The 135,799-nt window shown below is 49.1% G+C and overlaps 9 protein-coding genes and 1 long non-coding RNA gene across 22 annotated transcripts; 6 read left to right on the top strand and 4 right to left on the bottom strand.

The window, feature by feature from the left end:
- The first annotated feature begins 29,170 nt into the window (after positions 1-29,170).
- On the top strand, positions 29,171-50,808 carry FBXO44 (F-box protein 44). 2 transcript variants are annotated; one of them, XM_032709331.1, is made up of 7 exons: positions 29,171-29,179; positions 37,169-37,174; positions 47,613-47,914; positions 48,544-48,670; positions 49,371-49,466; positions 49,786-49,921; positions 50,623-50,808. In XM_032709331.1, the coding sequence occupies exons 3-7, from the start codon at positions 47,656-47,658 to the stop codon at positions 50,767-50,769; spliced, it is 765 nt and encodes a 254-aa protein (XP_032565222.1). In that variant the 5' UTR covers positions 29,171-29,179; positions 37,169-37,174; positions 47,613-47,655; the 3' UTR covers positions 50,770-50,808. The 2 variants fall into 2 exon arrangements, with proteins under 2 accessions (XP_032565222.1, XP_032565223.1); XM_032709332.1 differs by lacking the exons at positions 29,171-29,179; positions 37,169-37,174 and having other exon boundaries at positions 47,478-47,914.
- Positions 41,405-47,783, bottom strand: FBXO2 (F-box protein 2). Its single transcript, XM_032709330.1, has 6 exons — positions 47,339-47,783; positions 45,218-45,491; positions 44,017-44,143; positions 43,825-43,920; positions 43,356-43,491; positions 41,405-42,953 (listed from the first exon to the last, which is right to left on the bottom strand). Exons 1-6 carry the CDS (start codon positions 47,498-47,500, stop codon positions 42,819-42,821), a joined length of 930 nt encoding a protein of 309 aa, XP_032565221.1. The 5' UTR covers positions 47,501-47,783; the 3' UTR covers positions 41,405-42,818.
- Positions 50,809-51,171: 363 nt separating the features above from the next.
- MAD2L2 (mitotic arrest deficient 2 like 2) lies at positions 51,172-58,282 on the bottom strand. Of its 6 annotated transcripts, none has more exons than XM_032709336.1 (9): positions 58,208-58,282; positions 55,708-55,759; positions 55,355-55,473; positions 54,734-54,805; positions 53,801-53,901; positions 53,591-53,685; positions 53,413-53,486; positions 52,328-52,420; positions 51,172-51,674 (listed from the first exon to the last, which is right to left on the bottom strand). In XM_032709336.1, the coding sequence occupies exons 2-9, from the start codon at positions 55,745-55,747 to the stop codon at positions 51,633-51,635; spliced, it is 636 nt and encodes a 211-aa protein (XP_032565227.1). In that variant the 5' UTR covers positions 55,748-55,759; positions 58,208-58,282; the 3' UTR covers positions 51,172-51,632. The 6 variants fall into 6 exon arrangements, with proteins under 6 accessions (XP_032565227.1, XP_032565228.1, XP_032565230.1 ...); XM_032709337.1 differs by having other exon boundaries at positions 58,172-58,274; XM_032709339.1 differs by having other exon boundaries at positions 58,244-58,264.
- LOC116797632 lies at positions 52,147-54,670 on the top strand. The gene is made up of 2 exons (XR_004360697.1): positions 52,147-54,357; positions 54,409-54,670. It is a non-coding gene; the product is annotated as an uncharacterized LOC116797632 (long non-coding RNA).
- Positions 57,927-58,742, bottom strand: LOC116797617 (variant surface antigen B-like). The gene is made up of 2 exons (XM_032709318.1): positions 58,662-58,742; positions 57,927-58,514 (listed from the first exon to the last, which is right to left on the bottom strand). Exons 1-2 carry the CDS (start codon positions 58,740-58,742, stop codon positions 57,927-57,929), a joined length of 669 nt encoding a protein of 222 aa, XP_032565209.1.
- Positions 58,743-58,818: 76 nt separating this feature from the next.
- DRAXIN (dorsal inhibitory axon guidance protein) lies at positions 58,819-71,504 on the top strand. Its single transcript, XM_032709329.1, has 7 exons — positions 58,819-59,035; positions 65,347-65,828; positions 67,117-67,304; positions 67,664-67,775; positions 68,133-68,222; positions 68,442-68,531; positions 70,476-71,504. The coding sequence occupies exons 2-7, from the start codon at positions 65,369-65,371 to the stop codon at positions 70,586-70,588; spliced, it is 1,053 nt and encodes a 350-aa protein (XP_032565220.1). The 5' UTR covers positions 58,819-59,035; positions 65,347-65,368; the 3' UTR covers positions 70,589-71,504.
- A 6,164-nt stretch (positions 71,505-77,668) lies between these two features.
- On the top strand, positions 77,669-87,171 carry AGTRAP (angiotensin II receptor associated protein). 2 transcript variants are annotated; one of them, XM_032709340.1, is made up of 6 exons: positions 77,734-77,808; positions 83,069-83,103; positions 83,313-83,424; positions 84,031-84,229; positions 84,451-84,489; positions 86,279-87,171. In XM_032709340.1, exons 1-6 carry the CDS (start codon positions 77,782-77,784, stop codon positions 86,383-86,385), a joined length of 519 nt encoding a protein of 172 aa, XP_032565231.1. In that variant the 5' UTR covers positions 77,734-77,781; the 3' UTR covers positions 86,386-87,171. The 2 variants fall into 2 exon arrangements, with proteins under 2 accessions (XP_032565232.1, XP_032565231.1); XM_032709341.1 differs by lacking the exon at positions 84,451-84,489 and having other exon boundaries at positions 77,669-77,808.
- Positions 87,172-87,543: 372 nt separating this feature from the next.
- On the top strand, positions 87,544-106,665 carry C22H1orf167 (chromosome 22 C1orf167 homolog). 4 transcript variants are annotated; one of them, XM_032709326.1, is made up of 21 exons: positions 88,703-89,056; positions 91,355-93,427; positions 93,975-94,018; positions 94,548-94,767; positions 94,945-95,120; positions 95,669-95,763; positions 96,134-96,317; positions 96,755-96,936; positions 97,247-97,433; positions 97,611-97,833; positions 98,398-98,576; positions 98,744-98,840; positions 99,121-99,263; positions 99,784-99,992; positions 100,740-100,884; positions 103,094-103,361; positions 103,929-104,037; positions 104,278-104,500; positions 104,608-104,743; positions 105,448-105,558; positions 106,277-106,665. In XM_032709326.1, the coding sequence occupies exons 2-21, from the start codon at positions 92,132-92,134 to the stop codon at positions 106,334-106,336; spliced, it is 4,287 nt and encodes a 1,428-aa protein (XP_032565217.1). In that variant the 5' UTR covers positions 88,703-89,056; positions 91,355-92,131; the 3' UTR covers positions 106,337-106,665. The 4 variants fall into 4 exon arrangements, with proteins under 4 accessions (XP_032565218.1, XP_032565217.1, XP_032565216.1 ...); XM_032709325.1 differs by having other exon boundaries at positions 96,131-96,317; XM_032709327.1 differs by lacking the exons at positions 88,703-89,056; positions 91,355-93,427 and adding an exon at positions 87,544-88,029 and having other exon boundaries at positions 96,131-96,317.
- A 979-nt stretch (positions 106,666-107,644) lies between these two features.
- MTHFR (methylenetetrahydrofolate reductase) lies at positions 107,645-118,237 on the bottom strand. Of its 3 annotated transcripts, none has more exons than XM_032709016.1 (12): positions 118,136-118,237; positions 115,513-115,764; positions 114,167-114,405; positions 113,757-113,867; positions 113,401-113,594; positions 112,669-112,919; positions 111,794-111,928; positions 111,329-111,509; positions 110,761-110,943; positions 109,336-109,437; positions 108,970-109,089; positions 107,645-108,474 (listed from the first exon to the last, which is right to left on the bottom strand). In XM_032709016.1, exons 2-12 carry the CDS (start codon positions 115,752-115,754, stop codon positions 108,277-108,279), a joined length of 1,956 nt encoding a protein of 651 aa, XP_032564907.1. In that variant the 5' UTR covers positions 115,755-115,764; positions 118,136-118,237; the 3' UTR covers positions 107,645-108,276. The 3 variants fall into 3 exon arrangements, with proteins under 3 accessions (XP_032564907.1, XP_032564906.1, XP_032564908.1); XM_032709015.1 differs by having other exon boundaries at positions 117,800-118,156; XM_032709017.1 differs by lacking the exon at positions 118,136-118,237 and adding an exon at positions 116,767-117,603.
- Positions 118,238-118,508: 271 nt separating this feature from the next.
- CLCN6 (chloride voltage-gated channel 6) lies at positions 118,509-135,273 on the top strand. The gene is made up of 23 exons (XM_032709014.1): positions 118,509-118,613; positions 119,336-119,395; positions 120,420-120,485; positions 121,020-121,085; positions 121,760-121,826; positions 122,225-122,331; positions 122,562-122,688; positions 123,199-123,266; positions 123,363-123,421; positions 124,097-124,229; positions 124,597-124,710; positions 124,988-125,154; positions 126,058-126,184; positions 126,304-126,430; positions 126,745-126,898; positions 127,011-127,170; positions 127,308-127,414; positions 127,992-128,178; positions 128,557-128,714; positions 129,490-129,646; positions 130,239-130,346; positions 130,747-130,872; positions 132,199-135,273. The coding sequence occupies exons 1-23, from the start codon at positions 118,536-118,538 to the stop codon at positions 132,277-132,279; spliced, it is 2,604 nt and encodes an 867-aa protein (XP_032564905.1). The 5' UTR covers positions 118,509-118,535; the 3' UTR covers positions 132,280-135,273.
- The last annotated feature ends 526 nt before the right edge of the window (positions 135,274-135,799 follow it).

The following is a 135,799-nucleotide window of genomic DNA, read 5'->3' as shown; positions in this document are numbered from 1 at the left end:
ATGTTTGTGGAGCGCAGTCTCCCTGTGGCTGGCTGTTTACACAAACTCGAGTGCTTCCCAGCTTTGTACTGCGAAAATGAAATTCCTCCTGCATTAAAAATTTATGTTGGGCGAAAAGATCAGAGTGTGGAAGCTTGGTGAGAATATTCCCCCTCCCTGCACCACACATACCTCATTTCAGGGTAGCTTTCCTGTGAATGCCAGCTGATGACTCAAATCATGCAAGCTAAGGTTATAATTACCTTCCATCAAGGCTCTTTAGGAAGTGGAAATGTGCCCTTAAATATTGGGTGATCCCTATCAAGATGAAATTTATACCGACTGAGAAGTTATTACATCCCTTAGCATCACCTGTGCTTCCAGAGGTGTTGAAAAGAACCCAGAGAGAGATTTATGAGAAAGCATCTTTCCACAATACGTTATTTTGGATTCAAGGACACTGAAATTATGTCGTTTATTGCACAGAGCTACTTGTGTCAGTACACAATTCAGCTCGTAATTATAGCCTTTCATCTTATTAGCATATGGAAGAGTTTATATAAGTTTTATCCAAACATTTTTTAATTCATTAGGTGTTCTCCTTCTATCTGCTGTGCCCTGGGGCTGAGAAACACTCTGCACTTGTTTTTTATGGAAATTAGACCTTAAAGATGCACATAAATCTGTAGACATGCTTCTACCATTTAAAAATGATGCCTTAAGATGCATACAATGAAGGGAATAAGGATTTAAATCCCCAGCCCTGTAGAATACACTTTATTTTGTATATGTTTTGCAGGGAAGCAGGTACAGCACCACATCTTGAGAGGAGTTTGGGAAGACAAGGTGGAATGAGGGGTGGGAAAGGAAAGGTGAAGTGGGCTGATGGTGATAGTGGAGGTGAGCAGCAGCTTGAGGTAAAGACTGAAAACTGGGCAGGGATGGGATGGTGGCAGAAGAGGACAAGGCTGGCAAGACTCTGGGGTGAGGTTTTTTTGGTATCACAGCATATGTGGTTTTCCTGATACCACCACCACAGAGTGCTGTGTGTCCTGCATGGGGCAGGAGGGGTGCAGGACTCAGCCCAGGCTTGGTGCTGCTGCTGGAGGGGTCTGTCACAAGCCAGGAGCAGTGGTGATGCCCTCGAGGTGTGGAGGGAGCCCCGACCCTCCTTGCAGTTGGTGCCAACTGTCTCTGGTGGTGCCTTGTGACTCCAGGCTTCCTGTGCCCAGGCAGGACTCAGCCTCTCCTGTACAAAATCCCTTTTTCCCATCAAATCCCATGCTATTTATGTGATTCTTGCCTTTGGCTGCACACTCTCAGTCTGGAGGAGCCATGACCTGAAGGGACCATCTGTTCCTGAGGGTGCAGCCTGCTGGCAGGCAGGAGGGGTGGCAGGGGCTGGGAACGAGGGCTTCAGCTCCATATCCTGCTGTTCCATGTGGCTCCTTGCTTGGTACTTTGAAGGAAAAAAAACCACCCAACCCCAAAAAAGCTGCGGTGGAACCAGCCTGATAACTCCTCCCTGCAGGTGGAGACTGGGAATTGTGACTTGTTTCCTCCCTGCACTGGAAACTCTTCCCTCAGTCACAGGAGGGACCTGCAGGCAGCACTGGGGGGTGATGGACCTGGGAGCACCTGGCTTCAGGAGGGCTGATTCTAGGGGTCAGAACTTCAGTCATCACCTTCAGAGTCTCACTGAAAGGCTTTGGGTCTAGACCCACAAAAGCACTGAGGAACCCCAAGAGGAGTTTGATGCTTTAGCTGGGGACAGGCTGTGAATGAAAGCCCCTGGCCTGAGGTGTTATCTGTAAGGATCTGTCACTTGCTCAGTGAGAGTGGGAGATAAAACCTCTGATTAATGCCTCCAGGGAGTTCCTGCAATATTGTTTTGCAAGCAATTGTCATTTAACATTAAGGTAAATACCTTGCAGCTGTAAACTAGGAAGCCTTTTCCCCCCCATCCTTTTGCAAAGGGCCTCTTGGCTTGCCAAGCTCTCCAGCCAAAAAGTTAAAACTGCCTCTTTGATCTGCCAGTGCTGAAGCCAACCTGCTGGAACCCCTGAGCAGTGTGTGGTCACCTCACCAGGTGGGGTCCTGGGCAGAGCAGCTCCCTGCTGGAATGGCTGGGAGTGGGGAATGGCTGGAATGGGGGAGAGAGGGGGAAATGGAAAGCAAACTTGGCACTTATACCTGGTTTGCCCCTTGCAGGAGGAGGAAGCTGCTGGTTAGTTGGCACAGGCTGGTGCTGAGTGGCTGGGTATGTAAATGAGTTCACTTCCAGTAGGGATCTTGGCTGTATGAAAAATCCAGGCTCATATCTTGATACTTGTGTTTCCCTTGGAGAAGTTTCCCCCCTAAACTTCTAAGCTAATAATTCCTTACCAGGCTCTGGTGACTTTTACTTAAGAAAGGATGGGGGAGACACCACTCCTAATGTTTTTCCTTTGTGTCTAAATTATGTGAAGTCTTTCAATTACTACTGCCTCTGGAAAGTTTAGCTTCTAGCTTTCCTTGGTCCTTTTTGCCTCATCTGCTTCTTGCTGATGTAACCAAGCCCATGGGGTAGCCAAAACCTGCAACCCAATCCTTCCCAGCACTCTGTGTGGTGGAAATCGAGTGGTTTTGGGGTGGTCAGTGCATCATTGCAGGTGTGCCCCTTGCCCCTGTGAAGGTGGTGGCAGCTTCAACAGCATCTCCTTTTTCCAGCAATCCCCAGAAAGCCACAGTGTGCCTTGTTCTGGCTCCTTCACAGCAGTGCAAACAATTACCATTGCGTGAAAGCCACGGCTGCCCGTGCTTTAGCAGCATTGCAAATTACACTCATAAATTCAGAGTGCAGCTAATTGTTGTTTTATGGAGTAGATGTTCTTCAGGAAAAAAAAAAATTAATCTGTAAACACTCTGATGCCCTGCTGAGCAGAGGGCTATTTATCTTGGGTGAGGAATAGCCTTCCAGAGGGATGTAAGGTGGATCACAGACTTTTCAAGGGCAGTCACGTTCCCCTGGTGTGGTTCTGGGCAAGTGGGATCTGCAAGAGGGTTTTTTTTTTTTCAGTGTGGGGTTTCACCTGCTGCTGGCAGTGATGTGCCTTGTGATTATGGTATTATTGCTGCTTCTGGCCTGGCTGAGATCAGGGCTCCCCTGTGCCTCCCACTGCCCTTGTGAAGGGGAGGGATGCAGTTGGTTTGAAGGATTACACTCCAAGTGGATGTGACTGGCAGGGGACAGAGGCATCGACCTCACTGTGCAGGGGAAGGGAGATGCTGGGCAGGCTCTGCTTTGTTTGCCAAGATACTGTTGTGTGGTATTTGTCACCATAAGGAGGTACCATGAGAAGGCTTCTGCCCTCCATCTATCTGAAACCTGTCCTGAGGATTGATGGGAGAGCCAGGAATGAGCTGCTCTGGAGACTTGGCCCAGAGCCCTGATCTGGAGTGGCCTCATCCTGCACCTGGAGAAATCAGTGGTGAAGAAGCCCCCTGTTTGCCTGGGAGCCATCCAGGCTTCCACCACTGGAATGACCCTGCTTAGGTTTCAGCTCCCCACCTTCAGACCTTGGCACTGGTAGATGAGCCAAAACCTGCCAGTTCTTGTGGTGACAGACCCACCCTCAGGCACTGCCCCCTGTCCTGCCAGCACCACGCTCTGTGTGCAAATGTAGCCCTTTAAAAGGCCACTTTGCTGCCTTAAGTGCTATAATTTTCCTGAGTCTTCCTCTCTATTCCTAATTGGATCTTCTATGCTCAATTTTCTTCATCTGTGGAAATGTTATAAGGGTGAGGTTTCAGCGCTTTCTCTTGCAGTAGTTTATTTTATTTTAATTCTGGTCTCAGTGTGCAGTGACTTGGCAGGATATGTGACTTGCCAGGAGGCAGAGAGTGGGAGGCTTTATAAATAAAACCCCTGCATCTGTTCCATCTCTCTTCACAACCTGGGGCTGATCTTTGTTGCACCAGGGCAAACCTGGAAGCTTTTCACTAAAATTTAGGGTGGCACCAGCACGGTGGGGGTATAACAGAGATGAGAATCTGAGTGTGTGTGAATTTTCAAGGCTGTGGCTTTCAGTGCTCTAAAGACCTAATGTATATGTATTTTAATAACTGTAACCTTCACAGCAAATGCAGTTTCTGCTGAATGTGCAGAATGTAAACCTGCAGTATAATAGCTGGAAAGGTTGTTTGTGGTAGATCTTGATATGCTGTTTGGACTGGGCTTTGCCTTGCTCCAGGAGGCTCTAGTGAGACCTGGGAAGGGAATGATGTGCTAATTGAGAATTCAACAAATAACAGCTTTTAAAAGGTTCTTGTTTGGTAGAGTAAGACATCTCTAAAAACACACTTTTACTGCTTAGAAGCTGAGTGGACTGTAATTACAGGCAATAACAATGCACTGAGCTTTGCAAATGCTCTATATAATCAAAATGCTTTTCTCCCTTCCTTGTAGTGCTGAGGTGAAGCGGGCAAGGACAGGGAAGTTTTCCCTTTCAGTGCATGGAGAGGGAGCTGTACTGAAAGTGCTGTCTCTTGCCCAGGTCCAGCTCCAGAAAAGGACTTGGATGCTGTGAAGAGCTTTGGGGGGTAACAGCCAAGACTGGCCTACAACGAGTGCTACAGTGAATGATGGTGGGCAAACACTGAGATCCCATGCCAGTGGTGCCAAGTGGGAATCAGACCCTGCTTTGTGGGGCTCTGTGTGGCCTGGGGGACTCAGGCTGTAACACTACTCCTTTAAAGGGGAAGAACTTTGTAGCCTGTGGGAAGTGAGCAAAAGCATTTGCAATGGAAGGGTTTGAGCCAGGCTTTCCTGTGAACAATGTGCCTTTTCCCTTCGGTGGTGTGGAGGCTTGTCTGGAGCGTCCCCTTGGCTGACAGCCCTGGAAGAGCTGTGGTGACCTCTCCCAGGAGGGGACAGGGAAGGTCTTCCCGGGAGGTGTAGTGGTGTCTCACTGCTGCTGCTGGAGGAGCAGGGGCCAAGAGGGGTGACAACAATAGTGGAGCACAGGACTGTTTTCAGAGTGTGGGCTTGGCTCTTGGCTGTGCTGCTGGAGGACCTGGGGCCTGACCTGCTCTCCGAGGAGCTGAGCTGGAGCTCCTCATCTCTGCTGCTGAATCCAGGGTTGCTCTGACACTGGGTGAAGGAGGCAAAGGCTTCAATCTGTTGTGGTTGCCAGGCTGGAGCATTTGTGCATGTTAACTGTGAAAATTGTGGTGCTGGCTCTTGGCTATTGGTCAGAGCGACCTGAAGGAGGAAAAAATCATCTGCTCCAGTGCCAGCCATTATTTAAAGGAGTAAGTTTTTGCTCCTGCTCTGAAGATGAGCTTACTTTAAATGTTGAGTGTCACAGTGAATGTGCTCAGCTAAGTTTGTGTGTGGCCCCTCTTCCTGCTGTACTGGAGCCCCTCAGACCTCCCCTGCTGTACCCCTGCAGCTGAAATGTCTCAGCTGTAACCTATTTTGCTTTCCTGGCAGAAGTTTTCTAGTATAGCACAAGGCTTTGCAAGGAGTGTGTGGGTGAATGTGAGAAAAGCCAGCAAGGTGTTCAAATTCAAGTAGGTCAGAAGTGGGAAAGAGAATTTCACAGGAAACACTGAGACATGTATTTTAAGTGAATTCGTTCCAAATGGAAGCCAAATCATCTTTTGTTTTCTTTGAAACTCAGGTTTTCTGGAACCGAAATAAATCCCTTCCACCTTGCAAATAATCACTCAAACCTTCAATTAAATCAAAACCTTTATCTTCAGTAGGTTGGGTGGGAGCTGTTCCAAACCTGTGCGGTTTAAGCTCACTTCTAAATAGCAACGCACGTGATCGTTCAGCAGAGCATTTGAAAAGTTACTCACGTTTAATTTGCATTTCAGCCCTGCTGCCCTCAGCAGCTAAGAACGAATTCAAGTCAATAATTTCAGGAACGAGTGCCGTGCTGTGTCCTTGGTAATGGTGCAGCCAGCCTGGCATTCATCCCCGTGCCACGCTGCTTCCAAACACACGCCCTCGGGCACGTGGCCCGGGTGCTTTCTGAGCCGCAGCCCAATGTACAAACCCCTCGGTGAAGTTTATCTGCGGGAACAAAAGGCTCCTTTTCCATCCACTGTCACTGCAGCTGCTGCGTGGGAGTGTTACAGTGGTGCGGGGAGGGGGAATGTGCTCCTCTGTGATCGCGGAATTGAATTCTTTCTGTGTGTTTATGTAGCAAGTGTCATTTTCTTTGCACGAAAGGGAAGGTTCAAGAAATAAGAGGTTTAACTGAAGTCATCAATACAAAAGAAATGCCTCGGGTGGTACCACTGTAAACAAATTAGGCTGGATGTCTGTCTAAACAACCCATAGCTCGCAGGCAAGTAAATAAAACTCGCTGAGGATGTGACATTTCTTCAAGGAGACCTGAATGCTTTGATTTACCTTCACTGAGGAGCAGAACGTGCTTGCCCCAGCCCTGAACTTTGCTGGCTCCAGCGTGTTTATGTGAGCACAGAGCTCACTGGTTCCTGGGAAAAGGGACTTGGCTGGAGCTGGCTGGTGATGAGGCTGCTGTTCAAGTTGCTGCAGAGCTGGTTCTGCTTCTGCCTGGCTCCTTCCACCCGTGTGCACCCTTCCTGGGGCCTCCCAGGTTTTGGCAAGTTCCCGGGGATGTTGTGGCACTGCAGGCAGGTTGCAGTGCAGGGGTGTGTCGCCTCTGTTGGGTCTGTCTGCAGAGGGGAGCAGCTGTGGGTGATGCTGAACATGAGCACAGGGGTGTGATGTGCCCAGCAGGGTGGTGGGAGTGAGGCACAGGCAGGCACAGGAGAGCTGCAAACCGTGTGCTGGGAACCCTAGACTGGTTTCCTCCTTGGCAGCACTCTGGTCACCTTGTGGAAGAAGCTTTTGGCTGAGTATCTGGGAGTGCAGATGCAAACAGCATTGTCAGGGCACTGACTGCCCCCTCCACAGAGCAGGGCTTGGCAAGTGCAGGGAAAACACCAAGAGCCTCCTTGACATTTCCTTGTCGCCCCTTCTCAGCCACCCAAGCTGCTGGTTTATGGCTGTGAGCAGCAGGAAACATGGGAACTATTTCTCCTTTGACATTTAAATTACAGGCAACATTTCCAATTAAATTTCCCCCGTTTTTACTAGATGTTGGTTCAGATATATTAGCCTCTTTATTTTATTAGGGTTATTATCTGTTGTGGAGGCTGCAAGCGATGCAGAATTCGCTGACATTTTTGCAGAAAGACTTTGGAAAGCATTGTCTGCTCTTAACCTTTGGGAATGTGTGGGGCTCTGCTGCTGGGCATTTGCCAAAGCTGTGGCTGTCTTAAAATCTCTACAAAGGATCTGCAACTCCAGCAAATCCAGCACTGCTGGGAGTCCCAGGGCATCTCTAACTACCCTTTGTCTGCAGCCTGTAGGTTCTCTGCCCAGGTAGAAGGTGGTGTGGCCTTTGAGAAGGATGCACAGGGAAAACCCAGACACCCCTGGAATTGTCTCCCTGAAAGGCACAGAGATGAGCCAGGATATTTCCTGGTGGTTTAGCTCTTCGTGTGTTTCGTTCTGCTGGCCAGATAAAGGTTTCCTTGTCGTGAGATGTTCTTTGCCAGGGCTCTTAATCTCTGAGGCTGTGCAGATAAACCCACAGGCCTGGAAAGGCAGGAGAGGAGGAGGATGTGGCTGGTCAGGCAGGGGGAAAGAGGCAGAAGAAAGAGCAGTGGGAGGGAAGTGGGGAGGGAGAGAGAGGTTAGGAGAGGGTAAGTCATGTCACATTTTTCGTTTGTGTTACTTGTCCTGTTCTCCCAAGCTGTTGTGATTTAGAACAAACTGAGTCAGCAGGAACTTGGTCTCCCAGTAGAAGCATGAAGAGATGGTGTACAGGGATTTAGACATGATTTTTTTTTTAAAGTAATTTTATTTTCCAGTGCGCTGCAGCCGGGGTTTAGCTTGGAATAGCTTTATTGAGAGACCTGCAAGGCAGTTGTAGCATTACCCAGAGTGAGCAGGAGCTGCTGTGTGGCTGTGTCAGGCTTTACAAGTATGTTGGAGGGATTTTGCTTTGTGCAGAGCTGTGTAGTTAAATCCTCTTCAGCTGCTTTGACTGGTGCTGCTCCTGTAAGTGACTTTCTGTGCTCCTGCTGTGATAGGAGAGAATGTCCTTTGGCTCCCAGGGTGTTGAGGGCTGACACAGCTGTCTTTGTAGGTTGTTCTGAAGGCATTTGGGCTGCAGGACGAAGTGGCCTTGCAGCCTCTTCCCCAGTGGTGGTGGTGGTCTGGATCTGAACTGGAAGAGCTGGTCTCCAGTCCCTGGCAGGTCCAGGGGCTGTGGGCTGGGTGGGTCTGTGGGAGGATGCCTTTGGAGGCCCCTCACCCACACCCACTCCTGACTGACACAGGGTGAGGAGTAACTGAGAGGAGCTCTGCTCCTTGAGCAGGGCACGGGGCTGACTGAACAGGAGAGGTTTGGGCCTCGAGATGTGCAGCAGGAACGAAATGCAATTTGTGAGGGCACAGATTTAAATGCATCGGTTCATTTATAAAATCAACTTCTCCAGGCTACATAGCTTTTGATGTCTCACCAGTATTTAATTGTCTTAACTTGGTCTTAATAGAATTATTAGGTTTTTTATCTCTGTAGATCTTGATTTATTTCCCAGCTCTCAGTCTATTGGCCTGTGGCAACACTTCTGCTTAGCTTTGATTTGTAGGGGTGAGGGGGAAGTTATTAGACCAGCAAGTTTGTTCTGCATTGGCAAAGGGGACAATTCTTAACCAAATCATATATGTTTTGTGATGTAGGTTAAGTGAAGCTATGGCAATACTTACCACACTGGATGCACTGGATATTACCTTGATGAATAAATTATTCTTCTTTGCTATCTTGAAATGATCTCTTGTCCCTCCACATTGCATTTCTGAGCCTGAGGAAAAAACCTTTTCCAGTCAGAGCCGTGAAATGAAGTTTTGAGCCAAAGCTGGTGACTGGAGGGCAGAAAGATAAATATTTTAAGTTTCAGAATTGGTGTTTTTCTGAAACGCTTAAGTATGTTTTGAAACAAAGTCTTTGGTTTTGTTTGGTTTGATACAAACCTGGTTTTTCTGGACTTGAACCAAGGTGAAATTTCACTTTTCACATCTTTCTTGGTCAATTACTAAGCTAAAGCAAACAAAGAAATGAACTCAGTGAATCGAGTCCTTTCCCAGGCTGCCAAGGCTTTGGCTGAGAGAGATTGGCCCCATATCCTTGGGGAACCTGGTTTTTAGAGGAGAGGGTGGCCAGCAGCAGATTGGGGGAGGCATCTTGGGACACCAGTGGATTTAGCTCGTAATAACAGCTGGGTCAGTGACAGCTCTGTCTGTGGCTGATAAGTAAAAGAACAAGCTCAGAACTGCAGGTCCAGAAACAGCAGCTGTCATTACCCTCGAAGCCCTGATAACATAATCCTTTAATAATACCAACATAACACCAGCAGCTGAGGGCAGGGAGGGGACAGCTGGAAAACCTGGCCCTGCTGTTGGCATGGACTGACTTGGGAGAGGAGGGTGTGTGCCCAGGTGTTGGGGGCACAGTGAGGTGAAGGTGGGTGTCTCTGAGCACAGGAGGTGGATTTGCTAGGAAGGATTTGCTGCTTCGGGCCCAGATGAATTTTTGGTTTTTTTCCTAAATTTTCTTTTTGCTGTTGTTTTTAACTTTCACAAAGGGAGCAGTGGGACCTGTGCTCCTCTTTGTGCCCTGAACTAATGCTGCAGATCCCTGCTAGGAGGAGGAATCCCCTTTGGGGCTGGGAATCTTCGTGCTTGAAGATGCTGGGACAACAGGGCTGTGATAAGCCTCTGCAGAGGAGGTCCATGTCCTCAGGCTGTGCAGCTCTTCAGAACTGGGGAGTGCACTGAAAATAATACAAGAAGTATTGGCTCTTACTGGATATGATGTCCCTCTGCCCCCACTTAAGAAAATATTGCCCTCCAGATTCAATCCTGTAGCCCATTATTCATGAGGTCATTACTGTTTAATTTAATCACCAAATGTCAGCTGAATCCCATTTATTCTGCCAGCTCGCTGGAGATTTACCTATTTATTTTACATTTCAAATGAATTGCTCATTATTCTGTCATTCCGGGATTTTATTCTGTAATTTATTTTGTGGGCCCTGACAAGTTGAAAATGAGCCCTGGTTCTCTCCTGTCTTGCATGTTAATTGTCAGGTTCATGGTTCAACTGTTTGCTTGCAGGACCGAGGGACCTGACCCAGTATTCAGGGAGGGAGGGGAGCCAGGCTGTGTAATCCCACAGCTGCTGTTGCTGATTCAACTGTGACAAGAAGGAAATACTTTTTCTCTTTTCTCCCTCCCACGCCTCTTGGGCCGCTGTCAAAGGACAAATAACCCCGTGCCACTTGCTGCTGAGATACATCACAGCAGCTTGGGGGTGTGTGGTGTCCCTTGTGGTGTGTGGGTGTGTGGTTGGAGTCCTGAGAGCAAAGGCTGTAAAACAGAACTGCTGGACAGAACACACTGTTTGGGGGATAAATCAGCCCTCTGTTTTAATGAGGTTAGGGTGAAATGGCCCTCAGTGAGGGACTGTCCTTACATTGCCTGTTTCTAGCTCCGATTTTCTCTTCTTTTGCACTTGTTTGTCCTGTGCTGGACAAGACAGACCAGTGCTCTGTTCCAGGGATGATGTCCCAAGGTGTCCCTTCACCTGGGTGAGCTCTTGCTGTCCCCTGTGGGTCCAGGGGGCTGAGCTCACAGACCAGCTCCTCACAGACAGGTTGTTGTGCCTGTGTGTTTGCCCGGCTGCCACGATCCCCCTGTATGATCGGAGCCCTGTCCAGCCTCTTTCTCTTTCCTTTTCCAGAGCCCACAATATTATGGAAAACCAATTTTCTGTCAGGATTAGTTCTTTATCTGCCAGTTGAGCGCTCTGTGCTTTTTCTCAGCTGCTGAGACCCCTGGGCCCTGCAATTTGCCCCTTTATTATCCAGTTGAAGAGCAGCTCTTCTGTGCCGGAGAGGAGACTTGTTAAGGAAATTCATGAAAGGCCAAGGACACTGGCAGGCACTAGAAAGAGCAAGAGGAGGAATTCTGAGAGTAGGAAGAGGGATTTCAATCTTCAGGGCTCGTTTTTTGGTGGAATACAAACCGAGCATGCTCTCAGCTCGATTTGAGCAAACGACAAAAAAAAAAAAAAAAAGATCTGCTGGGTTTGTCTTTGCTTTCCCTGTCTCTGACACAAATCCAAAGCACCTCATTGATTTTCTGCTTTGCCCAGCCCCAGATCAGCAGTATGAGGTTACTCCTGTTTGCTGGGCTGAGTTACTGCCTGCTGTTCCTGGTGAGCTTCCCTGGCAGGTGTGAGAGTTGGACGGAGTAAACCTGCCTGGCTGTTTTCCTGAGATCTTCTTGGGCACTGCATTTTCCCACCCTACTCAGCCCAGGTGATTAAGGGCGTGTTTTGGAAGTCAGTCTTTTATAGGACTGGGAAAAATCTTTCTTGGATCTGCCTCGCTGTCTCTGGGGAGTGGGAGCTTGGTCTGGCCCTGCTGAGGAACCCCATGTGCTGTTTGCAGCCCTGAGAGTGACCACAGACAAACTGTGCTCCCTTGTCTGCATGTCCCCACTTCTTTGTCTTGTCTGACGTTCCAGCATCCAGGGCAGTGGCTAATGGATGTTATGGGGTGCTACTCTGTGTGCTGGGAGGAATATGGGCTGAAACAGGGTCTTTTGGACATGGCTGCACTGTGAGCAATTGCAAAAGCACCTGAAACATTAGCGACTCGCTCAGCTGCTGCTCCCTGGGCCTCCTTCCTCTTCCTGCTCTCTGGTTTGATCTTCTGTACCCTCACTGAGGTTGAAACCTCCCAGCTGATAGAGAAGGATTTGTCTGGTTTGCACTTGCTCATTGCAGGGAGGAAAGGGGTGGCCAAGTGCTCAGTACTTGTTCTTGTGAACAATGGCTCATAAAGTGTAATTTTCCATGCGGATGTCAGGCGTGTTTATTTCTGGGTACTTAAGTACTCTTGACTTGGCCCTAACCGAATTTGTGTCCTAGCATTTTTCTTAATTAGGCTCTCTGATTCCTCTATGCCAGTGTTTAATTGGAGAGTAATTGGGGAAAGCAGTGGTATGCATCCTGCTAGAGGAAATGGATCATCTGCCTGTCTCCTCCACGTTCCTGGCAGGCTCTCGGGAAGGGACCTAGTTAAATTTTGGCCTGTGACCCCCCCCCCTTGCAAGGTCATAGTCTCCTCTGCTTCCCTCTCTGCTGCCTTGCTGATACCAGGGAGGATTGCTGAGCCCTGGAGCAGCAGGGTAGCTGTGCTGAGAGATGTGATGGGCTGAGCAGGCTCTCCCATGGGTGTCCCTGCAGCCTGGCTCTCTGGGGTGTGATGCAGAGGAGTGTCAGACCAGCAGTAGTGTTTGGTGGGGGCTTAAGCCCTGCCTGGTTTGATCTTGCCAGACGAAAGGCTCTGGAGCCCAGCTGAGCACTCCTGGCTCTGCCTTTAGCTGAACATGGATGATAAATAGAAGTTATTGCTGCAAATGCTCCTTCCACCCATTAACGAGCAGTTAATGGTACAGAGATGCAATAACAATCCCTCAGACTGGCTCCAGAGGTGGTCTGGCAGTGTCCCTGTCAAGCAGCCTCTCTTACATTGTCCTGTGTCTGGGGGAGCAGTGAGGGGGTGAGGGAACCAGGAGGGGAATCCTGAGCTCCTCCCTGTCCCCCATAAGGTGAGTGTAACCCTGACTGACACAGGCACAGGACTGGTTCCCTCTGATGCCCAGGGGGTGCAGGTCTCAGTCACTGACAGTGCTGCAGGCAAACACTTGCTTTAGGCTCATTTTCCCCCCAGTTCCATGTTCCCAGGCAGTTCAGGAGGCAAGGAGCAGGCTTTGCTCTGTTCAGCAGGCTATGTGAGGGTTGGGGTGGCTGTTTGATGTTGCAAAGCTCCTTGTACCTCTTAACTGTAAAAACTCTGCTCCTTTTGAAGCTGCCTAAGCAGTCCTATTACTGAGAGCACTAAGTAGAAAATAGAGCCCCTCCAACATCTTCCCTGCTGGTAACACATTGTGAAAAGCTTCCTTTCCTTTTAAAAAGAGCAAAGAGCCTTACTTTGCTGTCAATAGAAGATGCATTTCTCTGGCAAACAGCATAAAATAAATCTATTTAAATAGAGGTAATTTGGTGCAAAGGAATTGATTTTGCTATCACGCTATGTTGGATAACAGTAGTTTGTTTCTTTAGGAAAAAAAAAGGAGGTGGGGGCAGGTCCACAGCTTGGTCCTGTGCACAGCTGTGTAGCTCTGTGTTTCTCTCTGTGTTTTTGTAATCTGTCTCAGAGGGAAGTTGCTGTGTATCCCCCCTCCCTCACTAGGGTTAGTTTTGCTGACCCATTTAGCATGAAAAATGCCTGGCTCTGTTAGTCCAGCCCCACACTCAGTTAATCTTGAATGATCCCACTTCTAGAGGGGTTGGGGGGTGGCAAAAAGACAGCAACAGTAAGGCTTTAGGCACCTCTGAGCTCTGGAAGAAGTGCAGGGGTTTAGAGCATCTGGTAATTGCACCACTGTTTACCTGCAGCTGGGCTCTAAAAATGAGGTGTCTAAGGAAAATGGATATTTGGTCAGTTTAGGCTGTCGAGCTGTAGAGCTGGCTTGCTTTGTCTCAGCTCTTTCCCTCTTTATCAGCAAGGTACTCTCATGGTTTAAGCCCAGCTGGCACATGAGCACCACACAGCCAGTCACTCATCATCCCCAGGAAAAGGTAAAACCTGGGGGTTGAGATAAGAACAGTATAATAATTGAAATAAAGTAAAATATCATTATAATTGAAGTTAAAAGAGAGAAAATAATAATACTGTGTGAGAGAGAGGAGTAAACCCCAAGAAAACCAAGTGATGCACAATACAACTTCTCACCACACACTGACCCCTTCCCAGACCATCCCTGGGCAGCAGTTGGCCCTTCCCAGCTTGGGGAAAAAGCTTTGCCTTTTGCTGCAGAGGACACTGCGTGGAGTGAGGATGTGGAGAGCAGAGCCCTGGCAATGGGCACAGTGGGTAGGGATGGAGCTGACTCCACACATCTCCTCTCTTGGTGCCTGTCAGTCACAGCAACTGTCAAACTTTTGAGGATGGGGGTAAGATGTGAAGCGGAGGAATTAATTACGGCAGGAAGAACACCAGATTTCTTGGTTTTTATCAGGAAACCTTTCAAATTTACCTTCATGGCCTGGCTAGTCTAATAATGAATTGATTTCTCTGTGCCTTGGCACGTTTTGCAGAAGGCCTGTCAATATAAGGCACTTGATTTAGTCAATAAGAAATGGGCTGGGGACTTCAGGCTGGGATTTAATCATTGCAGCATCACTGGTGACATTTCAAGTGACAGATTTCCCATTAACCTGGGGTACCCTGTTTGCCTTGTTCCTGCAGTGCCCTCTGATCAGCTGATGTGTGAGGGGAAAGCCCTGCACTGACACTGCTCTGTGGGGCTGCAGGACCAGTGTGGTGGGTTGACCTTGGCCAGATTCTGGGCACCTGCTAAAGTCACTCTGAGCTGGGAGAGGTCACACAGGCAAACAAAAACTCAGGGTAGGGTTAATACTGAAATTTATTACTAACTTCTCATCCATCTCTTCTGCACTGTGACAAGCTGGGGTTTGGGGTGCAGGGCTCTTTTAAGAGGAACTTAAGAATCTTGGAGTTTATTTAAGATCCCTTACCCTTGAGGATTATTTTTAGCTTGCTATGGCAGTGACATGAAAGCTTCTTCCAAGCCTCTGTAAATGAGGAGCTACTAACAGGATAAGATCTAAAGAGTGAGAAATAAAACAGTCTTAAACACAGTTTCCACCCACCCCTTCTTCCTTCCATGTTCTCCCTCCTCCCCTCCCTGTAGTGCAAGGGGACAAGTCCATCCCTCAGGCAACAGGTCTTCCAAATCTGCTGTCCTGTGGGTCACTCTTCCATGGGCTGCAGGGGGACAGGCTGTTCTGCTCCACCATGGTCCTCACCACGGGTTATGGGGGTGGTGAGGACCCACCACAGCTCTGAGTCCTTCTCCTGCTCCGGGGGGTCCCTCCCATGAGTGACAGTCCTTGATGGACCTCTCCAACGTGGGTCCAGCCCTCAGGCAGCAGTTCTTCCATGTCTGCTGTCCCAAGGGTCACTTCATGGTCTCAAGTTGTGCCAGGGGAGGTTTAGGTTGGATATTAGAAAGAATTTCTTTCCAGAGAGGGTGGTCAGACATTGGAATGGGCTGCCCAGGGAAGTGGTGGATTCTCCATCCCTGGAGATTTTTCAAAAGAGACTGGATGTGGAATCAGTGCCATGGGCTGGGAACCACAGAGGGGTTGGATCAAGGGTTGGACTTGATGATCTTGAAGGTCCCTTCCAACCCAGCTGATTCTGTGATTCTATGATTCTCCATGGGGTGCAGGGGGGGTGACTCTGCACCCCGATGGTCCTTCCTAGGATGCAGTCCTTCACAGGGTGAGCTGTACCCATGTGGATCCCCCACAGGGCCATGAGTCCTACCTGGGAATAACCTGCTCTGGCGTGGATTTTCCTCTCCACAGGCCACAAGTCTTTTGAAGGACTCTGCTCTATCCTGGGCTGGGTGCTGAGAGGCCCAGGCTGGGCTAGTGGGGGAGGCAGCGGGGCCGCCCTGGAGCTCTGGTCAGCTCCCCCCTGGCTTGAAAAAGAAATTCTTCTGCGCAACAAACTTGTTCTTAAATGTGTTATCACAGAGGTGCAATTATTGGCTCTCCCTTCTGAAGCAGCAGGGAGTTCCTCCTGTAGCCAGCTGCCATTGGCTTCACTGGGGGGGGATACTTCTAGCAGCTTCTAACTGAAGCTGCTCTATGTAACACCCTCACCCTGCTACCCAGAAAAAAAAAAACCAGCCACCTCAACCCATGACAACCAGGGAGCAGTGAAGGGGAAGGAAAGAGTGAGACTTCAGCCTGGGATGGAGCTGCTGCCTCAGCAGATGTGCTGCTGGCTCCATACTCACATCCCACTGTCACGCTGCAAACTTAATAATGTTTGGCAGCAGCTAATTAACACAGTAACAACCTTTTTCTACGAGGAAATTGCACAGACCCTGCAGATCAGGATGCTCTGCCCTACTGAGGAGACGCTGGGGCAAAGGCAGTCCCTTTGACTCCAAAATCCAGTGAGTAAAAGTGATGCTGCCCTGCAGTGCCAAAGGTAGGGAAGGAGCTCTCCTTGGTTCTGAGGAAAGATCGTCACTTGTAGAGGGCGCAGCCTGTGGGCACAATGGGGACATGCCAGACATGGAAAAGTGGACTGTTCCTTTCCCTTGCTCCAGCTGGGGAATCACATTCTCCAGGAGCACAGCATTGTGAGACACTTGTCTCACTGCTGGGTGGCAGGAATTCAGTGTATTCCCTTTGTGTGTGCCTTGTGTGCTGCCTGTGGTGGTTCTGACCTCTCCAGCTGCATCTTAGTGCTGGTGGAAATGCTGTGTAGGCAGAGGTTGATTTGCACTTGGAGGCAGGACATGGTTCTGCAGGGTTAGTAGCTGTGCTGCAGTGGTGGCTCTCCTGCCAAGCCACCAGTCTGCGGAAATCTGAGACTACAGCAGGCTCTGGAATACAGGGATGTCCAGGAAACCACATTTCTCCATCTCCCATCACAGCTAATTGGATTTAAGGCATTGAGATTCTCCCTGCCAAGACATATGCTGCCCTTGCTATGTCATCTGGGTATGAGCTGTCACTTCACCAGTGGCATTTCCCCCCAGAGCTCTGTGAGCTCTGTCCAGACCCCATTCTCCACACTGCCACTGTGGGAAGAGATCTCTCTTCCTTGCTCCAGTGGAGCTGAGATGCTGCCAGCTCCTCCTGAGCCTGGAGCAGCAGCTGCTGACAGTGGGGTGCTGCCAGCTCTGTCTTTCACAAGAGCCCTTTCTTCTCAGCAGGGCAAATGGAAAACCCATGACCCCCTCTGCTGGCAGTCATCTCCCGTTGAAACGCTGTTGCAGGCCACTACAAAATTATTCATTCACATCAGCAGTGTGAAACGAGGAGGCAAGGGTTTTCCTTGCTTTTCCCATTAGGAATAAATCTGCCCTCTGAGACAGGCTGCTTACATCCCTTAATGAGTCCCGGCTGTCTGGAGTGGGATCACTGCAGGCTCTGAGGGGTGAGCTGGGCTTGCTGAGCACCCCCTTGGTGTAGAGAGTCAATAACTGCAATCTCAGCGGTGGCAGGAAACTGGAATACTTTACTGGACTCACAAGTTCATATTTTAAGGGTTTAGAGTCTACATATTCAACAGAGGGGTGTAACTATTACTATTTATTACAAACAGGGGTTTCAGGGGATGGCATGACTTACACATTTTGGGGTTTTCACAGAGATGAGATGAGGGGAAAATCCAAGTTACACTTTTTAGGGTCTTAGGAATTATCACATGGGGAAAAAACTATTTATCTTTGGGGATTTCCATGGGGGGAAGACATTCAAATTTGCAGAATACACAGGGTACAGAGAGCAACAATAGGATATCATGCAAAGAGTCTCTTCACATTCTGCTGGAGAAGGCAGGAAGAATACACAGTGATGAGTTCAATGCAGAGGGTTTTTCCCAGCTACTGTAGCTCCAGGTTTATGTTTAAACTCAGCAGTTCCTTTTTTCTGATGTCCAAATTTTGGAATCCAACACCTTGGTGTGCTGCTCCTCCTGCTGTAGGGCTGCTGGGGGTCCTGGCTGTTCTTCAGCTCTGCTGCTGCCACTGGGGGTTTTGTTTGGCTGGGGCAGGCAGATGATGCCAGGACACAACGTAGAGACGAGTGAGACTTCAGAAAGAGTTGCTGTTGTTGATATTTTAGTGAAGGAGGTTATTCTGCTAATTTAACTTGGGGCTCTCCAGGCTGTGGGTTGGACTAATTGATGTATTAGGTGAGGTGAGGTCTGGCCTGGGAGCACTTGCACGGGACAGGCTGCAGGACAGTAAAACACTTCTCATCCATCTCTTCTGCACTGTGACAAGCTGGGGTTTGGGGTGCAGGGCTCTTTTAAGAGAAACTTCAGAATCCTGGGAGTTTATTTGAGATCCCTTATCCTTGAGGATTATTTTTAGCTTGCTATGGCAGTGACATGAAAGCTTCTTCCAAGCCTCTCTAAATGAGGAGCTGCTTGCCTCTCCTCACTGGGTCTGTTTTATAGCTGAAGGAAGAGAGTAATAGAGCCTGAAATGTAATTATATCTCTCGCAGTGTGGGGCTGTTCCACAGCAAGACCTTTGCTCTGTGCCTAGTGCTGAGGAGCAGTGCTCAGCTGCAGGGTTTCCACAAAAGGAATGATGCTGCTCTGGGCTCCCTCCCCCAGATTAGGAGGCTCTGAGTGAAGAGGGGGTGATGCCATGGACCCTTCCTTGGGCCAAGGCTCAGAGGTGCTGTGGTTTGGGCTGGGCTGGCACAGGCAGTGTTCAGCCAAGAGCCTACTTGGGTTGCCTGTGATGGGCTCTTGTGTAAGGCAGAGCAAGCTGCCTGCCCTGCTGGGAAGGACTTAGACTTGAAACAACCAGAGATGGTCCAAATTGCCTCTTCCCTGCCTCACCTCTGCTGGATGGAGGCTCTGCAGAGCTTGGTGTGCTGCAAACTGACAGTCAGGGACCAGATTTGCAGTCTGTGCCTGCCCAGGGTATTCCCTGAGGGAGCAGGTGAGTGCTGTCAGCCCTGCCATAGCCCAGGATCCTGGGTGACTTTCTGTGGCCAACAGGAACAAGCCACTCTGTGCTTACAGTCCCATAACAGTGTTGAAGGAAACCACTCCACTTGCCAAGGGGGTTTTTTCCAAGCATGCTCTGTGGTCAGTGGGTCTGACCAGTCCTTATCCCCTCCTGTCAACAGTGAGCTGAAGTTTCCCAGGTTTGAAAACTGTTTCTAGTCTGTTCGTGCTCCTTGGCACTATCAGGGGAGCAAAGGCCTTGTGTTTAACTGATTTAGCTCAGAAAAGTTTTCTCATCTTTGCTCTATGCTACGTTCTCCCTTTAAACCAGTTCCCTGAGGCTGGGAATTAACTGCTCACTGATTAGATGGGCTGTGCAGACTTTCCTTTCTTTACAAGCACCCAGAGGTGCTGTTTGTCACAGCCAAGCCCAGCAAGAGGCAGAGGGTACCTGTAGGTAACTGGTGGAGCTGGAAATGGGGATCTGGGTGTGCAACTCCATGTGATGGGGTGATTGTCACCCTGCCCTCAGCTCAGAGCTGGAGGAGACAAAGGAGCAAAAGGCTCTGTTCAGGTCATTCCTGGGTAAAAACAGGGTACATTTTGCTGTCGATGGAGACTGGATAATATCCTGAGCTGGCACTGCTTGGCTGCAAAACACTCTTCTCCTCTTCTTGGCCTGGATTGTGGAGAAGGGCTATGCATGTTTACACCAGCTGCAGTGCTGACCTAGTAACTAGGAAGTAGGGTATGGTGTTTTTTTTTTGTCAAAGGATGGAATTGGTCCAATTTGGGCTGTACAAAGCAGCTTTTTAAAGCTGCTCCTGCTGTGCAAGTTGAAAAACAGTGTTGAAGTTGAAAAAAAAAAAAAAAAACCACCTTCATAAAGGGGAGATCTTGAAGACTTTATCCTAATCTATGAATGCTTTCTGCGTTAAAGCACTGCCGTAATGAAAATGTGTCAAAGGCTTTGCTGGAAAAGCCATTAAAACAGATTAGTGCATCTATCTGCACCATAAAAAGGTCCTTTTATTAGGTCTGCCCATAATTCCAGCTGTCACAAAACAAGGGACTCCTGAAATGCCCTATGAGCAGCCATTAAAACTGGGGAAGACTCGGCCACATGGTCTTGCTTTGATTGTTTTCAGTGCAAAAAGTACTGTGACCTTTGGGCTGTCATTGCTCAGGGAACCTCTGCCTGGAGGAATTAATGAACCCTCATTATACCAAGATAATAATCACCTCAATTCCCAGCCAGCTGCGGGGAGGAGGATGAAGGCAGTGCTGTGGGATGTGCTGTGTCATGTGGCTTTCCCTTGGTCCCCAGAGCTGTCCCCACCTCCCCGAACACAAATGTGAGCTGGTCAGACAAAGGCTGGTGTGATCCAGGGCCTGAGAAGCTCCAGCAAAGCTGGGGAAAAGGAGTTTGCAGAGATCCACATAAAGGCAGGGACACTAGCCAAGGTGGGATGAGAAACTTCGGGGCTGTAACAATCAGAACATGATCTTTTCACTGGAAAAACTTTGATTTTTATCCACATCCCCTCCGCTAGCGAACAGATGTGGTTTTTAAAAAACAAAATCCCCCCCATCTCTGAGACTTTAGCTTAGCAGAAATGACATTTTCCCATGAAAACTAAGAGGAGGAGAAATTTCCAGCCACCTTGGCCATGATTTCTCCCTCATCCCCAGTGAAGTAGTGGAGATACAAGGACAGATGCACAGGGCTGAAGGACCTGGGAAGTATCTGAGAGAGAACAGAGGCAGGATCAGATTAGAATCAATGCTTTTGGGTTTCTGTCCTAGTAACAATGCAGGCACCAGTCCCCAGATCCTTGTTTTGATCCTTTCGAGCTGGGAATATAAAAGGAGTGCTCTTCCATATTCAACAGATGCATCTGAAGAAGGAACAAAAGAGAGAGAAAGTGCCAGATCCTTTAACTTCTTTGAAAAACTTATTTTAATGGGGGGGAGGGGGAGAGGAGGAGGGAATTAGTGTTGTTTAAAAACACAAAAAAGAAAGGGAGGAAAACCATAATTTTAACCCATAACTGTCCTTTCCCCGTTCACTTTGTTACTCCAGAGGCCATTCTTTGTGCTGTGACTCCTCACAGGTTTTCTCATTGTTTTGCCCTTCCCAAATGCAGTCTGTGGGGATGATGCTGCATTCCCTCCTCTCCTCACCTCCCTGCTTTATTCCCTGCTGAAGGGTGAGGTGCAGCCCTGGGAGGAGCCCTGGCCTTGCTGTTCCACTCCTGTGGTTTGGTTCCTGCCAGCACAAAGCTGAGCTGCCTCTGTGGGCTTTGGCTTTGGGTTGTTTTTTTTTCCCTGCCATGTGTCTTCAGCCACCTCTTTGTGCTGTGATGGTTCTGCTCCAGCCTGGAGTGAACAAACATGGTGAGCACTGTGTGGAGTTTGAGGAGTCCCCTCTGTTCTCACAACTGAGCTTGTTTACAAAAAGACCTTGGCACATGCAGAGGTTTCTCTGCTGCCTTCACCTCTGGTGTTTTCACCCTGAACATCGTGCTCTTAATGCATCCTCCTGTGCTTGGAGTAATTTGTTTTGCAGTCTCCACCTTTGCTGACAGCCCCAGGTTGTGTGTCAGATAAAGGCATTTGGGGTGGTGTCTGTCTCTCCATCCTTTAGCAGATGTTTATACCATCTGAAGGATCCACACCACGTCCCCAAGCAAATATCCATGGCTCTTGGTGGGTGAAGGGAGGCAACTGTACTCAGATTTGAGGGCACTTATGAACTTGTGATAACAGTTGCTGGTTTAGCAGTGAGACTGTATTTTTCTGCAGTGCTTTGGTTGTATATATAAATTATAGTCCATTTTTCTCCATTGAGATCTGTTGGGAAATCCTGTTTTTGTTTATCAGTTCTTGTAATGACTGTGTAGGAAGGTGAGTACCTCAACAGCAAGTGCAGCTCGAGAAGTGGTCACTTGGCAGCAGCAGGGCTTGCAAGGGGTCAGGTTGTTTTAACAGAGATGCAAATTACTGTTGCTCTTGTATTGAATCCCAAAGCAGGGGGAGTCCTTCCTCTAGAGAAAATGCCAGGACAAGCCACACCATGGCTTTGCTGTTACTGCAGAGCACTGAGCAGTGACTGTAAAGTGCTGTTGCATTTTATTTGCTTCCGTTTACAGTCAATTGACTGACCTGAACTGTGCACAGACAGCCCTGTGATTGGAGCTTAATGAGTCAGTGGCAGGGGGGACAGACAGGTGGCTCCTCCAAGCATGGGTGAAAGGCCCATTTATGTGTCGTATGAATTATGTTAAAATTGATGGAAGCACAAAACACCCAAAGTACACTGGCATTTAAAACCACTCTGCAGCTGTGGCTGTTAGTGCTCACCCACACAGGCACCTTGGAGCAGCAGGACCCTCTGGGGCTGCTCTGTTTGTCCTGGGGGCTCACTCCCAGTGGATGTTGGTGTCCTGGGAGAGGTGGGAGAGGCAGCTGCTTGGTTTTTTGTCCAGTTTCTGTCCCAAAACAGCCTGTGCCTCTGCAGTGTTCTGCTGTGGAGTGACTCCAGAGGGGCTGTTCCAGGGGCAGAAGGCACTGCCACAGACATATCACATGTGGTTTATTCCCATACCAGCTTCAGTTGTGAAGGGTGGAGCTGTGGGTTACTTCCAGGCTGCCCCTGTTGGGGAAAAAGCACCAGGACCCAGCCCTTTAGAGGGAGTTCACTGTCACAGGGCATCCTGCTCAGGCACAGTGCCAGGCTGAGGGCTCAGAGCACCCCCATCCCATCACTGCCAGAATCAGCCTTGTGAGGACCAGCACAGCCCAGACCTGGAACTGGTGAAGGATCCCCTTGCTGGTACTGCTTTGTAACATGAAAATAAACCATTTTCTAGGTATGAAAGCCTGCAAGGTAATTAATATCCTAGCCATTAAATTCCACTGCAGTATACTCAGTGTTAATAAGCTAGCTAAGAGCTCTGCTTGAAATTAATAAGTTGCAAATGACCCAAGGGCCGCTGCTTCATGCTTGCTTTTTTTCCCATGTACCCACCCAAAATTACAGAATTTAAATAGAAAGACAATTTTCATTTATGAGCTAGTATCATTATTCATAACTGGAGAATTGTAAGGAATAAAAAGCCTTTCTGCTTAATTAGAAACTTCAGCATCTCAGGGAAATTAGGAAGGGAATAAAATCTGGGCTTGACTGAGGTGCACAAATATAAAGCACAAATCAAATGGAAGGGTAATGTAATTTCTGCAGAAATTTCTTAATGTGTGATCCTAAGGGTCCAGCTGTCTGCAAGAGAGCACAGAGCCTGCCAGCAGGTACAGCTGCACCATGCCCAGAGTATTTTCCCAACTCTTGGCTGCTCTCAGGAGGGGAAAATAGATGGACGTGCTCTAAGAAGGAAGGGGAGACAGGAATGTCCTGATCAGCTTCTGATCTGAAAGACCAAGGCCCTTTTGCCAGTCGAGCCATAAACTCTGGAGCTCTCCTGGCACTGATTTCCTTGGTCTGCCTTTAGTTGAGCTGCTTGGGAGATGTGAGAGAGGTGCTTGGAAGGAAGCAGGAGCAGAACTGGGCAGCTCCCCTTGGAGTCAAAGAGCTGAGACCACTGGGCCAAAATCCCCTCTCTCCTTTGAAAAGGGAGAAACCTGGAATGCTTTTGTGTATAACTACGGCTTTTTTTTTTTTTTTCCTTGCTCTCAGGGCTGTCAGTCTGCTATCACCCACCACCAGTGGAATCTCTAATTAAAACAAATTAGGACAAGAAGACCTAGAAGTATAGAAATGCTCTGCTAATTATGTGGTTTGTCTGGCAGGAGAGCTGGGCTGTGGATTTGTTCGTGTCTGTTCTAAGAGGAGGTGGCACTGCTCAGAGATGCTGAGGAGAGAGAGGGAGAGAACAGCCTTGGAAACTTGGGTTACTTGCATCCCTTGTCTGAGTGTGGATTGTACCTCTGCCAATCTATCAGCCTGATTCCTGTTTTCCTGTATCTCTGCAGTTCTTTCCACCCTCTCTGAGAACCGGGTACTTCTACTGAGCTGCTGTTTCAGAAGCATCACTAATGTTGTGTACAATCTCCCTGTAGCTCCAGATGCTCATCTTTTCTTCCACCCTTACCCCATCCCTTAGGGACAATTAGAGAAGAGCTTGTAAATTCATAATTGTAGACCTTTTCAAACCTAGATTTGTTCCTCCAGTCTATCAGGTGAATACATATTTATAAGTGTTCTTAAAAATGCACCATCCTTCACTCAATGAGGTGTAATGAATCCATCATGTAAATACATGCTCAGGTGCAGAATAGAAAAATCCTTAGGGTATTTTTTAGGATTAATAGAAGGATGTTTCTTGAGTAGCTTGGCTTCTTTCAAAAGTGATGATAAAAGTGATTTCACTATATGCAATGCACAGTAGTAAAAAGAGCTTAAGGAATAACTCACCCATGCTGCTGAGATCAGACTCTGAAGAGCACATCTTCCAAGAGTGCTTCTTTAAAATATAAAACCAAAAAACTCAGTAATTGATACAAGAATTATGTTTGGCATACCTGAATCTGAAATTTCTTGCTGTCTAGTCCCTTTGCTGCTCTGGTATGATTTAACCAGCTTTGCATTTCTGGTTTGCTCTGGAACATGGAGCAAAAGACTTTCTGAAGATGCTGGTCCAGTAGAAGTTGTCTGATAAGGGGGAGGAATACCTGAAGCCACAGTCTTTGGTGTCTGAGGTGGTGCTTGAGGTATGGCAAGTAAAGCAAGGTGTGTTCAGCAGCCTGGTGACCTGCAGAGGTGATCTGGTGGTGGCAGGTAAGAGGAGGAATGTCATGTGTGCATGGTGGCAGCTGTGCCCTGGAGAGATGAAGGAGAAGTTGTGATTCCAGAGTACTTTTTACTCATCTGAGCTCCACAAGTCAGGTACTGGGTGACTCGGGGGAAACTGCTCCTTCTCTGTGCCTCGGTTCCTCTGGTAGAAACCCAGGTCCTGGAGCCAGACAGGGACTATTGGAGTCTTACTGGGCTCCCATAAGTGCACTCTGGGCAGCACTGTAGACCTCCCTGTAGTGCCCTGATTTGTGCCACCGCCCCAGTGGTTCTGTGGTGTTCCTGTGTTTGGGGAAGCTGGTTCTTGAGGGGGCTGGGGGCTCTGGAGGAGAGTCTGTAGCAATTGCTGCAGAGGAGGGTCTGCAGTGAGGTTTGGGGTTCATGGCTGTTCCCCTGGTCAGTCAGACTCCTTTCTTCTTCCATGTGAGCCCTTCTGAGCTGTGCCATGGGAGGTGACAATGGGTGAGTCACCTCTCTCCCAGGGCAGGTGTTGGGTCTGGTGGGATTTTGGGAATTTGTGTGGAATCTGGTGGGATTTGTCTGCCCACCCTTGGCACACAAACTGGTGCTGACTCATGGGTTGCCCTGAACAACCACGTCTGTTTTCCTTCTTTGTACAGTTCCTCTGACTGCAGAACCTTTGTGTTTTTAGTTTAGCATTTTTCTACTCACAAATATTACCAGTGAATCTTAAAATACCACCAGGATATGTCTCTGGGACATACCTGTGATTACAGTTAATCAGGGCTGTAAGTGCTTTATTGGACTGATGCCAGGGTGCTCAGGCACACTCAAATCCTGCCTCTCAAATCCTCCTGCTGCTGGGCAGGAGAATACACTTCCTCCTGGTTACTGTGTGCCAGGGGAGGGAATACTCAGTATTACAGCTGGAAGTGAGCCCTTCTCATCTCTGAGCCAAGTTAGGAAAACTTGCAGACTCCCATCCTGCTCCTAATTAATAGAATCTATTCTACTTTCATTGCATGCCACTACTTAACTTCTTAGAAAGGAGGAGACAATTATCTTGGAGCGCTAACAACTATCCTAATTTAATGTTGCATGGAATAGCTGATGCAGAAAGAAATCTGAGATTTTATGGCTACAACTCTCCAGAGTCTGCCTACCCACAGGGAAAGGACTTTTTTACCCAGAGCAAAGGGAGTATATTTTGTAAAGAAATAAGTCAAGAAATGGGTAGAAAAGGGGCAAATCATCTTTCTCCCACAGATTCATTAATTGCTGTGTGCCAGGAGACAGCAGTTGCTCCTTGTCAAACAGGCAGGGAGGAAATTGTACCCTCAGCACAGGTATTTGCAGGCGAATCCTGTGTGGGATAGTCTTTGTGATGCTAAATTACCTTTCTGCCTTGATGTCATTTACTACAAACCTAGAGATGCAAGAGACAAAAAGCTCTGTGTATATTGGAAAAACTTTGCAGTTCTAGTCCAGGCTGAGCTCATGTGAACACCACTCCCATTAAATCCATGAGTGAGTGCATGCTACACCTCACCAGTTGCCACCAGCCATAGGTCCCCAGGCTTAAAAATAAAAATCTTGGTTATGTATCTGAGCATGGGACTGTAGATCAGCCTGCAGGGAGGCACCTCCTTTCTTCCTGGCACCCTTTTTCTCCTAAACAGTATCCTGTGTGTGGGTGCTCTGCTTTAAGCAGCCTGATGGTGCCATGGTTCTCTTACAAGGCTCTCCAGTTCCCCCAGCAATTCTCTGATCCAGAGCACTGCTTTTGAGAGCCTTTCTCCACCCTGATGGCTGGTATTGGAAGGTGTGGGGCTGTGTATTTGGGATGCCAGTGCTGGGCACTGCCAGGTTCTGGCTGTTCAGGTGGGGCCCTTCCAAGGGCTCTGTGACTGTTTGGTGAGACTGGTGTGCCAAGCATGTGTGGAAGGTCCTGCCCCTGCCCACCTTGTGCTTCTGGGAGACTGCCCAGACTATCACTGGTGACTGGCACACTGCTGATGGATGAGATCAGCTCCTTGGCTCTGACTGCCAGCAGATCCTTCCCCAGTGATCTCTTCTTCTGTAGTGTCCTGTTAGGTTTGTCTTTAAAAGTTACCGTTTCTAATATGAAGATGTTGTTGAAAAGTTTCATTAATTGTTACAGCTCATTATGGCTTTGATTACTGCATTTTTTTTTAATGTGGACTGAGTTTCTGTAATGTGAGTCTGTTTGTGCTCCTGGTTTTTTGTTAGGTAAAGCAGAGTGTTTTACCATCTAATTACAGTGGACTTTGCAGAGGTAGCTGAGGGGCAATATTAATTACCCTTTGTCCCAGCTCTTCTCTTGATACATTTCCTAATTTCTCAATTATTTCTTTTTTTACGTTCTTTGCATTGTGAAGCGAAGGAGTAAATTAAAAACAACCAGCAAGGTCAAGGTTTGGGGTGGGGAAAGTTGTGTGCAAAACCTCATTGACTGCAGTTCTGTACTGTTGGTCTGTGCTGGATGAGGCAGGGAATCCAGGGCTGGGGCACAGTGCTCTTGGCACTGATTTCCTTGCTCCCTGTTCTCTCCCTGCTCACATATCAGAGTGATGGATTTCACCCCCTAACCCCAATCCAGACTCAACTTGATGGTAAAGTGAGCGAGGTGGGGAGATGGAAAGAGGCAGCTGGCAATAGTGCTGTGGCCAGGTACTCATTAAAGTCTCCTCCAACTCTCACAATGACTATTAATGGCTAATTAGTCGAGCTCCCAGTGCCCCCACTGCAGCACTTTAACGAGCCTCACTCTACAGTACACACAGAGAAAAGGGGGGTCTGCATGGCATGCAGGTGCCCTGCTGGCACTGGGGCACCCCCAGCCCGGCCAGTGGCCCAGGAGGCAGCTCTGCTGTTGAACCCAAGGGTGGTGATGGGTTTGGGTACCTGTGGATCCAGCTCTGCTGTGACAAGTCTCCTCCCTGACAGTGAGCAGGGGGGGATGCTGGTGGCTCTGCTGCCTCAGGAGGGCAGGAGCAGGCAGGAGATGACTTGCAGCCTGTGCTGATGGTGGCCTGCACACTTCTCTGGCTCCTCCTGTAATTTATGGAAGCCCCGTGGTTTATAAACTGTGGTGTTGGAATGATGGATGGCGCTTGTTTAATGCAAGTCTGCCTTTGGTGCTGCTACTTCAGCAGCTGCTGATTTGTTTTCTTCCCTCCCCTGCACCAGAGCCAGCACTGAGCTGGCTGGGATCAGGACAAGGCACTGATTTCTCTGACCTTGGTATGGGCATGAGCTCGTTCCTTTTCCTCCTGCTCCACCAGCCCCCTGCTCTCCCCTTTGCCTCGGGAAGAGCTGGGTACAGGGTGGAGAGCAGAGCACACTGAAGGAGGACAACAGGACAGCATCCCTGGAGTGCCAGTGGGTTTGCTGAGGGCAGGAGAGGGAGCAGGCAGCATAGAGCACATGCCTGGCAGCTGGACAGAGCCAGTGCAGGACACAGAGCTGCCTCTCTGCTCTGCAGCTGGACCTCTGGAGGGGACTCCACTCTGCCCAGTGTTCCAAGGGCTTCCTGCCTGCTGGGCCTGGAAGACATTAATGCATTCCCAGCTGCTCTGCCTGGCTGTCCTGAGCATCATCCTCCAAGAGAAAAGAGGATCTGCTGCCCTCCCAGCAGCTTGGTGCTGGGCAGAGGCGAGAGCCAGTCTTGCCATGGGGGACGAGGAGAGAAGGAGCCATGGCAGTGGGGCAGGACTGAGCTGGCTTGGTCCCACTGGTGTCTGTCAGGGAGGCTTATTCATTGCTTGGTGGTGCTGTGTTACATGACCCATTTGCAGCTTTTTCTTGTCTGTTTTGAAACTGTGAAATGAGGCGTGGTAATCAAGGAGGGTTTTAATAACCATCCCAGCTCTGACATTTAAATTACAGATGGCATTTTCAATTAAACAAGCACTCTCAGCAGGTTTAATTTAGCTATCAGTTCTGCTTTGTTCTTTAAGTGTTTCCTTAAAAACAGTGATGAATTTAAAACTGGCTCCAAAGGGAGAAGGAGCCAAGAAGGGATTGGAGGCTGGAGAGATGGGGAAGCCCTTCAGGGGATGCTGAGTGTGCAAAGGGAAGCCAGAGACTGAGGAGATGAGATGTTAAACTCCCCTAGCACAGATCTGTGCACATGCTGCTGTTCTCAAGTGTCATTTTGTGTGCCTACATGTGTGTGCATCCATGATTGGAAATGCAGTGACAGCCAGACTTGAGCACCCCATCTCTTCTGTGGCTGATCAGCTCCCTGTGTGCCTGCTTGCATTCCTCTGCTCCTTTGAAGGCCCACTCTTGTCCTTTCTATCTCTTTACACATCTATGCTCCCATTTTACCAGGGCACCCCAAATCCCCCTCTATACATGAGCTCTCACTGTTCATTGCTTGCTTCTTCCAAGCAAGGCTGGGGCTGATTCCACCTCTGCATAAAAACAAACCTAACAAGACCATAAAGGACACGGTGGGAATTATCTGTTTGGTTCAAACCTAATTGTCTCCCTGATGGCTCTGGCTTGCTTTCCCCATTAGTTCCTGGATATGCTGGCTTCTGATACACTGAGCTTGGTTTGCAAGTCCTTATGAGCCCTGGGAGCTGCTGCTGCTCGGGGCTGCCTGTGCTGAGAAGTCCCTGCCTCCAGGTCTCTCCCAAGAGGAGGTGAGAGCAGCAGAGAAAGGGAAACAGCATCCTAGTTGTGTCCTAGAGCAGGGGGAAATGCTGCTCTCCACAGCCTGTGTTGCCTGGCACCCTGCAGGGGAATGATACCCGGCTGGAACTTCCTCTGTAACTGAGCAGGGGTGGAGCTGGGGCAGCCTCGAGCTGTGTGTGCCTGAGGCTGCTCTGCTGCCTTGCTTGTGGGGTGGACACAGCTGTTCTTTCTCCTTGCCTGTCCCTCTGCACTCAGTGCTCAGATCTCCAGGTCCTTGTGGCCCCACATGCTCAGGTCCTGCCGTTCTCCTCTTGGTGCACGGCCAGTCTGGGCACCTGGTGCTTTCACACTGCAAAGCCACAGGGCTGCAGCTTCCAGATCACTTCCCTATCTCCAGGGATGAAACCCTACCTGATTTTTCTCGAGATGTGTGTGTTTCCAGTCTTCCATGGCAGAGCTCACAATCCCCTAGATCAGAAACATCTCCTGTTACCTCCACACCGCTGAAGCAACTGGAGCTCTGTCCAGCACAACTACAGGTCAGGGGTGACTTGTGACACTGGTGAAGGAAACTCAATTCGAGTCATACAAAATGGGAAAGTTCTGCCTGGGCCAGAGCTCAAAAATGGAATGGAATTAGGAACTGTAGTCTCAATACCTGGCTCTGTGTGAGGGTGGAGTTCAGGACAACTTGGCCATCGTGTGCTTAGTCCCCAGCTGGTGACTTCAGTGACAGAAGTGTCACATAAATTAAGGTCAACAGTCCTGGCCCTTCCTTTGGAGGAGCTGCTGTGGCACTTGGAGAAGAGCCTTTCCCCTGGTGCTGAGGAGAGCCCCTGCTCCCTGTGGTGAGGAGCCTGCTGTGCTTCCTCCCAGTGTAAAACAGGGCTGGATAATTTCATCACCGCTAATAACATTCCTAGCGAGGCAGGCTACAATAATGATAAGGGTAATTGAATCTCATGCTTCAGGGATAAGCCTCGCTCAGGAGGGGGATCAGGGAGGAATTCATTTCCCCCTTCCCTGTGGAAGCTGCTTTGCACAGTTGATCATTTGCATTGAAAGGCAGATGCTTCCCCTGGCACAGGGGCTGGGCTGACCCTGACAGCACATTCTTGCTGCCTGCTGTCTGTCCTGCCTCTCTGATCCGTGGCAAAAGGTGAGCCTTTGCCTGCAGTCATTCCAGGAGAAAGTGGAGAGGGTGCTGAGGGCAGGTGAGGCACTGCCTGCCCAAGTTCATCAGTCCCTTCCAGCCTGCAGGTTGTGCTGAGGGTTGTGTGAGTGGACAAGGGTGCCAAGGAGGAGCAGGAGCAACCTAAAGTTATCTCCCATGAGTTGTGTTCCTGTGCAGCTTGCTCAGTGCAGAAAAACATGTGAACAAGTTTGATAGTGGCAAATTTTAGTATGTCCAGAGCCCTGCTTTGATTATTAACATTGTGGGGGGATGAGCAAACCTACAGGGATAGGCAATGAAGTGAACAATGTGAAGGCAGGATGTCCTGAGGAGAGAATACCAGCTCTGCTGTCAGCCAACATCTCTTGGCTGTGGTGAATACAAATCCCAGGACTTAGAAAGTCTCTTCTTACCTGTGATCAAAATAGCAAAGGGTTCTAATTCCTCCAGTCACATTACAAAAATTGTTCATAGTATTTATGGTGGCAACTTAATTTCAAATACCATAATTTGAGAAAGTCCTGGCTGAGTCGAAACTTAGAGGAGTCCTAGGAAGCAAAATGTGTCTGCATAACTTTTTTGTTAAACTCCCAGCTCCTAATTCCATCTAGAAGTGGATGCATTTCACTGGGGTCTGAGGGGATCTCTTAATAGCCTTCTCTTACCTCAAAGGAGGAATGTCATTTAATTACCTCGTTTAGGCTTGTTGGGAAGCTTAAAGTGTTCTGAGCCGTGGGAATGAAAGGAGCTATAATTTGTTATTATTTGTTAAGAATGAGCCACAGAGTGATGCAGCTCAGCTAAAAGGAGCTTTCAGACCCATCTGACAGGGTGGGAGCTCTCACTGGGAAGACCTGGCTGGCCGAGCTGGAGAGAGGAGATGTCTGGCACACAGCAGGAGAAAGATGTCAGCATCCAGCCACCTGCCCTGGTGCCCTTGCTCTGCTGCATGACCACCATCCTTTAAATGGGTTTATTTCCCCCAGCACATGGTCTGGGTTGGAGCTGGTGGTGGAGTTGTCTCCAGGTCTGTACGTGGGCACCTGAGACTTTGAAAATGAAATTATATGTTCAAGGGAAACCATGCAGAGCAACATATCAAATCCAGCAGCCCAGAGGTGTTCAGGAGTCTTTTTCTTAACTTCTAGGAAGGAAAAAACTCCATGCTCAGCTGTGCCAGTCCTGGAGGGAGGGCTCAGGAGGCAGGAAGGCATTTCTATTCATTTTTTTCCCCTTAGCAGCTGTGAATTATTCATGGAACTCCACTGACTTAGTGCAGGGGGAAAGATTTCCTGTTCATTATTTACTGATCTCTTCAGGAGCATTACCCTTTTTTTCTTTTTTTTCTTTTTTCACCTTTTTTTTTTTTTTAAAGTCTAGGATCTCTTTAGGAGCAGGAGAAGTTTGTTCCCCTGGACTTTCAAGGAGTCCTTTGCCATGTACCTTTGTTATTTATTCTTTATAATGAAGCTGCTGGAATTAATTCCTGAGAAAGACAGTGTAAAGAAACATCCCTGTCATTATACAGTCTTCAGAATTGTGGTTAAAAGATTTCCAGGTGGCAAATGAATGCCCCAGTGGAGTCTGTGTCAGTTGACTCCTGATGTGATTGATGGTTCTGGTCTGGTACTAAAGCTGTCCTTGATGTCTATCATGTGCTTCCTTCCCTGGCTGGGAGCAGGGGGTGAGAAAACTGCTGTGGGATGCACAAAAGCCCCGGTGACCAGGCTGGGAAGAAGCCCAGCAGCTTGGCCTGGGACTGGGTCTCTCTTGGGGATACCAGTCCCCAAAGCACCCAGGATATTGAGGCAGTACCATCAGATTCTTTGGTCAGAGCTGTGGTGTGTGGGATCCCTGCCCTGCCACACTCCTGGCTCATCAGACACAGTCTGGGCCGTGTTCCTGCCCCCTCTGCACTCTGGGCTCTCTGATAATCACAGGCTGGTCTGTGCCACCATGTCCTGTCTGCTCTGGGCTGGGGTGCCTGAGTGAGACAGTGACCTCTCTCCCTGTGTGTCCCATTCACTCACATCCCTGCACATGCCAGGAGAACACTGAGTTTGCTTCTCACTGGAGTTTTGCTCTTTTATCTCCCTCTCTCCAGCCCTAGCACTCTGTACAAACACAGGTGCCTGCTGGGTTTTTTAGGGGGCATTTGCTGTTTCCTGAAGATGCTGTTCATCCTTATCTGGTGATTTGCAGGTACACACAGGGTAATTTCTCCAGGGCTGTTTCGGGGGGGGGGCTGTGATAGTGTCAAGTATTTAATTGGGCTCTGTGGTCTCTGAGCCCAACCTCAGACTCCTGATTACCTGTGTGGATGAGCCAGGGAATTGCTGCTGTGAATATTGATGAAGACCAGCGTTCTGTGGGAGCCTGCCAGGCTGGGGGGTGATGAACAGAGCCGAAGGTAAGACCCAGAGAGGGGAATGACCACTGCTGTGGGGGGCAGAGTGGATCAGAGGGTGTGAGTTGCACAGCAGGCATCGCTGCAGGTGTGGCTGTGGAACACCCTGTGGCATTGCCCTTGCAAGCAGGGCAGTGTCTGGAGCAGAGCCTTTTCTCTGGGACTCTAAGGACAGAGAGGAGACACTGTGGCCCTTTGTGTGGGTCTCTGTATGTGTCCCTGTGGACATGCTCAGGCTGTTATACATTACATCCCATTATTGTGCTCTGTCTGCTCTGGTTCGTGCTTGCTGTGCAAGCTCTGCCTGTGCACAGCTCAGCAGGGCTGGTTCCCAGGAAAGCTTCCTGAACACTTTTGAAACACCAGAGCAGCAAAGTGAATTGAGGCATGGAACATATATTCACAGTCCAAAGGAAGGCAGCAGTTCATCTGGGCAGGAATTGCTCCCAGCCTGACTATCCCACCTCCCCATACACAAGATCATGACACTTAGGAAGGAGCAAATGTGAAGGAAGGGTTTGGAAGCAGCCTGGAAAAGCTTGGCTGGGGTTTCTGGTCATGGCTTACAAGCCATTAGGAAAACAGCAGCACCTCTGCCTCTCGCTCTAACACCCTCTGGAGACTCAAGTTACCTGGCCAGGCTGCAGCATGGGGAGATAGGGAAATGGGAGTGATTAAATTATTCAGGCAGTTCAGAGGTCTCTTCAGGCAGCTGCTCCTCGTGTGTGTGTAGGGGAGGGTTGTAGCATTGCTGGTGAGTGTCACCCATAAGGGAGGAGAGCCAGAGTGTGTGGCTGAAGCTGAAGCCTGGCAGTTCTGGGCTCGGGGTGTTCACTGGCACTGACTCAAGGGCAGGGCAGGATGGGCTTCAGTGCCTTGACAGGTATCACTGTCAGTGCTGCACTGCTCTCTGACAGCGTGGACCTTTTTTAGCCTCACACGTCAGACACTCTCTGGACACCCCAGGGTATTTCCTGGCTGTTTCTCTGCCTGGTGGATGTAACAACCCTTCCAGCACTTTCTGCCCCTCAGGTGTGTGCAGCAGGACGTGCTGGGGAGGGAGAGCTCCTGTGCCTCCCCATCTGACACCAGCTGGGTAGTGTTGTTGAGGGAGGTAGACCTTGACACTGCAAATGTCATGGAAGTGACTTGGAAATGAGATGAAATGTCATTCATTTTGCATGCAGGCAAAAAGCACAGTAAATGAAAGGATTAGATGGAGTATGCTTGAAGGGAGAGCTCTTGTCCTGATCAATAATTTAAAAATTCCCAGGCAAGTGAGCGTTAGGGCTGCATGTACAAACCAGTTGTACAGACCTTCCAAGAAGTTATTAAAAAGACTAGTTTGCTCAGATTCACTGGTTGCAATTGAGCTGAAGGTCACAGTTAAATGTAACTGAAACTTATGCATGTGTAGTAATTCCTAGTTCCTTCTGTTCAAAGTGCCTAAAACTCTGTCCTTACTGTGATAGCATGAGGGAGAATAAAAACCTCAGTTAGCCCTGTCTGCTTAGAGGAATGGCTTTGTCTTATTGAAGTTGTAACAGTTGAAGTACTTTTTCTGAATGTGTGCTGACTGTGTCCAAACTTTTATTCCAAGCAGCAATGGCTGTGTTGGAGGCTCTACAAAGCAGGGAGTGAGGCTTGGATGGGGAGGCAGCGTGGTTCAGGAAATGTGGGCTTGGAGTTCCTGGCTGTGCTCACAGGCTGCCTCAGGGACTCCAAGGCAGGCTTATGTCTCTGCCATCCCTGTGCTAAAATAGCAGTAATGGCTCATGGAAGACAATAAAATCTGCTAATAGTGCATAAGCACGTGGGTGTATCATGGCTCACGTTCCTGGAGCAAGCACTGTCTAGATATAGGTCAGGAATTAATGCATCCTATGCTCTTTTTGTGTGTAAATATGATCTTGCCTTTTAGGCTTAGCAGAGCCCCTTTCCCCCACCTCTTTTCTATCCATACTGAATCCCAAACTCTCTGCTAAGAACAGAAGCACTGACCTTCATGACTGTCTGTGAGCAGCATCTCCCTTCCTGTGAGGAGCGTGTCAAACCATTACAGCAGCCTCTCATTTCTTCGAGCTGAAACACCCAGTGGCAACAAAACAGTAGAATTTCTTTTGTTTTATCTGGTTTTCCTCATAAAACCTGCTAACACTGGAATGTCTAGAGAAGCCCTGTGCTTCCTCAAATGTGCCACGTTTTCAGCACCCCCTGCCCCAGGTGGTGTAGCCCAGGCTGTGACAAACGGTGGCATCAGCAAGGATTGGTGTTCCTTGCTCTCTGTGAAAGGCTGGTTTGAGGGGTCTCACCTCAGATATTCCAGTAAACAGCCCCCCGAGGTGTCACAGAGGAGCTGGTGTTGCCTCTGGGGATCCCCAGAACCGGGTGTCCAGTGAACCCCCCTGAGCAAAGTGTCAGAGCCTCGATAGTGAGACAGGAGGGGCAGTTTGTGTGTGCTGGTCAAACCCCTCCCAGACAGGCAGCAGGCTTGTCCCAGGGCAGGGTACGAGGAGTGTTTTCATAAGTATTTCAGTGGGCTGGGATCAGTGAGTCCTCCCCCTGCCTCTGTGCCCTTCTGCCTGGCTCTCTCACACCCCAGTGCTGTGTTCCATGACTTTGTGCCCACAGTGTTGTTTGCTCACCAGCAAGAGCTGCCTTGCACAGGTCACTGCTGGGTGCACTTGAACCTGACGTGGTCCCCACTGATGGTGGGTACCCGAGTGTGTGCTGTGCAGGATGGGGGACACAAACATCTGAGAAGGGTGGTTGGGGCTGCTGCCTGATTTCTTAAAATGTTGCTTAGAAACCAAACTCGATATTGCCGAACTCCACCAGATCTGCAGTGCAGAACTCTCTGCACAGGGGAAAGGATTTCTTATTTTTATTATTATTTTCTACTTTTCCCCCCCCCTCTCTTACAAGAAATAACTCACTTTTCAGCTGTTGGAGAAGGTGGTAATTGATCTAGAGCTTTGCAGCTTGCCTTCCGGAATGGTTTTATTCTTAATGTAGGAATAAAATTCTGTTAGGTCAAATACACAGCAATAAATACAAGAAGCACATTAACTTTAATATATTGGATTATTCCACTTGGTGGTGACGGGGAAAAAAACAAGATTTAATTCCCCTGGCAATGCAGGCAAAGAAAATCACTTTCCTTGCCCATTTTTTTTTCTCTTAAGTCATTTTTGTCTGTCAATGCCAGTGCTGCAGGCTTTGACAGGGTTTAATTTTACTTCTTATTTTTTTTTAACCCGGTGTGAAAGTAAGAAGTGTTTTCTCCAAGTAAATTGTTCACAAATTCACTCAATGCCTTTTATTTCTGGCTGCTAGAGATTCCTCCCCTGGTGGGATGTGTGGAGCTCTTGGTGCCATCACAAAAGTGGGGATTGCCCTGAGCTGGCAGGGTAGGGTGGCTTTTAGCTTCACTTTTGGAGTAGGGCAGTGAGTTCAACGCAGCTGTTCTCCTTTTTCCAGATGTGCTGGTGTTGGTTTCTGTTCCTACCCTGGAGCTTCCCAGCTAGAACTGGGATTTGCTGCTCCATGCCAACTGTTTCTGTGATGTGCCACCACCCTTCAGGGCTCAGGGCTCCCACACAGTGGTGACTGTGCCCAGCAGGGCACGGGTGTCTCCCCAGTGCCATGCCTTGCAGTGCTGAAGTCTTTCATCAAGTTCCATAGTCAGTCCTTGTGCCAAGCCTTCCCTCATTTTTCTGGGACATTGGATCCTTTTCCTACAGTCCTTGATTTTCCCCAGACTTGTATTATATACTGGAAAAAAGACAGATGAAAAGAGGCAGGAACAACCTCTTTGCTTGCCATCATGGCAGACAGATGGGTAGAAGGTGGCTCTGCTGGGGACCAGGCAAGTAGCAGAGAGACTGGAGCAGGGATTTTGTGTGGATAACAGAGAGGAAACATCTCAGCACGGTCAAGGACTGCAGAAAGGATTTGCAGATGGTAAAGCTTTTGGAGCCAGAAAGCTTTGAAAAAAAGTCTGGGTGAATCTGTGTTAGGAGTGCTGGGAGGGTGGGGAGGGGTCTGCCTTGAACAGGAGAAGGGGAATTGGAGCAGACAAGCCTGGGGAGTGTGGTTGGAGAGGTGTGTGTTGGTGCCTCTCTCTCTGGAGGAAAAGCAAGGCAGGAGTGTCCGTGTGGTTCACTGAGTGTTTGCAGTGTTTTCCTCCGTCCAGGCAGAGTTATTGGTCCAATGAGCAGAGCTCCTGCACCAGCACCCAGACTCCATCTGATTGTGTTTGTCTGAGACGAGAAAGACTTCACGATAATCCTGCTGGTAATTAATTGGCTTTTGTTCAGCAAGAGTGAACAAGATCTCATCTTAATCTGTTTCATTATTTCTCCTTGTATAGCACAAATCAACACAAGATTAGGTTTAATTTACAAAAAAATGCAAAGTCATTACTCATATCTGGATCAGGATTTTATCTGCTTCGTTTTGCAACACTTTGTGTGTCAATATTAACGGGAGGAGCTGCACAGTGTGTGGTGAGGTGGAAACAGCACTGCTTGACTTCAGGACCTTTTGCAGGGATTGCAAGTGGCAGAGCTCTGATATCACCCTTCCTCTACAGAGAAGGAGCTCTGTGCTCAGGGATACCAGGGTTTATGTACTCTGATGCATTTCAGTGCTTCTGGACGTGGTGCCTACATCCACAAGGTGCTCAGTGGGAGGCACCTCACTGCCAAAGCTGCTCCCCTCCCTGTCAGTGCCCCTGTTCCTGCTGCAGGGAGATGTTTCCCCACCATCCATCAGTCCAATGAGCTCTCCTATGACTTTATTGCAGCCTCTCTGCCGCTCTGGGAGCACTGATTGCACTGTGGTTAATGGGTCTGCACAGGCACCAGCTCCAGATGAGCTGCTCTGAGTGCCTTCAGGGGAGGTCAACCAAGGGCATGTGGGATGTCCCTGGGACTCCTGACTCCCTGGGAAGGGCTGCCGAGCTCCGTGTGCAGGGAAGGTGGCAGGGGGCTGTGTGTGCCTGGGCACAGTGCACGTGGGGACACAGCCAGCCCTGCTGCTCTGGGTGACTCTTCTGAGACTCGTGGCTGGATTAAGGTTAGAGATACTCTGCAAGGAAAGGCATGTTACTGATTTGAGTGATACTGATAATAAATCAATGCTTTAGGATAGTGTAGAGCAAGTTGTGCTGCTTCCAATCGAATTTGAAAGGCCTTCATCTGCATTCAGGCAGCTTTCACTGCTCTGATCAGTCATTACAGCTGAAAACGCTGCCAGCATCCAAGAGAGGTGTGCTGTGTCTGCTGCCCAGGGGGCAACCGTACTTCCAAAATGTGTGTGGGGCGTCCCCGATGGCAGGGATAAGCATTAGGGTCTGCACAGCAGAGGTTGCCCTGCAAACAGAGCCAGGCACTGCAACAGGACGAGGACAAAACGCTCCCTCGTGCCTGAGCTGCCGCCAGAAGAAACAAGGTGCAGAGCTCAGACACAGACCCACAAACGCAGCATCCAGGGCGGTCCCTTTACATCTCCCGTGCATCTCTGTCGGCACGGAGGGAGCCCCGCGGGCTCCTGCCTGCAGCCCGAGTGCCCTCTGCTGTCCCCGCCGCGGGACCGCGCTGCTGCCCTGCCCGGCTGTGCCCGGCTGTGCCCGGCTGTGCCCGGCTGTGCCCGGCTGTGTCCGACTGTGTCCGGCTGTGCCCGGCTGTGCCCGGCTGTGCCCGGCTGTGCCCGGCTGTGTCCGGCTGTGCCCGGCTGTGCCCGGCTCTCCTGCTCCTGGGACATCCCTCCCGCACTCACCCACCGGCACCGTGCGTGTCTGGCTCTGGTTGTCCGTGACCCTTCGCTTTGCTCGCAGGCTGCTGTGTCAGGAGCTCGGCTCCCTCGGGCTGTCCTTGTGCTTTGCCGGCTTCTGTGAGGCTTCCCGGCTGCTTTCCCAGCAGGAAAACACCTTTGAGTCCTTCTTTCCCTGCTAGGTAAGGAGACCGAGGGCAGGGCAGTCGCTGCCCAAGGACATCGGGAGGAGCCAGCTGGATGGAAGGAGAAGCAGGGATCAGGTCAGCTCAGTGCCGAGGCTGCTCACACGTGCACTCTTTTGCCCCCCGAGGTGTGTGTGTGGTGTGGGACAGCAGTGGAGGAGGTGAGGGAGCGGCTGTGCCTGAACCGCAGAGGGAGGTGTGTGCCCCAGGGAACGCTCGTTCACCAGCCCGGTGCTGTCCAGTTCTTGAGGGGAGTTCTGCTCTTGACAGGCAAGGATAAGTCCTTGGTTTTCCGTCCCATTTGTGACCCTTCTCATCTCAGCTGCAGCTTTAGGCTGAATGTCTCTGCTGCAGGAGTGACTGATGCTCTGCTGTCCTGTCTTTCAGGAAGTGCCATTCCCAGCCTCTACAAGCTGTTTGATTTAGAGGGAATCAAGCTCCTAAGACATCCTCCCTTTTACAACTGGCTAAAACAGCTGGGCTGCAAGCAACGGGGAACTGTCAGATAGATTATTTTTATTTTCTCTCCCATCTCTCCCATCCTGTCTTGAATTGCCTGGTGGGGGAGAAAACTCCTCCATCTGTCCACAGCCCCCCAGGTGGGCAATAATAGATGCTTCATATAGAAAAATTCAATTAGACTTGACAAGAGATATATGACAGTACTTCCTTGCCAGGGCCCCATCTTGCTCTGTTCTGTTCCTCTGCAAGAAACTTGCTATAGAAGCTGTTAAGAATAAAAAACCCAAAAGCAAACACTTTTAAAGTATTTCTGGCCATATTATAATGACATTTATAGCCAGGACCAGCTGTGTAGAAAAGAAAAATTACAGTGGCATCTCATACAACTGCAGCCACCAAGGTGCAGGTGGCTACCCAGGACTGGTGAGAGCAGGACAGGGCTCTGTGTTGTGCTCTGCTAGGGCTTCTCTTGGTGCCTCTGAGTACTGGAGCAGCCAAGGTAAGAGGTGTGTTCGTCTTGGCCAGAAGTGAAGGGTTCATGTCTTAAACTCTCCAGTTCTCTTCATCCAGCTGGTCCATTCCAATGTGGGGTGTTTGGAGGACAGTTCCATTCTGTGTCTGGTGTAGCTCAGCAGTGCTGGGGTGCACTGTGGGTTTGATGTGCAAAGGGAACAGGAGCCCTTTCTGCAGCTCTTGTTGCTGTACCTGGGACTGGGAGGGGACCCTTTTGTGTGGTTTCAGTTTGGTTGCTTTTTTGTTGGTTTTTTTTTTTTTTTCCCTACAATATGAATGCTCCAGCAGCACTCAATTTTTGTGTTTTAATGCTCAGATTTCTAAATACTCTGAATCTGGGGGTTTAGAATATCTGTTATAAATTACTTGAGGTCAGAGATCTTCCTATCTGCACAGCATATTTCTGCATTGGTCACCAGTGTTCCCAAAAGCTGCTGTGCAGTGTAACACAGCTGCCTGCTGGTGTTGGCACAGCAGAAAGCAGAAAGAACTGGCATTGAAGCTGTAACAGAGCCCTGCAGTGGCTGGGAGATTTAATACATCCAAGCCCTTTTGTCACAGTTGCACTGACTTTCTGTAATCCCATGAAATTGTATCATCTCAATTTCCATGAAGTCTGGAACATGTGAGAGCCCATTACCCATCTCTGACAGGTGAATGGACAGTTTGGAATTGGATGTACGTGTGCAATGCAGATCTCAGTGTGTTCACACTTCTGGTATTTGATCAAAATTCAAAAGGCATTTGGCACAAAATATTTATAATGTGAGCAGGATTTTTTTTTCCCCATTTACCCAGACACTCACTTGCTTTGGGATTCTGACTAATGTGGCTGAATGCAAGTGGTAATGGCTCCCTTGAGGTCAGCAGTGACTTTGGGGAGCAGCACTGGGGGGCAGAGGTGGCTGTTCCCTGCAGGGAGGCTGCAGGCACCGAGTGCCTTGGAAAGCACCTCTCTGAGGGAGTGGGAAGATCAGGACAGCTTTGCAAGATGCCCCTGAGAGCCAACATGAACAGCATGAAGAGGGTAAGCCCCCAGGCAGCTGTTCATGGTAACAAAGCTGCTGGGGAGGCTTTGTGTGTTTAGCGTGTGTTTAGTGGCTCAGCCTAGATAAGCCCAAAGTGGGGACCACGGCCCTACCCTCTAAGTACAAGGGCCACAATATCCAAAGGCTTAATCCTGAGGTTTATCCTGACTCTGAGATGGTGGATTAGGAAAGGTTCAGTTTAACAATTGCATCAAGATGTGGAATATTGATCCCCTCACTGCACTGATTCCTTAGGGACAGATGAAGGGCTTGTTTCTTCTGCGGGGCAGAAAGTTGGCAGCGAATTGAAGATTAACCAGTCAGCTGCACTAAAGGCTGTGGTGAATAAAGCAGCAGTTGTGTGACCGTGTGTGCAGGGGGGATGCAGGGGAAAGAGGTAAATTGTGAACTGGTTCTGGTGCCTCCTGAGCTGAGCTCACAGCAGAGCCAGTGACTGTTGACCTGGAGGGTGTCTGGCAGGACTGGGCTTTGTAGGAACCCTCCTGAGCCTCCTCTGTGCCTTGCATGAATTCTCACTGTGCTGTAAGTTCACTTCTGCTTGCTGTTGCACTGCAGACCTGCTACACATGGAGCATTTCTAATGGGTCCAGGCTGCTGGGTTGGGGAACAGAGCAGTTCCTCTTCCAGGGACACTCGTGGTACCACACAAGGTATAATGACTCCTGGTTTTGGGTAGGACTGGCTGATGTGGCTCCACATAACTAAACAGAGAACGTGTGCTTGAACACAGGACACAGACACCCAGCACACAAGGGAGGATCCACACACAGCTGTGTCACTTTATTAGGTTTGCCTGGGCTCTGGCACAGCGTGGCCATGGTTTGGGAGCCCTGTGTGCCTGGGGCACCCAGGGGCAGCCCTGCAGAAGCCCAGGGAAGCAGCGTGCACAGTGCCCAGGGGGAAGCTCTCCTTTGGCTGCAGGCAGGAGCAGTCACTGCTCAGGTAAAGGGGCACTTGGATGCAAAGTGGCAGCCCAGGGAGGGAAGACAGACAGAGACACAAAAATACAAGTGCCTTCTCTAGGCAACAGCAGCTCTGTTAGGGGATGCTCTTCTGAGGGGAATAACTACAGGGACAGGCTTGGCTCAGGAGAGCTTAGGGGTCTGTTCAGGATGGGGATTCACAGCCCTGAGTGATATCAAGAGGCACAAGTGGGAGAGTGAAGTGCTGTCTTGTCAGTGAACACGTGGAGGAGGCAGACAGGTACTTCTTGCAGAGATGGAGTGAGGCAAAACAGCTTTGTGTGTGCAGGGTATCTCCTCCCTGCAGGGTCAGACTGGGTGACCAAACACTTGCATGGAGCATGCAGAGGCCAGGGAGGGGCACGTTAGTTTGTTTTCATTTGTTCCTGGACCCCCCCCCCCCCCAATTTTTCCTAACCTATTTCCCTAAGTTGTTGTCATCTCTCTCTCTCTCCCAGCAATTACTCTCAGTTGTCATCTCTCTGAGGGAGCCAAATGAAGCCCCAGGGTTGGACACCAGACAGGTTTCTGTTCCCAACACTTGCCTTGATAAATGGATACTGGGAACAGTTTAAGGGAAAAGGATCCAATCCCTCTTGTTTTGCATTATCACTAAAAATTAAACTAATAGCACTTGGCAGCCAAGCTAGAGCCCCTCTGTGGTAAGCAATGACATCTATTGTTTATAAATGGGAGAAGCCAAGGTTCTCACTGCAGGCCATGGAAGCAGTTGGTGACAGAGCTGTGACAGGGCTCTGGGTTTCCCTGGTACGTTCTCAGGCACAAGGTCTATGTTTTTCTTTCCTACTTTCTTCCACTCTTTACCTTCCAGAAAATACGCCTCAAGTGCCCCTCTAAGTTCAGGAGTGCCCAAGTCTGGGAGCAGGCAGGAGGGGTGTCTGGCTTGGGGTTAATGGCTCAGGAGAGAAGGTCTGCGGGACTTTTAGGTCATCTCCCGTCTGATGGAGAACATCAGTGCAAGTGGTGAGGCTGAGCCTTGTGGTGCAACCTCAGATCCATCCCCACTCTTTGCACAGTCCTCCCGAGGAAGGCTGGGCGCTGGCTCCCGGCGTCTTGCAGGCGCGTTCCTACGCAGAAGGGCCCGATGCTCTACAGCCAGAAGCAGCACCATGCAGAGACCATCCAAGGGCCGTGGGATGCCCTGAGGGAAGTCAGCTCCAGCATGCAGGCCCCAGCTGAGCGTGGCTACGGCTCCACTGTCACGCTGCTGCTGGTGACACGGGCGCCGTACCAGCCCTTCCAGAACAGCGTGTCCTGGCCGCCGTGCTCAAAGCGCACAAAGCGCACCCCGGGCCCGTACTTGGAAAAGGTGTGGGAGATCTTGGGGACAAGAGACAAAAGGGTTGTCGGGTAAGCATCAAACCACCATGAATCTACAGTGCACAGAGCCTTCAGCCCCACAGCCCCAGTCATACCTACCAGGCTGGGTAACAATGGGGACATTTACAGTGGAAGGAGCTTTGATCCCATTATTTTTTTTCAGAACCTCTCCCACTTGGACATCTCCTTCACTTTACACCTGCAGTGGTAACTCAGCAAGTTTCCAAGTTTCCTGCAAGGTAGCCTCCCAGTATAATCCCTTTGTTTAATCACAGGCTGGTGGCTCCAGAGAACACATGACAGAGCCTTCTCCTCCTCCAGGAGAACCTTCCTGCTTCCCTCTGCTTCAAAATATTCCCAATTCATGCAGGTTGGGTGTCACCTGCTGAGGCTGCAACTCACCTCAGTCCAGCTGCCATCGTTGTCCTGTGGGATGGTAACAGTCTCACTTTTGTACTCAGCCAGCACATCCTCGTTCTCCGAGAGCAGCTTCACGCAGAGCTCGTAGAGGCAGCCGGCGTCGCGGCGTCCCGCGTACCTGCAGGGACACCCCGCTGCTGGCACCGCCTGGCAGCTCTGCAGAGAGCCAGAACATGGGCTCTCCACTCACACCAAGTCACTGGGGCCTTGCTTAATGGCTCTTGCCCCAGCCCACCACCTCCCCTCATTCGCAACAGGAACCAGGGCTTTGGAGTTCACATGCACCAACACTTTGAAGCTTGTGGGAGCTGCCTGTGAGCCCTGCCCCACTTCCAGGGCATCCTGGCAGCTGAGGTTTTAAGGCCCTGTAGATACGAGGTACGTGCCCTCCCTGCCCTTCCTTTTCTTTCTTGGCTCTCTGCCTGCCTTCTGAGGCATCCTTGCTACTTACCAGTCTCTTACCACAATTTTAGGCTGGGTTGTGTCCATCAGCTCTTCCCAGTAGCCCTCAGCCCTAAGGTCAATGACCTGAGCCTTTCTACACCATCTGAAAGGCAAGATGTTATTGGTATCACAGTCTCTCCTGGGACTGGGGGAACCAAAAATGTTCCCTTCCCTAAATAAGAGAAGAAAGCAGCCTTACTCATAAGATGTAACAAAGTATTTATGGACTTCTTCACTAGGGAATTCTTTTCCAAAGTCCCCTGGGAGCTCTTCAATTTTCCAGCCATCACCTCCATTCTCTACCTCTCCCCAGTGCTCCAAGTCTTCTGCAAATGGCAGAGAAGAGACTTGGATGAGTCTTAGTTTCTGTGGGCCTGGGGAACCTGACCATCTCCCACTGGAACCTTCTTTTGGCTTGTGAAGGTGCAGTGTTAGACACAGCACTAATTTTGTATGTAGACTACAGATATGTTAAGTAGAGGTCAGGCAAAAACCTTTAGTCTGGCTGAGCTTACTACTACCAAACTTTAACATTCCCCAGCAAAATGGCTGTGTAGTTGTAGGTTTGTCTAAGGAAGTACTCCAGGGAAAGGATTTAGGTATTCTGAACAGTGTATCAGCACTTCCAGTGGTCACAAGACAGAAACAGCCTGGGGAGAGACGCTGATTGCTTTATTTCTGTTTTCTAAATTGCTAAGTGGTATTTTCAGAAGCAGTAAGGCCTTAAACACAGGGCTTTTCTGGTCTTAGCCAGAGGGAGCCTGGATGTTGGAAAAGCTTGCAGAGTCAAATGGAGAAGCTGTGTTGATATTGCTCTGGTCTGTGATGTGTGAAATTGTTGCTGCTTGGGTTGTGAGGCTTGTTTACTGCTGCTTATTGCTACTGCAGCCCTGGGAAGTGAAGCTCATGGATCCAGAATAATGGCACGTGGGGTATGTGGGCTGTGTGGGGAGGGGAAAAACATGATTTGCCTGAGCTGCTCCAAGGAAAGAAGCCTGAAGGGCTGGTGAGCTGAGGGCAGACAGGCCCCTGAGCAGGGAAAGGCTTCCTCTCTCCTGTCATGGTTTGGCAAGAAGCAATACAGAAACAGATGTCACGACCATTACGGCACTGGACGGGTTCTGCAAAGGACATTTTTGTCTCTCAAACTTGATTTGGATCCCTGCAGAGGTTATATAAACCTAATGTGAAGTAAAGCCCTTTGCAAAGACTGATTATCAAAGGCCTTCGTGCCCATTAAAGGATTTGGCTGCCTGCAATGAGTGATTTGACTCTTGGGCAAGGAGAAAATTGTGCAACCTGACAGCAGCTAAGATCTGCTTTCAAAGAGTGGAAATGCCCAATTCTCTGTGACTGGTTATCTCTCTGAAATCTTGGGGCAGGTTGTGCTTGTCTCTCACCTTCACCACATGGGTTCTTGATGAGGTTCTTCCTTTTCTTACTCAGGAAGTAGAAGTTTTGCCAGTTCTCTGCATCCTCCTCTGACTCTGCCCCAGTGAGCCCTTCCTGCTGGCACTTCAGGATCCACAGTGCAGCTCCATCGACCAGGTTCTTCCACTGGCAGCAGATCAGGCGACACACCAGCACCAGATCCACGGCAGGTATGGCAGCCAGGATTCGGATCAGGACTGCTTCAGGGAGGGACTCCATCCCTGGGCTCAGCAGTGTCAGATACTGAGGCAGTAGGAAAAAAGGGAAAGTAAGTGTGTTATTTGAAGGCTTGATTTTGGGGCCATAGATTTCTCCCTGACCTCAGGGCCTCCTGACACTCATTAGTATGCTGAAGCAGATGAATATTTTATGTCATAAGTGAAAGCCCTGAGTTAAATCCCCCCACAAAATGGAAGTACTTGACATCTGCAACTGTGGGCAGCTTGTTTGTTTCCCAGACTGGCATCAGTCCTTCCAGAATCTCTGCTGCTGCAAAAATCAGCTTCTTAGTAACTTTTTCTTCTGCAGAGGGAGGCAGAGGGGGTGTTTGTTCTACCTTTAGGAACATCCCTGATAACAAATGCTGCAGAGCACTACCCAAATATCAGCGGTGAGCATCTTGCCAGCCACCCTTGCAGTGGTTCATTCTATGTCTGACAGGCTCCCCTCAGGGGGCTGGCACTTAATCCCCTTAGTCATGAGCTCTATAAAGTACAGGTCTGAGCAGAGCTGAAAATAACTCAGTTGATATTCTCTAATATTCCATTTTCTATGGCCTCATAACCTGAGCCATTAAGTCAGAAGTGTGTGCTAATTCTGGCCTCCAAACAGCTCTCTGCTGCCCTGAGGTCCAGGTGCTGCAGGACTAAGGAAAGATGATTGTGCAGTTTCAGAGCCCCTGTCACCAGTGACGGATGCACTGTGACACTGCTGTTGTGTCAGCTGAGTCCTGGGGCTGGGAAGCTGCTAAGACTGCAGTGAACTGCATGGATGCAGCCAAACTCCTTGGGAACAAGTCATTAAGCCTGGGAGAGCACCAGGAACAGAGGGCAAATATCCTGACATGTGACTTGAAGAAATACAGCAGTGTCAAACCTGGCAAGGGAGGGAAGAAATAAAGAGTCACTGCTGTAACAGCATCCTAAATCTAGATGTTCAGGTGCAGAGCATCGTGTGTTCTCTATCTGCACTGCAGCCAGCACAGACATTTAAACTGTCATTTAAAATTCCCTGGCTTTTCTGGGGATAGCATTAGTGATTTCCCATTCTCCCCACTTCCAACCCTCCACCGCAGTCCTGAAGGCTAAAATGTAATTTAAAAAACAAACAAACAAACAAACAAAAAACCCCAAAACCAACCAACCAACCAAAAAAAACCCCAAAACCAGAAACATGAGCAGTCTCGCTGGTTTGATCTCTTACAGGAATTTCAGAGGCCCAGCCTGCTGATGGAGCACCGCCGCTCTCCTCATTAGCGAGGATCTCCCGCGCTCGGGAGAGGGACGGAGGTACCTTCCCTTTCCCACCGCGGTTCGCGGCATCCTCCCCCGGGACCGGTCCTCATCCCCTTTGGGACCGGTCCGCATCCCCTTTGGGACCGGTCCGCATCCCCTTTGGGACCGGTCCGCATCCCCTTTGGGACCGGTCCGCATCCCCTTTGGGACCGGTCCGCATCCCCTTTGGGACCGGTCCGCATCCCCCCCCGGGACCGGTCCGCATCCCCCCCCGGGACCGGTCCGCATCCCCCCCCGGGACCGGTCCGCATCCCCTTTGGGACCGGTCCGCATCCCCTTTGGGACCGGTCCGCATCCCCTTTGGGGCCGGTCCGCATCCTCCCCGGGACCGGTCCGCATCCCCTTTGGGACCGGTCCGCATCCTCCCCGGGACTGGTCCGCATCACCCTTCGGGACAGGCCCGCATCCCCTCTGGGACCGGTCCGCATCCTCCCCGGGACGGGTCCGCATCACCCTCCGGGACCGATCCGCGTCCCGGCATCGCGGGCAGCGCCCATCCCGTGCCGTGTCCCCGTCTGTCCCCGGAGACAGCCCGGGACACCCGCAGGGGCTCGGGGGGACACCGAGCGCTCTTACCTGGGCGGGAGCGCCGGGGCCGGGCGGGCTGTGGCCGGGCTGGGCTGTCCCGACACAAGGCTGCGGGTTCGGGGAGGGCGGTCCGGGCCGCGCTGATAAAGCCCGGCGGCCCCGCCCGCGCTCCTCCCTCCCCCGCCCCGCGGAAGGGCCGCGCCCGCACATCCGGGGCCGGAGGGCGCAGGTCGGTACCGGAGCGGGGCCGGGGCCCTGACCCGGAGCTGTACGGCCCCGGCCCGCCGGGCTGCCCGTGGCTCTGCCCCTGCCTTAGGCCGAGCCTGTGTGTGCCCCGGGGCTGTGGTTCCCCCCCGCCCTCAGCCATGACAACCATCGGCGACCTCCCCGAGGACGTGCTGGTGCAGCTGCTGTCGCTGCTGCCCGCCCGGGACCTGCTCCGCAGCTGCCGCCTGGTGTGCGCGCAGTGGCGGGACGTGGTGGACCTCAACACCCTCTGGAAGAGAAAGTGCCAGCGCGACGGGTTTTATCAGCAGAGCCTGGACAGGAACATCTCTGACTGGAGGGTCTTCTACATGCTCTGCCACTTGAAGAGAAACTTAATCAAAAACCCCTGCGCTGAAGGTTGGTTTCGTTATTTTAGCAGTTAAAGAGTTTCCGAGAAGTCAGAGTGAGTCAGTATATCCTGCATGACTCAACTGCTCGTGCTGCAGGACTGTCCAGCTGCTGGTGGAGCTGTGCTGGGTCAGATCCAGCTCCACACCAGCAATAGAACTGCTGTAGGTAGACGGGTGTGTATTTACCAGTGCTTTGTGGTTGCAACCAGAAAAATCTGGAGTCACAAGGCCCCAGCACTGCAGACGGTGACAATTAATTTGCACAGCAAGTACAAGGTGGTAATGAAACCATCGGGTATTGGCAGTAAATGTTTGGGCAGCTGGAGAACTTTGTGTTATCAAAGACTTGACTAATAGGACTACAGTAATTCTGCTTTATTGCTGACGATGACTTTGTGATGTGGTCAGATGGTTTGTGATGTGGCACAGCTACCTACTGTGCCAGCTGCTGACAGCCCCATGAAAAGCAGCCTAATGACAGGAGTCACTTCCAGGTTGTAGGAAAAATACAGTGGATCTGAAAACTTCACGTAGCTTAATAGAATTCTCCTGTAGCTGACTCTTTAATGAAAGCAGAGCTCCTGCTGGTAGCTGAAGTGAGGTCCTAACCCTCATCTTGGACACCTGTGTTTGTAGAGAAATTCCAGCACTGGACAATTGACCACAACGGTGGAAATCAATGGCAAATTGAGGATCTGCCTGGAGATCATGGAAATTTGATGCCAGACCCCACAGTACACAAATACTTTGTCACTTCATTTGGGTAAGAACTGGATTGCAGTAATCTGGAGCTGGGAAACCTCCTTTCCCCTGTGTGTCTGCACAGGCACCATGGTTAGATGGCTTGAGGCAGGTCACTGAACCTTAGCCCAGCTGTGGGAAAAGGAAGGAGCTTAATTAAGCCTTTATGCCAATTAGTCTAAAGAGACAGGGTACTGCTGAGAGAATTGGTCGCAGTATATGCCAAGTTTTTCTGTCTCTACCAGGAACCTACTGTAATTTTTATAGTTAAAATCATCCATGTGGATTTTATAGTTACAATAATTCTCCTCTGCCAGAGTTGATGGGCAAAGGTGAAGGCTCTGGCAAACATAATCAGCTGCACTTACCTGACAGGGCTCTGGAACCTCCAGGAGTGGTAGGTGTGTCATGCAAACAGAGGGTCAGCAGAGGAGGATTAGCTGCTTTTACATGCACTAGGCAGTGGTTTCCTGTTCCAGTACACAAGTGCAGGGACCCCTCTTAATCCAGCTTGTAGGTAACTATCCCTTTTATCTGGGAGTGAAGGTAATTCAGTTCATTTCCTTATCTACTTCTGGCTATGGAAAAGGCAGGCCTTAGCCAGGTCAGGTTTGTGGGCCTTCAATGCCTGGGCAGGCAATAAATCTGTCAGGGAAAGGACATGGACAGTGAGAGGGAAGAGATGTTTTGAGGAACTGTGAGTATTTCTATGGCTGTTTCAGGCTCTGCCTCAAGTCTCAGCTCATTACTCTGAAGAATGAAGGATATCAAGATCAGCTGATGGATGAGATACGGCCTGAAATTGTAGTCAAGGACTGGTAAGAGGATGCACTGAAAACTAGAATTTCTGACATTGGCCTAGAATTAAGCTAGGCCTGTGGAGTTTTTCATGCTATAAAATCAGTTCTTTATCCTTTGGGAGTTGTAGCTCTCACGTAAAGCATAAGCTACATCTAAGCTTATTAAAGGGGTGCAAGGAAGTGGCAATCCTGGGAAGGGAAGTTACAGAACTTCTCCACAGCTATGGGGATGACCGTCCTTTCCGTGTACAGACAGGGATCTTCTTGGAGACTGTTTCTGAACCCCAAGGGGAAGTGAAGGCTGTACATACAGCCCTGGGTTCCTCTGCCTCCCCAGGTATGCTGCCAGGTTCGACTGTGGGTGCCTCTACGAGCTCAGGGTGCAGCTGCTCTCGGCCGATCGCAGCGTCCTGGATGAGTTCGAGCCCGAGCGTGTGATCATCGAGCAGTGGAGTGATGCCAAGTGGAGAGAGGTGAGCAGCAACCCCGGGGGCAGGAGCTTTATATCAGTTTTGTGGCACTTGAGTCTTGCCAGTCTTACTTGGCCAAAAGTCCCAGTGGACCTTTCTCTGCTCTCCAGCCTCCTCTATACAGCAGGTGAGTCAGTCCTTGCTGTTGATGATGCCAAAGAAGCAGTGGTGCCCTGATCAAGTCAAGTTCCTTTTTAGGTGCCCAGGATTTTCTAGATAATATCCCCTGGGCTTCTGTATTCAGTCTTTTTAATTGTTTCTGGGTTTTACCTAGTTTTTGTCTAAATAACTAAGTCACAGGAGCAGATTGCTGTTTTTCCAGATCAAAAACCTTTGTTTCAAAACTACTGTGCAAGGATGGCCAAGTATTGCAGACTTAACTTTTCTTAAACTGTTAAACGTTTAACTGGTTTGATTTTCTGTAACGACCACATAAGTAACATTCACATTAGATGTTACTTATGTGACAAATGCACCTAAGAATTGAGCTTAATGTTAGTTTGAATCATAGAACATTTCAGGGCAGAAGGCTGAGTGAGAGGCTTTTTCTGCCCCATCCCCTAAACAAGGGGTATTGCACTTTCAGTGAAAGGTATCTTGGTCTCAGGAAAAGCTCAATGATTCACAGACTGTAGTTGTCTGAGGTTCAGGTCACTGCTGGTCTAGTTAGGCAAATTAAGAGGAACTCTCTTATTTCTCTCCAGATTTCCCACACATTCCGGAATTACCCAGCAGGAGTTCGCTACATCTTCTTCCAGCACGGAGGGCAGGACACCCAGTTCTGGGCAGGATGGTATGGGGTCCGTGTGACAAACAGCAGCATCACCATTGGGCCCCACACATTGTCATGAAGGCACAATAAAATGGTTTGCTTTACCTCAGGACTGTAACCAGGTGGCCTCAGGTGCACTTTTTGTCTGTACCCCCTGGGTGAGTGTCCTTTGTCCTGCAAACACAAGCAGCTTGTTTTCCTTGTTCACAGCAGAGCTTGTTTTGTATTGAACTGTGTAACCCAATATAAAATGTTAAAGCAACGCCCAGCCTCAATCTGCAGTGTTCTTGTACTTGTTACCTGCAGGCTCTTGCACCAAACTCCACCTTGCTAATGCCACCTGTGGGTGAGAGGACTCCCATGGAAAAGGGAGAGACCAGAGTACAGCCTTTCCTAGGAACTGACAGAGTCCACATATGTGCCAGAAAAGTGGTGAAAGCTCCACAGAAAAAGTACTTCCTCACTTAAGAAGGGGGGCTGGTTTGAACAGGACTCAGCCCAGTTCAACTGGGGTAAAACTTCATATTTATTGAAGACTACTTGGGACAGTCACAGTGGACAGACACTACATAAGGCCTCACTCCCCCTTAGCACAAGTCCATTACTCTCATGGAACAGCTCCTTGCTGTCCATCCCTGCCCCTGTGCAAGGGAGCTGCCCCATCAGGTGAGAACTGGATTGGTACAAAGCACTGACTCCCCAGGGACGCACTGTAACAACACCTGTACTCACTCTCACACGAGTCAACACGGGAACAGGCTCTGGCTCCACATTCCAAGTCAGTTCTATATACAGTGGTAAGAGCACTTGAAATAAAGAGGCAGCAGCTGCTCTACATTCACCAGAAGGCTGGCTGAAGAGATGGTTCTCAAGCTATGGTTTGTGACAGATCTTACTCCGCTGGAAGATCACATGAGGCTTGAAGGCAAGGAAAAGTTGAAATCAGGTGCCTTTGTGGGCTCGCTCCTCTACATAGAGCTGCATCTGGAGGAGAGAAACCAGCATCAGTCCTGTTTGGTGTACAGGTAGGTGAAAGGGGAAAAGCCTACAACAGGCTGAATAGGAAAGGTTTGTACCTTCCCCTATAACCAGGGGTAAAGGCGGAGGGGCTCGGACAGAATTGCACACGAATCAATATGATTGGCAAAAATGTCCCCTTTATTAGAGGAAAGGCAGCTTATATGCTGCCTGTGGCACAGAGACATGTGATTCTTCCCCAGGTTACATTGGATACATAAGGAAAACATACTGTGGTGTACAGTACTAATTGGATAACAGCAGGTGTCCATAAAACTTGTTTTCCTATCAAAAGAACTCCTCCTTCACCTTGGCACAAGGCCTGCAGCCATATTAGTGGCGCAGTATTTATTACTATCTGCACCCAGCCATACCAAGGCAAAGGTCGCAGAAATGCAATAGAAATTGTTCACACAATTTCTGTCCTCCGACACAGGGGGTTATTTTATTATGAGGAGTCTTGCCCTGCTTTGATTACTGCCACAGACACCTGCAAGGCTAAAGCTACTGCTCAGCAGAATTAAAGTTGTCACCCCACAGCAAACTGCAGAGCTGGTGTGAGAGCAGACAAAGCTCAGAACTACAGCAGGTTCAGCCACCTCTTGGTCAGATCTGCTCACCTTTAAGATGTCAGATGTCATGGTTTTCAGGGGGATAAGCCGGGGGTCGTGCATGTGCACGTCCTGCTCGTCAGCGAGGATCCACGGGAAGTCCTGGGGGCAGGAACACAAGGTGTGTTACTGGCAGAGCCTGGCAGTGCTGCAAGGTGAGCTCTTCCTCAGTGTTAAGTGAATGAGAGAGTGAATGGCTGAGGAAGAAACAGGTAACTTAAACCTTCCACAACAGCAAAACTTAACACTTGCACACTTGGCCCTGAGACTCAGGATAACTGTCTTCAGTTACAGCATCAAACCATGATGTCAGCCCTCTGCTTACTGCAAAGGGGACACCTCACTTCTTTAAAAGATACACTCTCAGCTGTCACGAGCTACCCTGTTCTTCTGTCCCTTATACCAGCATTTAACTGCAACTCCTGAATGCCTGGGGCATGGATTTCCATCCTGCCTTGGAAGTTTAAAGCTTGGCCTACCACACTCCCAGTTTCCATTACTAAGCAGTACAGAGCCATTGAAATAATTTTATACTTCGTTAGCTTTATTTATTGTGCCTTAGGACACATAATATAACTTGGCCCAGGAAAAAAGTTTCCCTGTATCTGTGCAAGGATTCTTTAAAAAAAAAATAAAATCTTGCTTTAGAAAGTGATCTGTACACACTTTGAAATTTATTTGTGCCCCCAAACCTACTAGTTACTTGAATCTTAGTCTGCCTTGCTCCTTATGCAGAATCAGGAGGATCATCAGGGGATGAGAGCTGCTTTTTATTGATTAAATTCAAATACCTGTTCTACATGTCTCAGCACTTCTAAGTGACTGATCAGGCACTGGGCAGTGAGTGTTGTTACAACCTGTTTCAGGGTCTGAAGCAGCCGTTGTCTGCAGCTGTGTGTGGTGGATGTGCTCCCACCTCACCAGCACAAACCATTTTAACCCACTTCAAGAACAGCTGTGAAGTGCCTCACACGACACTAAGTGCATGTTCAAAACATCTGTCAGCCTTAACCTCAGAGAGAACAAAACTCTGCTCTGCCCAGTCTTTGCTCTGCAGCTTCTCACAGAGTCAGGTGCCCAAAGGTGTCACTCACCTTTATCACCTGGATCTTTTCCATGTTCCGTGTGGCAGCCTCCCGTGTGTGAACCAGAACTGTGAAGGTGCAACCTGAGAGAGAAATGGCAGGTTCCAGCTTGGGGGACAGCTCCCAGGGGGTGGGCCAAGCCAGACAATGCCAGGCATGAGGTTGTTTGGATCCGAGGGACGTTTACCCGGGGGGTTGTTGTCCAGCACAGCGTCGCACACGCTGATTTTCAGGATGAAGGCACGGAGTAACTGCTCCACGTGGGACAGCAGGGACTCAGAACTGTGGAGGACATAGCAGTTGTTACTGGCACGCAGCAAAGGGCTGGAGCTGCTCCCAGAACAGCCCTTGGAGGCAGGTGTTGGATGCCATGGGCAAGCAGGAGTGGAAACCTCACCTAATGGAAAGCAGAGGTGGCTGGGTGATCTCAAAGACAAATCTCTCCACCGGGTGGTGCTCTTTATCCAGGATTACAACCACGACTTTTTCCACATCGTTCTGCAAGAACAAAGATTAGAAAAATCCCTTCCTTAAAACCAGCTGTGTACTGCCCCCAGTGTGCTCTGATATAGCGGGAGTGCACTCCCACTGTATTTGTTGGGGCTCACAGCACAAGCAGTTATCCAAAGCTTGAGCTCAGATTATCCTTAGCAATCAGAAAAATTGCTTTTGTAAAGCCATTTCTTGCTGGATTTTAAACTGACAGCTTGTGGCTAAGGCTGAGACAGATGGGTGTGCTAAATTGTGTGTTCCTGTTTTGGAACAAGGAGGAGATGCAGCCATCTCACTGCATCCCTCAGGGATGGACACTGAGGGACATAAGAAACACTCAGACCATTGGCCAAACAGAGCAGCTTTGTACAACCACAGTGTACAACTGACCTCATTCTGTTTTCTGTCTGTGAAGAGCAAGGAGTACAAAACCTGCTAGCAGCCTCCTGGAATATTTCACAGGTCACACCAGGAGTACAAAACCTGCTAGCAGCCTCCTGGAATATTTCACAGGTCACACCTTTCTCTTACAAAAGCATTCAAACTGTTCTGCCAGGACAGGTGCTTAAACAGGATTCAAAAGCAGAATGGTAAAGTGCAGGATGATGTAACTGGAAATACACACACACGTGTCCTCAGGTACAAGTAGGAAATGCAGCAAGGCCTTAACTGCCAGAAAAGGTTACGGGTATTGGGTTTAGTTTTGTTAGGAACTTTATCAGCTAATATAGTGTATATGGTAAATTAGTAAATAAAGGTTGCAATTAAGAGAGTATTTATGTTCTCTTACTTTCTATCAGAGCCACTTGCAGTACTTTGGTCCCTGACTTGCTCTCACCTTCTCCAGCAGTGGCTTTACACAGTGCAGCGTGTCCTGGATGTACTGGTTCAGCTCTGGGTGGCAGGACATCTGTAGCAAACACAGGGAACAGTCAGAGCTGTGTTTGATGTGAAGCAGGGCAATGCTAAAAGGGGAAATTTAAACAGAAGCACCAGTGTGTACAAGGCACTCCAGTCACGCTTCAAATACTGGTGAAAAATGCTGAGTTGCCCATTCAAACCAGCAATTCTTTCAGGGAAGGGTTAATCAGCTGAGGCAAATCACTGCACCCACACAGGTGTTGTCTATCAGGAATATACAGCCACAACAGCATATGGGGAACAGCATATTCCAACCATCCCTATTTCCTAGGAAACATGCTTTCCTGTTACCTCACTGCACAGAGCTGGGGAAGCCTTCTACTACTGCTGTCCATGACCTGCTTGTTCCATGAGCACTGCTGTATCCTCAGCTACAGGGCTGCTCTCCCTTATGACAGGAACTAATTTCCCTTCAAAAATGAGTTTGCACATTAAAACAATCACTTCCAGAGTATAAGTTTTTGTTCTAGTGACTGTTGACTGATCCTTGCTATTTTGCTTGTCCATATGGCTGTCAGCTTCTGGGAAAATTTCCTACCTGGACAGGTACATTGTATTTTTTCCTCTTCTGAAAGATCCCAATGGGGTAAACTTCTCTGACGTACAAGATGAGGTGAACAGCCACTTCCAGGAATTCTGAAAGAACATCTGCAACAACTGAAAAACAGAAGTAAAGAATGCTGAAGAGGGGAGGGGGAAGGGGGGGGGGAAGCAGAGCAGTACCATAGAATCAGAGGAATTTTTTTTAAAGGTATATTTTTTTTGTACCTAAATTTCACCTGCATCCCCTTAGCTGCAGGAAGTTTAGGGACAGACCAACCCTCCAACAACATTTAGTGCCAAGGAGAAGGCTCACAGGGGCATCAGCTGCAGCTCAGCACAACACGTTACCTTGCCCAAAGTTCAGGTCCTGCCGTGTGAGGGTTGTCATCTTCCCCAGGCCCTGGAAGTAACAACAAAAGGAATGTTTATCCTTTGGCTGCTGTATTATGAACACAGTCAGCCTACGGAACCATCCACCTCTCCCATGCCCCTGCTGGCCCACAGACAGAGGTGTGAGCACCCTCTGCAACCACAGCCCTCAGGGATCACCAGGAGTGCACAAACCACAGTGTTCTGGCTCACACCTCCAACTGAGAGATCACCCATAATTTAATTCCTGCTTTCTTTCCACTCTCTCTCTCCCTTTTTGGGACACAGGTAAGTTCAGACCAATACTTTTTAGTAGCACAAGAAACACTGGTTTTTTAAAGCTTCATATTCCTTTCCTTTTCTAGCCCCCATTTCCTGCTTTAACACAAAAAATTCTCAGTTTTATGGGTTTATTCCCACACCACCATCATGAACCAGTGCTCATCCAGGCTTGGAGCTGCATCTTCCACTGACACATCACCACACAGGTTATCATCTGCTGCCATTGCAACAGCTTCAGAGTCTGTCTCTCCAGTCCCAAGGAATCCAAACCCAAATTAAGTCAACATGGACTCTGTCACACAGGATTATGGAATATCTCAAGTTGGAAGAGACTCATAAGGATCATGGAGTTCAACTCTCTGCTCCTCTCAGGACTACCCAAAACTAAACCATGTGAGTCAGGGCATCATCCAGATGCTCCTTGAACTCTGACAGGCTTGGTGCCATGACCACTGTCCTGGGGAGCCTGAAATTTGTGACACTTATAAAGGGCAGCACATTATTGTGCCAAACTGAGTATCATTGCCAAGAGTCAAACAGCACACACTGGGGTTCAGCTTTCCAACAGCTTTCCCTACAGGGTGGAATCTGTGCCTTACACAACTTAAGCCACAGTGTACATAATTACCTACTAGAAATTTTAATTTGTTTCGCTATTTTATCCACACTCTCTGCATGCACGAAAACTAACCACCAATAGCAGCACCACTGTTGATGAGCTGTGTATGTCTTTAAATGCCTCTGGAGCACCCTGGCTCCTCCAGTGTCCTACACAGACCTCTGCTGAACCAAAACCATTCCAATCAGCTCTTTAGACACCGATTTTCAAGCTGTTTCAGCTGCAACAAACCACATTTTTCAGACTTACAAAGAATTAGTTTAACCTTCACAAAATAGGGAGCTACCCTCATTTCCCTTTTTTTAAATCAGAATTCTATGACTGTATATGGAGACTTCCTGGAATATCAGTGATCTGGTACACTAAATAAAATAAAGCATCTCTCTAGCCCTCCAGCCACAGTGATTCTCACATTTGTACAAAAGATCTGTATCAGAGTAGCATAAACAATCTGTGTTTTCAGAGGTTTAGGTTCACGTCCTCATCTAAACATCATCCCTCCTTAAAGAGAGGCCACAGTGAGGGAAGAGCATCCCAAGAGATCCACCCTTCCCTGCAGTCACAAGGTTGGAAGTGGGCACCACACACTCAGCACCTGTGCAGGCAGGGAGATCGTGGAATCACAGAACAGTCTGGGCTGGAAGGGACCTTTAGGCTCATCTCGTTCCACCCCCTACAGCGGGCAGGGACACTTTCCAGTAGAGAGGTTGGTCCAAGCCCTGTCCCACTCCTTGGACACTTGCAGGGATGGGGGAAATCACGTAACTCTAAGTCATCATGTCCAACTCCCCGTGTCTATACCCCGGGCCCCCAGGACAGCCGGCCCTGCCCCCAGCCCCTACACCCGCGGCTCGGCTCCCAGGGCAGGACGGAGCTGCCCGGCCCGCTCGGGTGTCTCTGACCCCGGGCAGGGGGGCTGGATCCCCGGGGCGCCCCTGCCCCGCTCCGCGCACAGCATCGCCCTTCCCCGGCATTCCCGGGCCCCGGACGGGGCCCCCGCATCGGTACGATCCCCCCGACCCGGTGTCCCCTCCCACCCACGCTGTCCCCACGCTGTCCCTATGCCCAGTGTCCCTATGCCCAGTGTCCCCCCACCCCACCCCGCTGTCTCCCCCCTGCCCCTGCTGTCCCTGTCCCAGCTGTCACCCCCGTTCCCACCTGGTCCCCCCGGTCCGTACCAGCCCCGCTGTTCCCCCCCCCGTCCCCGCTGTCCCCCCAGTCCGTACCGGTCCCCTGTCCCCGCTGTCCTCGCTGTCCCCCCGGTCCGTACCGGCCCCCCTATCCCCGCTGTTCCCCCCTATCCCCGCTGTCCCCTCCTGTCCCCGCTGTCCCCCCGGTCCGTACCGTTCCCTCTGTCCCCGCTGTCCCCCCGGTCCGTACCGTTCCCGCTGTCCCCCCGGTCCGTACCGTTCCCGCTGTCCCCCCGGTCCGCACCGTTCCCTCTGTCCCCGCTGTCCCCCCGGTCCGCACCGTTCCCGTTGTCCCCGCTGTCCCCCCGGTCCGTACCGTTCCCGTTGTCCCCGCTGTCCCCCCGGTCCGCACCGTTCCCTCTGTCCCCGCTGTCCCCCCGGTCCGTACCGTTCCCGTTGTCCCCGCTGTCCCCCCGGTCCGCACCGTTCCCTCCGCCCGTTCCTCTCCCGCCCAGCGCGGGGGGGGCGGTGGCGGCGCGCGCGGGTGACGTCACGCGCTTGTGCCGAGCGCCCCCCAGCGGGCGGGAGGAGCGGGCGCGGGGCCGGCGCTGCCCCCCGAGGCCCCCGCGGGTCCCGGTGCCCCCCGTCCGCCCCCGCGGGTCCCCCGGCACGGCGGGGCCGGGGCGGGAGCGAGGGCGACGCTGCGCCCCCGCTGGGTCGCTAACCCGCTCCGCGGCCGTAACGCCGGGGAGCCCCTGCGGGGAGCGGGGGCGCGGAGCCCGCCCCGCCGCGCAGGTGAGCGGGGCCAGCCCGCCGCGCCCCCTTCACCCCCCCCCTGCCCCGGGGCTGCCCCGCCTTTGTCTCCGTCCTTTGTCTGCCCCGTCCGTGCCCGGGGCAGGCACCGCTGCTGCCACCAGCACCCTGCGCTCCCGCACCTCCTCCTCCTCGGCGCCGGGCACCCCCGCGCCCTGCAGCCCCTGCATCCCCCCCTGCACCCTCCCGCAGCCCCCCGCACGCCCGGAGCCCCTCCCAGCCCCACCTCCTCCCGCACCATGCACCCCAGTCCCCCGGGATTCCCGGCGTCCCCGGTTCCTCTCCACATTCCCCCACTGCCTTCCCCCTGTCTCCTCCTCCTCTTGCTCCTGCTCCTCCTGCTCTCGGGTTTGAACACCCGCTGCCCCCGGCAGAACTGCCTCCCCTCCGCCGCTCGCACAGCCCTGCCCTGCCCTGCCCTGCCCTGCCTGCCGGGCTCCGCCAGCCCCGGACCTGCGGACAGGTAAGGCAGCGCTGCCCGCGCCGCGCTCCCCGAGCCCCGGGGCTGGCGGGGGATGCTCCGCCGAGCCGATTCCCCTCTGCCTTCGCAGGGGCTTCGAAGCAGTGCGGGGGCACTTTCCCACTTTCCGTGCGCCCCGGAGGAGACAAAGAGCGGGGTTTTCGGGGACCGCCGGTGCTGCCGCCGCCGGGACGCGCGCGGTGCCCCGGTCGCGGCGGCATCGCCCGGCGGTGCGAGCGAGCACCGATCCGGGACAGCGCCAGTGCCGGGGCGCGGTGCCTCTGGCCAGCCCTATTGTCACCGTGCCGGGAGCGGGCTTCGGGCTCTCCCGCTGCCGCCCGGGTCCCTCGGCGCCCGGTGCAGCGCCGTGCGCCCCGCAGGGTCACTGCTACTTCGGGGAGTCCTGCAAGCCCCTTCCCGAGGTGGCTCTGCCCTTCCCTGGGAGCGAAGTCGCCTCGGACAGAGGCACCGTCCCTCTCGCAGGGGCCGAGCCCCTCGCACACGCCACGGGCATGTCCCGGCTCCGGCCAGAGCTGCCGAGGGGCGAAGGAAGCTTTTCCCACGGAGTCATTGTACTTGCAGAGCCGTGCGCTGCCAGGCACCGAGCCCCTGGGCACCCGCGGGTTGTTCTCTGCTCTTCCTCTGTTGATAAAAGTGAGATCTCATTTCTGAATTAAATCAATTTGGCACAAGTTAATGGCTTATTACAGTTGGTAATTCATCACGTAGGATTTAAGTGACACTTATCCAATTCACACCTGAAGTCTTCCGTCAACTGGAGGGTTTAATGGAAGTGGTTTTGTATTCCCATCTCCTCTCCCTTGCAGAAGGAGGAATTAATTCTACACGTTTGGTTCAAAGTGAGAATGTCATGCAAGGAAAAATGTTGAAAGCACAGCCCAACTGTTCTGCCAGTCGGGACACATCCACGTCTCCCCCCAGAGAAGATGAGGGCAAATCTGCCCCCATTCTTCCCTGTCACACTGGCAGGGGCTTTCCGGCCGGGTGAGCAATGACCTTTGCTATTGATTGTGTCCCATTTGTCACCAGGCATTGTGCATGAAACTGGAGAGTCTTCTCTGCCCTGCTGACAGCCAGCGACTATATCTCGGATGCTAATCTCAGGCTCATTGCTATTTTAATCTCATTATTGGGTAGAGTAGACTCTGATAGCAGGTCGCCTGTGATGGCTATGTCAGCCACTCCTTGGAGTCCCAGAGGAAGCAGAGCAGAGGGTACTGCATATTCATTCATGTGCCCCTCTTCCCCTTCAATGCAGTGGCTTGCTGGGCTGCTCTGTCCCTGGAGGATGTTGTGCTGGGAAGCTCTCAGGGCAGGTTGGGAAGAGGCTCAGGAGAAGGGGTGGCACGGCTGTGGTTTAAGGTGACAGGCACCTGAAGGTGTCCAGTGTCCATCAGAGCTGGGGTGCTGGAGCTCAGCAGTGACTTAGTGACTAGCTCACAAACCTGAGCTGCAGGAGAGGGAGTTCCTTGGGCCATGCTGTGTGAACAAGTCACTTCTGTCCTGATTAGGAGGGCAGAGAGCCAGAGCTGACCAGTGAGGGGAGTCCCAGCTCCAGCCCTTCAACTGATGTTGAGTGAATCACATTTCAAGTGGTCATGGATACAAATGGCCCCAGGGAGATGTTTTGTGAAGGCACAAGGGCACCTACAGCTATCCCTTAACCCCCTGCAAGCCTGAAACTCTCTGTTCTGTCTCTTGTGCCAGTAGTGTGTTACAGAATTGGCCCCTTTCTACAATGGAGTGCTGTTTGGGGATGGCAGGGAGGGAAGGAAAACACAGGCAAAGGAAAGCAGATGTTTCAAAGGGTGGGGACAATATTCAAGTAACCTAAATATCAGCAGAGGGGAAATCTCTCACACCACAGTCATGAAGGACAAAGAAACTGCGGAGTCAGGTAAATATGAAAGGCAAAGTAAGGAGGAAAGGTGTCAACAGATACAGGAAACCTAAGAAAGGAGGGCAGCTCTGAAGAGGAACCCAAAAGGACTGGAGATCTGTGAGCAGGGAATTCTGCAGTTCTGACATCCCAATGATGTCTGTACCACCAGGGGAAAAAATTCTCTATAAATTGAGTATGCAAGAAGTGTTGGAGAGAATAAAAGTGTTACTACTTTTGCCCTGGGGAGGAAAAAAGAAGGGTGAATGTAAGATTACCTGCCTGCTTTGAGGGACCCTAGAAAGCTGGGAGGGAGCCTTTAGAAATGGGAAGGTCTCTTGGCAGATTGTTTATGAAGCTTCCCAGCATTTGCCTCCAGAAACAGAAAAACAGATGGAAAGAGACCCAGCAGGGAAGTGAAATCTCATTTATCTGCACAATGCCATCCTCCTGGCTCCAGCCAGCTCTCTGCATGTCAGCTACCATAGAGCCTACCCCGTCCATTCTGCTCCAGGCCTTCCCAAGCCCATCCATCACCCTTTGGCTTCTTATTTACAGGCAGCCTGGCACACGAAGCCGGGTTTATTGTCTGTCATCCCTGCCACACAGGCACATACACACAACACCCATGTAGATGCACACACACTCAGTCTATTGCTGCAGCTTGGGATTGTCTGGAGTCCAGGAAATCTTTGTGCACGTCTGCCAAAGACTGAGCTTATCGGAGCCAAAAAGAAATCTGGCCCAGCATACGTGCTTGGGTCTAGCTTGGTTCAGCCCTTGAGCATACAAACTGCATCATTTGCAGTCTGGGGTGCTAAAGGATCTTGACAGTCTCTCAGTTCAAGGGTTTTGTTCCTCTTGGCTGTGACATGAAGAACATATGTGAGAAGTTAAAGCTATGGCTGTCAGGTATAACGTGAGATACATGAATGAAGGTGGATCATCTGATGTTGCTGCTTTGTGAAATACAAAACAAATGCAGCAGGGGCAGTTTCAGAGCCTATTTCAGAGCCAAGGTGACACAACTGTATTTATAGGGAGAAAACATGCCTGAGTTTCTTTGTACCTACTCAGTACATGGCTGCCTTGCAGGATTATGAGCAGAGGGCAGAGGAATAGCAATGGTATCAGTGAGTCCAGAGAAAGAGACTTCCCACAGGGAAAGTTACCCAATATGCAAAAAACCACCTAATTTCCCTTACAGGATTGTAACCATCCACTACTAACCCAAAATGGATCAGAAATAGCGGCTGAGACAGCACTGCAACTCAGTCCTGAGCCTGCACCCTGGGCAGCTCAAAGGCCTTATCTTTGCTGTACAGGTGTTCTTGTGAGAAGGCAGATTTGCTGCCTCAGGTGGCTTGTAATCCTGAGGGTCTATAAAAGAAGTGCAGGCATGGGGTGGAGTAAGGGAGATGTAGGTCTGGTGTAAAGAACTATGGGGCAGCTTAACTTGGCAAGTACTTCAGCTATTTCCTTTACTGAACCCTAAGAATAGGATGGGTTTGGGGCTTGTTGTAACGTGTCTCTTTGTTTATAGCAATTTAGGAAAGGCATTTCCTTACAAGGCCAGGCTTCTTTCTGCCTGGCAGAATTTCACCTTTGCAGAAAGGGTGTACCACAGTGTGAGGGCCTTGCTGTCACCTACATCAGCAAGCCCAGGGCTAGGTGGTCCTGCCAGAGGAGAGGGTGAAGTTAACTTTGGTGCTCAGACATTAAGGAACCTGAGCGCTGAGAACTAGGGATGCTGTTGTGTTAGCTAGCTGTGTCTGGAAGTGTGAATTTTGGTAGGGTAAGAAAAATGAAGGAGGTAGGAAGAGGTTTCTGAAGTTAGAGGTAGATCATGGCATGGAAACAAGTGATTAAGGAGAGGGCTGAGACTCATTTGCCTCTCGCGCAGCAGTGTTGCATTAACCCAAGGTACCCAAACTTAGCCATGCACCAGTTTGGTCTAGCAAACAGCTCAGATCTCCCCTGACAACAGTGTAATACAGGTATTTGTCTGCATTATTAATGCAAGGTTCCCAGTGACAGTAACACAGCATGTCAACCTGCCCCTCTGCCAGTGCAGAGATGAGGCAGTCCGTGTGCTCTAGCTGCACTTTCATCCCTTGTCATGCCAACAAGACAGCTGGGCAGCTTAAATAAATGCCCCCTACACTTGGAAGCAGACCTTCTGTTTAAGTGCCCTGCAGCATTAAGCTGCCTCCAAGCTCCTGCTGAAAACCAGAATGTGCAGCTTGTGTCTGTCAGGTTCACCATCAAAGGGCCCGTGTCTGTGAGAGCGAGATTGGAGACACCCTCACCCTCTCTTTGCACTTGTTCTCTCCTCTTGGTATTTTGCCTGCAGATGAAAAGGTAAGATGCTCTTTCTGGCTCTTTGAGTTGTTCTGAGTGATGCCTTAATCCAGCTGGTTTGCTCTGTTTTTTAAAGAGAAAATCCTGGGAAAAAAAACAAAGACCCCATGGTCTGGGAAAAAAAACAAATGACCCCACGCAGAGCCTGCATGTTGCTGGGTTGCTGCTTTTTCCATTGGTTTTGAAGCAGGACTTGATATGCTTTGTTAATAGATTTAGCTGTCAGTCTGGTTTTCCTTTGTTCCAGGTAGCTGCCAATAAAATACTATTTCATAGTGTTATGCCTTCAGCAAATGAGCTTCCCAGCACCTCCTAAATCAAGCAGCAGTTTGTTGTCCTTTGTGGCCAGTAGAAGAACCTGCTTTTCGGACACTGCATAAAGAAAAGGCCCCTGGCCTGCCTACCTCTTTCCAGGGCAGGGCTGAACTGAAAACTTTTGCTCCCAGGCTCTGAGCAACAACAGAGAGGAATCTTGGAAAGGCAGAATTGGCTGGTGAATGTGTGAACAGGCTTTTTTTCAGTTAATAGGATAAAGGCATCTCCCTCTAAACTCATAAGATGCTCGCTGGGGCTGCTATCATGGCAGAGCTTTCACTCACAAAAGACTCAAAACACTCCACACCTGTCTCAGAGGTGCAAAGGAAGAGCCCAGGCTATTCTTAGGGTGTCTCCTGTCAGCTCCACAAAATGGCTCAGAGATTGGTCTCAGAGGTTGTTACCTGCCCTTCCCAGGTGACAATGGCTGGTCAAACAGCCAAGCACCTGGAGAGGGAGTGCAAACCATTGCAATTAAGCAGCAAAGTGGTTCACTGGGTGAACAGATGGAAATCAGGTGCAGCTGGGACTGGGGTGCAGGAAGGAAGGGGAGGAGATTGAGTGAAAAACTCAATCTGTGGCTGTAACTCTGACAGTATTTCTCAAGTGTAAGGATGGGCCTGGTTTTTTGGCAGTCAGTGTTGCAGGGAACTTTGGCTTTAAGCATGTCTTCCTGCTGCCCGGAGTGAGAAGGGACAGTCTGAGAAAGCTGCCCCAAAGTGAAAGGCTGCACTGGAAATGCTGCAAATCCCTTTCCCCTTTCTGTGGGAAATAACAGAGGAGAATGACTTAATTAGAGAATGTCTGACTTGTGCAATGTCCCAAAGCCATGTCTTGTAACACAAACACAGGGATGAAGGAAGACCTTCAAAAATACAACAGTGAGAACAGTCTGCAGACACAGTGCTGAGGGACTTGGTCTCAATATTCTTTGGACTTAAATTACCCTCCCAGTCACAGCCTTGTCTGGTGGAGCGAAGTGTGACCTGTGCAGGGTCAAGGAGGGAAAGTGGGACAAACTAGAGAAACCTCAGTCTGCCTCCCTGCCTCTTGATCTTTAGACCAGCATCCCCTGCTCTGCTGACAGCAGATTTATTTCTCTGCTATGCCATGAGGTATCAGCACAAAATTTTCAGTGCTTTTTCTTCCCTTGACCAATTTCAGCCACCCTGAAGCAGTGTGTGAGTGTGTGTGAATGTCTTTGGCTTGAGCTGCTCAGGGCTGTTGCTGGTCCTGCGAGGCCACCATCTGCCCCCAGTTTTGTTCATCTTGACATCTTCATCCTCACAGGAAACCAGCTGTGAGGAGGGGCCAGTGCCAGCCAGGCCCAGGATGCCAACCTGGCAGCAAACAGCCCTGGCCAGACAGCTAATGCTGTGCCTGGGCTCAGGGACTGTGGCCAGCAGGAGCCAGCCCCCCCCCCAGCCCCTCAGATGGTGGGCTGTGAATGGGAGGGTAGGGGGAGTCGTGAGGAATCAAAGGGAAATGTCCTGCTGATTGATGGCCTCATTTGCACATGAAACTGGGACCTCTCAGCCCTGCAGGCCCTGCACGTGTGTCTCAGCTGCTGTAGCCAGGGCTGGGAGAGAAGGGTAACCAAGGAGGGAATAACTCACTTCCAGCTCTGGATATAATAGTGTTTTTCATCTAAGTGTCCTAGGACTGAATCTTGATGGCCTTTACTCTTCCTAAGTGTTGGTTGCTTATTTTTTTTCTTTTTTTTTTTTTTTAATTGCAGGTGAGGCAGAGCACCCAGGATTATGGCAACTTCTTCCACCACCTTCTCTCCTTTCCTCTTCCTGTGCGCACTGGTTCTTTCTGACGTCAGTCTTGCAGTCTCCCTGAACCCTGGCACAAAGCTCAGAAATGTTCCAGAGAGCAACAACCACCTTCAAAACCAAGAGATGTGGCTGCAGCAGCCCAAAATTGGGCACCACCACAAGCATGGCCTGGCCAAGAAGGAGAGGGTCCATGCCATGCCTTCGAGAGGGCGACTGGCCGGGGAAGAGACCCTCAGGATGGGCAGTGGAGCGTCAGCTGTGGAGGAGCTGGTGACAGAGGGACAGCCAGCAGCCCTGAAACAGAACAAGGATGTGTTCCTGGGCTTTGAGTTGCCATATCCTGAGAGGGAGAACCAGTCCCCGGGCTCGGAGAGGGGGAAGAAGCAGAACCGGGAGCACCGGCGGAACAGCCGCAGGGACAGGCTGAAACACCACCGAGGTGTGTGAGCTCGGGGGGCTGGAGTGGCACTGGGAATGAGTGTCACTGGTGTGAGGGCAAGGAGATGCAGCTGTGGCTGAGCCACATGGCTGTGTGGAGGGTGTGGAGTGTGTGCCTGCTGTGGGGAGAAATCTGCCAGACAAAAGAGGCACAAGAAAAAAGGAGAACTCCAGAGGGTTTCAGTGCTGGCTGTAATTTTGTGAAAATGACCTGATTTGCCTCACAGGGGCAGCTCAGAGAGTCCCCAGGACTTGAGGGGTTGTTTTGGGGTGGCCTGCTTTGTTGGTTTTTTAATTTTTCTTTTTTAGTAAATGGTTCAAACATGTCCAAGCTGTGCTCAGTCTCTCCACTGACTTCAAAACATGACCAGAACTAGAAATAATACAATCCCCCCATTTCACTTGAAGACCAGTTTCTTCTCATCAGAGCTTGTATTCTTCTATGTTTATGCTGAACAAAGAAAAAAATATAAATTTTGCCCATGTGGAATTGCACTAATGACTTTGAAATGTTGTTTGGTTTTGGCTGGGACTGCTTTCCTTTGCAGGTCAGGTTGTGGGTGTGTGTCTCTGTGGTATGCTCTGCTCAGTGTGGTAAATCTTGAGTTTGGTTAGAGCCAGGCAATTTATGTCAGTCTACACTATGTGACAAGCTGGGTGTCACATCCCTGAGTTCCAGCTATCACTCCTCCCTACCTCAGTAAGAAGAGCTCTCTTGTTTTCTCAGGGGACTGACTAAACGACTCATGTTAAGCAATAAAGAGGAGTATGCAACAAAGCTGGTTTGAAGCAATATTTGCAGACTACAAACAGGTCTTGTTTCTTGGGTTTAACTTAAGTCTATATTTAAATTAATACTTATGAAAAACAGGGATAAGCCTGTGAAGATAGGAATTTCAATTTAGGAGCTAAAATAACTCACTACTAAAATCAAATAAGAACATATTCACAGGTATTTGCAGCAGCTTAATCCATTACTTTAAAAATGGTGAAACAGGTACATTTTGTACTCTTGAGACCAGAAGAAGACATCTTTTTCTTCTTAAGCAGGAGATAGACATGCCTTCAAGAAGGTGTGATTACATATGTCTTAAATGTATGAAAGTCAAGCTGCATATACTCTGGACCTGATCTATCACTTTATTAGCTCAGTACTCTGTTTTGCACTGGCCTAAAGAGCAGCTCAGGGTTGTGGATGGATGAAATCTGAATTCCTTTGGCTCAAACCTATGGCACTCAGAGAAAAGGGATGAGAAAGCCAATGCTGCTGTGCCTGTTGCCCTCTGCAGGGAAGACTCCTGATGCTGGGCCGAGCTCCCTGTACAAGAAACCTGAAAGCTTTGAAGAACAGTTTCAGAACCTCCAGGCAGAGGAAGCTACAAGTCTGACTCCCACTGTGCTCCTCATCACTGCCCTGGACCAAGCTGTTTCCACGGAAGAGCCTCCTGTTCTTCCAGCCACCTCACCACGGTCACAGGTAGAGCTGGTAACTGCTCTGTCCCTCCAAGCCCTCTGTCCCTCATCTGTCCATGTTCCTTGAGCTTCATGGACCAGAGAGCCTTTGGCTGCAGAGCCACCATATCCTAATGCTCCTTGCTCACCTTTTGTCCTCACATATAGAAGCAGTGGAAACTTCCCTCTTGGCTTCAGCTGCAGCAAGGGAAAGCTCTTTCCTTTTGAAAATGAGATGCCAAGAATCCCCGATGGACAAGGCAGGGGTGGAGGGGGAATCATAAGGCCTTTTTAATGTCTAAAAGCACCATAAAAATCTGCAAAGACTTCAGTGTCACTCCAGAATTGTAACCCGTTGTCTGTCTGGTTTCTTGCGGTTTGCAGGCCCGCCTCAGGCAAGATGGGGATGTGATGCCCACCCTAGATATGGCACTCTTTGACTGGACAGATTATGAGGATCTCAAACCAGAAATGTGGCCATCTGCTAAAAAGAAAGGTGCTAAACCTCCCTGTCCTCTTTCCCAATAGTCACCCTTGTAAGGCTTGTCCCATGGTTAGTGTTCCCAGATGTGCTGAAGGACATGAGATCATAGTGGTGGGGAAAGAGAGAAGCAGCATAATGTTGATTGTGTTTTATGCTCAGTTTCAGAATGTTTCTCATTTTGGATGCATAGTTTGAGGGCAGAGGAAAAATGATAGATGGAGGGTTGAGAAAGAGGGAGGAGATTAGTCTATGAAGGTTTAGAGTTCAAACTCTAGAAGTTTGAGGCTGTTTTTACCCTGGAACAATATTCTCTCCAGAATGAAAACACCAGCATGAAATTTTCTGTCAGCATCTGTTTCTTTTCCATAGAAAAGCGCCGCAGTAAGAGCCCCAGCAGTGGAAATGAAACTGTGACAGCTGAAGGGGAGCCATGTGATCACCACCTTGACTGCCTCCCAGGTCAGGATCAGCTTGGCAGAGGCATTTCTCCAAACATGGCATTGTTTGAAATGTATCCTGATTCCTGCTGCTGATAGGAATTGTCACCAAGGGAAGGGCAGGACTCTCCAGGCCATTGTAGAACAGATGATGCCTGTGTGATGGAGCTGTCAGGGGTGTCAGTACTCCCACAGGGAAGGGGGTACATGAGCTGTGCTGACCCTTGTCCCTGTGTTGCAGGCTCTTGCTGTGACCTGCGTGAGCACCTCTGCAAACCCCACAATCGAGGCCTTAACAACAAGTGTTATGATGACTGTATGTGCACTGAAGGTGAGTCCAGCTCTTTGCTCTCCCCCGTTGTAGTTGACAGCATTGACTTGGAATAATGGTTTGTATGTGAAAATAGGAGCTAAGCTCTGCTGCTCTTAGCTTAGCCTTTCCCTGCCACTGACTCACAGTGTGGCTGTTGAGTCATCCAGGATATCTTGTTTTCCCTCATGAAAACAAAAATCCTCATATCTACAAACCCAACAGAAGCGGCCACAATACATTAACACTTCAGTGGTGCTTTCAAGTATCACAGGCTATAAAACCAGACTGTTTTGCATGACCTTGTGCCTAACATGTCTTTCCTGAGATAATTTCAGCTGAGCTTGTAGCAATTTAGTAGATGTGGGAAGGACACAGGCATTTGTTTCTTAAAGCTGTTTCTGAAGAACCCACAGCAGCCCTTGCTAGACAGGTGCATTACAAAGATGTTGAAAGGCACTCTTCTAGACTGAACATGGTTGAGGCAGCTCCAGGCACTGGGTCTTGTCTGCCAGAACAAAACTCTGGTTGCCAAGTTTTGTGACCAGTGATTTGACCAGGTCATTCACCTGTTTTTACCCAATTAAACAGGCAGCTTCCCTGGAGCTGCAGTGTTAAATGATAGTCTTCACCTTGGCTGTGTTGTGTGACACCTGAAGGTCCTCATCAGAGGTGCCCTTCTGATAGATTAGCCTAGAAAAGTGTTTCTGCAAGCCTAATGAGGGCTGCCCCAGGCCCTGCTTTATCCTTAAGCTAGTTGTAAGTTGATGCCAAATGTGCATCCTCTGTAGCATTAAAAAGATCCCCAGAGATGGAAGATCCAGATAAGACAAGAGGCTTAGATAAGAGCAGAGCTCTGATCTTGTGTGCTCTCCTTCTGGGAGGCCACACTGCCTGGGGGGGATTGGTAATGAGGGGCACAAACCCAACTTTGAGGTAGCTGGTCTCAGTGTAGCCCAGGGACATGCACTCCAAAAGGCTGCTCTGTGACCTGTGACATCCTCTGGCTCTCTGGTGTACAGCTGAGGACAGTTTTGGGCTGTCTCATTATACGAGCTATAAATCCTCAGCCTGCCCTGCTCTGGGGGTGCTGGCACTGTTGCTATCTGCTGCCTGCTCTGGAAGGTAAAAGAGCTGCAGTTTCAGCTCCTGCCAAGCCCAGTGTCCAGATCCTGGGCTACTGAAAATCAGGGCTTTTGCGAGAATTATTTACCCACAGGCTGTACCCCTGTCTGGCCCAACTAGCTATGCATTCTGGTGTAAAAAAGTCAGACAATAGACACCAAAAAATATATCTACTGGTGCCAGCAACCAATTAGTTACCCTGACCAGAGGCTCCCATTGCCTTCCACTGCCATGGGAGAATAGGTACTCATGGTTTTTGCAAATAAAATGCCTTTTTTCCCCTTAGTATTCATCAATGCTATATCAGATAGCTTCCTTCAAACCCTGCACTTTGAGTCCAAACCAGACAAATTGAAGGAGATGAGGAGTGAGCTTTGGATCAGACCTCCCAGTAATAGCACTTCAAAGTCTTTTCCCTCCTCTTTTGAAGCTTCAGGGAAATAAATAGCAAGGGGAGGTCCCAAGCCGTTGCTGCTGCACATTAAGTCTATAGTAATTTCCCAATGGAGAGATCACTTAGACAGTAATGGGAAGTAATAGGGGGAAACCAAGCAGGGCTTCCATAAAATCACTGGAAACAATTGGAATAATTCATTGGTATTTCAAGAAGCCAGTGAAACCTGCCTGAACCAATGAATCCCAAACCAGAACAGGGAGCCAAGCAAAATGCCAGGGCCCGGAGAGCAGTGCCCTGCCCGTGTGAGGCATTTCTGTGCCACCCCATCTGACACAGCCTGGGGACTGGCCCCAGTGCAGCAGGGTCTGTCAGAGGGATGGTTGTGTGGTGTTCCTGCTGCATGAGCCCCGGTCCCTCCTCACCTGTGCGTGTCTTTTCCACAGGGCTCCGCTGTTACGCCAAATTCCACCGGAACCGAAGAGTGACCCGGAGGAAAGGGCGCTGCGTGGAGCCTGAGTCAGCCAACGGAGAGCAGGGATCTTTCATCAATGTTTAGGAGGGTGGGACTCCTGCCCGGAGGGTCGGGAGCTGGGCTCAAACTGTTCATACCTAGCAATGGGAATTAGAGGAAAAAGTTGAGCAAATGGCTGGAGCTGCAGGCTCTGGACATGCCAGGTTCCAGCTGGGCTGAAACTCATGTTGTTTATAAAGAGAGTGGCCTCAGCCTTTTCCATAGCAGACTGCATTCCCCCTGCTTTCCCTCAGCACATTGGTGCCACTGAGTTGGGTGCCCCTCTCCCAGTTGGTAAGAAATGATCATTACTCCTGTTCTGATGGTCCTGGCAGGAGCAGGCTCTGCAGTTTCCTCTCTTCCTCTCAAAGGAGTTAAGATGTGGAAGATTCTTCATGGCAAAGGAAATATGAGCTTAAACTTTACCCCTTAGTTATTACTTGAGAATAAAGGTAGATTGCCCTTAAGGATTGGAGGTTCCTAGAGGAGAGGAAACTTGTAGCCTCCAGATGGAATCAAAGCTGGGAAATGGATGAGCAGGAACCTGGCTGTCTAGATGAGAGAGGACCCTCTGACAGAGCTCTTGCTTTCTCCCCTTTTCACTGCTTTAGACATATTCCCCAGCTGTTACACACTGCCACTTCCTACCTGTCATCTTTGGGACCATCCAGTCCCACTCCATCCTTCCTTCCTTTCTTGCTTCCAGAGAACCACCTGGTTTCTGCAAGGATGTGGCAAGACATCCCAGCCTGCAGCTCTCACTCATTTAGTTATCCTGCCAAGTCTGTTATTTTTAATGATTATTTTTAGGAGCTTTCTGGGGAAGTGATAGTTTTCCTAGTGAGCCAAAAATAAAGTTTTTGGTAACAGGAGATAGGGACAGGCTGTTCCATTGTAGTAAATCCTGTGACATGTTGCATGTGTGTTTCCATGATATGTAAATAAAGATATGATAGATATCTTTTGTGCAACTCTTTTGCTTCTTTGACTGCACCCAAGGATGTGGCAGAAAAGCCAGTAAGGGAGCTGGTCAGCAGGTAGCACTGATGATATCAAGTAACCACGGAGCAATTGTGCTACTTGATAGAAAAATTTCTCTACCCCAGGTGGGGATCCAAGCTTCCCTCTGTCCTCACTCAAAATGCAGCTAACAGTTTCTGCCTGCTGTAGGCAGCCAGATGTTTAAAACTTCTTTATATTAATACTTAATTGCTGACTTCAGGGATATATTGGAGCAACACAGGCTACCTGTGTTAAACTGCAGTAGTGTTAGTTGGTAAAAATGTTCTTTTCTACTGCTTACACTGCACTACCCTGATTTCTGGGGGGACACAGCTCTGTCGTCTTTCATATTGAAGAACCTGGAGATGTACAGCACTTTCTGTAAGAATAGAAATATTAATCCTGGTGCTGAACCCTCTTTACACAGCCTCCCTAAACCCCTCTGTGTTCCATTTAGGTAGGCAAACCTCCATTTTGCACTCCTGTTTATGCTGTAGTGTCACTCTGCATTGTGTATTCACTCAAAGGCTGCTAACATAATACTTTGCATCTCTAATATAATGAGTGCCCAGTCATGGCTACAGAGAGGTGCTGTGAATACAACATCAGTTCTGACCTGCACTGCTAAAGGAGGAATTTGTACAGGAGCATTTGGGCAAAACCTACCACAGGGTTGCTTGTAGCTATTTAGATTTCTGCTTCCAGCATGACACTCAGCCCAAAAGGCACGAGTTACAAAAGGTGGTTTGGCTCCGGGGGGATGCCACGGCAGCAAGGATTCAATTTGTTAACCCAGGGAGAGCAGTGCAGCCCCTCCCTCAGCCCAGATGCAGAATAGTGGGTGGTGCTGCCAGTGCCATTGTCAGTGGAAGCATAAAGGGAAAAAAAGGCTCCTAATTGATCACAGTCAATTGCAGAGCTCTCAGCCCTTCATCTCTTGTGACACCGATAAAAACCACATGCACAGCCATTGTCAAAAGCAGGTTTGATATCACAGTGTGGTGCTTTCCAGGGTAGGAGCCGAGATCTGGATGGAACAGAGCAACTGAAAGGAAGCAGGAAATGTTGCAGGGTCTTTATCCTTGGTGATTCAGGTATTCCTTGCCTCTTACACTACACACTGAATCCTTGTAGGATCATGGACAGTGTTTTGGTCAAGACTTTGGTGCAAATCCAACTAGAAGCAGGCTCAAACAGCAAGTCTGAATTTTAAGCCAGAGCTTTCAGATGCCAAAAGGAGACTTGTTCCGTCTGCTCTTGCTTTTTCAGCTTTCAGTCTGCCATTAACTCTGAATATAAAGAACAGATTATTCTTAATTGGTGGGATTAGTTAAATGTGTAAGGTCAGTGAAAATTGAGTTAGTTATTGTCCATCAAATCATGGGATTACTGGATTTATTGCTCACAGTGGAGTTTCAGAAAGAGAGCCTGTGACCAAACATCATTCCCTCTGAATGAAGCTGTGGTGTTGCAGAGGTGGGGAGGGTGAGCAGTGCTCCAGGCACGTGCTGCATAGCCACAGCAGCATGAAAAGAATCAGCCTGAATTATGTATCAGCCACATCAACCACTGACTTCGCAATTGCAGAGCAAAGGAAAGCTGTTGAGTAAATAACACGCCAAGGTGTGGAATGCAAGAGCAGCCTGTGATGTAAAACCACAGGGCAACATTTGTACAACCAGTCCAACCCACTTGTGAGTGCAGCAAAGCTTTTTAGTGCCGCTCTGTGCTGTCTCAAGGCCACGACGGCAGCTGCAGAGTGATACTATCTCTGGGTTATGCTCAGCAACTTTCCCCTTCTTTCCCAGTATGTCCCAGTCACACTGCAGTCAGTGACAGTTCTGCCTTTGGGGAGCATTAGGTCTGAGCGAGAGAGGGACACAAATATGCAGCAAGTCTTGATTTATATGTTCTTCTCAACGGATTGTTTGAGAAACTCAAATTAGGAATTCACACAAACCCAGCTTCTCTGCTGCCCCCAGAGATTTTAAGGCAGAGCTCTTGCAGGATTTTCTATTGTCTTGAAAGGACTTTGGATTGGGCCCAGACCAGCCATAGCAGGGCTCTGTGCAATAATTTTTAAAGCTAATTGCAGAGCATGCAAGAGAGAGGAGTGAGAGAGTACCACACAAACTCCTGCTCTACAGCTACTGCTGTTACCAGCCAGTCCAACGGTTACACATCATTTTAAATCACTTCTCCAAGGGTGAGAATCAGACATGGAAAAGAGAGGACAGCGTGCAGATTTGACATAATCGTCTCAGCAGCTGCCTGCTCTGCAAATGCTGTTGAATCTTGGGGATGTTGCTGGCAGTTCTCAAAATTATGACTGCAAGAGAGACAAGGAGTGGAAGCACAAATTAAAACACTTGGGAATCATTCTGTCTCAGGTCTGTAAGAGCCTGCATTCATTTTAGCTTGGGGGTGTTTTATTGAAACCCTCTCTCCTCCTTTCCTCCCCCAGTAATTACCCTGTTGTCAATCCACAGTGTGTGAAAGTGCTTCAATTTCAAACCCATGCTACACCAAATTGTTCACGTCCATGCCAGTCACTCCCTGCTACATAAAGCCTGGAAAAAACATTGCTTGCATACTTTTTATCAGAAAAAATACGAGGGCTGTTGTTTTCTTGGAATGTACTGAGTGAGCATATGCACTCCATAAACCCACTTCTGGCGTGTCAGTTCATTTTCTAGAGTGTCAGTGAATCTTGAAGAGTAGTCCCTCAGTGATACCTCAAAGCTCTACTTAGATTTTAGAAAATCAGAGGAGCAGCTTCTCACTGCTGAGATTGGAAAGGACTTTCAAGTGTGGTCGTCAAGATACCACATTAGTGTGACCCTCTCCACTCCCCAAATCACCTTGCCATAGCCTCATTTGCAGTGAAGTTGCAGGAGGAGGCTCCCCACCAGCATTACAAAATGCCTTCAGTCTCCCCTCCAATCCAGGTAATGTTTCTGCTTGCCTATTGTCCACTGGGATTTAAAATGGATTTTGTAGAGCCAGGCAAATTCTATGTGCCCTTCCTCACTGCTTTTTCAGAAAGGCTCCATGGCTAATATATGTATTTGTGCTGAGCTGGTGCCTTCACTGCTCTCAGCTCCATAGCCAGGGGCACAACTGAGACACTGCTGTCAGCTGCAGCCTTTGGTTACCTTCAGAGCAGACCCCAAGAGAGGGGTGAGAAGGGCAGAACTATGAGGGGTGAGCTTGTCTCTATTCCCATGGGCCAGGTAAGGACAGTAGGAGCAACTGTATCAACTCCTTTACTTCCCTGTGGAATTGCTTCACCTTACCCACCAAGGGTAGAGTGTCCTGAAAATGCAAAGGAAGGCATTTCTGCCTTATTAGCCTCACTTTTATGCTGTCAGGGAGGGAGCCAGCTGCATATTAGGCTTTCACTCAGTCTGCACAAGGCATATCACCAATTGGCATAAAGCAGCTAATTGCTGGATATTAGTTGCAGTGAGTTGAACTCACCTGGATGAGTCTTCTAGTCACAAAAATCTCCATATCCCGTTTCCAGTCTCCTGGATTGCCTGATTCTCCCTGCAGCTCTTCTTTAACTTGCTGGCTTGTCTTTCTCTCCATGTTTGTGTTGCTTTATCAAGCCTGGGGAAGGGAACAGAGACAATTTACAAGGTACAAGCAGCACAAGGCAGAGATAAAAACCAAGCAGCCCCCAGATCTCATAGGTGTGAGAGACGTGCAAATGCATAATGTCTGTCATAGCCCTCATTGTTTTCACATCCACGAGATCATTAAGACATTTCTAAGTCCCTTGAGTGCATGACATGCAAGCCCAAGATATAATAAGCAGGGCTGAATTAATTGCACGATACATTGATGAACAAAATGAAGTAAAGTGCTTTTATTCTACAAGGGGAAAGGAATGCTTTGAGTTAAACAGCGGTCACATCAATCCCAATTATGGCTCAGGCTGCATAAATGATAATGAGACTGTCTCACTCAGACTGAGTGAGAATGCTGAAGGGAGCAAAGACACCCACACACTGCTGCATCCAAACAGGGCTTATCATTCAGCTGGGACAGTGGGATTTGCCTTTATAGCAAACAGTTCTCCTTTGACAGATACCTGCCCTGGCAGAAGGGCATTCCAGTGCACTTCACACCCAACACTAAGCCAGCAAAATGGCTATTCAGTCTCTCTTTATCCTTGCCCCCACTCCAGGTGCCCAATCTTTTTTTAGGGTAAATGCCATCTTTTTTTTTAGGGTAAATCCTGTCCTTGACATTATTGGAATCACTAGCATTGATCCCATTTGATGCCACTACTTCTGTGAATAGAGGCAAGACTTCCCTACAAGACACTGAAACGTGTCCCTGAAAGACACAGTAATGGAAATGAAGTCACAGCTGATGTGTCATGTGGCAATAGATGAATTATATTTCAATCTTTCATTTGAAAGTGACACATTCAGAGATTCCTCAGGGGACTTTTGGGTTTTTTACTGCTGTTCTGAGCTACGCAGCCAGTCAGTTTTGTTCTGATGCTTCCTCTGGTTAGCATCTTCTAGGTTGTTTCATTTTGGCAATTAATGCTTTGCCTTGGGAGATCTGGAAGTCTGCTGCACACAAGCAGTCAGCAGCATTCAGGGCATGGTGAAGGACAAGCTGGATAGAGCTACAGTTGTGGCTTGCTTAAGAATGTCTGAGGGCAAGTTCAGCACTGCATGATTCTCATGCATACTCTTGCTTGAACTGGAAATGAGACTGAAGGATGACTCATGAATTTCCACATACAGCCCTACAATGAACCTCTGACCCTGCTCATCCCTTAGAGGCCCCATCTTTTCCTTAAGAAATGACAAGAAAGGAACTGACCTAGTCAGACATTGCAGTCTTACTTTGCAGACAAGTAAAGCACATATTGGGCAAGGAAGGGAGGGTTTGAGAGGTGTCATCCTGGCTTTTGGGTTCTGCTAGTTCATCTGCCATACTTAGGGCTGCTGGTATGAACTGGACAGGGAATGGGAAATTATACTTGAACTGTGTGGGGTTGGGTTGGTCACTTACCAACTCCCCTAGCTTTAAAATGGAACAAGTTTTCTTTCAGAATGAGAAATGAAGAACTTGTGATTTGTACTAGACCTTCATGCAAAGAGTTCAGTCATCTAGTTCTAGAAAAAAATCTAGGGCCAAAGGAAGCCACTAAGTACCTGCCAGCCATTCTAGGCACCTGGCACAACCCCGAACACCGACCTGAACTTGGCTTGGCTATTGGGCGACACAGCTGAGCACATTCAGCACCTTGAAATTGCCTTATTATTGGTGTCTATCAACAGGTTCTTTGGCACTCCTCGTTTTTTGGTCACAGCACTGATGTGTGCACAAAAATCTTCTCTTCCTGCAGAAAGCTGTTAAGTCCTATACAGGCCTTAGGCCTCCTGGACACTGATCACAGCCCAAGTGTGATGTCAAACCCTCCCTCACTGCACTGCGTGTGTGAGCAGCAGGAAGAGTTTGGCTGAGTGTTTGGAGTCAACAGACTAATCTGTGTACACTTTTAACTTAGTGGTGGCTTTGGAAACAGAATCACAGAATTGTTGGGGTTGGAAGGGACTTCTGGAGATCATCCAGTCCATCTCCCTGCCAAGGCAGGGTCATCTGGAGCAGGTGACACAGGAACATGTCCAGGTGAGTTTGAATGTCTCCAGGGAGGGAAACTCCACGACCTCCCTGGGCAGCTGTTCCAGTGCTCTGCCACCCTGCACATAAAGAAGTTGAGGTGTTGAGGTGAAACTTGTTGTGTTTTAATTTATTTAATTTTATGCTGTCAGGAAGGGAGCCAGCTGCATATTAGGCTTTCACTCAGTCTGCACAAGGCATATCACCAACTGGCATACAGCAGCTAATTGCTGGATATTAGTTGCAGTGAGTTGAACTCACCTGGATGGCCATTGCTTCTCATTCTGTCGCTGAGCATCACTGGAAAGAGTCTGGCACCATCCTCTGACACGCCTTTGAGATATGTCTATGCATTCACGAGGTCAGAAGCTGTGCGATACACATCAGGCAGGCAGAGCCCCCAGACCAGCTCCTCCGCTGGAACCCGCCTGACAAGAGCCACCAGTTGCCCCCCAGCCCCGCCGGGCCCGGCCCGCTGTGACCGAGGGCCCGGCGGGGGCGGTGTCCCGGCTCCGCCCGCCCCTCGCCCTCCCGGCCCGGCCCAGCCCCACGTGAGCGGCCCCGCCGGCAGTCCCGGGGCCGCTGCCATGGAGCTGCCGGTCGTCAGCCTCAAGGTAGGGGCTGCTCCGGCGGGGAGGGTCCGCTCCGGCCGCCCCCGGGGCCGGGAGGAGCGGGGGCATTGCCGGGGGGCTGCCGGGGGGGCTGAGCCGCGGGGCGCGGGCGGCATCCCGGGGACAGGGCGCTTGGCGCGGTCCGCCCTCTCCTCTGCCGGGATCTCCAGCCTTGCGCCTGGTCCAGAGCCCGGCCGAGGCCCTGCTCGGAGCTGTGGAGGCCTCTGAGGAGGAAGAAGTGGCGTTCGGAGGCTTTTTTTCCTCACGTGGGCAAACGCAGCAGAAGTTCTGAACGGCACGAAGCTGAGTCAGGACAGGGTCAGGTTGGATCTCGGGAAAAAGTTCTTCCCCCGGAGGGTCGCTGGGCACTGAATAGGCTCCCCAGGGCAGTGGGCACAGCCCTTAGCCTAACAGAGCTCAACAGAGTGTTTGGACAAGGCTCTCAGGGACAGGGTGGGATTGTTGGGGTGTCCTGGGCAGGGCCAGGAGTTGGACTCGATCCTGATGGGTCTGTTCCAACTCGGGATATTCTGTGAGTCTTGGTCACTAAACCCGTCAGGTGATGACTCTAAGGTTCACTCGGACTTCAGGGACACTGTCAGAGTGGCAACAACAGCTCTTAACCAGTGTCCCTCGAGGTTTCCAGCTCAGCTGACCAGAGTTAAGCCAAGATAAAACACTGTAGGAGATCCTGAGCAGGCAAAGTTTTTGCTTGTCAGGCAAAGTATCTTAGAAAGATGAGCCTGCTTACTTTGGGGTTATCACCTTGTAGATAACTGAAATTGCTTCTCTGTTGGGGAGGAGAGGCTCCAGTTGAGGGCAATTTGGAAATTTCAGGGAATATCTGATAACCAGAGAAAGGAGAAATAAGAGACTTAACCACGGTTACATTACATTTTTCACTGTGGGGAGAAGCACGTCCTTCAGGACAAGCTGGAGGATGCTAAAATCACACTTTTTTTGCTTTTGATGTGGGTGTTTGATATCGAAGCCTTCCGTGCTACCAGACAGGTGACATTTTCCTCTATTCTTTTTTTTGTCTTTCACATTTTCAATGCTCTGAGATTTCTAGGTGTGTGTGCCCTTTTCCAGCTTCACTACTTTGTGTAACTTGTTTAGTACAGCAAGTTTGAGGTGCTTTCTGTGGTTAAAGCTTCTCCCAGAGAGTGAAAGCTGATCACATCAGGTTTTTTTAAGCTGTGAGCAGTGGCTGTGGAGCAGGCTGCCTATGGGTTGGGTGTGGGGAGAGTATTATCTCAGCTACCATTATGAATTCAGCTTTGGACAGGAGGGCTTTCATGTGGCTGTGATAAATAAAAGCTCAGTGTTCGTATAATGATGTTTTCTCCCCCCTCTTACTAGTTCACCAAGAAAAGCAACTTCCCTTGTTAGAGGCAAGTAAGCAAATGGATTTTTCAAGGCCTGGCATGTGGATTATATTACATTCTGGGGACTTGCTGATACTTAGCTCTGACAAGTTTGGACTATTGTGTGATTCCCAGGGCACTAGGAAGATTAAAGATCTTGCCTTCTGCTTTGTCTTTTAACTTGGTTTGATTATTTTTTTTCCCATGCTAAAACAACAGTGAAAAGAAAGGACATTGCATATAAAAAGTTTGCCAACACAAAATAGATGTTCTACCATGGGAGGTGGAGATAGGGGAGCTGAAAAACATAGCCTTTCAATTAGTGAGTCACTGAGACAACACAACTAAAATGTTGCCTTTCTTCTCTGGTTTCAGGCAAGCATTTCCCGATATCTGACTAGATAAGAGTGAGCTTTTCCTGGGCAAACTGTTTTCAGCATTAAGAAATTCCTTGTTGTTGAGTCTGGCAACTCTGGAGCTGAAGAGCTGGGGAATAGGGAGTTAATAATCTACCTGCATCTTTGTGCTGTTCCCGAGTTAGGGCCTGATTCCCTGAAAAACACCACGAAGGTGGGAAAGATTCTTACTCAGAAAGGGCCTGGAAATAACACACACTGCTACTATTCATTGGCATGATCTGCTTACGGGTTCTGTGAGATTAGAAAGATGAGCCTCGTGATAGAAGTAGCTCCAAGAAAACGGCATGACTGGGCTGTGTTTGTGCCAGAATGTAGCAATATCTCAGCCTTGAGGCCTCTCTTTAAGCTACTTGCAGAGCTATAAAATTAATGTAGCAGGCTTTGCCCTAGAGCGGATGAGGAACATGCTCTGTTCTAACTAACGCTCAGCAAAACATGTGGGAAGCAGCACAGCCCTACTTTTGCCATGAAAACTTGACACCTGGGATCATTGCAATAATTATGGAGAGCCTCAAAATACAAAGGCTGACTTTGATCAAGCCTGGACAATGCCCTACAATCCATGTGCCTGGAAACACACATTTTGTGCTTAGGCATTTTTAAATGCTAGGTCACAGAATCACAGAATAATAAGAGACCTCTGTTCAACCTCCTGCTCAAAGCAAAGCAAAGTTAGATCAAATAGCTCAACTCAAAATTCAGCTGAGTTTTAAAACTCTCTAAGAACAGAGCCACAACAACCCTGTTGGATGGCCTGTCCCACTGCCTAACCACTCTCATTATCCCTCTGGTATAATAATGAGCAGCATCCTCACAGGTGGCCACTCATATCTGTATTTTGGGTAGTATGTTCTCAGGTGAATATGTCACTCACAGGGTAGATGAGCTCACTCTAAAATAAAAAAAAAAAAAAATTTAGGTACAACAAGAAAATAATTATAATTTGGAGCCATGTAAATTTTAACTTAGTCAAAATTCAACATTGTGCTATGGTCTGTGCTGAAGCATGTTTAAAAGAATTCCTGTTCCAAAGAGTTTCCCATCTAATGAGACCCAGGCAGACCCAGTCTCTTTTTATGCTTGGCAATTAGTTCCATCACATGCTGGGATTTGCAGAGGAGCTAGGAATTCCCCTTAGTTCTCCCCACTTTCCAATGGGATGCTTTTAATCACACTGTCATCCTTCTGCACAGAAGGGATGTGGACAAAGGACCCACCTTTCTTATTTTCTGCTCTCAGCCCTAGTTCAAGTCTTAGGAATTATTTTCTCAAAAGAAGAAATGTATGTCTGTTTTAGGTACAGACTTAAGTCCTTGAACAGATGGAAAAAAATTAAATTCTCTTGCTGTCTTATCGGGAGACTGCCTACAAATTATCTAATCTCACATGGTGACTGTAGCTTTTCATTAACACTATATTTTCTATGTTAAAGCATACCAAGACCACCAGCTAATTCCAGCTGTCATGTAAATTGGACTAATAACCAGGAAGGGAATATCTTGTTTTTATTTCAGCAGTCCCTCATACTATAAGCCTTAGATTACCTGACTTCATGCTGATGGCTAAACATACTTCATAATTTAATAACTGCAATATTGATCTAGACAGCTTTAAAGAAAAAAACCACCTTGCCTAATTATGTTAACTGGTGAGCCTTGAGGGGTCTTCTGGGTATGTGACATGCAATTAAATACTACCTAATTAAGAATTTCCCTGATGTTATGATAGTCTCTTGAGTAAATGCTATTTGCATGTCTCCATTCTTATCCAAGAACATCTTGTATTTTACTGATTAGCAGCTTCTCCGTGGTCTCCGTGGTGCAATTTGGGAGAAGGGGAAGTTGGGGGGGGTGGTGGTGAAGCATTTTGTAAGCTTTCATGAACAATTAAAAAAATTAATTAATAAAAACCTGTCTGAGCCGCGTTTGAAGTTACAGCAAAGTCTGGTGAGTGCTCAGCAGCTGTGCTGGGGCACTGCAGGGAAGGAAGAGCAGAAGACAGAGATCTGCATTGTGGCGTGGCAGAGCAGTGTGAGCCACAGCAGTGGGGTCACCCCCAGAGGTTTCCTGGCTGGGCTTCACCTGTGTCACAGCTTCACAGATCACTCTCTCCTCGAGCAGCTAGTTTTGTTGTAAGGTGGAGCACGGGTAGATGTTTTAAGTCAAGGGACGTGGCAGGATGTCAGTAGATCTTAATTATTATTTTTTTAGTGTCTCAATGCTCCTATCTGCATACAGCTTTCCTGTGTCCACTGAGTAACTTAGGCTTTTGTCACTTCCTCATTTCAAGCTTTCTTTTTCACCTTTTTTGGTGGGAGTGTGCTTCAGAGGGGTTTTGTTACTGTGTTTGTTTTTTTTTTTACACCAAGGTCAGTATAAATGCCAATTGGAGCCTTTCTCACAACTAGAAAAAATGGAAGATTGTCTGTATCCCATGGGTCCTCTGATTTGTCCAGGCTTCAGCCTTTCTTTGTTGAGGCTGCTAACAGAGCCCATGTTCCATATTCTTGTTTTCACAAATGTTTAGAGAGTGAATATGAGAGACCTCCCTTTGCTGGATTGGCCAGCAGGCTCTGAAGGAGTGAGCACATGGATATAGATACAGAAAAAGCCTGAAGTGATATAATGTTGTTCCCGTTTGCTGTCTGAATAAACATGAGTTTGTTTATTCAGAGTATGTCTCTTTGGTTACAGAAATGGAAGAGTATGTCTCCTTGGTTACAGAAATGGAAGGTGCTGGTGAAGAGAATCCTGGTGTCACTTGTTACAGTATAGTCCTTTCTTCTTGGATTTGTCCCCTTGAGCACAAGGATCAGGATCATTAGGGACATGTGCAAATACAGAATTTGTGACAGCATTATCTTATTGCTGTTTAGAGCACTGTTGGCATTTGGGCCTGGTGGCCTCACCAGGAGTGAGAAGAGCTGTGTGCTGTGGCAGGATCAGGTTCTCAGAGTCCTGGAAGATACCTTCAGGTCTGTTAATACTGCAGTGAGGTTGAACCACTGCTCTGAACAGATTGGAAGGTGGTAAAAGGAGGATTTACTGAGGAGTGGAGTGAAATTCTGGGAGCTGCAGGCTCAACTATCCATGGACTTCTTGGTGATGGGATGCCAGATTGGTCATGTATAAACTGTGCTAGTGTAGTGAGTCAGATTGCCTGGCTGTCTGTGCAAACTCTTCTGGAGTTCCAAAATCAATACCCCATTTAGAAAAAGACTAAGTGGGCCCTGAACCGGCTGTCAGCAGACATGACAACAAGAATGAACGACTGCAGTGCAGCACCACAGGAAATACTCAGCAACAGAAGTGGAGAAAAATGGTTTTGTCTTCACTGTCCCAGTTGCCTCACCAGCTTTCTGCACTGGTTCATGGCTCCAAGGGCTCTCTTCCAGACAAGATTGTGTCATTTCATGTGGATCCTCCCAGGGTTCCCCCAACTTACTGACCTGTCTTCCTCTCTGTTTTTTTTCCATAGGCCATCATTCTGGTGCACTGGCTGCTCACAGTGTGGTGAGTGATTGGTGCCTGGCTTGGGTGAGAAGAGGGTATTCCTTCAAACTAGGAATGGGACATTCTTGGGGAATCAGCACTCTGTGTCTGCCTGTGTGCAAGAACATCCTAAACCTATGAGTGAAGTGTTTGTATGGGAACAGGGATGAACACAGACTGTTGCAGGCTAATTGTGAATTTGGTCTGGGTTTTTTTGTCTTGTTTGGCAGGGGATGCATGAATCACATCTTGCCAGCCTCCTATGCCTGGGGAAATTTCAGTGTCCTTGCAGTGGGGATCTGGGCCATTGTGCAGCGAGATTCCCTCGATGCCATCGCAATGGTGAGTGTGAGGGTATTGGCCTCCCCCAGGCTGCTCAGGGAGAGGGTGGAGGGCAGAGTCTTTGAGCCAGTGATGATTTTCAGCTGTTCCCAGTACAGCAGTGAACAAGTCAATTCCCTCTTTGGGTGGGTTTGGTTTTTTTAAGAGTGTATAAATCTATAAGCTCTGTAAACCATGGTGAGAAGCATTCAGTATCAATTATATTTCTTCTCAGAGATGAACATACACGATTCTTGCTTTTTTTACCTGCTGTTGTGACTTGTAATGCCAGAGGAGGATTCAAAGTGTTTAATATACTTGAGTGGAGGGGCTTTATAAAACCCTTCTCTGAACATTAAAGAGATTGGCAAACAAAATTAGACAATTCTGGAATACCTTATGAGAAGCTGTACGACAGATGTGAAGAAAATGCACAAAATACAAGACCATTCATGTAGGATTATCTCTCTACCTGGGGCAGTGTCAAGGAATTAGCCATGTGTGATACTGGGGTGAGGGATGATTGTGTGAACACAGATCTCACAGGAAATAGATCCTGGCACTGACTGTTACTAGTAGTGGTTAAACCCTGTTCAGCTCGTGTCCCATTCTCTCTCCTTGTTCCAGTTCCTGGCTGGCCTGCTGCTCACAGTGCTCACGGACATCATTCACATCTCTATCTTCTACCCCTCACACGACCATCTCGGCGACACAACCCGTTTCAGTGTGGGCATGGCCATCTTCAGCCTCCTCCTCAAACCCCTGGCCTGCTATTTGGTGTATCGGATGTACCGGGAGCGTGGAGGAGAGTACACCTTTAACATAGGTAGGATGTTTCCTCTGCTCCCCTGTCAGTGTGGGCTGTCTCCTCGGGGGCTGAGGGGTCTGCCTTGCTCTTTGGGCCCTTCAGCCTGAGCCCTGTGCAGCAGGATTCTGCCCCTCTTTCAGTGGGGTGCTTACTCTCTCTTGCTCGTGTCTGTTCTCCCATTTTGTGGTTCTGGTGTGTCTTTGGCCTTAAATTTATATTCTTTCTCTCTTCCCATGCAGACCTGGAGTCCTTGTCTGGCAGCCACTTTGCCCACAATGGTATTGTGAGAGGCCTTTCCTCTCTTCCTCCTCTTGCATTTGTGTGTGCATGTGGGAAGCCTTTGGGTGTCCTTTCTTTGCCAACCCTTTCTTTTCCTTCTGGGGAAAAGTAGAGGGAGTATCTCCTCTAGCTGGATTATGCACCAGAGGGAAAGCAGCTGGATTTCTAACTCCAAGCTTTCTGTGGGCCTCACATGTCCTTGATTTGGTTTGGAGACCTCCATCTCCTCCCCTGGAAAATGGGACTGATGTTTATCTCGTGAGGCTTTGCCTGGAGACACTAATTATTCTCTCGGTTGCACTTGTTAATGATAGTGTGGCAGCCTTGCCAGAGAGAATGGGCTGTGGCTGGATGTTCTGGGTCTTAGCTTTACTAAGCGTGCCTGGTGCTAGTTCATGCCTGGGCAGCTGCCAGGGATTGTTTGCTGTGTGGGAATTCATGCTGGCAAAACCAGCAGCCTGGCACAGCTCTGTTTGCCATGGCTGTGCAGGACAAAGGGAGGTGTCACTGCATTACAGTGTTTGGAAGCTGTCACTCGTGCTGCTTTGGGTGTTAGCAAAAATCACACTGCTGTGAAAAGAGGTGGATACCTGCAGAGGAGGAGAAGCCATGGAGGGAAATCATGGCTTGGGGCACTGTGTGCCCTTTGCATCTCTCTGCTAGTGCAGTGTGGGTGTCTTCTCTGCTTGTGAAAATCCAGACAGATGTTTCTTACCTGGGTCAGGAGGCCTGTGAGTCACCTGCAGTGCCTTGCCATGGGCCATGTTTGTGCCAGTTTCTATTAGCTGCTCACTGTGCTCCTCACTGGGATTTGACGTGTGTATCCCGTGGAAAGTATAAGTATCATTGAGGAGTTCACCCCTTTGCTTGGATTTTGGGAGGACTCCTTTTCAACCACACTATCCCAAACCAGGCATGGTACTGTCTGAGAGTCTCCTCCCAGGCACAGGGGGGAATTCAGACACTTTGTAGTTGCACATCCTCTCCTGAACTGTCTCTCACAAGATTTTCAAGATTTTTTCAAACTGTATGCTGTTTTGTATTGAATGTGCTTGACAAATTTCCTCTCATTTCCCTGCTATCCAGCATCTTCCTTCTGAACCCAGAAATGTCGCATTTTTCCTAGTCTTCTGTGGCTCATTTTCTTTCTGCACAAAATCCCTTTTTGTTGCTTGGCAGCATCCTTGCTGCTTAGAACAAACCCCTCGTGTGGTTTGGTGCCTACCTGTGATTCTCCCCATGACACATGCCTGGTCTTTCCCCGCTCATCCCCTGGACAGACAAATTGTTCACAGTGCAGTTGGGAGCACTGCTGGGTTCAAATTTAGTGCCGTGGTGTGCAGACTGCATTGTTGGGAGGAGTGGTTCAGGGATGACTCATGCCTTTAAATCCATGCTGTCAGCTGGCCATGGTTCCTGCTGCTTCTGGCTATGTCTGTTCATTTTCCCATGAGCTCCCATACACTGCTCTTGCTGAAATACGCTGTTACAGGAACCTGTTATGCTGCAATGGGGTATTGTGGGTCTTGCTTTGCACACAGCCATGTGGCTACTAAGAGAGTAGTTGCAAGGAATGAAGAGGCACGCTCAAAAGCAGTGAGTTTCCCTTTGTTGGAAGGATGAGTTCTTTACCTCCTGCCTGTGTAGTGAGGATCACAGAGGGCAGGTGCTGTGGAGCTGGTAGGGCAGCTAACGTGGTGTGCTCCTGAGCTGCTGGCTTCTCCTAGAGGATACAGTTTTTGTGCTTTTGTGTTGTTCCCAAGCTTGTTCTCTTCCATCTCCATGCAGGTGTCACCAGTGCGGGCCAGGATCGCAGCACCTACGAGCCCATTGATCAGTCAGAAGCGCCTCCCCAGTGGCCTCCCCCGGGCAAGGCAGCCCAGCCACCCTACTGAGGCACGTGGAGCCCTGAACAGACACTGCCCTCACCCAGCCAAGGCTTCTGCTCTTCCTCTCTCTGTTCTCATGGAGCCACACCTGCTGCTGAGCAAACGGGACAGGATCTGATACTTCTTTTGCCTCCCTGAAGGTTGGGCAGATGGGTTCCTGCAGTAAGTCCAGAAGATCTCGGAGGTGTCATGTCAAGCACTGTGACTCGTTGTAATCCCAGTACTTTCCTCCTCAATCCCTCCTCAGTATGTGTGACTGGATGCACCTTCTGCAGTCTTCCAGGTCTTGCATTGTGCATCCTCTTTGATGTAAGGGAACCACTAAAAGTACCCCTGGACAAACTGTCTTTAAAAGCCTTATGGACTGCCCTTAAACAATATAGTTAGCCTGCTTTTATGCAGATATATTCCCAGGAAACATCTGGGAGTTCTCAAGAGCTGTTTTTGATGGCGTTATTTAACTAAGATTTATGAGCTCCTAAGATTTATAACTCCCTGTGTTAGCTGTGGTGGTTTGCACAAAGCTGGGCTTGGTATAAAATGTTCTTAACTGGGCCAGGGAGGTGTTTGTGCTCCCAGTGTCTGGTCTTGGGTTTTACTGACTGATGCTTTCATGCAAGTTGAATGTCCTTCAGGATACTTAAAATGACTGTTGAATGTAGGTTATAGATACTTTGTGCCTTGAAATGTCCTTTTGCCTTCAGCCGCCTGTCTTAACAGAACTTGAAATGTTACATTTTTCTAAGAAAACTATAAAATGAACACAGTTTTTCTGTGTTAGAAAACGTTAAACTGGCCACTTATGTCTCATTTGAAAATATACGTGTTGTCTGAGGGTTTGAGGCTGTAGCCAGGCAGTTTGGGAGGGTCATTATGGGAAAAGCTCTACAGGGCTTTGATGGCTTTTAGTCTAAGCTTTATTACAACAAGTAGAAGGTACTGCTTGTTATAAATATGTGGGTGGGAAGGTGGGCTAGTGAAATGGGGATTGGGGAAGGGAAAAGATGGATTTATTTACACTGAAGAGGTGAGCTCCACAGAGTGTGACAAACCATAAACTAATGTTTTGCACAATAAATCTGCCTTGCTGTAGCTTTCAGGTAAAATTCTAAAACAAACAAAATCCCAGAAACAAATAAACAAACCGATTTCAACAGGATTCTTTTACAGAAGAAAAGGAGTATGTCAGCTTCGGCAGAATTCTAGTTCTAGGAAGATCTGTGTTTTTCTGAAGCAGGTTCATTTTCAAAGTTTGTATCTATTATTCTACAATTGCATTTCTCTTGACAAGACCTGCTGCTGTGTTGATTCTTCAGTGACCAAGAGCCCCGTTAACTTTGCTCTAACCTGCAGAACCATGCCATTTGTATTTTTAAAACCAAGCAGTTTTCTCCCAACTTTGATCACTTCAAACATAAGCAGATGCTTCCTCCACTCTGCTGCAAAAGCACTACAGCAACCTGCTGGTGTACCTGGACCTTCATCGTTGATACTTGGACCAAGAACATGGTAAATGCCATAAAAGTGTGATATTTGTGTTTACTCTCACAGGATGAGTGTTGTGCATTCATTTTTTTCAAGCTGCCATGCTACAGAGCACAGGAATAGGAATCTATCTGTTCTTGAGATCAGATGGGGAAGGAAGAACAGGTAGGCAGAAACTTCTGGGGCTTGTGGAGTTGCACAGCCTTTATGTTAGTGGTTTTTTTCAGCTCTTTAGAACTGTATAGTGGCAGCACAGATCCCTGAATAACACATTTAAATGCTCAGGCTTTTTCTTCCCTAGACCAATGAACCATGAACAGAAAATCACTGCTTTAAATGCAGTGGTTTTTGGGTGTTTGCACGATGTTGATTTAGTGAGGCCTTCCCAGCCATTCTCCACTGGAAATGCCCATCTAGCTGACCTGCTGTGTGCTTTGCTGTGGAGAATTTGCCACATCTGGGAGTTCAGGGGAGCAGAGCAAGGCAGGACTTACACGAGGTTTGCAGTGCCTCAGGGATACCTCTTGAGGAGTAAAGCAGAGAGGTGGTGATAAAAACAGGCCCCTCTCCTGGCTTTGGAGGAGGAGGAGGAGAGTGTTTGTACTTGGTTTAGCAGGGTGTGAGGGGATTCACGGAGCTGCTGTGCCAGAGGATGGCCTCGCTGATCCCGGGGCTCTCAGAGTTCCTCAGTGGGGTCTCCTCACCCAGACAAGCGCAACGCTCCATTCGGGTGGTTTTGCTTTGTTTCTTAAAATCTTCGGGTCCTGCTGTACCCTGAGGCAGCTCCTCGGGATCACCGGGGCAAGTTCCCCCCTCACTCCCTCAGGGGTGGCGGGGTTGGCCGGAGGAGGAGGAGGAGAAGGGGGAGAAGATGGCGCCTGCCCTGAGGCGCTGCCCGGGACAGGTACAGCCTCACCCCGGGCTGAGCCGCCCTCACCCCGGCCGGGTCCCGGCTTTAATTAGCCGTGGGGTAGAGCGGCTTTCCCGCGGCCATCTGTAGCCCCGGTGACCGGCAGCGTTGCTAATCGCCGGGATAAGCTGCTTACAGAGCCCCAGCTGGAGCGGGCGCGGGGTCCGGGCGCTGAGGGGGACGAGGCGGGTCGTCCCTGCGCAGGAGGTGCTGATGACACGGAGGTGCCTGGCCGGTCCCCCAGGTCCTGGCGGGGCCCCGCAGTGGCGACTCTCAGAGTGAGTAAAGTGCCCACGAGGAGCGCGGAGCCATCGGGGGTGCCGAGGGGGGCTTGGGGATGGGCTTCCCATTCCCACCACCGCATCCCGGGACAGCCCTGGTGCTTGGATGGAGGCACAGCTGGTGAGGGGGCACCGCTCGTGTTTGTTGTGCCTGGTGGGAGAAATCTCGCAGCGACAGCCGTGGTTTGGTTTGTAAGGCTGAGCGGTGGGGAAGAGCCTTGTTTCCAAGGCACGTGAAGTGTTCTAATCACCGGTCCCAACTTGGAATGTGAGATGGATCAGCCTTGGTCTGCAGGGGTGGGAAAACGAGCATTATGGCAGCGCTTCTGTGTTTATTATGGGTCTGGCATTGTTATCATACTGCTGAAATGGCATTCACTTGGAAGAGCTTGATTTCCTTTTCGTGATCTGTGCTATTTACTTCCTTTTGCTTATAACAACAGAAAGAACTTGATCATCTTTTATTTGCTTAATTGGATTTGTTTCAGGTTTTAAAGCATTAGTGTGTTTCTGCGAAGTGTTTATATAGTAAGCATGCATTAAATGTTTTCATTGGAAACATAAAAACTGATATGAAATCCATTGGTCATGGATTTTGCACTTCACAAAATGTGTAGTTTGCCTTAAGTATCTCTTTTGGCCATTGGAGAAGTTTTAAAAAAGCACTTCATAACGTCTTGTTGTCTTTTGAGTAAGATTAAGTACTGCTTAGAAGTGGTTATGTTAAAGTCCTGAGTGGCAATTTTGGGAAGGTAGACAGACATGATTTTTAAAGGATGCTATTTCTTCCAAATCTCTATGAGACTGAAATTAGGAATGAGTGAGGTGAAGGACATACCCTAAAATAACCATAGCAATGTGTTGAGAACCTGGTACCCGACAGAACTGAAATGGAGAGCCAAGAAAACCAAATGAGTTGTCAAGATAATAGATTATGTCCAGGTTCTTGAGCATAAAGTAGTCCAGGGGTGGGTGTTCACAGACTAAAACAGCACTGATAAACATGATGGTTTCAGTCCTTTCACAATTTAAATCCTTTGTAACACCCTTTTGTGATACATTGCTTGTTGGCTGAATATTCCTGGGATGCACGGAGTGCTTCCATGGAACACCAGTCCACTGCATTTTGTGGTTATACTTCATGCAGTGATGGGCACCCTAGGGAAGGCAGCTGTGCTTTGTCTGTTCACTCTGTAGTTGCCAACTTCAACTTAGCTGGAGAAAATAATGGGATCTTTCCGTTCATGGCACCCTCGGTGATGTATGAAAGGCAGTAACAGCAGTTCCCAGGGATAATTGCAACCCTGCCTGCCTGTCTCCTGCTGCTTTAGGAGCCGAGTTTGTTCCCCAGTTTGTGGTGATTACTGAAGGAGTTTGCATGTGAGAGGGACAAGTGGGCTGTTATAAACAGGGATAACTGAGGCTCAAATGCTTCCTTAGACGAGAATGAGAAAAACACAGTTTGGAAACAGAGTGCAATTTGACAGGAGGCTTTCTGGGATTAGAGTGTGCTTGAAAAAGACAATGGGCATTGATTTCATAGGCTGTGCTGTCTCTTGTCAGATTGACTAGGGGTTTTAACATGATAGAGGTGTGTGTGTCTTTATACAATACCATTTTCACTTTTCAAAAGAGAGGTGGAAAAGAACGGTAGTTAGAATGACAGTGATTGACAACTTGCTTTTAGAATCTGAGGGAATGAAAGTACGGTCCCCTCAAATTGCACTTACCTGTTAGCAGCAACTTGGGAATCTGTTCTCAGCATGAGTGTTATGTGTATAACCATTAGACTTAGTGGCTAGACTGCAAAATAGGTCTCCCAGCTGTGCTATAACTGTTCCAGGTTAGAGGACAATGTTGGTTCTCTGGATGTGTAAACGTGGTTTCATCCTTTAGCGTGGACAAGAAGACATTAGTCTGTAGAGGCTTGAACCTTTGCAGGGCTGTAGCATGAGACTTGGACAAATTTTCACTTGCTAAGCAGTGAAAGAGAACCTTAAGTTGAGGCCCTACCTCTCCTATCAGCCCTGGAGGAAATACAAGTGTGGAGGAGATTGGAGCTGAGTTTCCAATCAATGAAGAGGGGTAAGCATTGTGCTCCATTGAACCAGTTACTCTGACTTCTGTGAAAACATTTTCTTTCAGACCTGTTCTTGACTGGTGTCACGTAGATCTGGTGAGATGTAAAGCATTCAGGAAAAGCTGCTTTTTGTCATGGCAGCAGGATAATTCTGCCTTGCTAGCAACAAGTTCTTTTTGAGGCTGCAGGTGCATAATGCTGGAAGTCTTTGTTTTCCAGGTTTTTTGTTGAGAGCTGAATCTGTCCCTTTCAGTCATTCCTGCTCTGCCAGACATGATTGTCTGCTGAGAAAAGGAAGAGAGTAGTGTCTGTAACACTTTGAGGACCGAGGCTGGTGGATTAGAGACGAGGAATTCATAAGGAAAGTACCGAAAGCCTTTGGCAAACTAGGCAAGATGTGACGGGAAATACACATGCTCCTTTGTTTATGTTTCTTCTTCTTTTTCTTCAGAGCAAAGAAACATTCAGAAGAACCTGAATTTTGATCTGTCTTTGGGCACTAGAAGTCGAGTAGACATTTCTCATCCCTGGCTTGAGGCTGCAGCGTTCAGCGTAAGCCCAGGCAGACAGCAGCACAAGGCTGGTTGTGTTCCACACCTCTCACCTGGGAAGAGACATCCCAGTCTGAGACAGACTAATCTCTCCTGCCCTTCTCAGCTGTTCCAGGACACTCCCACTCAGTTCTCCGGTTTCTGCTTCCTGCAGCAGAATAGTCTCTGCTCTAGGCTGTAGCACAACAAGTGTGTGGCTCACAGAGTCCCCATCTTGATTTGTCAGTGCTCCCTGCTGAGAATCTCCCTTGCACCTTGAGGCTTGTGGTTCAGAAGGGAGAAGGAGCGAGAGTATTGACTTTCCTCAACAACACCCTCAGGAAGCAAAGGCAGCTGGTCCCTGCTCCACACACACTCCTTGTCATCACTGTTTACAAAATAGGAACAAGAATAGTGACTATCCAGTGGAAAAACCAACAGCATCAGCCTCCTGGCTGCTTCTTGTATGGATCCTGTGAACCCCTCCCTGGTCAATGCACATTTGTCATCTCACACTGCAGATTTCTCTCTTAGGCGTGAGGTAGGGGTGTGTCCCTCTTCAAGGAGCTCAAGTGAAAGTGTGAACGCTTGTGGTAGTTCAGCCCTGACCTTGGGGGATCTCGATCCATCTGGTTTGGACTCCTTTCAGTCTCTTTTGCAATCCTCACAGATTTCTGCTAGCTTGTACTGTTCAATCCAGAGGCTTAAGCAACAAAGTGCTTCGATGGGGATACGGGGCTCCCTCCCTCTGGAGCCCAGGTCTTCTCCAGTCAGTGGCCGTTTGTACTTAGCTGCTGATGATGCAGCTCCCAGTATCCTGACCATGGGAGAACATCTAGGTGCAGCAAGGACCAGTGCTGCCCAGGCAAGATTGAAGTGGGGTGTCCCCTTTGCTAAAGACTGGAGCCTTAGTGCAGTGGCAAGGGAATTCAGTCATGCAGAACCTCTCTCTGTCTCTCACAGATATGGATACATGGACTCAAACACATGGAGAATAAAAATTTCAGGTGTCATGCAACCACAAGCCCTTGCTTTTGGAGTGGGCTCTGGCAGGCTAGTGGATACAGAAGCAGAATCCTCCTACAGTTGGTCCCCCTATTTCAGAGTGCAGCCCCTGGCAAAGCCAACTCTGGAAACTGCTAGTCTTTATGTTCACACAAAAAGTCATTCCCCAAAAGAGGTTCTTAAAGGAGAAGAGACATCTAATGGGGCATCTCTGTGTGCTGAATCTTGGAAGGAAAACCTTCCAGCCAGTCTGTATCCAGAGGGTCTGCAGGTGTCACTGGAGACAGATTTCAGGGGGGCTCAGATGAACGTTGGTGTAGCCATGTATGGAACTCCAGGGGAAGTGTGTGTGAGGGTCGATTCTCCTCCTGGAGATAAAGAGTTTAGCCCAGGCCAGCAGCTTAGTGTTAAATCTGTAGAAGTCAACAACTCTGAACCTAGTGTTAAGTGCATCAAAGAGTCAGAAGATGTGTGTGACCCCAGATCAGGAGCAGCCAGAAGGATGGCTGTGGTGGGCAGCAGCCAATCCAGCCCTTTGGGTACTCAGGGTGAAGAAGGCTTTGGTGAATATTCTCATGTAGATTGTACGAATGTGAGCAGAGAAGAAACAAACAAATACTCCTACCAAGGCAGCTGGAGGAATTTGGAAGATGATGCCAGTCTCAACCAGTCTGAAGACCATTCTGTGGAGAGGAATGCCAAAGAACCACGGTGCTGTGAAGAAGGGAGCCAGACACAGGGAACTGTGTCCAGAGAGGTGAGGGTGTGCTCACTGCGAAGCATCCCTGGTCACAGGTACTGCTTGTGCTTGTTTCTGCCACTTGCTAGAGGTGCAGAGCTGAGGTACAAGTGATGGGGATGCTTGTCCTGTAGTTTTTTCCTGATACTGAATGGCCAGAATCTTCTCTCCTGCGGTCCTGCTCCATCCCAACAGATGCATCTTTCCATCTCATTTCCTTCTTCCTAAAGACCAGCTTTTTAACTTGGTTTTTCTTGGGAATGTAAACACCTGTTTATGTTCTCCGGATCCACATGCTGAGGGAAAGCATTAAACTGGTTTTTACTCTGTGCGTGGTTGCAGGGCCCTAAGATTTCAGTTCTGCTGTGCTCTTCCACGTCTGAATATGTAAGAGTATTCCCAGAGCAATGGTGGGGCAGTGTCCAGGGCATCTGACATAACACCTGACTCTGAGGCAGCACTGCTCTGGTCTCCATCGAGAATGACTTGTGCCACAAAGACAAATTCTTCAACAGAGTGGAGTAGTGGGAGTAATTGTTTGTTACTGTCTTTTGTCTGTTTGCAGGTCTCTGAGAACAGCTTCTGGTCGTTGAAGGTGAATGAACAAAGGTAAAAAACCTGTGTTCATGTGTGAATGTGCTGGTAGTTAACAGAGGAGGAGAACCTGCTGCAAAGGCCTGAGGAGCATTCGGTTTTACGACTTAACCTACATTATTCTGCTGTGTTTAGCTGAGGGCCTGCATCCCTTTCTTTTGTGTCTAGAATTGAGTATGATCTAAAAAAATAATTTATGTATCTTTTAAATTCTGTCTTCTAAATTTAGCCTTGGTTGTTGCTAGCAACAGAAAGCATTGGTACCCATCAGTGCTGTTCTTCAGTGCAGCAAATTCCAGCGTGCTCACTGCATAGTTAGGGAAGGTCATGAGATCAGATTCAAATTTGTGACCTGTGTGTGAGGTTGCTACCAGTTTAATGGTTCCTTAATTTGAAGAGAGACTGCAGGTTTTTCACTCTTTAGAGAGAATGATTTGAAACAATTTCTTTACAGCCTGATGGCTGAACTCTGATTGCCACCTCCTGGCTGGTTTAACTTTCCTTTCTGTTAGCTGGAGCTCACTTTTGTTTTTTTCTTTTTAAGTTTCCAGCACTCGCGTGACAGAGAAATCCTAAGAAGGTGTTTCCAGGCCTGGAGGAGACACGTCCTTTGGAAAAGGGCTGCAGCCAGGCAGCTCTGCAGTGAGCAGCTGCTTCGGAAGGGCCTTGGTGCTCTGCAGTGGGCTGTGCACTGGAGGAGGACGCAGCTGGAGGTGGCCCAGCGGAGACATGCTAACACTCTGCTGGCTGCCAGCTTCCACAGGGTGAGGATGGGCTAGGGACAGTGGGATGGTGCCATGAGCTTTCTGTTGTGCAGTCAGAGAGGGCAGAAATCTTCTTTGGATAGGGAGGAGGAAGGGGTACCCTGTGTGAAGCTCAGCGATGGGGACGCTGATCCCAGTACTCTGCAGTTTGTTCTAATCACATGGTTTCTTCTTCAGTGGAAGGAAGCTGTGGCAAAACGGAGCAAGAAGGAAGCTCTGCAGCCTGAGCCATATTCTTATACCCAAAGTTCATCAGCAGGGGGTTTTGGAGTAGGAAGATTAGCAACTATGACAACCTCAGCTCAGCATCAGCTTACAACAGGATACTCAAAGGAAGCAGAGCAGGCTCGTAGGTAAGCCAAGAGCATTCTCTTTCTGTTATCTTGGACAAGGCAAGCTTTACAAAACACAGGGAAATTTTTTTCTCAGATGATGGCAAACTTGTTTCCATGTCCTTGGATGTAGATAAACTGTAGATAAACTGCAAGAATTCGTAACTCAGTTTTAAGAACTAAACAATCTTATTTCAGAGCTTCTGTGTACTGGTGTTTGAGTGTCTGACAGAAATACTCCTGTACTAATTCTTGGCTTCAGCTATTACCTGCATATGTGATACAGGTGTAAACAAGATTGGAATGAGGCAATACCACAGTACTCTAGCAGTAGTAGTGTCTCTACTGTGTGTGGAGTGAGGCAATACTGAAGTCTCTTGCAGTAGTTTGACAGTATGGGGGTCAAAAGAAAAACCTTTTGTTGAGCCTTCTGATTCTGAAGGCAGAACAACAAGCCCAGAAAAAAGAGAAGTCCAAAAAGAGAAGTCCAGACAAGAGAGCTCTGGATTCTGTTCTGTCAGTGCCTTTTTGGGCAGCTGGATGTTAAAGCATGTTTGTGCCTCTTTCAGGGTGGAGGGAGAGCTGTGGACACAGCTTCGTCATAGTAAGAGAAATGAGTTCTGCTGGAGAGCTGAAGCCATCAGAGACATGAGGCGCCTGGCTGGTAAGTACACACTCCATGGCCTTGGAACAGCTTGGAGATAATCACTGTTTCACCATGTTTTTTGGTTTGTGTGTAGTTGTTGCTTTGACCTGACTCTCTCAGAACCTGATTCTGCAAACAGCTGGGCCAGTGTCTGTGGCGGTGGAGCGTGGCCTCTCACCGTGTCACACACCTTTTGCCTTGTCCCCTTGCATGAATTCAGCTGCAGCAGGTGCTCTTGCTCCAGCAGTGTGAGCTGCCTCCCTTAAGTTCCCTTTCCCAGGCAGCTGGAGTTCAGCCAGGGAGTGTTTGCTGTGTGACACTGAATTGTTGGAAGTTCTTCTAAGTTATTTTCCTTCCTGTGATCTCTTCCTGCCCTGCGACGCAGCAGCTTTCAGACTGTGGCGCCTGCAGAAGGAGGTGCTGAGCAAAGAGGAAACCAGGCTTTCAGAAGCCCGTGCCCTGCTGGAAAGGAAGAAGCTACGGAACCTTCTCTGGATGTGGCGTTCCCGATGCTGGGAAATGAAACAGATTTTAGCACTGACAGCTCAAATCCAAAGAGCCTCAATCTCCCGGTGAGTTGAGGGGGGTCTATTTTTCATGTGAAAAGCCTGTTCACTGTGAAGATCCAAGGAATAACAGAGCCAACCCAGATGTGTTGTTCCATCTTAAAGCCACATATCCTTTTGTTTTAGGAGTTAATAAGGATGAAAGTAGGGATAGAAACATGAAAAGGAACTACTGTGGCCAGAGATGTTACAACTTGCCTCCTGTGCACTGCCAAAGCTTTTTGGTCCTGAGCTTTGATGTTCTGAGAGACCAAACCTGAGAGCAGCCAGTGTGCTGCTGTGCTTTGAGCATGACTGTGGCTTTTTGCTGAAATAAACAAATAGAAGCTCAGGAGATGACAGCTTCTGTTTGTCTTTCCTGAACTAAACCCACTCTCAGAAAGAGACACAAGCTTGTACACATTTTTTTTTAATGTGTTTTTATTTGCCTTTGGTATTCTCAGGTGCTTCAGTGCATGGAAGGAGGCTGCTGAGCAGAAGGCACTTAACAGGTGCAACCTGGCCCGTCTCAGAGCAGTATCACTGAGGAAGCACTTCCACCTGTGGGTTGAGATGCTGCGGGTCAGAGAAGGTGATAAGCAGGCAGTGCTGAACCTCTTCCTCCTCAAATGGAGGCAGCATCATGGTGAGTAGCTTGGGGTCTGTGCAGAATCTAAGACTTGGAGGTGTTTAGGCACCTTCTTCCTCTTCTTGTACAGTGAAAACAGCCTGATAACAGAGGGGCTCAGATGATACAGGGTATGAACAAACCAGAGTGGGCAGAGCACTAGTTCTGGATGTGTCAGTGAAGCTACAGGGAGATTTGTTGATCTGCATCATAAACCTAGCAGGAAGTCTTAAACCTCGCTGAGAAGAAGCAGTTTGGGGGCTGGGCTGGTCTAAGTTGGGAATGCCATCTGACAAATGATTCTTGTTCCTTTATGTATCTGGTTAAGGAGCAGTTATAAGCTCAGAAGCTGACAAGAGAGTGACAAAGAGGCCTGAAGATCAGCCATTGTGGACTGTGGAGAGACAGTTTCTGGAGAAAACAGACTGCTCTTTTGATGACTTCTGCCAAAAGCTGAAGCTGCAGAGGGTGTATCTGCTGTGGAAAGCAAGGCTGTGTGAGCATCACAAAGCTGAGTGAGTGCAGAAGAGCCAGTTCCTGGAGCCCTGCCCTCATTAGTAGTGTCCCCTTGACTTTCTGATCCTTTCTGAAGAACCCCTTTTACCCCGTTGATCACTCATCATGTCTGTACTACTGTCCCCCTGTGGTATCCCTTTTCTGTCACTTTGCTGTCTCAATATCTTCTGTCTCAGTTATTTCTCTCAGACTTTGGAGCAGTGTAGACTCAGAAAAGCTCTGAAACTGTGGCACCAAAAGTACCTCACGCTGAAGACAATTGAACAAAGTTCTGAGCACTCCCACAAAGCTGTTAATGAGGAACCTCTTGCCATGCTATTTTCTGAGGACCTCTCAATATCATCTGGCTTTGACAGCAGTGCTGCAGCTACTCTGAACTCTCAAAGCTCATTGGAAAAGGTGAGGAGGCCTTGAGACATCCAGGCTGCTCTGAAGTATTAAATTGCTGAGCTTTTTCAGGTGAAAATTTCTGCTTCAACATGATGTTGTCATCAGCAAACTGTGCTTAAAATTTAATACTGAGGAGCACTGAATCTGTGGGGTTCTGGAGTTGAAATGGAATCAGAAAGTGTAAAGTCAGTGCTCTCTGTGCCCTTTCTGGTTCATCATCTAGTGATGTTGGAAGGTGCTGAGCTGGTGAGGTTCCCTTGCACACTTGCTTCTGTTTGTGGCTGCAAGGTGGAAGGGATGAGGTATAAAGAGCCTCCTCACTCTGACAGTGTATATGCTCTTTCCTCAGTAGAGAAATATCTGTATTTCTGCATTCAGTACAGAAATAACTTTCCCATCATGACATGTGTGCACTCCAGAGCTGTACTCACTAGCCTGCAGTTCCTTTGGATGCATTCTGGATTTCCCTGAATCCTTGTTAGAAAGAGGAGTAAATGGCCTGGTCAGAACTGTTACCTGAGTGCTTCCCCACGAGGACACTCCACTCAAGTGGTCCTCCCTTCACACCCACAGGAGTGCAGTCTCAGTGACAGCAGCCAGTACGGCTTCTCCCTTCTGATCTCTGAGGATGTCACACACCTGCCATGTCACAGTTCTTTCCTGCAACTCCACCAGTGCACAGAGCTGCCAGCTGAGCTGAGTGGGGAGCTGTGCTTGCAGACCTCCTTTCCTCCACAGAGCACTGGATCTGGGTGAGTTGGAGACTGGTTCTTTGGGATGCTGGTGGCAGTGGCCCCTTGTTTGGTCTGGCTGAATTCTCCCCTGCTGGAAGGGGAGAATCACATCACCTCACACCATTTTTCCAGATACTTTATCCTTTTGTTTCTTTCTCTTTTCCCCCAACACTTTTGTCTTGCAGAAGAAATTGGTTTGTGGGAGATGAGTTCCAGACTTTGGTGCTGCAGAGTCCAGATGATAATAACCAGCTTCTCACCTGTTACTCTGCATGGGAAGAGGTGAGGCCAGAAAGTGGTGCATAAAATGTAAATGTTCAAGTGTTTTCTGCATAACCCAATTTAGCAAAGAGCCTTTGGGTTTCAATATCAGCATATCAGGTCTCACTGCTGTTTTGTCTTTGTTCTTTTCTCTCAGACAGAAGGTTTGGGAGATTGAAGCTTTCCTCAGGGTAACTCTTGCAGTCATAGAAGTCACAGCAGCAAGAGGAAGGGCTGAGCTGCACAGAATAACTGTGGTATAACAGCAATTCAAGGTCTTTTTTACCTTTCTGGTTTACAGGACTACAGTTCTGACAAGGAGGTGGAGAGTTGCTGGCAGCAGGCAGAGAAATGCTGCCTGCAGAGGTACTTCATTGTTTGGTCAGCTCGGACTCAACAGCTTGCAAAGGTCCAGCAGTACTTCAGGCACGTTCAGCTGTCTCGGTAGGGATTGTGCTTTCCAGAAGTTTCCTAAAGCTCTCTGTTTTGAAAGCTTTACACTTGCTTTAAAAGTAAGAAAAAAAAATTCTTTGTCCAGCTCTGTTTTTCTGTCTTCAGTGGGAGTTTTGCAGCCCTTTATTTTCTGGTTTTACCCACTTCAAAATTATTATATCTGAACACAATAATTTCTGGTTGGATGGGATGCCCTGCAAATTAGAGCAAGCCCAGAACTGCAGATAACAAGTTCTGGTAACTTCCTAATCCACTAAACTGGCCTTGCTCTCTACTGATTCCAGAGTTGAAGAGCACAACAGGCTTGGCACCACCAGGACAGAACACCTTACTCCCAACAACTTGCCCTGTCCATTGTTTCCCCTGATATTTAATGGGAAAAGGATGTTAACAGATCAGATGTGTTTCTAAAACTCCCTCGTGTATGTTTGTTGTTAAAGTTTCAGTTACAAGGGTGGGAATCTGTGTGAGTTGTTCCTACGGTCGGTGCAGTGACCTTTGTCTTTCTCAGAGCCTTTCTCAGCTGGCATCACTGGGTCGTGGAAAATAAGAACAGAAAAGCAGCAGCAGCCCTAAAACATGGAGATCATTGCTGCCAAATGGCTTTCAGCCTGTGGAAAAAGAGAATGGCCCAGAAAGTGGAAGTGGACCGGAGATTCGTGTGTCACGTGCACCAGATCACTGCTGATGCTCTGAAGCGTTGGCATTCCTGCTGGCAAAGTGAGTGACCCCACCCCACAGCAGCACTCCTGTCTTTAGGAGAGGGATGCTGTGGGAATGGCTGGGATGGAGAAAGCCCCACTCTTGGCTGTAATTCTGTGCAGTGCTCCTCTGGAAAGGTGCATACTAGCCCAGGGGTCAGTAAGTGCCTGTGTCACTGCATTTTTCTGGCTATCAGCAGGACAGGGGCCCTGCTGTTTTGTAGTGCTTTGGTAGGGAAGATGCTCCTTTGGCACCTCTACCTCCACTACCAAAAGAGTCCTCAAACAGTGCATTTCAGCAGCTGGGGAGTTAAATGGAGTTCAGTGCAGCATTCCAAGTGTGAACATGCCTCCTCAGACCCAACAGTCAGGCTGTACTTGAGAAGGAACAGGGCGTGTCTTTTGGGGTGGCTTGACAGTCCTGATCCTGTCCCTCAAGGGATTCCATGTGCTCTAAGTGCTGCTTGCACTGTGGTGGCGAAGGAACACTCCCAATTTTTGATGGAAAACTGCCTTGCAGATAAGAGTGGAAGTGATCTGTGATCCCTTGCAGGGAAAACTAAAAAGAAGGTCTGACTGCCTTGCAGACAGAAAACTACAAGCTGAATTGAAAAGTCTCTTTAGCTGCTAAAGGGAGGACAGGAAATCTTAGCAAGTCTGGTCCCATTTGGTGTTTGCAGCAGATGTGTTCTTTGCTCTTGTCTGGACTCTGTGATGGAAAAATCATTGGATTGAGCTCAGCAAGGTGTGGTGTGTTCTCTCCCAGGGAATCGTGCTCTGAGGGAGCTGCAGCAGCAGTGGGCTCAGCACAGCTGCCAGGAGAAGAAGAGGCTGGTCCTGCAGACGTGGTATTACCAAACAATGAAGCAGAAATATGCTGCTTTATTCTGGGAACGTCTTCTCCTGCACAGGTTTGTTTCCTGACCTCAAAGCATTTCTGAGGGAAGCTTTGAGTGAAGAGCAATTTATGTAGCAGAGAATCCATTGTGTTCAGAGCAGAGCTTGGGTTTGAAAGTGCAGATAACTTGTGTGTAAATGGAGCTTCTGTAGGAGCACTTCCCTGGGGATGCTTTTATGTTCAAGAGTCTCTTATCCATAGCCTCACACTCCCCATCTCATTCTTCTCATTCAAAACTTCTTTCCAGAACTTGTGTTCAGTCATAGTTATGCAGTGTTGTATTTGTACCCTAATCAAGGGAAATGCAAACAAATTTGTGTAGTTTAAAAAATTGAAAGCCTTGTTTTCACAGGAATTAGTCAGTATTTGCTGAAAGGAATAGAGGGCAGAGGTTTACAGACATCTGATGTTTACAGACTTGAGTCTTTTAGGATTCTGGACACAGGGTGTTGATTTTAATTTAATGTGAAAAATTGAGTTCAATCTATTCCTGCAGCAAAGCAATATCCAGTAAAGCCTATGAAGAACCATGATATTCAATTCATCTTGGTGTTAGTTACAATATAGGTGAAGCTGTAATATGGTTTGCAATCTTATGTTATGTTGCAAATCCTGGAAACATAAGAATTTAATTTCTTTTCTCTCTTAGCTGTGTTCAGTGGCTTTCTCATTGAAAACAGTTTTGTTTGTGGTTTATGTTGTGTGAGGCTGGTGCCTGGGTGAAGTGCAGTGAACTGTCCAGCTTCAGTGAACCAGGAATTGTTCAGGTGTTTCTCTTTGAAATAACCCAGGAGGATAAGAATGAATAAGATTATTTATGCTGAGGGTTCATTTAAGGCATGAGAAGTGCAGGTTTGGCCCTGGCAGGTTTCCTTTTGAATTGCAGGGTCAGGGTGAGAGGAGACAAAGACCTGCAGAGGAAAGAGCAGCTAAAAACCCAGCGAAACTTTGGTGGCTGTGATGCTACACTCACCCCACCCAACTGCATTTTCCTCTGCAAATCCATCTCTGTGGTGGCTCCCTGGTGGGAGTTGTGTTTGGGAGAAGTCCTTAATGTTGCTCCTTCCTGTTGAGTGTGTCACCACCATTAATCTTCCTTCCGAGTCTGCTTTGATGAGGCAGCATTTCTAATTTCTCACCTGGATATGGTACAGGCTGAGCCCTGTCTCTTCTGAGGGGGGCATTTTTCATGCTAGGATAACCTGCAATAGATTCTCTTGATCTTCCAGGAAGCCTGCCAGGCAGAGGATATTTACACCTCTGCCCTATGCTGCAGTGGGGTGATTTGCATAATGAAAGTCCAAGTGGAACAAGGAACCAAAAGGATAAGCCAGGAGTTAAAAGCAGATTGGATTCTAGGGTGGCCTCCTGTGCATCAGCCTGCAAGATAGAGAGAGATTACTGTGGGTGCAGATTTGCAGTGCTGTTAATAGTAACTCCCATAGACATTGATTTTTTTGGAATAAAATTGTCTCCATAAAGATTCGATTTGTACATCCCACAAACACAGGCCCTGAGTTTGTGACAGCCAAGAAAAAAACTAAAATCTGAGTCTTGGCAACAAGCTGCTGTCTTAAATTCAGCAAACAGATTTCAGGAGTCTGCTGGGTTCCATGCTGAAGGAGATTTTAGCAGTTTTGTTCTCATCCCATAAAGAAAAAGCCTTCATCAAACATCACCCTTAAGGTCAGCTGCTGGCACACAAGAAGAAGATTGAAGACTGACTAATTTAATTCCTTTTTTTTTCTTTTGAGGGAACCACTGTGTGTAGTGGCAGGGCAGCCTAGGAAAAGTGTTTATTTTGTAGACAAAGGAAGAGTGTAGTGTAATATTGGATTCACTTTGCAGAGGCCTTTGAAGAGGAGGAAATGCTAGAATGGGCAAAGGGAAGCAGACATCCTCCTGGGCTTTGAGTAGCTGGGAGGTAACAGTGTTGGGAACCCAAAGTAAAATGAGGGCAAGTTTTCAGCAGAAAGACACTATAGTTGAGGAGTCTGAACTTGAACCTCCCAAAGACAAGGCACTGGAGAAATAAGTAGTGTGGAGAAAGATCCATAAATGTCGATTGCATAAGGAATAATAGGAACAGCCTTTTTTCATGTTGGCTTGCTTTGACCATTTATGTGGGACGCTGCAGGCTGGGTGAGAAGGTGGGATTTGGTCTAAAATGGAAATGTGACTTCAGGCATCTACCACTCCTCTGTGCTTGTACTGTTTTTCAGGTGCCTCATCACCTGGGCCCAGGTCACTGCGTGTAGTCTGAGGCAGCACGAAGCCCTCTCTGAGTTTAAAAGGGTCAGAGAGCACCGTCTCTTACTTGTGAGCTTTACTGAGTGGAGGAGCAAACTCTTGAGAGCTAAACAGAGAGTGCCAGGAGAGAAAAACCACAAGTGGCAGGTCCCCTCTGCAGGTAAAGCCTGTCACCGCTGGCGAGTGGCTGCACGAGGACAGCAAGCCCTGCACCTGGGATCTGTGGCCACTGTCAAACAGGTAAGAGAAGATGAAGATCCCTGTGAGACAGTTATTCTTAACTGCCTGTTCCCTCAGGAAGGCTCAGTGAGTCACGAGGCACTGAGAATTCAGTGACAAGGCTTGTATAAAAAATTTGATTTGTGGTGACTGCTTAGTCCCCGCTTTGAAATTCTTTGCAGACTGTGCATGCAACTTCATCACCATAATCTGGCACTTGCAGGAACCATCTGGAGCACAGCAATAAGGAAAGGGGACATTTTGACCAGAGAGATGAGAGCACTCCTTTCCCTCTGCTCAAAAGATGAGATGGGATAATCACTGTCCCTGCAGAGCAGAGTGAGCTGTCAGAGTTGCAGCTTTTTTCAAAGGGCTCACAGCTCGCAAACCACAAAGAGGTCGATTGATTTGGAAGGGCTGAGTCAGTCCTGCTGGGAGCTCATCTGTGCAGTTTCCAGCCTGGGGTCTAGCACATTAAAGTACCTGCAGGGCTGTGGCATAAATGTGTCTCTAAGGCTGGTTTGTGTGAGTGCTGTCTGTGTGCATTGTGTTTACTCTTGGCTGCAGCTGTGTTATTTCTGTTTGCAGGCCTGCAACTACTGGACCAAAGCAGCTGCCTTTTCCCAGTGCTTACGGCAGCGCAGTACCCTCATAGGGGCTAGGAAAAGCAGGAAGATGGCTCTGTCCTGGCCCCTGAGTAAGAAAATGCTCCCTCCTCTCTTCTGTCGTGGGGCCATGTGGGGAGTGTGTGAGGAGGGAAGGGGAATAGTGCCAGCCAAATTGACTGGGGTTTCTCTGTGGAGTAGAACCTCATGGCAGTCAAACTCTGTGGGTTGCTTCCATATTGAGCCAAAGGACTAAGGACTCATGGCAGCTCTGCTCTCTCCCTACCTAGCTCCAAGGTTAGCTCCTGTGTGACTCCTCTTTCCTTTCCTAGAAAACAGAAGAGGCAGAGAAGAGGGTTCAGCACCAGCTGGACTTTTTCCCAGTGCCATTCAGCGCTGGCTGGTGATCTACAGAAACCAGAAAAGGGCTGAAAGGCTGCGGATCCCTCACCTGGTGGAGACACCTGATGTGGTGGGACCCTCTCATGCACATGCAAGGATCGAGGAGAACAAAGCCGAGGTGGACTTGGAGGAGTGGGATGAGGAGCGTCTCGGGTAAGTGGAGTGGAGGGCTCTGCGTTTCCTCTTGCTGCTGCCATCGGGGAAGGGCTCCCTCGTAGGGCTGTTGGGCTGGTAAAGCTTATTTTTGTCCCTTCCTGCAGGAGGAAATACCTGAGGTGGTGGCATCGCACAGTGGTCCTTTGCCGGCACCAGCGCGAAAGGAGACTGCTCTGTCTGGCAAGGGGGTGGCACCAGTGGAAGGAAGCCAGCAGAGTGGTGATACTGGCTCAGGTGTTGGTGAGTGTCTGCTGCCACCAGGGTGGCAGGGGTGGGTGTTACTGGGCAAGCCTGCTCTGCCTGCAGCCTGGGAGATGAGACTTGGGGGTTTAACAAGTACCAGTGTGCACCAGAAATCCTGCTCTGCTGCTGTGGATCGTTTTTCCATCGTTCTTTTTTAAATGCCAGCCTGGCACACTGCCATATCTACAGATTTTAGTTGTGCTTTGCCCCGTCTTACAAATGGGAAGCTGAGACAGGATGATTTGTGTAGATTGTCTGTGGCTTATGCAAAAAGTTCACAGCAAGTATTACAGTCTTTGTCCTCATCTGTGTTCCTGATACATCCCACTGGCGACCACAACCTACCAAGGGCTGTCATTTGGTTTCCTCGTCTTCTCAGCCCATGCTCTGCCTGACTTCCTGGGTTTTAGCTGTGTGAGATGTGCTCTGACCTGCCCAGGGGACAAGATGACGCCTGTATATAGTCCATATTCACTGAGGAGCTGTGCTGGAGCTCCCCAGGGTATCGGGACTTAATTAGCCACAGGATTTGCAGGAGACAGTAAGAGCTTTGTTATTAGTCAGCTCTGTTTGTTACCAATGCAAAGTCATTCAAGAGGGACCCGGGAAGGCAACTGGGAAGCAAGGTGGGACTCAAGGGAATGGAGGTAATTTGCTTGCCAGAGCCCAATTGATCTGTGCACTGTCTCTGTTCCTGGCAGGACCGGCAGCGGCTCATAGAAAAGACTTGGAGGGCATGGAGGCGAAGATATTTGCAAAGCTATGTGGTGCAGAATTTTTTGGAGGAGGAAGCCAGGAGCCTCCTGTCCCAGGTAAGCATTTATGAATTCAATGCTTCAATTCTGTGGGCCTCAGTGGACCAAAAAGCACCCTCAAGGGACAACTGGTGTTCCCTGGATCTCTCCCCGTGCACAAAGCACTTGCTTGGGGAGAAGTTGAATACATCAAGGAATGGGACTTGCCAGTAACAAAGGGAAATAGCTTCCAGCCTTACATGGGTTCATCTTTGGGTGTTTTTCAAAGCTTTGTGTCAGCAGGCAATTTCCCTGACGTGTGCCCCCTTCCCCACTGTTATTAGTGATGTTAATCCACTAATCCCCTGCCTCTGGAGAGCCCACTCAGGGAAGAAACAGGCTGCACATTGGTGCAGGAGGACTGTGCTGACTTGCACCCAGGGGCAGGCAAATCACTATGAATTTGAGTGAGCAAGCAAAGCCTTAGAACTCATACCCAGTTTGCTCCTCTGCCTGCCTCCCAAAGATCCATGCAGGATTAGGTCCTGCTTTAAGGAGATGGGAGCAGGTACTGAAATTAAAGGGCAGGATGGACATTGTTCTTTTTTCTCTCACGTTGATTTGTGCTTTGCATGTCATTTACTGGCTACAGGAGAGGCAGGGAAAGGGCTCTGAGTGGTGAGGCAGCTGGCAGAGCCATTGCTAGAGGGAAAGCTGTGTTTATGGGTTCTATGAGAGTGGCTGCAACCCCTCAAGGGTCACCAGAGTATTTGATTTGTCCACTTCCCTCTCTCAGGCCTTTGGAAGGTGGCAGCAGCTCACAGCATTCCAGCTGAAGGACAAAGGACTCTGCTGAATGGAAGGGGACTGCCTGCAGCTGCTGCTCATTTCAGGACACGTGGAGGATGTTGCTCCTGTCACAACAAAGAGCTGGTCCTGTGCAGTCGAGAAAGAGAACACTGCTCTTGTGATAAAAGCAGCGCTGCAGGCCAGAAGGGTGACAGCCAAAGGACAACCAGGAAGAGATGGTATACCTAGTCAAAGGTCCTCTTTAAAGGACTTGTATCCTACCTCCTTAGCAGCACAAATGGAGAAGTTACTCCCCATTGTTGTGAGGTTGCACTCCCTTCTCCTCTGGACCCTGCTTTTGCTGCAGTTCTGATTAAAGGTCAAAAAACTGTCTTATAGGCTCTCCCTTTACTCAGTGTTTCTGTCATGGACAGGAGTTTGGTGTCAAGCAGGGGAGTAAGCAAATACATCAGTCTTAGAGTTTGCCTGTGCTAGATCCTGTTGATTCCAAAGTTTGGACTGTCCTGGGTAGGTGCAAACACAGGTCTTTATTTTCAGATTTGGCTCTTCCCCTGGTGGGAGATTCCCACATGGCTCCCACCTCCTCCCCCTGTCTAGGTCCATCAGCTCTTCATTAAGCCTTTCAGTGGGTGGCCAACCTCCTGACTGCTTCCTGCTGGTTCCTTTCTGTGCTGAATGGGCAAGGGATGGAGAAACCTGCTGGGAACAGCTGAGCACCAAAAGCTTTGCTGAGGCGAGACAGGCGTGTCTGATCCCCAACCTTCCCATTACTTGCCTCTGTGATTGATGCCCTGTAATTACCCTGGATATATGAGCCCGGCCTCAGACAGCTGTAACAAGAGGGTCTGAAGAATCTGGAAAAGGCTTTTCTTCCTTGCTTGTTTGAAAGAGATGCTCACAGCATGGTGGGGATCTCAAAATCCCACTGGGAACTGCCCCGAGGTCTTGTTTTCCTAGCCTGTGGTAGCTTGGCAGGATTATTAAGTACACAAAGCAGCCTCAGTAGCTGCACACACCCCTTATTCCAAAGCTGTGGGGCCTAAGGCTGTTAAGAGTCATTAGGTCAGGAAAGATAGGCTGTCTTTCCCTACAGGCACTGGAAAAGGACCACCACAACTCCTTCAACATTGCAGCACTGGGCTGAAGATTGTAGCTGGTTACTTTTGGTAAACTCCAGGATTTAAGCTTTCTCTGCTCTTCCATCGAGCTTTGGCCATACTCAGGGCATGCACTGAAAGTGAAGGCAGAACTGCCCCAGAAACAATTGGTTTTCTTAAAATTTTCCCTTGTGCCACGCTGACTAGTTTGCAAACAACATGAGTCTTTGCCAGAGTACAGCCTAGGACAAGAGACATTTGTATTCGTGTAGTTTATTATACATAATCGAAGGAATAGTGTGATTCCTAAGTAGCTTAATCCAGAATTGGAATTCACATAGTCCTATTAAAAAGGAAAGAGGAAATACAATAAAAGGAGAAGAGTTAAGGAGAAATATTGAACCTTCTTCTGGAGTGAGTGCAAAATAGCCTGATATGAGCAATTATGAAGAAATACATTTTAGGAGTGCAATATAAAAATTTGACCTTCTTTTCCGGGTTGGTAACAGCTGAAATAATCCCCTTACATAGGCACAGCTGACAGGAGTGTTTCTGCCCCCAAGGCAGCATTTCTGTCATGGGAAAGTTACCGGAATCCCATGGAGTTTTATCACACTGATGCACAAGAGTTCTCTGTTCTTGTAATCAACACGGCCATTAGCAGCTCTTCATCCTGCAGAGCTGGCCTTCAGGCTCAGTCTGGAGCCTCAGCTCAGAGGCTCAGGTAGTTCTGGCTCTTGTTCAGTGAGAAGGGCTCAGGGAGCCTTTTTGCTGGGGACAGAAGAGCACATACTGTGGGTTTGGGAGTGTGGTGCCCATCGCCAGCACAAGAGCTGCTGCTGCTTCTCAGCGGATGGACGGAGGAAGTAAGGGATTGTAAGAGGGATTTTCACTGCTGAGTTGGAGAGTTCAACAGCTCAAAAGTGTCATCCACAACCTGCCAGAGGCAGTTTTCGAGGGGGAAGTCGTTGTCCACCAGGTTGACCAGGTAATAGTTGTCATGGATGTACTGGATGATCATGCGAGAGGGCGACTCCTCCTCGTAGAGCTTGGCCCACTGCTCGATCCACAGGGCAAAGGCTTCGTCCTGGCAGGGGAAAAAAAGCGTTGGCAGTTGTGTAACATTTTCATGTTACTTAATTTAGGACACCCAGTGTCACATGTGGCTGGGCCAGCCTGTGGCTTGCTTCTCAGCAGAAATGGCAGGAGTTGAGCAAGGAGCCTCATGCTTTCCAGTCAGGGGGAAGTGCCCAGAGCTGAAAGGAGACACGGTTTGCAGTGCAATGAATGGCTCAGTGCTGCCCCTGCGTGTGTGTAAGAGGGGAGGGAGAGCCACTGTCCAGCACTCTGGGGCACACTACAGTGACACTGGTAGTTCCCAAGTTACTGTGCACTTGGTGTTTGAGAAGAGCTTTTGCCACAGCAAAGTTCTCCTTACACAGAGGGAGCAGGAGAAGCAGGACCTGGACCTCTGCAAGCCAGTATTGCAACAGCCCTCAACTGTGAGAAGTGTCACAGACTAAAACCAAACCAGACATTGAATTTCACAGTAGTGCTTCCAGCAGGAGGGAGGAGGACTCACCTTCCAGTAGAGGAAGCTCACAGGATCCACTACAGTAGGCTGGATGATCTCCCTGCCTGGGAAGATGCCCCAGGTGACAGCGTTGGGTTGCAGATCTGGAGCATTGGTGATATTCTGGCCCTGCCAAAGGAAGGAAAACCTTTTTGAAGCAACTGCTGGAGGAGGAGCTGAGTGAGTTGGAACAAGTGCATTTACCCTCTCCTTGTTAACTCAAACAGCTGCTGCACGGCACAGCTGACTTGCTTTACTTTCCCTTCCCTTCATCAGCCCTCATGTCCCGCTTTGTTCATAGCAGTATCTGAATCTTGGATATTTGCCTCTCTCCCCAGGTGGTGAAAGGAACGTGTCCTGTGCCCCACAGCCCACCTTGACGTTGACAATGTGGTAGTTCACCCTCAGCTCGTACTTCTTCAGCACCTTGAGCAGCGCCGTGACGATCTCGCTGGAGGCAAAGAACTCCAGGTAAGCCTGCAGGGAGGGATGGGGAAGGGGGAGGAGAGTCAGAGCCTTAAATCATGGCAGGACAGATAAATACAGGCAAACGAGGACAGAGCTGTGGTGTCTGGGCTGCCTTGCATGGCTCATCCCCAGAAACATGTAGTACAGAGGAGGGTTGAGCAAAGGGCAGAGCAAATTCCTAAGAGAGCTGGGGAAAAAAAATAAATAACTGGGGAGAGCAGATATAACAGGCCAGAACAGTGAGCTCAGGAAAGCTACATCCTGCCTGTTTTGCACCCATGCAAGCAGACAGGCTGGAATGAACTCCAGTGTAACCACAACTGCTGCACCAGGAAGCAGCCTGTGCCAGAGTGCTTGACCTCTATTCTACAGCAGTGTCTTGCCAAGGCAGCCCAGCCTGGTGAGAGCAGAACTCGGGGGTCTCAGCTGGGCTCTCCTCAGCACCACTCCCTGTCCTCATCTTTTGTTCACAATTCTCCCCGTGTGCTTATACAACCCAATTCTGTACTTGCTCCGTGCTTGGCTGCTCCCAACAACTGCTTCCCCTCCCCCCATTTCCTGGCTATTGTGTGAGATGATGGATTTCCCTCACCTCAGGGGAATCTTTTCCTTTGAAAACATAACTGCATTTGCCATCTGCTGGTCTCTGGCTTTGGCGGTTTGGATCCCTTTTGAACACGGCTTTGTTTCCCAGTATGAGCCACTTGCCTGGCATTTACCTTGATGGGAGATTCCTATCACAGCCATTAGTGGCAAGGCTCTAGGGCCTGAAATGCCTGTCAGTGGGAGGGAGGGCTGCTGGCAGGCCAGGGAAGGAACCTGGCAGTTGTCTGAACAGCACAGCACAGTGCTGGGGGATGAGGGTAATTGTGGAGAACTCTGCCTTAGTGAAGGACAGACAGGGGAATTTATAAATGCCCACTTATCACCATGAGAAGCTGGGTGGTAGAGATACTACCCCGTTGATTCCTATTTTATGAAAAACCCGAGTGCTTTCTGCATCACTGAATGGGAGCAGATGCAGCAGGTAAAATGTATCTAAAACTTCACAGCCTTGCTCTAGAAAGAAGTCACCAATAATTACTTGCTGAGAGTAGAAACAAGAAACAATACATGATGTGAGGTGGGAGGAAACAGCCCTGAAGTCAGCCACAGAGATAACATAGCCTGGCTCTTAGGACACCAAAGGAGCTTTGCCTCATCTCACCAACAAAGCATTAAGATAAGGAGCAGGCAGAAAGATTATCTGGATGAAAGCCTGGGACCTCCCAACCTAACAGAGGCCAAACAGGGTCATAACTCTTGGCTGCCTAGCCCAGAATAGTACCGTACCTTTTGGAAAACATAGCCCCCACTGGGCCCCCAGCCTACAATGGGGTCTGTGGATGGTTTGCCATTGATGTTTGGCTGGGAGTTGATGGTCAGGATTCCTCGTCTGTTGACCTTCTCCAGCTGGTCCTTCAGAAGGTTGGTCTCAGTAGCCAGAGGGTCATCGTTCCAAGGCATGCATGTGACCTGCCAGGGGGAGAAAGGGTGGCTCACAGTGGGTGTAACAACCCCTTCATTGTGTTGAAGGAACTCAGAAGTGCCCTAATGGCCTCAAACACACCTGCTTCAGGAGAGAACTCCCAGGTTTGGTTCACAGGGCAGGATATGCTCAACTCTAAGAACAATTGCTGAAGTCTACAGATACCAGTCCTGTCATACTGTAGCAGCTTTCCTTTTAATTTGAGCCCTAGTTCTGGCTGCTGGATCCTCTTCCAAACACTGTCCCAGAAAATCCTTTTGGATAGGGAAGTGCCAATTCTTGTTTAGAAGAATGATGCAGTACCAGGAGCAAGGGGAAACATGCACTATTGTCTGTGCCACACCAACCATCCCTTCTTGGGCCATCACTCACCCTGTGCCCATTCCTGTTGGGTTCTCCAGTGATGTAACACGTGAACACCTCAAAGACACTTTCCTCACCAGTCAGCTCTTCTCCCCACATCTTCAGAAGCTCCTCCCGGGGAGACTTGCTCTTTAGGTAGAAGAGGTAATAGTCCTTCAGTTCCCCAAAGGCTGGAGAGGAGGAGTTACCCCTGCAAGGGGAGCAGACACAGACTTAACAGGCCACTGAGGAAGATGGGCTGATTTGGTGGTGCAGGGAGGCAGCCACCCAGGAAGAGCAGTATCCAACAAAACCCACCTAGACACCAAAAACCTCAAGATCTTGGCACCATTCTCCTCACCTCATTCAATCCAAGCAACTGGGAGCCACTTTGTTAGGAAGCCACCTGATCAGTGAAGCCCAAAGTGTGCCCAGGACACCCATTAACAGAGACCCAACTGTGCACCAGGGTTTCCTACTGCAGGGGACACTTACCACCGGCCATTGGGGAAGTCATCCCACTCCTGGGTCCTATAGATGTAACTCTTGGGCCTGGAGGCCCAGAAGATGGGCCGAACATCTTCCACTCTTCTCTTGGGGTGGGCACTGACTGCCCAGGGCAGGGGCCGCCTGCATGGGAGGAGCAGACATTAACACACTTCCTCTGCTGACTCCCCACTAGAGCCTGGAGGCCCTTCCCCTGGAGAGAGCAATAACAGAGGCTGAGAAGAGTTCTGCTTGCCAAGAAGTAGGACAGGAAACTCTTCTTCCTTTATGGAAAGTATTTCTTACGCAGTCCCCTTACAAGATGCTCAGTAGGGGTCTGTTTAATGTTAAGAGTATAGCACTGACACCTGAAATTGGAAAAGGTAAGGCAAAGCACTACGGGAAGCTACTGTAAGGAAAAAAAACAGCTGAGAATTGCCTTTGCTTCCTCTTGTCTGTGATGAAGCCTGTGGACTCAGAGAGAATTCCACATTCCCTTTATCAGCTGCAGAGAACCCTAGAAATCCACAGTGGGAGCTTACATAGCACCCAGCCTGTAAGAGGGGTTGTGACAGGCATCAAAAACTTATTTCTTCCAAGTGGCAGCTCTAAGAGTCTGGATTTTTAAAGTTCGAGAAAGCTCCTTTAAAGCTACTTTATTAAACCAAACAAACAAACTCCTCCTTCAGCTGTTCCCTCTATTCCTCCCAGCTCTTGTTGGAGAACTACAGGAAGGGTGAACTTCTAAATGCGGAAAGGTGCTAAAAGTTTAAAAAAAAAAAAAAAAAAAAAAGGCAAAAAGCAGAGTTTGTTTCCTTTCAGAAGGTGGGATGGCTGGATGGATGTGAAAGTGGAACTCACAGAAACCAGTACATTCTGCTCACCTGGGGTCCTCCTTCCATAAGCCCAAGCGCTTCAGGACTTCAGTGGTGGCCACTTCCCGGTTGAGGGTGTAGAAGTGGAGCCCATGCACCATCCCACTGTCCAGCAGCTCCCGGCACATGGACACTGCCAGCTCCACCCCGTAGTTCCGGATGGCTGCATCGTTGTCCTTGATGGGTTCAATCACATCTTTGATCTCCTGAGGCACCTCCAGCTTGGAGAGCTTCACCAGCTGGCGCAGGGAGTGGTAACCCTGGAGGAGGATGCAGGAGATTTATATTTCTCCAAGGCCCTTTTCTGACATCCCCGTAGCACAGGTACTTGGTCTCAATTTTGTGGCAGATTTAGAACTGGGTCTCCTGGATTCTACTCCCAGGCCCCATCTCCAGGATGGTAACACAGTCCAGGTCGTGTCTCTACGTGATTTTTAGTTCCTTGTCCAAGCCCTGCATGCTGACAGTGAAAACTAACACCTCAGGACTGGTTAGTTAGGACTAGTGACATTGTCCTTTATACCTCTTTTTGCCATATGGGCACAGAAAACCTTTTCAGCTTGTTATTACCTGCCTCTTTAATTTAGCAAACCACCTACAGATTTATCACATGTTTAGCACTCACTTCCCAGAAATTTTGTGGAGGATATTTACAGACCTCTCTCTCTCAGACGCTGACCCACAAACACTTAACATCCTGGATCCTTATTCCCACCCCAAACCCAAATTACGGGATTTCACCTGTATGGGGAAGATGCCAGGAATAATGGGGCAGGTGATGCCAATGGCTTGACAGTCCTTCATGAACTTGAGAAAGGTTTCTGGTTGGAAAAAAAGCTGTGTAATGATGAAGTCTGCTCCAGCAAAGACCTTCTCCTTCAGGTGCCTCAGGTCTGCCTCATAGCTCTCTGCTTCAGGATGACCCTTGGGGTAGCCTTTGGGAGGAAGAGGGGCGGAGAAAAATGAAACCCTGGTGGTCAGGGCAAGTTGCTAGAAATCAGGAAGTATTGCATTGTCACAGCAGTCCAGGGAGGGACTGCTGAGCTGATTTCCCTGTCTCAGACCCTACCCCCCACTCTGCAGTGGAAGACATTTACCTGCCACACAGATGTCAAAGTAATCATCAAATTCACTGCGAATGTGCTTAACCAGGTCAGCAGCATGGTTGAAACCATCTACTTCTTCCTCCCATTCCTCACCACCAGGATCTGAAAAGAGAACAAATCCACAGCTCTCTCCAACTGTTTGCTGGACTCAGATCTGCTACTTCAGTAAAAACCTGCTATCAAAAGGAAGACAAAGATGAAACCCCCAAGTCTGCAGTTTCTACCATGGACTGGTTTTGTCTACCCTTGAGCTGGAGGGACTAACAAAGGGCTCAGGTGAAATGCTCAGTCTCAACATTTAATTCCTGCAGAAGGAGACTCTAAATCTTATATCTCTGCTTTTACCCTGGAATTGAACACAACAGCAGCACAGGCTGAGCCCTGCACATCACAGGACTCACCTCCACGCAGTGCCATGATGTTCTTCAACCCAAGCCTCTTGGCCTTCTGCAGATGCCCCGTGATGTCATCCCTGGTCTGGTTGCAGCATGTCATGTGCAGGATGGTCTCCAGGCCACAGTAGTTGACTGCAGTGTTGGCAATAATCATGGAAGAGGTTTCCTTGTCAGATCCTGGGTCCCCTGCGGGGTGCCACGTCACATCAATGAAGAGTGGGCCACCTGCTCCCATGCGGTCAAACCTGTGGGTTTTAGAGCTGTGTCAGCCTACACCAGGTAGGCAAATCCCCTCCCTAGGCCTGGGGTATCTTACTCACTGCTGGAATGCCAGCAACAGGCAGAGAGAGCTTGGGTGACAGCAGCAGGAGAGACCACAAAAGTGTTGCACTAAGAGTTAAGCAAGTGGCCAGTGTAAATAAGGAAAGCCATCCTTTAAGGCTCTCTGGGGAAGAGCTTCCAAGAGCTTACAATCTCTTTGAAGAGGCAACTGAGGTGTTCTCTGTACAATACACTTCCTCCCTGCGTGTTCTATTACACTGACATGGCTTCTGCTAGAGAGCAGTGCAAGTCCCATTCCTTTTGAGATGGGAGACCATGCTGCAACCCCCTGCTCCCAGCTTGAACTGTAGAGGCCACAAATATGAAAAGATGGACCAGAACTCTGTTGTGTTCCCCAGTGTGCCTAAGAAAAGAGACAAGGGCTCACTTAACTTGTCTTCTGCTCTAAGTTGGAACAGGCCCTTCTGTTTAACAGATGGCATTGGCATAGAGCAGTTATAAAGAGAATTACGAAACACCCTCTTCTCCTCCAGGTGAGTACATGGTGGCTCCTGAGGCTCCAGAAGAACTTCTAGCTCCACTGAGAACTATCACTTTTCATTTAAAGTTTAGATGGGGACACCTATCTCAGAAGCTGAAACTTTAGTCCTCAATAATGCAGAGGCACAAACCATAGCGGCTGGATGATCCTGAAAGCAAGTGGGAGTCTGCTCCAGAGACTTTGGCACACAGCCCCTCAAGGAGGATTCTCTGCTTTCAACAGGTACTTTTCTGCCCCAGCATTGTGCTTCAGCCCCAGAGCATGACAGTGGGGTTGCTCCAAATTCCCAGAGCGTGGGAGCAAGTAAACAGCCTGGCCCCTCAGTAATCCCAACACAGCACTTAACTCTTCAGGGCCTCCAAGGAAGACAAGTTACCTGGTGTCCATTACCCTCCTCAGCAGGAAAGGACAGCCCCATTACCTGCTTCGTCACCTGGAAGGGGAGACAGAGCATGGGGCAGAGCCTGCCTCATTAGCTATTCCCCAGCCCTCCACCACAGACACTCCTCTCCCACCCTGCAGCGCTCACCTGGAGATGAGGTTGACAGCACCATTGGCTGTACGTGGGGGGAAGAACTCCAGGGAGAACCACTTGTCCCCGGCCTCCTGCCGCCGGCGCATCTTCTCGCGCAGCCGCTCGTGCCGGTCGGCGTCGAGCACCGGGGTGGAGCAGCGCGAGTTGTCCTTGGAGCTCTCGCTCCCGCTGCTGCTGCCGCCATCGGACCTGGAGCTGGAGCTGGCACTGCAGCTCTGCTGGGTCTCATTGACCATGGTGGGAGCTCTGGAGAGGGGAGCAGAGGGAGCACGGTGGGTACAAGGGTCTCGGCATGGAGCAGTTACTGCTGGGCTGGGCAGATGATGATTAAATGAGCCCGTGTCAAGACCCAACATTCATCATCATCAAGGAGTCCCTTCTGCTAGCCCTCACTGTAAGCTGTAGTGAAAACACAATAAAAAGCATGTGTTCAGATAGTGCTGAGAGAAATAACACAGCAGTTGGCTTTGTGCCACTTTGATGCGGCTCTTCTGTGCCTGCTGGGTCAAATGTGGCTCTCAAAAGAGTCAGGTCAACGTCACTTTTGCCCTGACTACAACTCAGCAGGGCAGGATGCCCATATGAACCAGGTGATGACCTCTGTCACCTCATGGCCTTGGGCTGGGCATGCCAGCAGATTTTTTTTTTCTGTCTACAGCAGGTGCTTCTTGGACTGTCTCCATCCTCAGAATTTCCATTCTGTCTGTTCCCAAAAGTCAGTGCTGCTCTACACTGTAGGTAGGAGAGCCAGTGCTAATGGGGCAGGGACACAAGAATGCACAAATTATTCCTACGTCAGAAAGGACGGACAGAATCCCCTCTGATCAGGCCACCCCCAAAAACTCAGGCCTTTGTTTTCTTTGTTGGATCAGACAGCTGCATTTCCAACCACTGGCCTTTTCCATAAGACATACTATTTCCACAGACAGCAGTCCCCTGGGCCAGCCCACTGCACCCACTCAGCTCTTTAGCAGATCCTCTGTTCCTTTCCTCACCAAGTGTGGCTGCTTGGAAACAAAGTCAGCAGAGACCATCCTCTTCTCCCTGCCTTGCCAACACCACCAGCTGTGCTGGCCTGGCTTCACAGAAAGCAAAACAGCAACTCAGAGGTGCAAGTGGGTCTAGGATGCCCAACTCCACTTAGCTCCCCACAATGCTCCATCCTGTGCCTTTAAAATGAGGTAACGAGCACACAGAGTTACAGAAGAGCTGCCACAAAACTGGGATCTGCATTATTTGCTTAGGTACCTGCCAAAACTTTAAATTATCACTGGGAAGCAGCACGTCATCCGAGCATTGCGTAACTTTGGAGCCTGTTTTGGAGGGAATGGTTACTCGAGCCAGCACACGTTCTCTGTCCTTATGTAAACTCCATCGTGGCTTTAGGTCAGCCAAGAGGACTTTGAACTTTTCTTCTACTGGTTACGCTTGAGTTGCCAATCAGGCAAAAGTCTTTGGGAGAAAGTCTGCTTTTACCACCTGAGGAACCTCTCCAGCTGGCAGGAGATGTGAGGAAGGAGCGCAGGCCTCCTGCTGCCAAGAGGAACCGGGAGCCTCAGATCTCTTGTGTACCAACAGAGCAGCTGTGGCAAAAACAGCAGCTCAGACTTACTGACAAGTGAAGCAAAAACAACCCGCTGCACAGGCACAGCCCTGACCAGGCTCTCCCAGAGGACTTTGCCTGACATCCACGTGCACTAATCTGAGAGAATTATTCCAAAGCATGTGTTGGTGATCAAGCTGGCAGCTCAAAACCACGTGCTGTCAACTCCTAATATCTCACTCCTAGCAAGCATGGCACAGCACTGTAGGCAAATCAAAGGATGTCTGTTTTCTTACTAAAACCCATCACAAGGAGAAAGGGTTTGTGCATTAATGTCTCTATAGGATGAAAAAGGATCCTTATCTTGCTGGAAACATCGAATCACAAAGACAGGAGAAAGGTTCACTTAGATTCTGTCTACAAGCAGCATGTGGAGCAGTCTCTTCACTGTCAGATGCATCACAGACTTGCTGGCAGAAGCTTGCCGTTATTGCAAAGATAAGCCTAAACAACAAAGCCAGTAGCAAAACAAACCAATCTTAAGCACCTCTCAGCACTCCTGCTCCTGTCTCTGCCGCGCTGCAGAGCTCAGAGATCCGTGGCTCAGCACACCAGGATGCTCAGCATGGATGCACCTGTTCTGTTTGTATGATGCCGGTGCTATTCCAACTCCTCCCAGCCCTGAGCTGACACCTGCACTCCCCGAAAGCTCAGCTTTACCACGCGGGCTAAACTCACTGCACAGATGCACCGTTCACACGCTGCAAGGAGCTGCTCCGGGCCTCGCTGTCCCGGGCCGCGGCATCGGGCTGAGCCCTGCGGGGAGGTGAAGGGGCCCGCGGTTGGATCCACCGCCAGGACAGCGGGACAGCGGCCACGGGAAAGGCAGGCGGAGCAGCACCGGGGTCCGGTGTGCCGGGAGATCCCTGCCGCGCTCGGGGCCAGGCGGGCATCCCGCTGCAGCCCGATGGCCGCTTCACCTCAGCTGACCCCGCCGGGCAGACCCGCAGCGGAGGAGGGCGGTGCTCCCCAGCGCTGGGGCAGCCATCGGGTCCCCATCCCGGTCCCGCTCACCTGCGGCCGGTGCCGGGCGCTGCGCGGGCCGCCCGCCCGCCGCGCTTTAAGGGCGGCCGCGGCCGTGCGGGTCACGTGGGGGCCCGCGGGTGCCCTCACCCGACATGGCGCCGCGGGGGCGGGCCCGGACTGGGATGGGGCGGGACCAGACCGGGATGGGGCAGGAGCAGGAGCAGGAGCAGGAGCAGGAGCAGGAGCAGGAGCAGGAGCAGGAGCAGGCGGAACAGGGCGGGGCCGCGGGGGCGGGGCCGGACAGGGCTTTTATGGGCGTGGCCAGAGCGTGCTCCGGGGGCGTGGCTGCGCGCGGTCTCGGGCGGGGCGGGGCCAGCAGTGGGCGGGGCCAGCAGTGGGCGGGGCCGGCGCGCACCGTGACGCGGGCGGGGCGGGCCCCGCGGCGAAGATGGCGCGGTGCGGGTGCGGGGCCGGGCTGTGCTGCTGCTGCTGCGGCGAGCGGGAGAGCCGCACCCCCGAGGAACTGGTACGGCCGCGGCCCCCGCACCCTTCCCCCCGGCCGGCCCCGCGCCGCCCCCCGAACTCGTCCGTGCCGCCAGAGACCCCTCGCGCCGGGCCTCGGCGCGGCCCCGCCCCGCCCGGCGCTGGGAGCACCTGAGGGCGGGCGGTGAGGGGGCGGGAGTGGGGCTGTGGTTGCTGGGCCGGGTGCCTCGTCCCCGGTACCTCACCCCGCGCTCGGCCCAGCCCCTCAGGGATGCTCGGCCCGGCGCCTCAGCCCCTTCCCGCGCGTTTCACTGCCGGGCCCGGCACCTCACGCTGTCCCTGCCCCGCGCTCTTTGTGTGGGCCTCGTACCCCACCCCCGAGGCCGGTGCTGCCCCTCCCTCGTGCGGGACGGAGGTGCTGGCAGGGGCTGTCTCTGACCCCAGCATTACAGGGCGCTGTGTCTGCAAGCTGTTTGTCCTGTGCTCCCCTGGAACCTGTTGCTGTGAAGGGAAGTGGGATGTGGGGTAGGACTTTGCTGTGGGGAGCTTCTGTATAGAAGGGATGTGGGGCATTCTGGCTCTAAGGTAAGACCCTCTAGAGTTGCCCTAAAGTAGGTGATAGTCTGGTAACCCACACTCTCAATTCACAGGCAACAGGGGTGTAGGCCTTCTGTGATTTTAGCCTTGCTGGCAGTGTTCATGAGTGCCTGTACCTGCGTCCATTCCCCTCATGGTTTTCCTTTCCCACCTTTGTTTGTTTTGCAGACAATCCTTGGAGAAACTCACGAAGAGGAGGATGAGATCCTTCCCCGCAAAGACTATGAGGTGGGAAATTAACTGAGAGCAGCTTCTAAAATTAGTGTGAAAAGAACTGCAGATGGGTTTTGATCTGTTTGAGTTTATGATGGGGCAGGTACTTAAAATGTATCTATCGTTGGGCTGCATTGGCATCAGTGGAAATACCAAGAGATGCTGTGCTTGCAAAGAACTGCTCCTCATTTCTGGGGTAAAGCCCTTTGAGCTTGAACAGCTGCTGTTCGTGTCAGACTCTTGTTGAGAAAATTCGTTTTTGCTGCATTGTTCCACTTCTTTAATGTGAGATTTTCAGGCTCTAGTGCCCTTGTTTCCTTGTGACTCTAGAAAGCATCTGTAGCTGCTTGGTCCCAGTTGCCTTCCTGCTGTCTCTGTTGTCATACTGCCTCACAGCAGATCTTCCCATGCATCACATCCTGCTTATTATTACAGGAGATTTTTGGGTTTTGCATGGCTGTATGGTGGCCCTGAATGGGTGTCACCAGCCAAGCCTGTTACTGCTTGGCTTGAAAAGGTGAAGATGTGGGTAGAACTAGTGGTGTTTTTGTGAATACAACTGGAAAACTCTATTGCTGTTAACTCCCTGCTGTGATAAACTGAGGAATTGATGCTGTTCAGCTGGGAGGGAATTCCCATCTAGTGTTCCTGTTGTAGTAAGAGAGTAAATATAAAGATCCAGTGTTACCCCCTGCACTGTCAAAGTGGAGACACTTCAAGAAGTAAAGTATAAATCTGTACAGTGTGACTTCTTTAATTTAAGTCGTATTACTCAGTTGAGCTTCTGTTTGATTCCCCTGTCTCTCAGCCTGGGCAGTGAGATTCATCTGTTCTTTCACTCCCTGATTCTCAGGGTCTGACTCTGCTAGAAATATTTAATTTAAGTTGTTTCCAGGAGTTTTTTCTCCTACTGTTGTTTGCAAAATCTGCTGTGCAGGTAGAAATGACTTCTGTAATCTTTAACAAGGCCTTCTAGCCATATTTTGTTTGCACAATCTGTTGTAGTTGGTTCTCTTAAATTGACCTTTTGGCATTTCAGAGCTTGGATTATGATCGCTGTATCAACGACCCGTACTTGGAAGTTTTGGAGGGCATGGACAATAAGGTAAGATCTTGTTCTTTTTCCTAAGCTTGAGAGCTAAAACTGTGGAAATTGCTCAAAGAACCTGTGAATGCCCTATCACTGGAAGTGTTCAAGGCCTTGTTTGATGTAGCTTTGAGCAACCTGGTTTAGTGGAAGGTGTCCCTGCCCGTGGCAGGGGGTGGAATGAGATGAGCTTTAAGGTCCCTTCCAACCCAAACCATCCTGTCATTCTAAAAATGCTCCACTGCAGGAAGTTCTGTGGGATTTTTCTTCTTTATGAAGGAAATTATATGTGTTATCTTGCTTTCCCTACCAAAAGAATAAAGATCTGTGTGGAGATGATAGGTCAGCATCTGTTCTGATCCTCCCAGGTTTAAAGTGAGCGAGATGCTCAGCCCTATTTTCACTTTGCTGTTGTCACCATCTTCTGTTGTTTTATCCCTCTGGCTGTACTTGAGCTGTCAAGCCCCAAAACACCTTTTTCCAATCCCCTGTTTTTGTGTTGCTTTGACTTGACTTTTTTTTCTGTCCTTTTTTTATCCTCTTCCTAAACAGAAAGCCCAGAGATACGAAGCCGTGAAGTGGGTGCTGGTTTTTGCTATTGGAGTCTGCACAGGACTGGTAAGGGTCATGCTGTTTGGGGAATGAGGAAAATTCAGGACACTAAGCAGGAATAATTTTAAGAGTCAATGACCAAGGAGTAAAGAGGAGGAAACATTCATGGAGTGGAGAGCTTAGAAGCTGGAGTTTGGGAATTACAGCATGTTGTTGCTAGTCGATTTTCCAAGGAGTCTTTTTTTGCTTTTAGAACTTGCTGTGTTTTCTTTGTAAAGTATTCTGGCAAATCCTTTAGTTTTTCATACAGGAAAACTTGTCCAAAGTGAGCACTTAATAAAAAAGGATGCAAATTTATAGCTGAACTGTATTGTGTATGTTTGGCAGTATTAGTGTCACTGCACGTGCTTTGAAAATTAGCTCAGCTGACTGTATGCTTCAGTTAAACACCAGCTTTCTTCTGTGCCCTGAAGTATGTTGAGGGTGTTAAAAGTGCTGCCAGATTAGTACTCTGAAATACAGCTCTTCAGGAATAATTCTAGGCTGGATCTGTCCCAGTGGGAAAGAGAGAGGGAGGAACTCTGACCTTTCAAAGTTACTTTACTCTGACTGATGATTCTTTTGGCTTCTCCATCCTCTGTCTTCCCATGTGTGCACACTTCTGGTAGGGCTTACCAGAGGGTGGTCTTTGTTACTGGATGTGGTAATTCCTGATAGTAATTCCTGCCTTCTTTTCCCAGGTGGGCCTGTTTGTGGATTTCTTCGTGCGGCTCTTTACGCAGCTCAAGTTCCGGCTGGTGCAAAGCTGTATCTTTTTCCTCGTGTGTGGGGCCCTGGTAGACTCGAGTAACCTTTTCCTTTCTGTTCCCCTGTCTTACTCAGAACAGCTGACTCTCACACTTCTGCCACCAGTCATGTTGTTCATGATTAAGCAAGTTTTCAACTTGCTTATGTAATTCAGCCCTTGAAACTAAGGAATGTTTCCAGTGTCGGGTACATAAGCAGAGGCTGAAAGAATGAGTGGTTTCCCTTCCTCATAACTCAGTTTTGAGCTCTGAAAAGGAAACCTGGCTTCCTGATGGGTTGTGTCAGCTGGATTAGGGAGCACAGGCCTGGCTCGTGATGCTGGTGGGACACCCAGACATTATCAAGCAATTGTGTGTTGGTGTGGGGAATGCTGTTGTTTTCCTTGACCGTCCCTGCAGCGGTGGAGGAATGCTCTGAGAAAGGCTGCCTTGCACTGTCCTTGCTGGAGCTGCTGGGGTTCAACCTGACCTTTGTTTTCCTTGCCAGTCTTCTGGTCCTGATCCAAGTAAGACTTCACTCACTGCTGCTCCTCACACAGCCTCCCTTTCCTCTCACACAGGCCCTGGGTATGAAATATCCTTGCGAGAAGCACTTTCTGCCCCAAGACATCAAACTAACTTTACAGTGCTCCTTGATTTAGCTAAGCAGGACCTCTTGGTCCCTTGCTCTCTGATGAGATGTTGTTGGTCAGGTGTGAAATCAGTGCAGCACAGTGTCAGTGTTTCTTTCCTGCAGCCTGTAGCAGCTGGATCAGGAATTCCTGAAATTAAGTGCTACCTCAACGGGGTGAAGGTGCCAGGGGTGGTGCGTCTGCGGACAGTGGTGTGCAAAGCCATGGGAGTGCTCTTCAGTGTGGCTGGAGGTAAGGAGGGCACACAAGGCTTATCTTCCCTTTCCAGTAAAATTATTTTGATGGGCTGGAGCAGAGTCATGAACCCTGAATGCATTTATGTAGTAGAAAATAGCCAGGAGGATCAGGACTATGAGGAGAACAGGGGTTTTTCTGAGTGGGCTTGTCAGACACGACTGACTAAGAGGATGTCCTGAGAATTTTCCAGGACACGCTGTCTGGAGCAGCCAGAAGGCAGCTGTGTTCTAGGCAGCAGGGCAGAATAACCTGGAGAGTTCAGAGTCCTTGTAACAGTTGTCTTTCAGTGATTCCACCCACTTGGAATGCAAAGTCTGTGCAAGTCTTCACAAACATTTGGAGGGTCGAGGGGACAGGGTGTCAGCATCTCCTTGTGAGGCGCTGCAGGCTTGGCACAAGGACCTGTGCCATGGCATGGAAGTGGGGAGATGATCTCTTCTGGTGTTGTCAGCAAGGGAGGGTGGTGATGAGGAAAGTGTTGCCTCATTAATTCTGTTTTTCCAGGTCTTTTTGTTGGGAAGGAGGGTCCAATGATTCACAGTGGTGCTGTCGTGGGTGCAGGCTTGCCACAGGTTAGTGCTGGCCTGGGTCACTGTCCTGGTCACGCCACTGCTTTGTAAGAGTCAGTTTCCATCTCCTGTGTTTCTAAATCTTTACTTTGTTTGTAGTTCCAGAGCATCTCTTTGAGGAAGATCCAATTTAACTTTCCCTATTTCCGCAGTGACAGGTACTGTACCCAGGCTGTGGAGGAGGGGAGAGGAGGAGGAGTGAGCAGACTTCCCTGGGAGAAGGGTGGTGGGCTGGGCTCAAACAGTCAGTTGTTTTCTCAGTTTCTCTCTAGTGTCCTGCAGTTTCATTCTGCAGCAAGACAACACCAGGACGTGACTCTTCCCTGCTGCTCTGGTCTCCATGTTCATAGATGTTCTCTTGTACTACTTAGCAAATCTCTGCTGATTTGAAACCTTTAATCTGCTAAAACCTTTAATCTGGGTGGTTAAATGGCTTCATTGTTGGGAGCAAGCTCAGTTACTCACCCCCTCATGGCCAGGATATACTACAGAGAAGGCTGGTTCACCTGAATGTGAACAAATTCTTGCCTTTTTCTCTCTGTAGTTCTTTCAAGTGATGCTGGAGTCCCGTGGTTTGGGATGGTTCCTCATGGACTAGACAGTTGGGTAGTGCCAGAATTTGCTCTGTGTTGGTGCCCTACAGAAAGAGCATCATGCTGCAACAACTTAATGAACAAATGGTGGTGTCTGCCATGGCCAGCACTTCTCCCAGCTGTCACTCCTGTATCCCTGGGATATATCCATAAGTGGGAATGGTCTCTTTAAGTTGCAGAACCTAAGCGTCCTGAGAGCTCTAATTTGCTAAACTGGGATTGTTTTCCTCTTCATTTCAGGGATAAAAGGGATTTTGTATCTGCTGGAGCGGCTGCAGGGGTTGCAGCTGCCTTTGGAGCCCCAATTGGAGGCACTCTTTTCAGCTTGGAAGAAGGTTCCTCTTTCTGGAACCAGGGGCTTACATGGAAAGTGGTGAGTGGTGATTCTTTCTGTGTGTCTCTTCCTTGGGAAGAGGGCTCCCCTTGGGAGGGCTTGTCCATGAGGGCATTCAGATTACCCTGTCTTCTTCTGAGCTCTCCTGGCAGCAGGGAGAGTGCTTGCTCTGTCAGTGCTCCAGAGCTGCTCAAATCAAGAGCAGAGATGAGTCTGGTACTGTCTGGAATTGTGGGACAGCTCTAGGCAGCAGATTTAATGTACCTGGGAGAAAGGGCTTTTGTGCCTGGGCTCTTTGCAGTCTGATCCCTTTCCCAGGCATAAGTCCCCAGAAAGAGCTGACTGTGCCAGTCTTAATTTTGTAAGCCTTTTCTTCTTCCTTTTTTTACTTATTTTACTTCGACAGCTTTTCTGTTCCATGGCTGCCACCTTCACCCTGAATTTTTTCCGCTCTGGGATTCAGTTTGGAAGTTGGGGGTCTTTCCAGCTCCCAGGGCTGCTGAACTTTGGCGAGTTTAAGGTGAGATTTGGCGTTGTTATTTCTGTTATTTTCTTGATCATTCAGTGTTTTCTTTCTATTAGTTTGGGTTTGGGGTTTTTTTGACACATGCTTGTCTTTCAGTGCAGGGCAGTTGATTCTCAATCACTGTATTGTATCAGTGCACTGATATCATATCCTCAGACAGAATTGCTCCCCTTCAGTCACAGCTGCTCAAAATCTGCTATGGAGACAGAAGTGTTGGTAGGAAATTGCAGCAACTACTGTAATGCCTTTTTTTGTGCTTTTCTGCACGTAGTGCTCTGAGTCTGATAAGAAATGCCACCTCTGGACAGCTGTGGACTTAGGCTTCTTCATTCTGATGGGGATTGTAGGAGGCCTTCTCGGAGCCACCTTTAACTGCCTGAACAAGAGACTGGCCAGATACCGCATGCGGAACGTGCATCCCAAGCCAAAGCTGGTCAGGTATTTGTTCTCTCTTGGGTTTGTACAGGGATCTCTCATCTGTGTTCAGGGTCCCAAAGCACAAGCATCAAGATAGAAGACTCGGTGGGTAGGACTGGAGGAAATCCCAGACATGTTATTTTAAAAATCACAAGACAAAGTCTCCACAGAACTTAAAGTGAACACCAGAAACCAGATGTTACGGTCCCTGTGCATTTTTGTACTTTGGTGGTACAGGGAGAGCTGCAACCCCTGTTACAGGGAGCTACAACCCCTGTTACAGTGAAGGGAGCTCTTTATAATGGAGCTTTGTCTCCATGCAGGATTTTTTTTATGTCGTGTCCAAATGTGACAGATGTGAAAGGAATAGCTGATCTCACTTTTTTTTTTTTAAATTATCTTGATTAATTAAATCCACAACTGAGCTAATATCTGTGCTATTTAGAGAGGGAATTACCATGTTGTTCTGGAAAGTGACTGTTTGTTTGCTTTAGACAATTCCTAAATAAGAAGCTCAGGTTTAAAAAGAAAAAGAAGTGTATTTCAGCAGTTAGAAGAGAGATTATGAGACTATGCATCATCCTGTCCAGCCCTGTCTGTACTTTTGCCCTGTAAGGATGTACAGAACATTGTTTCCATGTGAACAGCCTCTTCACTGAGCCCTTCCCTGGGGCTTTTTATGTGTGCCTGCTCTGTGTTCTCTGGGCAGAAATAGCTCCTTTTTGGGGCAAGCAATTAAAAAGGGGAGTTAAGGCAATTCCTGGGAGCCAAGTCATAATTCAACTTGACGTGCAGTGTCCCCTGTTCTGCTGCTAAGCTGTGGTGACTGCTGCTTCTTGCAGCCTTGTCAAAGTCATGTCCAGGGCTGGGACTGGGTTATAGTGCCGAGTGTGGCTTCAGTGTGGTTTCTGTTGTGTCTTTCAGGGTCTTGGAGAGCCTGCTGGTGTCCCTGACCACCACAGTTGTGGTCTTTGTAGCCTCCATGGTCCTGGGGGAATGCAGGCAGATGTCTTCCAGCAGTCACAGTGGCAACGACACCCTGAGCCTGCAGGTGAGGGATCTCATGTGAAGATTACATTCCCTGTCATAGGGTTACTCCCAGTCTGCCCAAAGGCTAAGGGTAGGAGACAGTGGCTTTTAAGTCTTCTTGTCTTGTGTGTCCTGCATTAGGATATGTCAGAGGATATAAATTCAAGCATCAAAACATTTTTCTGCCCGAATGAGACCTACAATGACATGGCCACGCTGTTCTTCAACCCTCAGGAGTCAGCTATCCTGCAGCTCTTCCACCAGGACGGTGAGTTGTAAGGGGACAGTGCCCCATCCCATGCTTAGGCTTCAGAGCTTCATCTTGCCTGGAACAGCCTTGTCATAAGCACCACAAGGTAGCCTTCATGGCTCTAGTACAACTGGTGAAAGTCTCCTTCATGGGAATAAAGGCCTGCTTTTCCTCTCTTTTCACTTACTCATTGTCTGCATGTGTGTTTGGACTGGAAGACTCAGTAGCTGTTGTGAGATGAGCCTGCTGTGAGCTGTGGGGTGGATGGTGCAAGACTGTGTTTGTCTGACACACCCGTGCCTCTTTAGTCATGGTTCTTCTTGTGTTTGCAGGTACTTTCAGCCCAGTCACCCTGTCCCTGTTCTTCCTTCTCTATTTCTTACTCTCCTGCTGGACATATGGGATCTCTGTGCCCAGTGGTCTGTTTGTGCCATCACTGCTTTGTGGGGCTGCCTTCGGACGCCTGGTCGCCAACCTCCTCAAAAGGTGCATCGAATGTGTGTGTATGTGTGTGTGTGTGTGTGAGGGACGTGCTGCAGGTGCACCCTGGGCTCTCAGGCAGGGGTTTCTGACCTGTGGGCTCTGTGCTCTGCCCTAGTTACATCGGCCTGGATCACATCTACTCGGGAACCTTCGCGCTGATCGGGGCCGCGGCGTTCCTAGGAGGAGTGGTCCGCATGACCATCAGCCTGACCGTCATCCTCATCGAGTCCATCAACGAGATCACCTACGGGCTCCCCATCATGATCACCCTCATGGTGAGTGCAGGGCCTTAGCTCTGCCTTCCTGCAGGCTGCTTGAACATCTGCTGGCCCTGAATCTCTGTTCCTTCTGGGGCTGTCATGAGCCAAGGAGTCTGGTACTTGGAGCAACAAGCCTTCCGTTTGTTCTGCAGGTAGCCAAGTGGACAGGAGACTTTTTCAACAAAGGCATCTATGACATCCATGTGAACCTGCGAGGAGTGCCTCTTCTGGAGTGGGAAACAGAGGTGGAAATGGATAAGTAAGGCTGCTCCTCTTGACAAGGCTGTGGGTTAGAGTTCAGAAAAGCTTTAGTTCAGGGGGATGATGCTTCACCTCTAGCAAACCTGGCTGCTCTGAGGAGTAGCTGTGAGGGCTGCTGTGAATGAAGCTGGGAGTTGTTCATCAGGAAGGAGATGCTGAAGACCTTTCTGAGGAGGGGTGGATGAGTGGAGATCTGAGGGGTGGATTTGTGAGGTTCAGCAAGAAATCTGTGAAAATGTTCCACTGACTTTGTTTCTTGCAGAATGTTATCTTCCCATCTGTCTTCTTTTCCCAATAGTGTTTAAACACTTTCTGTGTTATAAGTTGGAATATTTTCCCTTTCCTATATTGCATCATTGATACAATGTTCTGTTAAAAAAAGCATTTTAAAAAATGGATTGTACTATCACTGCTGATACCACAGTGAAGGTGAACACACAGGTACAAGGAACTGGCAGAACTAAACTGCAGCAGACTCCTTCAGGATCTCATTTTGGGACTGGCTTGTTGTCTTGTTTGTCCATCACTGTCACTGATGTGATGCATGCAGCAGTCTTGGATTTCTGTTACTTCAGGCTACGAGCCAGTGACATCATGGAACCCAACCTGACCTACGTGTACCCTCACACCCGGATCCAGTCCCTCGTGAGCATCCTGCGCACGACTGTCCATCACGCCTTCCCTGTGGTCACTGAGAACAGGGGCAACGAGAGGGAGTTCATGAAGGGAAATCAGCTCATAAGTAACAACATCAAATTCAAGGTACAAAGTTGCTTGTTTGATAAGTTGAAGGGTAGGGAGCTTTGTTTTGCAGATGGAAGGGCCTTGGTTTAGGTCAGAGATAAGCACTTACTGTAACACAAAATTTTTGAGAACCCATTCTCTGGGTCATGATAAAGGCAGAAGAGTGGGCTGTGTTCCTAGAGGCAAAAGTAAAGAGGACAAAATGACCTGTTTTAGGTTACGGGGAAGCAGAATTTGGCACCACAGTACAGTCTGTTGGCTGTTCCTACAAGTCCTGCAGCACTGGTTCGGGAACATCTTATCTGGTGGCATAAAGCTGTGATCAGATAGTTCACAGTCACTCTTGGATAACTCGACTTGGTTAGTGAGCATCTGAAAAGTGTTTGTTGTATCCAGAAATCCAGCATCCTGACCCGAGCCGGGGAGCAGCGCAAGCGCAGCCAGTCGATGAAGTCCTACCCCTCGAGCGAGCTGCGGAACATGTGTGACGAGCACATAGCGACGGAGGAGCCTCCCGAGAAGGAGGATCTGCTGCAGCAGATGCTGGAGAGGAGGTGAGATCCTGGTATCTCCATGTGTTGAGATGTGTTCTAGTGCTTCGTACAATCCTTGCCATTCCATATGTCAGAGGAAACAGTGCTGTTGGCCGTGTTTTAGAAGTGACTTGTCAGGTCTCATCAACCTGTACTGGGGCTCACGCCTGTGGCTGAGTCCCAGGCTAATGGCTTAGGTCCAGCCTGTTAAATTCCCAGAAATATTTCCTGGAGAGGATGGAATACCTGGAGAGATCCCTTCTCTGTAGAAATCCATGTCCTCTTGTTTGCAAAAACCTGAGGGCTCTGCCAAGCTCACTTGTCCCAGCTAATGACCTGGTGCCATGATACTGATACCACCGTTCTGGTAACTGGGCTGAGTCACCAGGCTTATGTTGCAGTTGCTTCCAAGGAGAAGCCCAGTCTAGTGAATCATTTTCTAAGTTAGTGATTGCGACTCTCATGAGTGGCATCCTGACCCTGGCATTTTGCCAGATGCTTCAGCTTTTATTAGAATCTGAATAATTTGGCAACGAAAATTGCTTTAGTAGCAAATGATTAGAAACTGAGAGTTAGGAGGCTCTCCATTCTGCTGCTGTGGTGGTACTCTGACTACATAATGGCTCTTGATCCCTCTCTGCTGTTTTGCTTTGTGGAGTAAAGGCTTGCTTGCCCCTATCAAGAGTCCCTGAAATGTTCAGGAGGAGGTTGCAAAAGCTGCTGTTTTGGAAGCAAGGGTGTATGGCTCTCCTTAAGTTCATGCAGCTTATAACACGTGGTGTTAAATCCCTCACAGATACACTCCCTACCCCAACCTGTACCCTGACCAGTCTCCCAGTGAGGAGTGGACCATGGAGGAACGATTCAGACCCTTGACCTTCCATGGCTTGATCCTGCGCTCACAGCTGGTCACCCTCCTTGACAGGGGGGTTTGCTACTCCGAGAGCCAGTCTGTGAGTATTCCTAGTTGGGAATTGTAGCAGAGACATCCCTGCCCTCTCAGCTGAGGAGCTTGGGAGCTATATTTATGGGCTCCCAAAAAGAATTTACCTATTTTTACACTTTAAGGGATGCCTGTGTGTTTTAAAAGCTGCAGACAGGTACTGTGAATTCTCCCTTGCAGCTCTTAGAATAAAAGGAATTGAATTTCTGTTTAAGTATCCCCAGGAAAAGCGGGCAGCTGTTAAAAAAATAAACCAGCAGACCTATTTGTTGCATTAAAGATGCCATCCTGTCAGAACTGGAGAATGGGAGGCAGATATCAAATACAAACAGAGCACCCAGCAGTGCATACTGTTTGTTTTTATGCTGTGTGCCAGGGTCTTACCAGAGGAGTGTCAGATGTGTCACTGAGATCAGTGTGAGCTCAGAGGCCCAGCTCCCACAAGGCTGATCTCCTGCTGCCCTCCAGTGTCGAGTGTAGGTCTGTCAGAGGTTGGGGAGCAGGACTGTTCTCTGCCTGTGTAGGTTTGGGGTTGCACTGAGAGGTACCTGTGTGGGATGGTGGCACCTGGGGGGTTTCAGTGGGGTTTGTTTCCTTGGCAGAGTGCGAGTCAGCCCCGTCTGTCCCACGCAGAGATGTCGGAGGATTACCCTCGCTACCCAGATATCCATGACCTGGACCTCACTCTGCTGAACCCTCGCATGATAGTGGTAAGATAGGGCACTGCAGTGTGACAGTGTCTCCTGACTTATATTTATGACTGTTCCCAAGCCTTTAAAAACCACTGAGAGCACATTTAACTCCACCTTCGGGTTTAGTGACCAGCATCTCATGCACTCACCCTTCTCTGCATGTGGAAATCAAGCCATGAGGTAACAGCTTCCACACTTGCTTTACTTCTAGAATAAGGTGTTGCCTGTCCAGTTTAACTTCCTTCCAAAACAAAGCAAAATAATTTCATCTTGTGCAGAAATAGAAGATGCTCATGGTCCCATACCCTGTCCAGAGATTGGTGCATTACAGACAGGACTTGTAGGAATTGCTTGTTGGTGATTCCCAGAGATAGTAAAAATGCCTCTTGTAAATAACATGATTGCTTTTCTTCCTTAGGATGTCACCCCATACATGAACCCATCACCCTTTACTGTCTCTCCAAATACTCACGTGTCACAAGTCTTCAACCTGTTCAGGACGATGGGGCTCCGGCATTTACCGGTTGTGAACGCGGTTGGAGAGGTGGGTCCTTGTCTCCATCTTGTCTTAGCTGAGCAAGGAAGCCTCTGTGTTTGTGTTTTCTGCCTTTGGAAGAGTTAAGATCTCTTTTAACATTAAACAAATGCTCTAAAGAAGTCAGAATGTGATCTTCTTAGGGTCCTGAGGTGTTGTCAGTTACTGTGAGTTTTTTTACTGCATTTTGTGCCCCAGCCTGCTTCCCCTTTACCTGCAAAAGGCAGGACATGCATCTTCTCTCTCAGGTTTGCAGCATGTGGAAGCTCTTATATCTTGTATCTATTGAGGAGCCTTGAGCTCATCAGGGGCCACTAATTTGCCTTCCTCTTTGACAGCTTAATTCAAGGCCAAGAGTAAAGTTTCCCGTGTGTTGGGGCAGGAGGGTTTTCTGCAGGAAGGGAACTTTCATTCTGTTCCTACTCATGGGAGCAGGAAAGTAAAGGAATGTTTAAATGGTTTGTGCTTGATTCATGTTTGTCCTTGTCTCTGCCATCTACGATGCTCAGGACCAGTCAGTAGATGTCAGCAGCCTCCTACAAACATAAGGAGAAACTGTTTCCCTTAGGCCTGAACTGGTCTGTGTGAGGCAGTACTGCTTTTTCTGCCTCTTGGGGTTCCCCATAGCTGCTCTGCAGAGCCTGTGAGTTGGACAAGAGGTGTTGGCTGGTTCCACATTTAATACCTGATGCTTTTGCAGTACTAGAGAACAGCCTAGTTCTAAACTCTTCTAGTGTGTAAAATTGGTGAGGTGTTTCATCAGCTGAAATGTGTGCTTTGACTGCTTCAGCAGCAGGCTGGGAGAAGGTCCCTTTTGCCACCTGCCAGTGTGCAGCCACCACTTACCCAATCTCACCCATTTCTCTGTTTGGCCTTTAGAGCTTCCTAGGATGTGTGTGATAGGAGCTATCTGTAATCATGTCATGTGGGATACCAGAAATGTCTTGAATGAAGCCATAAAAGACAGCTTTGTTATTTCCAATTGCAGTTTTCACTTCCCAAAGGATTTAGTTCCATCTGTAAGCTGTCTGACATGAACAGGATTTCCCTTCCTAGGCAGGAGTAATTACTGCTGTGTGCTGACATGACAGCAATGGCTAAAGCTGTCTGTTCAGGTGTAGTTAAAACAGTGTCTTGCCTGGAGATAAATGCTGGGAGAGGGAGGGGGGCATTGTTTTTATGAGACTTGAACTTGAACCCACCCTAACTCAGCATTGGTCAAGAACTACTTACAGGTTTCCCCTTTCTGGGGGGCTGTAAAGAACATGCACGTCTCAGTGGCACGTCTCTGACACTGACTTGTCTCTCTTTTTCCTCTTTTTCTCCCTCTTTAAGATTGTTGGGATAATCACTCGGCACAACCTGACCCACGAATTCCTGCAGGCAAGGCTGAGGCAGCACTACCAGACCATCTGAAGCCCCTGCCCCACTGTTGGTGTGGCCTCCTCCCCGCACACGCTCTCGCATCCTGCTGGGACCCCAAAGGCCCAAGCCCTGCCGGTTGGCTTCTCACGTGCATACCAAGCCTGGGGAACTGGAAAACATCTTGCTAGCCAGAGAATTAGAGGAGCTGCCTGAGCCCAGGGCTGCTGGTTGGTCTCAGGCACTTGGTTTGACCACTCTTTATCCAGGTGTTTTCTTTCCCTGTCCCCTCTCCTTCCATCAGATGTTGTCCTGGCACTGTGTGTTCTGCCGTTTTGGTTTGGGGTTTTTTTAAGAGTTGGAAGGAAGAACCATCAAACTCCCCTGTGTCCTGTGCAGAGAACTGCAGCATCGTTCCCTTCCTCCTGTATGACTCCTTTTTCCTCTTCCTCCCTTGTTCCTGCAACTGTTGCCTTATTTGTGTGAGAAGGGGGTTGCTGTCAAGGCTGAGAGGAGATACTGAGGTTTGCAGATATCCAAGAGCTACTCTGCAGGATGGCTTTTCTCAAAGGCAGTATTAAAAAAATCCAGCTTTTTGGACATATACCTCTCTTTGCAAGTGCTCCCAGTTGCCCATGTTTTTCCACACTAGCTTCATTTGTTCCTAATTTCTTTACTTCTTTCATGGGGAAATGTCCTTGCTGTGATGTTTTTGACAGAGATGACTTTTGAGAGCAGCTCAACAAATCAGGAGCTCAAAAATTGTTAGATTTCACTGTTTGGGTCTGTAAGTATTTAATACATTTGCAATGCATCTCAGAGAAGGGAGATCTCTGTTAGCTCTTGCTATTATCTCCCTGTCAGAGACTCTTCCAAGGCACTTTGTGGTGCACTCCACTTTGTCACTGACACCCCTGCATTTCTTGGGCATTTGTAGGCACTTTGTCCTTGTCCTGGTCTAGCAGTGAGAGCCTGGGACACCTTCCCAGCTGGAGTTACAGACCAGGGAACTCCACAGCCTCAGAGTATGGAGAGGTGTTGCTTTCTGGAGGCAAACAGAGCTGATGGTCTCGAGGCTTGGTTGGATCTCTGTCACGAGAGGAGCTGCTGTAGCTTCAGGCTGCCCTACAGGAGAGATACTTGGTGCTGGTGGATAAGGCAGGACTTGCTGCAGGTGATAAGTGCTCTAAAAATGCTTGGGATAATGTTTGCAACTGCAGCAATCAGCATTAGGAGCCAGTTGCAGCCAGTTCAGTGCTTTAGCAGGTACCATCCTGGCCAGCACCTGCATTGTTCCAGCAGGCACCTGCCCTCCTGAGTTTGTGTGCAGATAACCCTCAGTGGGAAGCCAGCCTTGTGCCTCCAGGGGCTGCAGAGCTGATTGGCTTGATAAAGCACAGAGCATTCATTCCCTCAGCCAAGAGGCTGGGCCAAGGAACATGGGGAATGTATCCCAGAAAAGCTTCTACAAGGCCACTGAGCCCTCCAGTTAACCTGTTGTCTGCCACGAGGAGCTGGCTGGGTGGGAGTTGGGACAGAAGGAAGTCAGACATTATTGATTTTCTGTATTTCTGTATTTCCTTAGAGCATAGGAATTGGCACCAGCTATTACTCTTGATTTGCAAGTTCTTTCCCTGTAAGTAGAGTGAGGATGTTTGTTCTCTCTGGATAGTCTCTGCAGGTGGTACCTAAAATACCTGTATTCCCTGAGCTCTGGTCTTGCACTGAGCTATCCCAAGAAACTTCCAGCACCCTTTTGCACTCCCTGAAGCTGGGCTGTAGGTTTGAAATGTGCTTCCATTAACCTGCCTTTCATTCAGGTGATTTGTGCTCCTGGGTGGTTACAAATCACAGGAATCCTGTTTCTGTGGGATTTCAGATCACTCTGATGTGGAATTCGCAGTCCTGTCCTCTTAGAGCACCTGTGTCTCTCTATGACAAATGTTCTCCCTCTTCCTCACGTTGAGTGAGTGTGTGGAAGGTTCCTTCTCTTCACATGAATAGGGCTCCTTAGATTGTTGGCCCTGAGCTGGTCCTGCTTTATTTCTGTACACAAACTGCAGGATATTGTGCTGCAGGATGCCTTGTCATCACTACTGAGGCTGGAGTTGGGCAATCCAGACAAGGCAAGCTGGAGAATCTTGTCAGGGTTTTTCTGAGCACCAGCTGCTTCCCCATGAGAAGGTACTTGCCTCCAGCCTGCTGTCAGCTCTGTCTGCTCTGCCTGGGCATCTTATTCGAATGCTTCAGCTGGAAAACACACCCTTTCATTCTTTCAGTATGAAAGCTTTAAATGAGGCTGGTGGGTGACCCTGTCAGCTGCTTTAAAGGGAAGTCTCAGTGTGCAGTTACTGTTCTGTGACCTGCAGAGAGGGAATTACAAGTTCACCTGACGTTTGAGATGCAGCATTTCCCTTCTCCTGAGACTGATGCCAAGGGGCTTGTGTTGAATCAGTCTCAATTCTCACACTTTGGTCATTTAATTCCTTTCTTACAACACACTAACTGCTTCCACTCTGGCTCTGGTTGCTTAGTGATTTACCAAGAAACTCTAACATAGGTGCCTGTAACCTTTTTACTCAGAGCAACACTAAAGGAATAATAACCCAGAACTGGATTAGTTCTGATGGCAGGGTTAGAGGGTTAGTCTGGGGCCTTCTCCCCTGCCTCGTGGTCTCCTGTGCAGTGTTAATGATGCAGTTTTGAATTGTTAATTACTGTGAGCCATTCCAATGGTAGCAACTTACCTTTCCATTTGTTTTTTTTGCACTGTTTTTTCGTTATGAAACGATGTAAGCTAATTCCATGGTGTACATAAATTGTATTTTTTTTAAATTTGTATGAATATATTTTTATTTGAACTATGGCACTTGGGAAGTATTCATGTGAACCATAACATGTCTGAGAGTAAAATGTTTGTGTGTCTCCTTCAGCACTTTCAAGGCCTTTTGATGTTTCTAGTATTGTTTTATTTTTGCCCTTTTGATGTTTCTAGCACTGTTTTATTTTTGCCCTTTATGATAATAAAACTAGTAGAACATGGCAACATCCAAGAGCATGATTTGAGGGAGTTGAGTAGTTGCTGTTTATGAGCTGTCTGGATCTACAGTTTGTGCAGAGGGTGCTCTGGGGGTGGGCAGAGAGGAAAGTGTGATCCTTTAGGTTGTGACCACTGTAATTCCACGTTCTCCCACAACAGCTGTATCAAAGGAGGGAATTTCCAGTGTTTGATAAGGAGCTGAATTGGGCACATGGTGCTGCTTTCCTTACCTGAGAACTCACCTTCCTCCCAAGAGGCTCAGAGTGCAGTGTGGCACCTCTTGTTTTTCGGGTGGCTTCTCCAGGATGTGAAAACTCTTAATTTAAACTTTTATTTAGTTTGTGGCTATCTTTCCTGCTTTTGTCCTGCTGTCTACCTTACAGAAAAGTATTTTGTGACACTTTTTGAGCTTTCATCACACGCTTGCAGGCCAAAAATGTAAGTAAATGCAGTCTTTGAGCACTGCAGAAATACCTGACCCCAAAATCTCACAGCCTTTCCAGTTTTTCTGGATCAAGGGCTGTGTTGTACAGG

The sequence above is a fragment of the Chiroxiphia lanceolata genome, chromosome 22, assembly GCF_009829145.1.
Source record: "Chiroxiphia lanceolata isolate bChiLan1 chromosome 22, bChiLan1.pri, whole genome shotgun sequence".
Taxonomy (NCBI): domain Eukaryota; kingdom Metazoa; phylum Chordata; class Aves; order Passeriformes; family Pipridae; genus Chiroxiphia; species Chiroxiphia lanceolata.
This window is presented reverse-complemented; position numbering and strand designations above follow the sequence as displayed.

Bases quoted from the DNA above. Each gene is read 5' to 3' on its own strand.
- MAD2L2 (XM_032709336.1), bottom strand. From the start codon at position 55,747: ATGACAACCCTCACACGGCAGGACCTGAACTTTGGGCAAG. The intron at 55,474-55,707 runs GTAACGTGTTGT...TCTGTTTTTCAG, and splicing joins GGACCTGAACTTTGGGCAAG to TTGTTGCAGATGTTCTTTCA. The intron at 51,675-52,327 runs GTGAGCAGATCT...TCTCTCCTCCAG, and splicing joins TGACATCTGACATCTTAAAG to ATGCAGCTCTATGTAGAGGA.
- FBXO44 (XM_032709331.1), top strand. From the start codon at position 47,656: ATGACAACCATCGGCGACCTCCCCGAGGACGTGCTGGTGCAGCTGCTG. The intron at 47,915-48,543 runs GTTGGTTTCGTT...CTGTGTTTGTAG, and splicing joins CAAAAACCCCTGCGCTGAAG to AGAAATTCCAGCACTGGACA. The intron at 49,922-50,622 runs GTGAGCAGCAAC...ATTTCTCTCCAG, and splicing joins GTGATGCCAAGTGGAGAGAG to ATTTCCCACACATTCCGGAA.
- MTHFR (XM_032709015.1), bottom strand. From the start codon at position 118,014: ATGCCCGCCTGGCCCCGAGCGCGGCAGGGATCTCCCGGCACACCGGAC. The intron at 111,929-112,668 runs GTGAGCAGAATG...CCTCCCATGCAG, and splicing joins TTATGGAAGGAGGACCCCAG to GCGGCCCCTGCCCTGGGCAG. The intron at 108,475-108,969 runs GTGAGTCCTCCT...TTCCCCTGCCAG, and splicing joins TGAGCTTCCTCTACTGGAAG to GACGAAGCCTTTGCCCTGTG.
- CLCN6 (XM_032709014.1), top strand. From the start codon at position 118,536: ATGGCGCGGTGCGGGTGCGGGGCCGGGCTGTGCTGCTGCTGCTGCGGC. The intron at 118,614-119,335 runs GTACGGCCGCGG...TTTGTTTTGCAG, and splicing joins GCCGCACCCCCGAGGAACTG to ACAATCCTTGGAGAAACTCA. The intron at 119,396-120,419 runs GTGGGAAATTAA...TTGGCATTTCAG, and splicing joins TTCCCCGCAAAGACTATGAG to AGCTTGGATTATGATCGCTG.
- DRAXIN (XM_032709329.1), top strand. From the start codon at position 65,369: ATGGCAACTTCTTCCACCACCTTCTCTCCTTTCCTCTTCCTGTGCGCA. The intron at 67,776-68,132 runs GTGCTAAACCTC...TCTTTTCCATAG, and splicing joins GCCATCTGCTAAAAAGAAAG to AAAAGCGCCGCAGTAAGAGC. The intron at 68,223-68,441 runs GTCAGGATCAGC...CCTGTGTTGCAG, and splicing joins CCACCTTGACTGCCTCCCAG to GCTCTTGCTGTGACCTGCGT.
- FBXO2 (XM_032709330.1), bottom strand. From the start codon at position 47,500: ATGTGCGGGCGCGGCCCTTCCGCGGGGCGGGGGAGGGAGGAGCGCGGG. The intron at 44,144-45,217 runs GTGAGAGACAAG...TGCCATTTGCAG, and splicing joins CAAGAACCCATGTGGTGAAG to AAGACTTGGAGCACTGGGGA. The intron at 42,954-43,355 runs GTGAGTTGCAGC...CTTGTCCCCAAG, and splicing joins ACGATGGCAGCTGGACTGAG to ATCTCCCACACCTTTTCCAA.
- LOC116797617 (XM_032709318.1), bottom strand. From the start codon at position 58,742: ATGCAGGGGCTGCAGGGCGCGGGGGTGCCCGGCGCCGAGGAGGAGGAG. The intron at 58,515-58,661 runs GTGCCTGCCCCG...CGCTCCCCGCAG, and splicing joins GGGTGCTGGTGGCAGCAGCG to GGGCTCCCCGGCGTTACGGC.
- C22H1orf167 (XM_032709325.1), top strand. From the start codon at position 92,132: ATGGATCCTGTGAACCCCTCCCTGGTCAATGCACATTTGTCATCTCAC. The intron at 99,264-99,783 runs GTAGGGATTGTG...TGTCTTTCTCAG, and splicing joins AGGCACGTTCAGCTGTCTCG to AGCCTTTCTCAGCTGGCATC. The intron at 105,559-106,276 runs GTAAGCATTTAT...TCCCTCTCTCAG, and splicing joins CCAGGAGCCTCCTGTCCCAG to GCCTTTGGAAGGTGGCAGCA.
- AGTRAP (XM_032709340.1), top strand. From the start codon at position 77,782: ATGGAGCTGCCGGTCGTCAGCCTCAAG. The intron at 77,809-83,068 runs GTAGGGGCTGCT...TTTTTTCCATAG, and splicing joins TGCCGGTCGTCAGCCTCAAG to GCCATCATTCTGGTGCACTG. The intron at 84,490-86,278 runs GTATTGTGAGAG...ATCTCCATGCAG, and splicing joins CAGCCACTTTGCCCACAATG to GTGTCACCAGTGCGGGCCAG.